Raw genomic sequence first — 144,179 nt, forward strand, 5'->3', positions numbered from 1 at the left:
ATAGATGGACTGAAATAATGACAAGCTTTAAAAGCAAGCGGGAAAAAGGCATATTTTTTATTAGAAATATTAAAAATATTTTCTCTTAACCTTATTTTCCCACTCTATTTTATTTTTTTTTTTATTTATCAACATGAAAATTATTAACTTCTTTTTTTTAATTTTTTTTTTTAAATATTTCCAGGAATATCTGCCTTACTACAAAAATTACTAGTTTTATTTTGGTGTCTTTACCCCTCCCCCCCCCTATTTTTGCTGATAAGGAGACTTTGTTTAAAGAAAAACTTTTATCAAATTATTGTTCAAAACATATTGTCTATTTCAATAAACACATAATTTCCGAAACGATCGTGCAAACTATAGATTTTATTTGTTTTTTCTTTTGAAACTGATTTTTAATTCAAAAGCATGAATCGTTTTACTTAATATATATATATATATATATATATATATATATATATATATATATATATGTATATACATGTATATATATGTTGTTCAAAGTTAAAAATTAATAGTGTTCAATAAAAAGAGCAAAATAATGTCTTACATAAAATAATTTAACAAAACCACAGTAAAATTCAGTTATAGTTTTAATTATAATCTAGAGAAAAAAATAACTAAAAAGCACAACAGGAAAATTTTATCAACTAATTCATGTAACGGCTTGAATAAACACGTCCACTTAAAGGAAATAGCTTAATAACCTCTGTAGTACATAAAGTCACAATATTCACCAAAAAGTACACAAATATAAATAAATTTTATATTGACATGGCTGGTACACTTTCAAGAAAAGGTTTACTGGTCATAAATGCTCATTCTACTATGAAAACTATGAAAGAAAAACATGACTTTCTATATATTATAGTGGACTAAGTGAAAAAAATTTAACACCAATTGTGAAATGGAGCATTCCGGAAAAAGTTAACCTAAACATTATCTTGTAAACTAAAATTTATAACATAATCTTCCTCCCAGTATCAATATTTTATACTCTATTATCAACTATTTACTTCAGTTTGTTTCAGATTTGAACAATAATATATCATCTTAACCCATCTCATTTGTCTCTACAAATTTAACCATGTTACATGCATGGATACATGCATAGTTCCCCACATTTTCATAGACATGAGGTTATAAATAGAATATTTTTTTAATTCCCCTGTAATACTTCCTATTCACAGGCATATTAATATATTTTGAAAAAATTAAACATGGTTTCATGCTTATTACATTTTATCAATGATTACAAAGTTATAGATCAACACAATTAGTTATTTCATTAACTAAAATTGAAGATATCATTTTTTATAATATTATTAGTATGCACATATGAGACTGGATTAGTAAAATATTGTAATATATACACCCCTAATTAACCAGAACATAGATTTACCATTAACATTTAAAGGTGTTATACATGTTTTAACTCTAATTTTTCAGATGAACTCAGTTATCTTAATATATTACGATGATAAAAAATAAATAAATAAAAATACATAAATCTTAACTGATATTAATATAATACATTAAATCCAAAAATTTTCATTAAAATTATATGATGCCTTTATTTGTTACCTCCTATAACATATTAACAATCGATCCATTATATAAAATTTATAAGGCACCCTAAATAAGTGCACAGACTTTTTTCATATGAGCACTTTTATTTGATAGTTCCCTTTGAAGTAATCTCTTCTGGCTGCAATGCACTTGTTCTGTTCTAACAACTTCTGGAAGGCCCCATGGAAGCCCTCTCATGTGAGCGTGTCGCTGACCTTCATCACAACCTCTTTCTTCTCCTCGATTGTCTCATTATGACAACCTCTAAGGTTTTCCTTGAGCTTAGGAAATAAGCAAGAGTTACAGGGAGAAAAATCTGAACTATAGGGAAGGGTGAAAAACTGTCTTGATTCTTTTTATTGATTTGGTCAAATAATTTTAGACAAGGATGGTGCATTGTCCTGGTGGAAATGCCACTGACCTGATTTGAAGAGTTTTGGTCTCTTTTGATGGAATCTCTTCCTGAATTCCCTTAAAACCTCAACATGGTATTCCTTGTTGACTGTCTGTCCAGTGGGAACTCAGTGCATGTAGATCATGCCTGTGCTGTAAAAAAAAGCGAAGTTATTTTGTTTTGTATTTTTAATTACATTTTTACCCCAAACAAGGCACAGTGCCACTTTGATGTAGGGGGCTACTATCAGAAACATAAGTTTCAGGGATACTGTGTAGGGATTTAAGCAGCAAGATGTATGTTCACATTACTTTTGGATTTCTGCATGTCTGTACAGTTGGGGACGCAGGAACCCGGAAGAGATTTCTGAAGTATGGCAAATCTGGGGAAGAAACTATTGGAGTAGAAAGCTTTCTTACATCTAGGGATCTCTACTGTGTAGGGGTGGGACTTTGCTGCTTGTTGGGTTTATTGGGGGTATTTACGTCGAGGAGTTACAAGGGCTTGTAGTTCTTGTAATTATTTAGGGAAACAAGCTTAGTCTTGGCAGCATCCATTTTTGGCCCCATTTCACTGCAGACTGGAGGTATTCCTCTATGATTTCTGCCATTGCCTTGGATATGTGTTTGTTTGTTTAAACGTGAAGAGTAGGTAATACTACAAGTACTATCCCCCGATTTAGAAAAGGTATTTTTTGACATTTATTTTCATGTATTTCATAATAAAAAATACATATATGCTTTAAAATTGTGTCAGAATGTGACTTTTCGACCAATTCTGGTCTGTGTTTACATATTTTGTTCTGGTGGAGTGTTATGCATTTAGAGTATTAAATTCCTCTATAGTGTTGGAATCAATGTAGTTGTGATGTGTCTGTTGACTTAGCTATGATTTTTCACTGAAACAGGTTTTAGTCTTTTGATGGAAACTATCATTTTTGCTATTTTTTTTTTTATTATAATGAAAACATCTTTTGTATGGAACTTGGTAGCATGGTTGTAATGGTTTTTGACAGGCAATCAAAAAGTGTTTTGGGCATGTGCACTTGTTTTGATGCTTTCCATGTAGGGATGAAATGTAATATTGACAACTCCTGCTCAAACGTAGTTGTAAAGTGTACATCATTTTGTTGCCAAAATATTGTCCGGGCAAATATAATGTTGTCCTGAAAACTACTTCACTTGATAGGACAAAAGACAAATTATCATTACAGTTGGTTGTGTTACTCATCATTATGGAAGATAATTTTTAATGAAATCGGTTTACCAGGCCATTGAAGCAAGGATAGTACGCTGTTATTCCTATATGTTTGATGCATAGAAGGAGGTTCAATTTAACACAAAGTTTCTGCTAGAACTACGTACTGTTAATCATGATGACTACAAGCCCATTATTTGTGACCATCCACTCTTTCAGGTTTTTGCTACTGTGTTTGCTGAGATGTCTTTTAATGAGATTGCAGTTGGTTAGCAGAACAATCGATCCACAATTCTTAACAAATAACAGTAATTTTGAAAAAGTGTTAGAGGTTCATTAATGTCTTTGTGCAGATGTCGCGGCTAGGCCGCTAACAACAACAACAACAACAACGACAGCACAACAAACGACCAGCCTTTAACAGCCTTCGCCGAAATCAGCAGTAGCAGTAATGTCGGCGGCCGTCACGTGACTCCAGCGCCCCGTTGTAGGAAAGAAATTTAAAAAAGACATCTTTTCTACAACATAACAAAAACAACTAACTTTAATTTCCTGGAGAAACTTCGTGAAATACACACAACGAACTCCTCCAGCATCGACTGTTTGTTAAGAACATATCCGAGAATTAATATTAACTGTTGTTTAGAAATAGAAACAGCTGCCTGCCCGTCCCCGGTGACTGGCAGCCTCCTGAACATTTCGGCGATATTTCCACCGTTCGCCAGCTTGGTTCCCATGCAAAGCTCCGCACTTGCTCACGGTTCCCCTACCGTTCGACGCTCGCGCAACTACTGTGACTCCAGTCCTTACACTGTAGCAGTCCAGTCCACCACCACTACCGTGGCTCCGGTCTCCACACCGTAGAAGTCCACCACCACTACTGTGGCTATGGTCTCCACGCCGTAGAAGTCCACCTCATCACCACGACTCTGTCCGTACCTGATGAACACTGAACCCTCAGTGTTGCCAATTCGCCGTCCGTACCTCTCATACACTGACACCTTACTCAGTGACCGTCCGATCTGAGCGCCTGTCCGTACCTGATGAACACTGAACCCTCAGTGTTGCCAATTCGCCGTCCGTACCTCTCATACACTGACACCTTACTCAGTGACCGTCCGATCTGAGCGCCTGTCCGTACCTGATGAACACTGAACCCTCAGTGTTGCCAATTCGCCGTCCGTACCTCTCATACACTGACACCTTACTCAGTGACCGTCCGATCTGAGCGCCTGTCCGTACCTGATGAACACTGAACCCTCAGTGTTGCCAATTCGCCGTCCATTCCTCTCTTAAACCCGAGGCTAACGCACCAGTACTATCCCAGTCGGACCCAGGTCGACCAATCACCCGCACCAGTTATCACGCCGACTTCTCCGACGTCATCTCAGCGTTCCAGCCTACAGCGAACCAACAAGCATCCCCCTGTCAGAGTACACCAGCAACGGATCCCGGACCAACGTCGCCCAGTGAGAAAATTCGCATTTTTGCCACCCTTTCGTTTGCTTAAATAAAAGGCGAATCGTCGTTTTTAACTAAACCTCCCGAGTTTTGTCATTCTTCTTTGCCTAGCATGCTGTTCACCTTTTGCCTGTGTTTATTTTGTTAGTTGTTGGGTCGATTGTCTCCGGACGGCCGGCCCCCGCAACAAGTGGTGACCCCGACGTGATACTTAACATAGGCAAAAACAGCTGGCAGAGAAGAGGGCTAAAAATACAGACGGACTCGACGCGACTCTCGATACGGGCAAACAACTGACACAGAAGATGGCGGAAGGCACCGAAGAACACGAAATTAACGCATCAACTCCCTTCATTCAACTACTGCCATATAACCCCGTGAACACCAGGAGTTGGTTTATTCAACTTGAGGCGATTTTTGCATCCAGGAGAGTCACACGCCAGGACACCAAATATGCCGCAGTGGTACAGGCCCTACCTGCAGCCGTTGTGGAAGAAGTGGAGGACATCCTGATGAATACACCCGAACACCTTCCGTACACCCACCTCAAAGATGCCATCCTTAAGCGCACAGGCCGCTCGGACGAAGATCTTATCAGAGACCTGTTCTCTCACGTGTCTCTCGGCGACAGAACCCCATCCCAGCTCTTGCGCCTTATGAAGAGTCGCCTCGGAAACAACACCATGGCCGAGCCTATTCTCCGAGGCCTATGGATGGATCGGTTGCCCTCGAACATCACTCAGGTTTTGGCCCTGGTTCCTATAGAAACTCCCCTGGAAGTGCTGGCCGATTCAGCAGACAAGGTCTATTCTCGGGGCCATGAAAGAGTCCACCAAGTGGACGACACCCACGAAAGAGTCCACCAAGTGGAAAGGACTCACCAAAGAGACCACCAAGGCGATAACAGCCCTCAAAGCCTTGCACGACGCTTCGAAGAGGAGATGGCCCAGATGAGAGCCGAACTCCAAGAGCTGAAACTCACCTTACTCCAGAGGCAACGAAACCCAGACACCCACACTCGCGGTCGAAACCCAGCCCCACGCACGCGTTATAGAAGCCGTACCCGCAGTTCGTGCCAGAGACGGAGCTATAACCCCAATGAATGCTGGTACCATCAACATTTCGGTGACCAAGCTCGCAAGTGTCAACCTCCCTGTATACGCCAAAGGACACAGGGAAACGAATAAACCAGCAGGCAGTGGCGACAACCCCTGCTGGTACACACATGCATAGTCGTCTTTTTTATGTATGGGACCAGAACAATGGCCTAAGATTTTTAGTCGACACCGGTGCAGCCATCAGCGTCATACCACCCACCAACAAGTCAAACCTAAGACCCGCCCCATTTCAACTTCGGGCAGCAAACGGTTCCATTATAGAAACCTACGGGAACCGAGAACTAACTCTGAATATTAAGCTTAGGCGTGACTTCAAGTGGTCATTCACGATGGCAAATGTCAAAACCCCCTTGCTCGGTGCTGATTTCCTGGCACACTACAACTTGGCCGTCCACATGAAGACAAGGACCCTATCCGACAACACCACATCGCTCAAGGTTATAGGGACCCCATCAAGTTGCAACACAACCGGGATTAGCGTAACAACTCAACACGACCCACGCTACGCGGAAATCCTGCGCCGGTACCAGGACATCACTCAACCTATCAAGCCTACCGACACAGGAGAACATCAAACCCAGCACCACATAAAGACCACTGGACAACCCGCATTCGCACGGCCACGACGACTCCCCCCACACAAGCTGGCATATGCCAAAAAGGTTTTTGAAGAGATGTTGGCGGACAACACCATCCGTCCCTCAGACAGTCCATATGCATCGCCACTACATTTGGTACCCAAGCCTGATGGGGAGTTCAGAGTCTGCGTGGACTACCGAAAACTAAACGCATCCACAGTGCCCGACCGGTATCCAGTTCCACACATCCACGATTTCGCATCAGGCCTACAGGGGGCTCGTATCTTTTCGAAGATCGACCTGACCAAGGCATACTACCAGGTACCAGTTGCTCCAGAAGACATACAGAAGACAGCCGTTACAACCCCTTTCGGGCTGTTTGAATTCTTAAAAATGCCCTTTGGACTACGTAATGCAGCCCAGACTTTTCAAAGACTCATGGACGAGGTTCTGCGTGGCCTGCCATACGTCTACGCCTACATAGACGACATCTTGGTGGCCAGCAGAGATGTGGAGACCCATGCAAAACACCTGGAAGAAGTGTTTCGCCGTCTGAAACACTATGGACTCCGAATCAACTCAGACAAGTGCGAATTCGGAGCACAGCATATAAACTTCCTAGGACACCACACCGATGCTCATGGGATCACTCCACTTCCGGCGAAAATAGAAGCGATACGGGATTTTCCCATGCCAACATCCATAAAACAATTACGACGTTTCTTGGGCATGGTAAACTTTTACCGACGTTTCATCCCCAAATGCTCAGATCTCCTCACACCCCTGACAAACGTCCTCCAGAGAAAAAACAAATCCATCACTCTGGAAGGGGAGCAAGTAAAAGCCTTTCACGCAGCAAAAGCTGCTTTAGCAAACTTCACAAAGTTGGCACACCTGAACGAGGACACCCGGACGCACATCTATCTCACTACAGACGCCTCAGATACTGGAGTAGGAGCTGTCGTGGAACAGGAGAGTGAAGACCAACGCAAACCTATAGCCTTCTTCTCCGCTAAACTTTCACCAGCTCAGTCAAGATATAGCACTTTCTCCAAAGAGCTGCTAGCAATCTACCTCGCTATCAAGCACTTTCGCCACCTACTCGAGGGCCGCAGTTTTACTGTTTTAACAGACCATAAACCTCTGACAACCTCTCTGTCCAACAACTCGGACAAATATTCTGCCCGTGAGATCAGGCACCTGGACTACATCTCCCAGTTTACCTCCGACATTCAATATGTCAAAGGCGAAAACAACACTGTTGCTGATGCCTTGTCCAGGTCCAACATCAACGCCTTGGAAGACAGCCCGCTCAGCCAGGACCGGATAGCAGAGGCACAGGACTCCGATACAACCCTCCCAGATGTGTTGGCAAACACATCCCTGCAGTTAAAGGAATTCCCGGCTCCCTTCAGTAGCAGAACCATTTACTGTGACACCAAACTGAGCCATCCCAGACCTTACATACCTCCAGCACTCCGAAGGCAGATCTTCAACCATCTCCACGGGATGTCACACCCCAGCAAACGGGCCACAGGAAAACTTATCACCGACCGTTTTGTTTGGCCAAATATGAACTCGGACATCCGGAACTGGGTGTCAACGTGTCTTGAGTGCCAAAAATGCAAGGTACACAGACACACAAGATCCCCACCAGGCACATTCAGCAATCCCGATGCTCGTTTCAGTCACATTCATATCGACATAGTCGGGCCCCTTCCAATGTGCCAGAATTACCAGCACCTCCTCACTGTTGTGGACCGTTTCTCCAGGTGGCCAGTGGCAGTTCCCATCAGAGACACCTCGGCTAACACGGTAGCAAAGGCCGTCCTGCAGGAGTGGATTGCAGTATTTGGTGTGCCCGGCATCATCACCACAGACCGCGGTGCACAGTTTCAGTCCCTACTCTTCCAGGAGTTTACCCAACTACTTGGCGTCAAGCACATCAAGACCACAGCCTATCACCCTTGCGCCAATGGCCTCGTGGAAAGATTTCATCGGACCCTGAAAGCTTCTATGACCACAAGACACCCCACCAACAACTGGGTGGACGAGCTACCTCTTATCCTCTTGTCAATTCGAAACTCACTGAAAGAGGACCTAGGTAGTTCCCCAGCAGAAGTAGTCTTCGGCACGACACTCTCTCTACCTGGCCAATACTTCGAGGATACCACGCCCAAACCTACTTCGGCAATTCCCTTCACTCAAGAGCTACGCCATAAAATGTCCCAACTCCAGTACTCACCACCCAGGCAACCATCATCACCAACCGTCCACATCCCTCACCAGCTGCAGGATTGCGAATATGTCTTCGTACGAAACGACGCAGTAAAGAGACCACTAACACCAACGTACCAAGGTCCATTTAAAGTCCTGCAGCGTACTGAAAAACATTTGACCATCAACCGAGGAAATCGGAACGACACCATTTCGATCGACAGAGTTAAACCAGCTTTCCTGGAAAAGACATCGCAAGGGGCAGAACCTGTCTTAACTCACCCAGACGCCGAATCAGCCCCAACAACAACACAATCACAGCCAGCTCGCCAAGAGACAGACCAAACGCCAGAAGCGTCCAGCCCTCCCACCAAACACACCAGGCGTGGAAGAAAGGTTACCTTTCCAAGTAGATATAAGACGTACATCTACCATTAGCGGATTATACCCAAGTATCCAGAGAGAGGGCATGACCATCAAAAAAAAAAAAAACAAAAAAAAAAAAAACATCATATTTGTAATTGAGTATGATCAATTATCCAGGGAGAGAGCCTTGTCGCGGCTAGGCCGCTAACAACAACAACAACAACAACGACAGCACAACAAACGACCAGCCTTTAACAGCCTCCGCCGAAATCAGCAGTAGCAGTAATGTCGGCGGCCGTCACGTGACTCCAGCGCCCCGTTGTAGGAAAGAAATTTAAAAAAGACATCTTTTCTACAACATAACAAAAACAACTAACTTTAATTTCCTGGAGAAACTTCGTGAAATACACACAACGAACTCCTCCAGCATCGACTGTTTGTTAAGAACATATCCGAGAATTAATATTAACTGTTGTTTAGAAATAGAAACAGCTGCCTGCCCGTCCCCGGTGACTGGCAGCCTCCTGAACATTTCGGCGATATTTCCACCATTCGCCAGCTTGGTTCCCATGCAAAGCTCCGCACTTGCTCACGGTTCCCCTACCGTTCGACGCTCGCGCAACTACTGTGACTCCAGTCCTTACACTGTAGCAGTCCAGTCCACCACCACTACCGTGGCTCCGGTCTCCACACCGTAGAAGTCCACCACCACTACCGTGGCTACGGTCTCCACGCCGTAGAAGTCCACCTCATCACCACGACTCTGTCCGTACCTGATGAACACTGAACCCTCAGTGTTGCCAATTCGCCGTCCGTACCTCTCATACACTGACACCTTACTCAGTGACCGTCCGATCTGAGCGCCTGTCCGTACCTGATGAACACTGAACCCTCAGTGTTGCCAATTCGCCGTCCGTACCTCTCATACACTGACACCTTACTCAGTGACCGTCCGATCTGAGCGCCTGTCCGTACCTGATGAACACTGAACCCTCAGTGTTGCCGATTCGCCGTCCATTCCTCTCTTAAACCCGAGGCTAACGCACCAGTACTATCCCAGTCGGACCCAGGTCGACCAATCACCCGCACCAGTTATCACGCCGACTTCTCCGACGTCATCTCAGCGTTCCAGCCTACGGCGAACCAACAAGCATCCCCCTGTCAGAGTACACCAGCAACGGATCCCGGACCAACGTCGCCCAGTGAGAAAATTCGCATTTTTGCCACCCTTTCGTTTGCTTAAATAAAAGGCGAATCGTCGTTTTTAACTAAACCTCCCGAGTTTTGTCATTCTTCTTTGCCTAGCATGCTGTTCACCTTTTGCCTGTGTTTATTTTGTTAGTTGTTGGGTCGATTGTCTCCGGACGGCCGGCCCCCGCAACACAGATGAGAAAACCTGGCATTCAAGTTGCTAAATGTCCAAATGGGGGATTTGGTGAACTTTGCAATGTAGTTGTTAGTCCAAAATCTGGCATCTTTGTTCAACCCATACAAATCTTTTGCTGAATTAGTAGAGTAAGTAAAAATGATTAAATATGTGTTGTAATGAAAGTGGGATGGGGTTAGTACAAGTGTGAGTGTCAATGAAAAGTTTGTTGCAAATTGTTTGATGCTTGCTCCTGTGCTAGCAAGTAGTAGTGAGTAAGAAATTATTTAGTGATAGTTTGTGCTTGTTTAAGAAAGTGTGTCAGATACAATGTTTTGGTCACCTTTTCTGTATTGTATTTCAGTTGAGAACTGTGAATCCAGATAATGAGATTTTCTGGGTTTGTATTTGTTCACGTGTGAAGATAATGTTAGTAGTTTATGGTCTCTGTAGATGGTGAATTGTTTGCTTTTGAGTACGATTACAAGATAGATTACTAAGAACTCCATTGAAAATGTGCTTTACTTTGATTGTGCTTGGCTGATCTTAGAAGAGAAGAAAGATACGAGTAACTTAGTGTTCTTCTGATGTAACCATTGCATCAGTGGTTAGAGTTAGTTTAGTCTAGACGTTTTCAATGAGGTATGTGAGCTTAGTATAATTTGTCAATGTGAATTTAGCTGATAGCCAGACGTCAAGAGGGTACAGGACATTGATGGGCACTGAGACTGGTAGATGGATGTCAGTGGGCACTGAAACAGGCAGCTGGACATCAGTGAACACTGGAACTGGTAGCTGGATGTTAGTGGGTACATAAATTGGTAGCCGGATATTGATGAACTTAGGAGCAAGGAGATGAATGTGAATGGGCACTGAATTTAGAGGCTAGAACCACTGAAACTGGTGCTGCAGGAAGAAGGAGTAAAAATAGAAACAGGAACTGAAGTGGCTGAGAGGGGAGTCTCGGAAGGTTAGCAGCAGTAGAGAGTTACGTGTATATCGAATTCAGATAGTTTGTGAGTCGTCCTTAAAAGAACAGTTTGAATTGCATTAATAGTTTGATAGTTAGCTCTGAAAAGAACTGCTGCTGATTCATCTTGACAAGAACATGTCTAAGTCAGGATTTGGGAGTCTCCTTGAATTCTCTGCTGAGCTGCTGCTTGCTGAAAAAGTTGCCGGCTGTATGAAAAGGTAGGCAAGTTACTGGAATAGCTCATTAAATGTACAAATTACTTTAATTAATTCATGACTGGATTTCTTACAGTCAAAAATCTATGGGGTTGTTTTTGACTGCATATATATATTAATCTCTGTCCAAAGTTAAAGTCGGTTATTTTTATTGAATGTGTGAAAAAATTAAGTTTGTGTGTTTTCTTCTTTATTATTGAGATAAGTAAGCAAACTTGTTACTATTTTTATTACGTGTGATAGGAGTGTGTCTTTCATGTACCTGTCTACCAACAAGTGTGTTTGTGACTGTAAACTCATGAGCGTATGCTGCAACATGGTTTTTATTAGTACATCATAGGAATAATAGAGTTGGCTCATATTGCTAAAAAAACAAACACAAAATAGTATTATAGCAAATTTCTATATTTTCAAGATTTTTATTGAATTGTTTACATAAGAACTAGCTAAGAGGAACCTGAAACGTTAAGTTAACAAGCAGTATGAGGGTCAGATAGTTAGTGCTAGGTTAAACAGAGTGCCTAACAAGGCCATGAATGTTGACATTTCAGAGTGTAGAGCATCACTCAGTCGACATTTAGATAACTTCATTCAAATGGTTCAGAGCCCAGAAGGACACAACTCTGCATTCAGGAGTTTGACTTTTTCAAGATTTACCCCACCTGGAGGCAGCTTCAGTGGCTAGTTGTGATGGTCGAGTTACAGACTGAAGTATGTGAAGTAGTTACGGCAAGGGAGCAGGTTGACTACAAAGAATCTTCAGGACTTGATGGTCTTCTCTATGAATTGTTCTTGAGGCTGTAGCACATATTCATTCTGATAGATGATTGGTCTGACATGGAATTCATCCCAGGCTAGGTTACCAAAGGAGTGGTCACATTATTGAAGAAAAAGGACGGGTATGTTGGAGGTGGGAGGGGGTAGATGACTTTAGGCTCATGACTATTAAATACAGATTTTAAAATTTGGGCTCGTTTTTGCGAATCGTTTGCAGATCGTTATTGAATTGATCGAGCCTGAGCAGAAATATACTGTGAAGGGCAGATCAATTCAGAATAATTTTCATCTGATTAAGATGACCATAGAGGGTTTAGAAGATGACACTGAAGCCGCGCTGATCAATTTAAATCCAAAGCTTTTAATAGACGTGATCATTAGTTCCTGGGATCTGTTCTGGAGGCTGCTGGTTTTAATCGGGATTTCCACACATGGATCTCCATTCTGTATTGCTGACCAACGACAACAGTATAAGTAAATGGGATGCAATCAAAACCATTTATTATTTCTCGGTTGGTATATCAGGATTGTCTATTGTCTCCACTGCTGTATGTCCTCATATTGGAGTTCTTTCTTCACAAATTGAGTATGAGGATGACTGGACCGCCTCTGAGTGGAATTGCTCTGGCTGATGTTGTGTGAGCCAGGGTTTTCGCATATGCCAATGATGTGACAGTGTGTGTTTTGAGCTGTAGAGACATTGTCAAGGCACTTAATCAGTACAAAGACATGACAGAAACAGTGGCCAACCTTAGCAAATCCAATGGCCTATGGTTGACTGCTTGGGCAGGGCAGGCTGTTTCATTTGAACAGATGACCAGTTAGATCCTTGGCATTTGGTTCAGACCAGGTCTCCAGTTGCACAAGAATTTGTAGAAAGTACAGGCAAGGGTTGGTGGGTCTGTGAGGATTTGGCTTTGAAGGGAACTTTTCCTTAAAGGTTGGAGGCATGTGCTACTCATGTCTTTCCTCTTATCCGTTACCGTTTAGCTCTACTATCTCTCTTTTCAAACCGCTTGATGGTCTTAACGCATTCTCTCTTCTTGCTTCTGTGGAAAGAGGAGGCTGCTAGTTTGTGGAGAGATCTGTGCTCAACATCCGGTCGATGGGGGCTTGGGAATGTCTGACTTAGAAAGTCACAGTCATCCCAAAAGATTGACTTTCCTGAACAGAACTTTGATAGAGGAATCTGCGTGGGGTCTTGTGGTTGGTAGAGCTTTTCTCAACCTCATCTCTGACCACTTGTTTGAATGCCAACATAGGCCAAGGGGTTAACTGCAGTTCTTCAATGAATGCTGAGCGGCACTCCAAGTGCTGCTGGGGTCCAATCACCTTGCCCCATTTAGGAAAGCACTATATTGAAAGTTAGTGGAGATTCTGAGTTTTCTTTGACCTACTGATTGGTTCATAATGTGTTATACCTTAATAACATATGCTTTAGAATTGGTCTTGATGACAACCCTTTTTGTCCACACTGTGAGGAGGACGCCATTGAAACAGTTAATCCACATGTTTTCAACTGTTCTAAGCTGCATGGAATCTGGATGTATGTCAAGTGAGGTGATGGCTAGCATTGTCCTCAAGCAGGTGACATGCCTGGATTTAGAGTCTGTAGTCTACAACGTGGCTCTGCTGTGGTTCAGAAAAGAACTAATGGTGTTCCTAATGATCATGGGCATAGCTAGACTAGTTGTGTAGTCACACATAGAAATAAAGCGGGGAGGTGGGGGCATCTCATTACCATCTGATTTTGTATTTTAAACATCAACTTAAAATCAAAATCAGATGTGATAGGAAGTTGCCTTTTCTACTATTTAAACGAAGGTGAATGCATACTGCTAGTTTATGTATTTACACAAATAGATTTGAATACATGTTTCCTGCCTAGGCTTGGCACATGCTGACTTTATATTATTTTAGCTTCGACCTGTCCCAACAGTTCTTATTCTGGAGGTCACCATACATCCCCAAAAGCCCCTCCCAATTTCTTTTGACTCTTAGACATGCCCACTTCCAATTAGAAAGTGACGCTCTTGTTTTTGGCAACAGCCAGAAAACAATAAGCATTTTAGATATTAAATAGATTAGAAGGGTACCGACTAACACAGACGTAATTTTGTATTTTATTTGGTTCATTTATTTTTCATTATTGTTATGTTTTTAAGAAAATTTTAATCCGCTATATCTTGCGGAAGATAATTCTTCTTAGCTTGATACCTGCAACTTAGAAAGAAACATTTTTAAGAGAAAAGAATAGGAAAAGAAAAACCTGACATAAAAAAAATGATTTTTATTAAAGTGAAAGTTCTGATAGGAAAATGTTTGTAATCTGCTGGCTGCCAAGAGTTGTCCATCTGGCTTACAAGCAAAATCCTTGTATCATAATATTTTCAAAAGGGTAGAGCAAGGAGAGAGGGGAAAAAAGAGAGAGGGGGATTCACTTACTGAAGGCAATTCCAAGTTCATATAAATCCTTTTTAAAAAGTGTATTAGTTCTTCTTTTAGTCTGAGTCTCTTTTTAGAAACAATCATCGCCATTTTAAGTGGTGTCCATTCTTCCATTAGACTTTGTTAGCTTCCTTATTCAAAGTTCTTTACTAGTGGTAATTTTGAGTGTGTGACAACAACACTTCCAAATCTTCTTGGCCAAATAATGCTGACCACAGAACGAATAATCCTTTTGAATCTTCCCGCCATAGAGAAAAGGCAATATAAAGTTCTTCGCAACAAATGCTGTTTTCCTTTTAATCCTTGCATAATTAATGTCTTTGAATTTGCCACATATTCCAACTATTTTGATGTCTAGTTAAGACAGAGAAGCTGATTCTCTCACAAATTTCCCTGGTTTCGAATTTGCCCGAGACTGGTTCAACGTGTCAGGTAAGTTTACATAGAGATCCTTTTCTTACAGAGTGGAATCAGCAAACTTTTCTTTTCAACTATTTTAATGTCTAGTTAAAACAGTCCTTTGGTCTCTTTTCCTTTCCCGAGACCTCAACAAAATAGGCCAGGTAATTTAAACTGGTGTTGTCGATAAGATGCCCTGATAACAACTTCCTTCCTTCACAGAGTCTGAACAGCTACTTTTCCTTTCAACTTTTGTATGATCTGGATGCTGGTTGTCCGGAAGGTCGCACGTCACTGGAGGCTAAGGTCTGGAGGGCTGGAACAGGTACTCTAGATGTAGTGTGGTTTAAGATTGCTCGCTGGAACGATCGTCTGGATATCAGGGCAATCTGGAACAGACAGTGGACACTGAAAACGCGAGGGTCAGTATTAAGGAATGGACAACACTGGGAATGTAGGGTCAGTGTTAAGGAACTGACGACACTGAGAGTGTAGGGGTCAGTGTTAAGGAATGGACGACCAGTAGGGAGTGAGGGTGAAGGTGAAGTTGTAGGCCAGAGGAGCGAGGATGCAGGCAAGGTTGCAGGCCGGAGGAGCAAGGTTGCAGGTGAGATTGCAGGCCGGAGGAGCAAGGTGGAGACACGATTGCTGAAAAGCTGCAAGTGGAGCTGAAAGGCACAGGAGTGAGCTGGAGCATGACCACCGAGAGTAAAAAGAAGGCTGATGCATAAGACAGCGTAACGTCACTTCCTGATTAAGTTGTAGGTATTCAACCACGTGTTCACACTAATAGGTAAAAAAATATGGCTACCAACAATCCATGGCTACCAATATGTGTTACCAATTATGTATGTTCTAAAGAGAAAGAACAATTCTCCATTTGGATAATAATTATTATAATTGCACATTGGGAGAATTTTAATCTAACAAAATATAGTTAGTGAACTAGTTTTTGAACCTTTAATTTCTATCTGAGAAACTCGAATATTTCATTTTATTTTTACTGCAAAACAAACAATTTTTATATAATATTTTTCAGTCCGTTTTTTTAATAATAAATAAAACTTTTCACTAAGTATTTCCAAATATAGTTAGCATTTTTCACAGCAGTTTTTTTTTTTTTTTTTTTTTTTTTTACGATCGATGAATTTTCAATATTTAGCACCGGGCATGATTTATTTCTTTGAAATATATTTAAAAATTCAAGTTTTTGTTTTTTATAACATTTTAACTGTAAATAATTTACATGATAGGTTTGTTTTACTGTACACATAGATTCAAAAAAGTTGTCAAAAATACAAATATATAACAAATAAAATATATCGATAAACATTGTATGATTTTCGAAGCGATTACACGTTTTAAAGTGAGTAAAACCACTAAAAGCCTTTTCAGACAGGTAGAAGAGTAACTTATCTTGCCTTTGATAACATTTATTTGTTATATATTTGTTTTTTGATAACTTTTTTGAATCTATGTGTACAGTAATACAAACCCAAAATTTAATTTAACTTGGAAATATTATTTAAAATACACGTGCATACACTGCACAAGCAGCCTTATTATTATCATAATAATAATAGTAATAATAATAAAAAACTGGTGTATACGACATCGACTGGCACCACTCCAACTAGTTGTGAATGGTCAGGGAGGATGGAAAGACCGAAGTGGGAGAGTACTGATCAAATCTCCACTGGAAGTGTGCAGTTCAAATTTGGTACCTTGAGGAGATATTTTGTCACCTAAACCCCAGGAAACACCAATGGCCGATGCCAACAAGTAATCAGTGACAACGGCTGTTGCGATAACATGCAATCATCTGCACAAGTGGTCAAGAGGTCGAGAACACTGGAAATCTGGGGAGACTTGTTGTCACTTGGTCTCCAGGGAACACCACAGGTTATTGCCAGTGAGCGATCACTGATGATGGCCTGTGAGACAACTAATACGCTACACATTTTGATGAAAAACATGGGGGAAAAATGGATATAGAAGAACAGAAAACCAAAAGTTTAAATATAATTTTTGTATTTAAAAGTAATAGTTATTTAAATATTTCAACATATAATCTTGTGGGCAAAATCCAGCTTACCAATAAGGGGCACTCTGGATAGGAACAAAAATAAAAATTGTCTCAGTCATGAAAGATTTCTCCTCCACCGACTGAGGACAGAAAAGTGTAGCATAAAAACAGATACTACACTGTGATCTTGTTCCGAATGCCAAAAAATATTTGTGTTTAATGTTTCTTTAATTGTTTGTTCACAAAATTCATGATTCAGTTTTATCAGTATTAAATTGTATATTGCTTTAAAATTACTTAATTTTACATATTACACCCACCTCTTATTACATATTATTATATTTTATATTGAATAAAGTTCAGTTTCAGTATTAATCGAACTGTGTTCCTTTTTCTTTTTAAAAATGTTTTATTCCTCTTTTTCAAATGGCCCTCATATAGTACTGACAGTCTGACAAATCTTACCTACATTGCTTGCAGACATTTTTCAGTTAACAGGCCTTTTTCGTACTCTTGGTAGCCATGGCTGGAGGCACCAAATGCTGGAAGCGCTGGAGACTGGAAGTGAAGTTCGCTGCTGGTGGGTCTCAGGAGACAAGCAGTATTGAATCGCATTAGTAGAGAAACTTATTAGCTGATTGTTTAGTCCTGATAAGGGCTGTTTGAACTGCTGCTGATACGGCTGCTGCTGCTGGGAATCCTTCAGCTGGTGGATTCAGTCAACGTGACTGGTAGCATCAGTCGTCACCTCGGGAGCTTCCTCCTACTCCCCGACCAAGTTGCCGACCATGTTGCCGGTATTTATTTGCTTCCCCACTGAGCAAATTAGGCGCAAGACTGTTTTTTAATGTGGAGAGTTTGGAGAAATGGGGACCAGCTCCCCGGGGAGTAGGGGAGCTGGATAGTGACAATTGGTATGAAGGGTTTCCCTACATTGACCAATATCTGATTTCTACAAGAGCAATGGTCTTATATGTGGGGTTGCCCCCATATAGGGTCTTCATATTTAATTTATTCCGTTTAAAGAAAAATTATAATTCAAAAAATTTCAATATAAAATTAAAAAAATTAAAAAGTAAAATCTCCAAAAGACAAAACAAATTTAGGCACAAGGCCCTATAAGATCTGGGGAGGGGAGTGTTGCAGGGTCTTTGTTACTAAAGTAAAAATGGAGTCTTTGGCGACTTTACTCTTGACTGGCAACATTTACCACAATACCTCATTCACTCTGTGAAATCTAAACTAACTAATGAATCCCCAGCGTTTTAGCAAAAAGCATATATTCATATATTTACAATTTCTATGTGTGTGTGTGCATTTAAAAATTTTTATATATATATATATATATATATATATATATATATATATATATATATATATATAATAAATGTGTATGTGTGTGTGAAAAAAAGTTCAATTCATTGGAAAAATAAAAGATCTTAATTTGGTAACAAATAGTTCATGTTGGGGAGTGGGGAAAATAACCTAGAAAAAAAATGATCAAATAAAATTGCCTAGTGCATTGTTAGTAAGGTCCCTCCCTGAGCTAATCTAAGTAGTTAGATCTCCTCTTCTGTTTTCGGTGCCCCGGAAAACAAGTGGGGAGATCCCTAGTGGGGATTGGGGTGGATTCTTATCGGGTATTGGGGGAAAAAATAAATAAAGCATCAAAAAACAAAAAGGAGGTGGGGTAGAAGGCGACCTCCGAGTAAGGGTTGACCAGGGGTGACAAAACAAAAGAGAGGGGGGGATGGTAGTGTAGCCTCGGAAGGTTCTCTAGTGCCAAAACAAACAATCGGGGGACCGAATATCTTTTGTACCACCAGTCAAGACTCTCTTTAATTTTCTATTGCTAACCTAGCGGAATGGGTTCCGTAGGACCCAGTACCGCATGTGCCATGCTATGGTGGTAATACGAATTCAAATTTGGCGCCTCTTCAGATGCACAAGCTAGTGTCATTCACCCACCTCCTGTCAAAGACCACTCGAGGCAACCTCTTCCAATCGCATCTGATCTTTACTTTAAGCAGATATTTAAAGTAGATGATCAGATCCCGATCCGGAACAGATATTCCTTCGCGGACTCGCTTGAGGCATGTGATCCATATGACCATCCTTGCTACTGCTAGTATCGCTAGAAAAACCATTCTTTTCTCCCTAGGCAGCGGCGGATCAATGTTCTCCACAAAATATGACTCGTCGAGTTCAAACAGGTACTTGACATCGATGTGAGCTGTTACCTCGTTCATGTATCCTAGGAGGGTCTTAAGCCTGCTGCAGCAGAAAAAAGCATGACCGACCGTTTCCTTCATGCCTTCGTCACAACGCAGGCAATAGACTCGGGTCTCTTCTTTGTACATGTTGAGTTCATCAAAGAGGGGCAGTGCGTTCCGGACAAGTCGCCAGGCCGTCCCAGCGCCCAACTCCGCTGGGAGCGGACCTCCTCCAACGACATCCCCATCCGCTTCACTAGTGGTTCCTTTTTGCTACGCCCCACTAGCTCCCGATAAAGCCTGTTCCTAGACTGTTCGAGGACACTGGTCCCCAGCAATGCTCTAAGTACGGACTGGCATTCGGCATAGAATGTTTGTTCCCCCCTCGGTCGAAGCTCGGCAGAGACCGAGGGGTCAGGTGTGACATTGAAAAATGAGCTTCCAACCGCAGTGACCCATGGAACATCTACATACAGCGAACAGCTCAGGAAGGCCAACCTTTCTGCATGCTTGTGACGCAGAAGATCGGGCTGTCCCAAAACTCCCTCACTCGGATTTCGAACACAGACCTCTCTGCAAACATAATGCTTAGCCTCGTTCCACAAGAGTGAGTCCAGGTGCTCCTGTAAGCTGATTCGTCATTTTGCAGGGAGGGGAAGTACAGACAGACGGTAAAGGATGAGGGGAAAGACGTATGTAGCACACGCCTCCGCCCGACCCTTCAAGGACAATTTCCTTTGAACCCAAGTCTTGACAGCGGATTTGACCTTGGTCTCTACTTCCGACCAGTTTTTCTTCAGCTGGAGACCCAGTTCGAACCACACACCGAAGATCCGGACTGAGCCATCAGTCCAACTGAAGATGCCCGGAAGTGAATTTACTCCGGTTCAGGCACCCAACTGCAGACCCACCAACTTACTGCGATTGAAGACAGCCCCTGTAACTTCTTCATATCGAGTGAGTGCCTTAGTGACTGCTTGAATGTCCATGGGGCAAGACACAAACACGGTGACGTCATTGGCGAACGCGGAAACCCTGGCTCATGTGCCTCCAGGGAGAGCTATCCCACGCAGGACTGGTGTAGTCGCCTCATCCCTTAACTTGCGAAGGAGGGGTTCCAACACCAGGACATACAACAGAGGCGACAGCGGACAACCCTGTCGCATCGACTGAGAGACGGTGAATGACTCCGACAGCTTACCGTTGATCTGCACTGCTACCGTCAGCCTGTCGTACAAAACAAAGATCCACTTGCAGAAGTCCGGATTAAAACTGGCGGCCTCTAGTACAGATCCCAGGAACTGATAGTCCATCCTATTGAAAGCCTTAGACTGATCCAAACTGATCAGCGCAGCCTAGGTGCCGTCTTCTGTCCCCTCTATGATCGTGCGGATCAAATGAAGATTGTCCTGTATCGATCTCCCCTTCACAGCATAGCTCTGGTCTGGTATGATCAAGTCAGTGATGACAACCTACAAATGATTTGCAAGAACCTTGTCCAAAATCTTTAACTCTGTGTTAAGCAGAGTCAAGGGCCTGAAATCGTCTAAATCTTCCGCCCTACCATGCCGTTGACCTTTCTTCAGTAATGTGATCACTCTCTTGTCATCTGCCCAGGGATGGAACCCTGGAAAAACCAATAGTTGAACATTAGGTGTGTCAGAAATTTCGTGAAAAATATTGAATTTTTTTTTTTTTTTTTTTTTTACAAAGGCATCACCACATTATCAAGGCCCAGAGGCCACTCAAGGATAAGGGTTAAAGAGTGTACAGTAGAAATTGGTCAATATAGTAATCATTAGTAATGAGAATTTGGTAAATTTAATAACTTATATGGAACGGCCCATCAAGAACTTATTTACTTTAGACTTGAACACAACCATATTGTAGTCAGCCGGAAAGCAGGAAAACGGAAGACAATTCCACAGGCGTGCAGTTCTAAGAAAGAAGCTTTGTTCATGGAATCTACGTTTAGGTTTAGGCACAGATAAAGAGTGGGGGAAATTATTGATAGTGTTTACAGCTAGACGAGTGTTTCTTGTGAAAGTTTGGCGAGGGGGGACCATAGATTGAAGCTCAGTTGAACACTTTCCATGAAAATAACGATACATCAGAGACAAACTCGCAACATCTCTTCTGTGAGATAGAGGTTGCAAGGAGGAGAAAAGGACATCTCCTACGAGGCTACGAAGTCTATTTTGAACTCTATCAAGGCAGGACAAGTCCTTTCTAGCAGCTCCTACCCAGATGTGGCAACAGTATTCCATCCTTGGACGTACCTGGCTCTTATATAGATAGAGAATAGTATCAGCAGTGAGATATCTACTGGATCGATAGAAAGATCCCACCATTTTTCCAGCGGCCTTGGCAACAGATTTGATATACGTGTTCCATTTAAGATCAGGAGTAATGGTCAAGCCCAGAAGCTTGTCAAAACTTGAGGCCTCCTGAAGACGAGAGCCATTCATTTCAATTGATGACAAATGCGGATTAGAATGTTGATGATGTAAAGAGAGAAGCTTGGTTTTAGATGCATTAAAAGTAACCAGCCACTCCTTTCCCCATTGTACTACGTGCTCAAGATCAGAGGAGAGAGAATTGGAGAGAACTTGGTCGTTTACTGTCTTAGATGTGGTACCATAAATGGTAGTGTCGTCAGCATAAATGTCTACAAATGATGTAAGGATATGATTTGGAAGATCATTAATGTAGATCAGGAAAAGAGTTGGGCCCAGGATGGATCCCTGAGGGACACCGGCATTAATACTGTGAGCTTCTGATTTTTGCCCCTCAACTACTACTCTTATGAACCTATCAGAAAGAAATGATTTAATAATTGAGAAGACTTTTCCAGCTATACCATAGCTAGCGATCTTATGAAGTAAACCTTTATGCCATACCCTATCAAAGGCTTTAGATATGTCAAGAGCAATTGCCCTAGAAAGATTGCCACCGTCGAGAGATTTGCTAATCCTATGCGCTATAACTGTAAGCACATCTGCTGTAGATCTAGCAGAACGGAAACCATATTGAGTGTCACTAAGAAGGTTATTTTTGTTGAGATGTTTGATTACTTCTGTATTTAACACAGATTCTAGCAACTTACTCATGACGCACAGGAGACTTATTGGCCTGTACTGAGAGGGGGATGAGCGATCACCTGAATTCTTAAATACAGGGCATACTGATGAGATTTTCCAGGGAGATGGGAAACTATTCTCCTTAAGATAACGTTTAAACAGTTTTGTAAGTATGGGCGCTAGTTCAGGTTGAAGTTTTTTGAGTACTATAATTGGAATACCATCAGGGCCAGTTGCTTTACTCGAATCAAGGTTTTTGATTAGCTTCGCAACATCACGTACAGATATACGTATATCACATAGCGTGTTTTCTGATACAGGAGGAAATATTGGGGGTTGGCGGTCTTGGTCGCAAAGGGTAGAATTAGCTGCAAAGTTCTTGACAAAGAGTTTGGCTTTGTCTGATGCTGACGAGATTACCTCAGGTCCATTGATAATAGTTGGGATGGAGCACACGCTTCTGTTCAGGATTCTGTTTGCTATTTGCCAAAACTGGTGGGAACCAAGCCGCTGCTCAGCTACTTTGGACTTAACAGATTGAGCATACAACTCTCTTGCGTTCCTTATTACTTTCTTACAATGGTTGCTGGCAGTCCTGAAAACGGCTTTAGTTTCCATACATCTATTACGTTTGAAGCAGTGGAAAAAGTGATTTCTGTGCGCAATGGCAGCAGCACATTCTGGAGAGAACCATGGCTGGCTGTTAGGTTTTTGCTGAAACTTTTTAGAGGGTATGAAATGGTCAATACCTACAATTAACCATTCAGTTAGGTCTAATACTATAGAGGACACATCCTTTTTAAACATGGAATGCAGAGGTAGATCAGATATAAATGTACGGAAGCTATCCCAGTCAGCCTTAGTGTATCGATATACTGTACGATGAAGAGGTACGTCTGGGAACTTATTACATTTCATTTTTATCTTAATTGATACAACAGAGTGGTCGGAAGATCCAAGAGGCGACAGAACAGAAACTGAACATAGTTCAGGGCAAGTTGTGAGAAAAAGGTCTAGTAGGCTCGCATACTGGCCGTCATTATCGGGGACACGGGTAGGTTCCTGAACAATCTGAGTGAGGTCATAGGCAATGGAGAAATCATGACAGAACCTCCCCTCATCATCGGTCTTGTTTGAGTGGGTCAACCATTCGACGTTGTGAACACTGAAGTCTCCACATACGTGAATGTTAGCTGAAGGATAAGTAGAAAGGACTTGGTCAATTTTCTCAGATATGCTTTGAAAGATAGTAACTCCGCTGTTGTGGGGGCGATAGAGAGAATAATTCCACCCCGTCTTTCTAAGCTTATAACTACTCGAAAAATGTAATTCAAGCCCTAATTTTTTGCAACTCCCTTTTGCGAAAGGTAGTCTTTTAGGTCCTTAGACATGAAGGAAGTCCCTTGGTCAGAATGAATGTAGTGTGGCATTCCACAAAGAGTAAAGATCTGCTCCAGACATTTTATCACTGTTGAAGTGTTCATATTAGGACAAGGGAATGCAAAGGGGAAGCGTGAATACTCATCAACCACTATCAGCATATAAGGGATACGTGAAGCAGTAGGTAAGGGACCCTTGAAGTCAATGTTGAGCCACTCCATCGGTTGTGTTGCTTTTATTAGCCTCCCTTCTGCAGAATTGTAAAACCGAGGTTTTAAGTCTGCACAGATCCTGCAGGAAGCACAAGTCTTCTTCACTTTCTCTGTGGAAAAGGGGAGATTTTTTGTTCTCACAAAATGCAGCAGTCTGGTTACCCCTGGATGACAATGAAGATCTGTGAGGGTTGATGATGTAAAAGCTGAACAACAAAATGCTCGAGTGAGAGTATCTGGCACCACATTTTCCTTCCCTGGTCGATATCTTATAGTATAACTGAAGGCTGCAAGCTCCAGTCTCCATTCTTGGATCTTGCTATTCTTGATCTTGGTACGTTTTCTACAGTCAAACATGAATGCCACAGAACGTTGGTCAGTCACAAGGTTGAAGTGACGACGTGCTAAGAAGTGGCTCCATTTCCTTACTGCTTCAATATTAGCAGTAGCCTCCTTTTCGACTATGTGGTAATGCAGCTCACTCCCTTGTAGTGTCTTGGACATAAAAGCAATAGGTCTGCCTCCCTGGTTGAGTACTGCAGAAACTGCAACATCAGATGCATCACACTCAACCTCAAAGGGCAGGTTTTCATCCACAGTGAAGAGTGGCCGCCTCTAGTTCACCTTTGAGCTCATTAAATGCTTGTAGTGCTTTTTTATCAAGCGGAAACTTTCTTACTTTCACCAACGGTTGTATTTTCTGTGAGAAGTTTTGAATCCATTTAGCATAGTAGCCAAACATTCCTAGTGTCCTTTTTAAAGATCCAGCATATGATGGTGCTGGAAGCTCCTGTAAAGGACGAAGTCTCTCAGGATCTGGCCTTATGACGCCTTCCCCCACACAGTACCCAAGAACATTGATGGAGTTCACATATTTTATAGTTTTTGACTCATTAAGGGTTATGTTCCTCTGACTGACAACCTTCAAAAAGCGTTGCCCATTTTGGTCGTGCTCCTCTTGCTTGTGACCAGCAATAGTAATATTATCAAGGTATCGGAAGGTATCTTGCAAGTGTTCATCCTTGATTAACTTGTCCATAGCCCGCTGAAAAATGGCTACACCATTTGTGACTCCAAACGGCACCCTGCAAAACTGGTATAGGCAACCATTGGCTTCAAAGGCAGTGTATTTCCTCTCGGCCTCCTTTAATGGTATCTGATGGTAAGCACTTTTCAGGTCGAAAGTAGAGAATACACTGTATTTTGCCAAGTTGTTGACCATCTCATCAATTCTTGGAAGGGGGTACGCATCCAGTTCTGTGTACTGATTAATTGTCTGTGAGTAGTCAATACACATTCGTTTCTTGTGTCTGTGTGTGGGATCCTTCACCACTACAACTTGAGCTCGCCAAGGGGACAAATTAGTCTCAATTATGTCTTCTTTGAGTAATCTATTTACTTCTTCCCCAATAAATTCTTGGTCTTCCTTACAGAAGCGTCTTGACCCGGAAGCAATCGGCTTGCAATTAGGTGATAAATTAGGGAACAGAGAGGACTCATCTAATGATGCTGTAGCAAGAGCACAGTATGCATTGTCTCCCTTCAAAGTCAACTCAGGCCTGGGTCCTCCATACTCAAACTTTACACTCAAATGCATCTGCTGGAAATCCTGACCAAGGATCAAGTCTGAACAACGATCTTTCATTATTCCTAGTCGTATATCTGAATAGTATTGGTTATTAGGGTTGAGTTGAAGGTCTGCTATTACAAATCCTGGAGAACTAGTTGTCAGAGATTTCTGGACCAAAGAGATACCTCTACTGGTTTTGTGCACTTTCAGCCCTAACTCCTGGGCAACCCGCTCATCAATGTAGCTGTCCATGCTGCAAGAATCCACGAGAGCACTCACCCTCCAACCACCAATGGTTGCCGAGGCAGCAGCCTTCAAGAGATCCTGGGGAACATTAGTGGCCAAAATATGAGAGGTTGAGCCGAAAGTTGTGGCCATTAAACCTAAGGACACCCTTGACTTGAACTCGCCCGATTTACACACCCGGGCAAAATGCCCCTTTTTGGCACATTTGTTACAAGTAGCCTCACGTGCTGGGCAGCGATTCCGTCCATGGTAAGGACCACCACAAAAGAAGCACTTTTTGGTATTACTACAGGTTGCAGCCACTGCTGATTTCTCAGATGCCAGCACTTCCTGAGCTCTACCCTCCTCAGTAGTATTCGCCGAAGAACCTTCCGAGGTCCGTGAAGCAACTACAGCAGCAGTGTGAGCAGTCCATGGAGTATAGGCATCAGCATTACGCTGAGCCAGGTCTAGTGTGTAGGCTCTGTTGTAAGCAGCCTGCAGATCAAGAGTGTCACTTTCAAGGAGGCGTTGGCGTATCAGGGGTGAGGCAATGCCATTGATAAAAGCATCGCGAATTGATTCCCCACGGTACTTTTCCGCACTCACAGCCTTAAAGTTACAATCCTTGCTTAACTTACGGAGTTCTCTGAGAAACTCGTCAAGGGATTCACCCGGCTTCTGCTGTCTAGTTGCTAAGATGTGTCTAGCAAAGATTTCATTGGGAGTTTTTACATCTAATTTTTACAGAGTAGAGATAGCAGAATCATAGTCTTCACAGTCTTCAATGTACTCAAATACATTATGGGTCACACAGTTGACCAACATCCGGAACGTATCTGGAGTCTTGTCCCTGCACTCCTCAATGAAGTTCTTGAAGGTTCTGTACCACTGGCGCCCCTCTTTCGCTGCTGACGGAGCGTTGGGGTCGATGTCTAAGCGCGTGGGCTGGAGTACTTTCTCCATGGTTGGTCGTAAGTTGAGTAAATTGTTGTAGGGTAAGGAAACTTGGTTGTGCAGACCAAGCTTTACTCAACTTAAACGCAAGGTACAGCCTGCAATACAAAAGAACATAACGCTCCTGAGACATATTGTAAAGACAGTGACATATGAACAATGGACATATACAACAATAAATAAATAATGAGGTAAAGTAAGTAATGAAAGCAAGACACCCATATGTCTGCACCGATGCTGAGATTGTTTCCCGCCAGTCTCCAAAACATAAACAAATATGAGAACGCTCGCTAGTGAAGTATGAAAATGTCACAGTAACAACAAAGTTAACCTACAAAACCAATATAACATTAATTATTTACTTTTTAATAAGCACTTGAAAATAGGGGGGGGGGGGGGAGCGTGAATTAAAAAAAACGTTTGTCTAAAATATTATATTCGATCTATTGGAAAGAGCATAAAATTTCTCACTGACCCTGAAAATATTGTAAAAATGGAATTAATAGAAAAATTTTCATAGACTTTTAAAGTTTAAAAATTGAAAAATACTGAAATCGTAAAATTCAATTAATTTCATTACTGTTTTTTAAAAAATATTTCTATTACCTTTAAAACAACTTTAATAGTTTATTTTGGAAGTATAATTCATAAAGAAAATAACAACCCATTTTTAAAAGAGAAATTACGATTTTTTAAATATTTTATTCGCAGTTTTGTGTTCGGAGTGTCAAAATCGGCCAAATAGCTGACAAACTATGTGTAGTTGGGTGAAGCACTCCGATAAATACCACAGAAACAACTCCCACTCACATATCTCCCGCGTAAATGGGCTGTATTGATTTTGGAGGAGTGCTATTAGTGGTGTCGCTCCCCACAAGACCAACAAACGACTCTAATTAATTCCAAAACGAAATTTATGCAGTCAAAAGTAGCTTGAGAGTTTGTTGATTTCATTTAAATTAATTTTGTCTAAAAAGTAAAAATCAATTGTTTGAATTATTAACGTTAAGCTTGATATATTTGAATTTCGACGTGCGTAGAGGAATCGAGGATGGAAAGAAAAGGAAGGTGAATTGCGCCCGAATCTCTCTTTGACACGGTAAGTTTGGCAAAAGGAGTTATAAATAAAAAACTAGACAAAATACGGTTAAAAACTCGCTCAATATATGTTACCGTGACATATATTCGGTGGGTTTTTAACTGTATTTTACATATTTTTTATTTTTAACTCCTTTTCCCAAACTTACCGTGTCAAAGAGAGATTCAGGCGCTATTTTAAATTTTCCAATACATCTGTAGCGTCTACCCCGGAACTAATTTTGACAGTGACATTGAACATTCACCGTTTCCGGAGAGCTCCAAAAAAAAGACAAAAAAAAAGCTGTGGTGCTAAATTCGAGGAGTCTCTCACTCTCTTTTTGCTCGCGAACACCAGAGGAGTAAGACGTGTTACTGCCACGCTCTGTCGCTCGTACGTGACACACCCTGTGCCGGTTCCAAGGGTGAAACCACACAAAAAAAGAAAAACATTCTTCTTATCTATTCACTCCGCTCCTTACCCGCACGGCTTTTCTAAAGAAAATTAATTTATTGTTTCTTTCCAACTTAACGCCAAAAACATTTGACCAGTCGGGAAGGATTTCTTCTTTTTTTTTTCTGACTCAAAATAAACACGAGTGTGATACACCAGGGCAAATAAATTTACACCTCTAATAACCAGCCAAGTCTGATTATTTGTTTTTAATTAATTTTTCTAAATATTTGTTTTCTTATTAATGTTTTTGAAAAATTAATTTTAAGTGAGCTGTTTGTTGGTTTGCCCAGCGAGCACCTCGCTTCACTAGTGACCCCCTTTTTTTTTTTTTCGTCAGACTTTGGCAGAACACGCAAGGAATTGTGGATATTATCAATAAGGAAGAATTACCTGTAATCACACAAGGGAAATTTCTCAGCGACCACGCGCACGCCGAATGACGTACATGTCGACCTTAGCGGCACATCGGTTTTTCTAGGCGTAAAGGATCTCACGGAGATTTTCTGCGGTCATCGTTCTCTTCAACGCGTTCCCCACGATGAACAGTGAGGCGCTTCCTTCAACGACGGCTACTCAGGCTATTTGGAGAATTCCTCCTTTTTGGACGCACGATCCAACATTATGGTTCGCACACGTAGAGGCCCAGTTCTACACGCAAAGGATCTTGAGCGATGTGACGAAATTCAACCACGTGGTGGCCGCATTAACGCATGAAGTAATGGCGGAGGTTCACGACCTGATCATGTCACCCCCTGGATCGATCAGCTACGATTATTTCAAATCGGAATTGATTCGTAGGACAACCGATTCACAGCAGAAACGCCTTCGTCAACTTCTCGTAGAAGAACTCGGAGATCGGAAACCGTCTCAGTTACTCAGACATATGAAGCTGTTGATGGGTGAGAACTCACTACCGCCGGACATACTTAAACAACTTTTCGTCAATAGACTGCCATCGAGTATTCAAATGATACTCGCCTCTTCGAATGACTCCACAACCGTTGAGGAGCTAGCGGACCTAGCCGACAAAATTATGGACGTGACCGTTTCCATAGCCCCAGTTCACACGCACAGCTCTAACGATGCCCTGCCTAACATCGCAAACCCCTCCACGGATATACGCAAGGAACTAGAGCGACAGGCTCAAATGATTCACGACCTGAGTGAACAGTTATGTGGCCTCGAGCTCAAACCAAAAATGCATAAGCACCCCACTGAGCGAGTCCGTCCCCAGCGATTTAGCAGCACTCAGAACAGCGGTGGGCTCTGCAAGTACCACGCGCATTTCGGTGAAAGAGCTTACCGATGCCACCAGCCATGTTCATATACGAAGAAACGTCTCTCGGGAAACGCCCAGGCCAGGCAGTAGGAGCGGCAGACACTCCTGGCAAGAACAACATTCGTCGCACCCTGTACGTGACTGATAGAACCACTGGTATATGATTTCTCGTTGATACCGGTGCGGAAGTTAGTATCATTCCTAAGAAGTTCGTGAAAGAGAATCGTCCTCAATCAAACTTATTTCTACACACAGTGAATCACTCCTCCATTCCTACTTACGGAGAGACATCGATAACATTAAATCTTGGATTACAGCGCGCACTATGTTGGGTCTTCATCGTTGCAAAGCTACCCGTTCCGATTTTAGGGGCGGATTTTCTGCACCATTTCGGCATCCTTGTAGATGTCAAATGCGGCAAACTCATTGATAATAACACTGGATGTTCCATGCAAGGCATAATCAGTGGGTCGACCGAGATCAGCCCAGTTATACGTAAAGACACCATGGATCCGTATACAGATTTGCTGCGAGGTTTCCCGGAATTAACTCGTCCTACGTTTAACGGTGACAAAGTCAAACACGATGTCACTCATCATATCCAAACAAGGGGACCGCCTGTGAGCGCGCGCTCGCGCAGACTTAAACCCGATCGTTTAAGGGCGGCTAAACAAGAATTTCAGCACATGTTGGATTTAGGCGTTATTCGACCCTCTAATAGCAACTGGTCATCGCCACTCCACATGGTGCCAAAAAAATCAGCCGGCGAATGGCGCCCTTGTGGGGATTACCGCGCATTTAACCGTCGCACTACTCCGGACAATTACCCTATTCTGCATCTGCAAGACTTTTCTAACTCGCTTCACGGAAAAACAGTGTTCTCCAAAATCGACCTTGTTCGCGCATACAACCAGATTCCCGTACACCCAGAGGATGTTTCTAAGACTGCGATCACAACTCCTTTCGGCCTTTTCGAATTCTTACGCATGCCCTTTGGATTACGTAATGCAGGGCAATCTTTTCAACGCTTTATCGACGCAGTTTTGCGAGGACTACCGTTCGTCTATGCATATATCGACGATCTCCTCATGGCAAGTGCATCAGAACGTGAACACTTATAGCATCTGCAGCAGTTATTTCACAGATTGACAGATTATGGCGTTATTATTAACCCCCAAAAATGCGAGTTTGGAGTTTTTTCACTTTCGTTTCTCGGCCATTTAATCGACAAAGAAGGTATCCATCCCCGTCCAGAGAAAGTCCAATCTATAGTCGATTACCAAGCTCCCACTTCACTTCGTAAACTTCGAGAGTTCCTCAGTTTAATTAATTTCTATCGACGTTTCATGCCCCATTGTGCTGAAATCGCGCAGCCATTAACCGAGGTACTCAGAAATAAAAACAAAAAAAATGAGACGATTACATTAAGTGAAACGGAATTACGTTCCTTCGATAAGGTCAAGCAGGCATTAACAGAAGCGACAATGTTGGTTTTTCCCCGTCCAGATGCACCCCTAGCTTTATCCGTCGATGCATCCGACGTTGGCATTGAAGGTGTACTGCAACAATTAGTGGATAATACTTGGCAACCACTAGCTTTTTCTCAAGGCGTCTTCAGCACGCTGAAACCAAATACAGCACTTTCAGCAGGGAACTTTTGGCCGCATACTGCGCAGTTAAACACTTTTGTTACATGTTGGAAGGATCCACTTTCACGCTTTTTACGGATCACAAGCCGTTATTGCATGCTTTGCTTGCCAAGCCCGGAAAACACTCACCCAGGGAAGCTCGCCATTTGGATTTCATATCACAATTTACTGCGGATATCAAGTATATCAGAGGGAAGGAGAAAGTAGTTGCAGATGCATTGTCGAGAATGCACATCGATGCCATTCAAGCGATTGACGAGATCGACCGCCACCAGATCGCCATCGACCAACGGGATGACAAAGAACTAAATCGCTTACATCACTCCGAAAATCTAACTTTCAAGCAAGTCCCAGTACCTTGTTCCAACAAGACGATATGGTGCGATGTTTCGAACGGTCATGAACGCCCCTATGTACCCCTTAAGCATAGGCGAGCTGTCTTCTTTCAATTACACAACTTGTCACATCCTGGCATTCGTTCTACGCAGAAGCTGGTGACTTCTCGTTTCATCTGGACAGCCATTAACCGAGACGTTCGCGAATGGACCAAGAGTTGCATCCCTTGCCAGAAATCGAAAGTACAGAGGCATATTAAAAGTTCCCTTGCTATCTTCGCAACCCCTGAGGCACGATTTCAACACGTTCACATAGATTTAGTGGGTCCACTCCCACATTCGAGAAACTGTACATACTTATTGACTTGCATCGATTCTCTAGATGGCCTGAAGCCATGCCCATCGCAAATATTTCCGCAGAAACTGTTGCCCGAGCCCTGGTTACACATTGGATATCGCGTTATGATGTGCCTCACACCATCATAACCGATAGGGGCAGACAATTTGATTCCTATCTTTTTTCTGAGTTGTCTCGCCTACTGGGAAGCAAACACATAAGGACTACCTCGTACCACCCGGCGGCAAACAGCATGATCGAGCGTCTGCACCGTCAGTTGAAAGCAGCTATTAGAGCACATTCTGACCCTAACAGGTGGACAGAGTACCTCCCCTTCATTCTATTAGGCATCAGATCCACCATAAAAGCAGATATTGGCTTTACGCCTGCCGAAATGATTTACGGAACAACGCTGACTCTCCCTGGACAGATGGTCGCACCGACCACTCCTACACGCATGCCTGACCCAACAAGTTATACCTCTTGTGTGAGGGAATACTTGGCGAAACCTTTTAACGTTGTCCCGAGAACACAGAACACACGCACTCATGTCCCCAAAGACATACAATCGTGGACTCATGTGTTTGTTCGGAACAATGGAGGCACAGCTCAACTGCAAACACCATATTCCGGTCCCTTTAAGGTATTGAAACGCTACTCAAAGTTCTTCGTTATCGACATTGACGGAAGACGAGATTCAGTCAGTGTTGATCGCCTGAAGAAAGCTATTCTGAATGATGATGTGCTAGCACGCAAACGGACACCAAACACTGCAGTTCAGAACGGAAACTTCGATTCACCAGTAATTACAACTTCTACCAGATCGGGCAGATCAGTGCAACATCCTCACCGATTTGCTGTGTATACCCAGTGACTTTTCCACTTTCTTTTGTTCGACATACTGTCTAGTAGGGGGGTATGTAGCGTCTACCCCGGAACTAATTTTGACAGTGACATTGAACATTCACCATTTCCGGAGAGCTCCAAAAAAATGACAAAAAAAAAGCCGTGGCGCTAAATTCAAGGAGTCTCTCACTCTCTTTCTTGCTCGCGAACACCAGAGGAGTAAGACGCGTTACTGCCATGCTCTGTCGCTCGTGCATGACACACCCTGTGCCGGTTCCAAGGGTGAAACCACACAAAAAAAAGAAAAACATTCTTCTTATCTATTCACTCCGCTCCTTACCCGAACGGCTTTTCTAAAGAAAATTAATTTATCGTTTTTTTCCAACTTATCGCCAAAAACATTTGATCAGTCGGGAAGGATTTCTTCTTTTTTTTTTCTGACTCAAAATAAACACGAGTGTGATACACCAGGGCAAATAAATTTACACCTCTAATAACCAGCCAAGTCTGATTATTTGTTTTTAATTAATTTTTCTAAATATTTGTTTTCTTATTAATGTTTTTGAAAAATTAATTTTAAGTGAGCTGTTTGTTGGTTTGCCCAGCGAGCACCTCGCTTACGCTTCACATCGTATGTGTATGTTTTTCGAGCTGAATAAACATGTTACAATCAATAAAAACTCTAAAAACGTATCTAGTTAGGTAGAAAAGTAACTTATCTTTCCTTTGCTAACATTTATTTGTTATATATTTGTTTTTTGGCAACTTTTTCGAATCTATGTGTACAGTAATACAAACCCAACTGTTTTTTTTTTTAAGAATTTTAGAAATATTGACTTTTTTAGAATTTGAAATTTTACTTTTAAGAAGTTACGATATGATTTCAGTTTTTTTAAATCTCTGACCATATCCTCTATGTCGCGAATACCACCACCACCGCATCACGCATCAGAGTGCTTCAACATTATTTAAAAATACTCATGCGGAGTGATCCAAGATCCGTGCTGAAATAAAAACGTTATTATTTAAAAAGCCATTCTTAACATGGGGAGGGTGTTTGTACCTATTCCCTACTTTAACCTTACAATTGAATAAAAAACATATCATAAAACTAATTAAACGTGAAAATACGATTTAAAAAATAGCGCGGATCATCAATCTGCATTTGCATAAAAAATCTTACATTTTTATGCGTCCAGTTGAAAACATTTTAGAATATTCATAAATTTTTACATTTTTAATATTCCTAATATTTAATATGCCATTTTACAGCCTTAATTATTTTCTTTATATTTGGAAAGCTCTCTAAAAACGAACATAATTATTACCAAAAATCTTTAGTATTCGTTAAAAAAGAAAAAAAAAAAAATGAAAAATATTGAATAGTAAAAGATACCAGTCGAATAAAAGGGAGACAATCGCTTTTATTCACGTGTTTTAAGAAAATCAATGAATGAACGATTGAGATCTCTTCGAAACTTGGTACGTATTTCCGTTTCGTTTATTTTTTAGTTAAAAATATGCACATTTTTGTGATGTAGTTGCGTAGTTATCATCCTCTGAATAATTCGAAAAGTATTTTGAAACTACTGAGAATGTTTCTTTTCTCTGATAGATTTCTCATAACATATGTTCAATATTTTGCTATTTACTTACTGTTTTTGAATGGCATCCGTCTGCTGTTCCCAGACTTTCTTGCAATAAGAATTTGCACTTTGCTATTATGTCGAATGTTGTCAATTATTTAAAATAAAATTTCTAAGAACTTGAACCCGTTCAATATCGATATGATTGATTGATTTCAACTGTACTTTTCTTTTGTTATGTCGTTGTATCTTCCAATCGTCATAGAACAAAAACAATTGATGTAAACATGTTTCTTTTTAAATCCATCAAAATTCAATCGAATCTTGTAAACGTGCAAAAATAATATTTAAACAGCACAGCAATACATTATTACCAAAAAAAAAAAAAAAAAAAAGCTCAATTTTGGTAGATTTGAACCCATGTCAATAAAAAAAGACATTTTTGGGGTTGTATTACAATTCACAGAGGTACGAAAAAGTTGTTAAAAACATATGTAAGAAATAAATGTCATCAAAGGCAAAATAAGTTATTTTTCTACCTAACTATTTAAGTTTTTACTGTGCAAAATGTTTATTCGGTTAAAAAAAAAAGCACTACCGAAGAACAAGAAAAACTGACCGCGATATCTTTGACTCGATAATCACTTCAAAATAAGAAATAAAACAATATGGTGGTACAAGCCCACCCAATAAATGTTACCGTGACATTTATTGGGTGGCTTTCTACTTTTTGCGTGCCTCCAAATTTTCTGCGTACTCTTGCAGAATTTGAACGGAACTGTAAGCACTTTTTTTTTCATGCGATTAACGTAAAAATATCCTGCAAATAGATATGGGATATTTATGGCCTGAAGACTTATATTATGAATAAGCGTATGGTAGCGAGAAGGAGCCAGACAAACAATATGTATTTAAATTTTAAATGATTGATTTTTCAATCGTTTATTTATAAAAACAAACTTAACGAGAAGCAAAACAAATAAAGTGTTCAAAGTTCGTAAGGATGTGAGAATGTTCGGGAAAGAAGAGTTTCATTGTAAAGTTAATGTTTTGCTTCTTAGGAGAGAAAAGGCGAGCGAGCGCTAATATGAAATTGTGATGAAATAAGAAGTGAAAATGTTAGTTCTTGCTGTTGGTGTTTCCATGTGGAGAAATTGATGGATGATGTGCGTGAAAGTGGGTTTAACGTCGGGGGAATCCGATGGAGCCGATAATTATCCCATGAGCTTTCATTTAAAAAAAAAAAATCAAAGTGTTTTTTTAAAAAAAAAAAGTCTTACGCTTTGGACTTTACAGGTAAATTTCCAAAAAACTATTATTTTTTTTTTTTTAAATTAGAATATTTTCTTTAGTGATCTTTTATCTTCAATTTGTGATATATAAAACTTTGGGACATAAATTAATTAAAATTTTAATAGACATTTCAAAATGGGGGGGGGGGTGAATTAAAAAAAAACGTTTCTCTAAAATATTATATTTAGTTCATAAGAAAGAGCATAAAATTTCACATTGACTCTGAAAATTTTGTAAAGATTGAACCAATAGAAAAATTTTGATAGATTTTTAAAGTTTAAAAATTGAAAAATATTTAACTCGTAAAATTCTGTTGATTTTATTACGTAAAAAAATAGCTGCCTGAAAGCACACCGGCATTTTGTAAACATTTTATAAACACTGTTTTTTAAAAAATAAAAAATAATATTTCTATTATTTTTTAAACAACTTTAATAGTTTATTTTGGAAGTATATTCCATGCAGAAAATAAACAACCCTCTTTAAAAAGAGAAATTATGAGTTTTTTATATTTTATTTGCAGTTTTCTGTTAGGGGTGTCAAAATTTCCTCCAAATTTCTGATACATCTAATCCACGTCCACAGTCCTGCCCCAGGTGCTCAACCTGTCGACCAGATTACATCTAGCCATCAGATCAGTCAGGCTGTTTTGCACCTTCCTGACCCTCTAGCTTCCCCACCTATCTTGTCTATGCTGGGGTCAAAGATGACATTCCAAGCCTCCATTCTTCAAACATGAAACGAAAGCTGTTTTCTGATTGCAGAAGAACCGCAATGACTTGAAACACATGCTGTTTGACTGCAATATCAGCCATGACCAGGTTGCCCTCCTCATCCCTATGGACAATGTTGACTGTCGTGAATAGGGTGTGTTTCACCAGCAGAGAGATATTCTTCCCCTGAGGATTCCCTTTTGCTGAAAAGACATCATAATCTCTAGTCAGCACCTGACAATCGACAAATGGAATGAAGTGCGTCTCTTGTATTGCAGCAATATCCACTTCCAAGGACAAGAAGTCCCTGTGGATGCAAGCCGCCGGGTTTGAGAGCCTCAAGCCGTCGCATTCATACTTGCCGAGTTGAGAAGCATGATGATTTACTTATCTAGGCAGTGGTCATGTCGGTCTCTTTATGAAAGTTACTGGTGATAGTGCCGAAGAAATAAACAAATGATTGTGACAAGTTCCCAACCGAACTTAAGGAGGGATGGTTCCTCTTTAAAATTTAGAAATTAAGGACCATGTGCAAAAATAAAATATTGTGTTTGGCTAAGTAAAGTGAGGATAACAAATGCAACAATAAATCTTACAATTAGTAACTACTAGTGTCGGGACAATTAATCAGATTTGGGAATTAGAAAAATTGAAACATTTTGGGGTATCAGAATCAGAAAAATTTGTGCCTGTTTTCTGATGCCAAAAATGATTCCCTTAATTGTCATTTTTATTTGATTTTGTTTAAAAAAAACTCTTCCACTGCTGGTAGTAATGATAAAATATTAAATGTTTATTGATTTTAAACTAATAGTAAAACTAAAAAGCTAGAGATACTCCCCCCTCCCACAAGTGTATTTTTAAGAAAATATCTGCCCATTTAACATGTGTTCTTACAGTAATCAGGGCAAGAAATAACAACTCTAGAGTTAAATATTTAGAGATTTATCAGCAATTATATTGGAATCTTGGGGGGGGGGGACTATTGAAATTCTCCCATCGCATTGTTCTGTTTTTTTTTTAGTTAAGAATTTATTTAATGTTTTTTTTTTCTTGTGCATTGTTTAATTTTGATTTTTAGTTAGTTTTTGGCTATTTAAATATAAAAAAGAAGCTTTTTTTCTTTTTTTTTTCTTTTCGAGTCAAGAGAATTTTTTTCCGCAAAGAAAAGGGGTTTTCTAGATCAATAAAAAAAAGTTTTTTGTGTGTGAAAATGTTTTTGGTATTTTTTCTTTTTAGGTTAATGAAAGGAATGGAGAGAAAGGTTTGGCTTGTTAATAAACTTTATTTGTGCCTTGTGTTCTGTAAACAAGTGCACTCTGAAACAAAGGAAACAGGGAATAGATCAATTTTGAATAACACCTGCCATTATAGTATTGATAGAAAAACTTACACTAGCAACATTATGTATGTGAGAAAGCGGTTACAGAGAAGAAAGGGTGGGATCAATCAAATTTCAGATTTGTTTCTGCACCTTATCATATACCCTCAAATGGGACAGAGATTCATCAACCCAAACCAGACAACGATGCTCCATACATGGTCTGACAGTAGTTTTATAGACATAGGCTTTAGGTGTAAGAAAGTGTTTGGAGTAATAGAGAGTTTATGAGAAAAAGAAAAAAAGCAATAGATCTAATGTATAAACTCCAAGAAAGATTTGATGAGAAAAGAAGATAAAAAAATGTTTCAGAATCGATTTCTCATTAAAAGCCATCAATGAGAATCTCAGGAAAAAAGGGGCACAAATCAAGTCATGACAGAATTAAATAAAACAAACCATTCTGTACTCCAATTCACAACCTAGATCAACTTCTAAATTAGCTGTATATTTCAACTAATCCGAGGGAGTTGGGCCAGAATAGAGTGGTATCATAAGCATAGATTCTAATTTTCTGAATAATATTCTCTGGAAGATCATTGATATAGAGAAAAATAACAGTGTTGGACCTAGAATAGAACCATGAGGAACAATGGCATTGATAGGAAAAAAGAATGAAGAAACACCATCCTGAGTTACTCACAAGCTTCGATCAGAAAGAAAAGACCAAATAGTATCAAGAACATTACGACCAATACCATAACTTCAAAGTTTATATAAAAGACCATACTCTGTCAAATGCTTTCAAAATGTTAAGTGCAATGGCACTATCCTGAATTATCTATAAATTGACATATTTGCTCAGTTATAGCAGTTAATAGATAAGTTGTTGAACGAAAATCATGAAAGCCATATTGAACATTACTAAAGGGGATCAGACTAACTTCTCATAAACTTTGTTAATAACAGAGAGAAGCCAAATAGGATGATATTTAGTTGAATCAGATCAATCACTCGCATTTTTAAAGATAAGGACAACAGAGGACTCCTTCTAACAAGGAGGGAAACAGGACGGAGACAAACAGAGATTAAATAATTTCAAGAGGGTAGAAGAAAGCTTGGGAGTACAACATTTGAAAAAAAAGAGGAATTTAAGGACAAAAATCCTTAGACTGGTGAAGATCAAAAAGAACACTTTAAAGTGATAATGGCAGTCAAGAATAGTCAAGAAAATTGTGACAAATGGCACCAGAATCATCGAGAGAAAAATTGTCAACAAAAAACGAACAAAGAGATCAGCCTTATCTTTAGAAGATGGAATAACTTATCTTTAGAAGATGGAATAACTTAAAGACTATTAAACAGAGAAGGAATAACAGACTTGTGTATATATATACTAGCCTGCGTGCCCAGCATTGCCCGGGTGTTTGGAGGTGTGTGTTGAGCAAAAAAAAAAAAAAAAGTGATAGTGGGCAGGCAGGTTTGAACCCGTGCCGCAAACAGGGGAAAAGAGTGTGAAAAAAAAAGTGACTTTGTGCTGTTGCATCCCTTGCCAAACTGGAAGTGGCAAAGGTTTAAATTAAGGTTAGTCAATCGAAAAGAGATGATGACTTTCGAAAATATTGGCGATAAAAGCGACCCTTCCTTGTAGAAAAGTGCCTAATTCAGGATAAACGAATTAATGGTTTTGGCCAACTTTTTAATATTTATCATCTGAAGAGTTGAGCTTCAAAACGATATTGATCTTGTGAAAATATGTCGCCTCTGTCAAAAGTTTTAGGCAGACCTACATACAAACATATATACATACGTAATACATTTAAACAGACAGGTGAGATTTATGTTATAGATAACTTTCTTTTAGAAGAAGATAATCTTCTGCAACAAGCTAGCTTGACATGAATATTGTGTGGTGTTCATGGATTCTGAATAGAAAATTAATTATTATATTCTATATTTATTTTATTTTCCGTAACATATTTTTCACTGATAAGTTAGTATACCTATAGTTTTTTCTGTTATTTTATTTTGAATTGCTAATCTCTATAAGCACCAAATATAAGCTTAGTTAACCCACATTTACTCGAATCTAGCACAAATTTCCTCAAAAATATTGACAAAAAATTGGTTCCATATATTACAATTAACTATCTTGGAATTTGGTGGCTAACTTATATTTTATATATAAAAGTAATTTATATATATTTTATATATAAAAGTAATTTATATATATTTTATATATAAAAGTAATTTATATATGGTTGATATGTAGTTTGCTTGAAGCATTGTGTGGGATAGGTATGTAGTAGAGATTTAGAAGGCTATCACAATGCGAGGAATGAAATATAGTCGGTGTTGGTAAAAGAAGATGAGAACAAGTGGCGATTTACAAATCAACAAGTACATACATATATGTCTATATATATATACATATATATTTATTCAGTTGTATTAGGTAAAAATGTCTTACTTGTTATGTCTGCGACAAAATCCATTATTAATTTCGGAAAAAAGAAAATTCTCTTTTCAAATGGTGGATGTAACAGATCGATTCAAAGTATGTAAGATGGTGGAGCGGAATTTATATATATTTTATATATAAAAGTAATTTATATATATTTTATGCATAAAAGTAATTCTTCACTTTAAATTTAAACTTTTTTCTTAATTCTTTTTGTACAGATATTTTTTCATGCTGTTTACATGACAAAAATTAGAATCTGATTTTTATTTTTGAGTAAAATAAATAAACTTCCATGAATTTAGGCACGTGATCACATAAATAATTAAAGAATAATTTACATTTTTCTTTAAATAAAATCATATTAACTGGTTTTACAAGTGCACAGCAATGATTTTGTTGTTGAACGTCAACTAATGAAACCAAGAGCTATTATGATTGCATATTACACAAAAACAACCTGAGTAAACGTTTTGTATCTTTTTTTTATTGCTTTTTTCCAAACTATGTTTAGAAAAACGATTTGACATGGTTGAAAACTGTTAATATTTTATGATAAATATACTATTAAAATAAGAATAAACTGTGCATAATTAGTGAATTAACTCTGCTGTAAAATGCGTGAATGGTTTTGTTCTGCCTTACATAATGTGTCGCACTCTGTTTTGTTATGTTTTTATCTGTAAAAACGGGACAAGACAAATCATCATTGAGACAAAGATGGCCGACTTCTCCCATCTTGTTTATTCTCGTTGTGGTGCATTTGCAACAAAGGGACGCAACTCCCAGGGATGCAGGCAACTCTTAACATAACATCTCCCTTTTATTTAATAATGTTTGATGTTCTTCACTGTTCAAGCTATATGATTTCTCTCTTTTTTTATTGATATATTGTTATCTTTCTTATTTTTTATTTTGATATATATGTATATATTTTTTTTATAGGTCTAGCTTGATAGGTGGTCTTGACTGACATTCAGATCTAGTTGCTGTATAATCTTGAGGAGTGAAGGTTGGGTTTCTTCCCTTGGTGGATGACTGTTTTCATGGGTCTCCGGTTTGTGAGCCTTGACTATTTTGTGTTGTTAAATGTTTTTGACTCCTAATTTTCGAGTGGTTGTGGCTCTTTAGCTTTATGTGATAGGCAGTGCAAAAGTCATTGTTGGGCCCCTTGATTCTTCCCCTCTGTCTGAAGCTCTCAAGATCAGGTCATCTGCTCATTAACAGCTCACTGGAGCCAAACCCAGTCCGTTTGTGTCGCTCTATGTGCAAGCAAAGAAAGATATGGGTCTTTTTGCCTTTTTTAACCATCTTTTCATTGTTTTTACACAGCCCTCTGCAGCTCCATTGCTTTGAGAGTAGTGAGGGCTGTTTGTAACATGCTGAAATCTCCAGTCGTTGCCAAATTTGCCAAAGTCTTTTGAAATGTATTGGTTTCCTGGGTCTGTTCTTAAGATAATAGGTACTCTGTGTCTGGTAAAAATAGCTTTAAAGCTCTTTATTATTGCACTGGAAGTCATTGATGTAAGCATGGCGATTTCTGCATATTGAGAGAAGTAGTCGGCAACTATGACGTGGCTGCTGCCTTTCAACTGAAATAGATCAGAGGCTAGAGTGTGCCATGGTCTTGTCAGAAGCTTAGTTGTCATGAAGGGTTCAGGTGGTTAGTGTCTTAGCTCAATGCATTTTGGGTAATTTTCTACAGTCCTTTTAATTTGGTCAGACAGTCCTGGCTACCATTTTGCCTGCACCTAGTAATTCCCCGATGACCAGAGTGAATTTTGGCAATGATGCTCGGTCTCAGCAGTGAAGGGATTAGGATCTGTGTGCCATGCATCAGTAGTCCGTTCTCACCCGTGATACTGCCGCAGTAGGCCCAATAGGTTTTTATCAAGACTGGAACATGGTTCTTTGATGGCCAACCGTTTCTTACATATTGTAATATGTAGTTGCTAGTTTCATCAGTTTTAGTGGCTTCCAACTCTTTTAGACATTTTTCTGTGGCAGGTAAAGATTCCATCATGGTGTGGATGAATGCTGTTGCTAACTCTTCTAAGTGCCTGTCTTGTTTGGTGGGGCCAATGACTGGATACTGCTCTTGACAGAGCGTCAGCTGTATATAGTTCCTTACCAGAGACAGAGCAAATTGCGTAATCATACCTCATTAAATGTATCCAAAACCTCTGTATCTTTGCTGGAAGTTCGCTGAGGTCCTTGCTACCTAGTAGTGGCACCAGTGGTTTGTGATCTGTCTCCACTGAAGTGTAGTCCAAGAAGATAGTCAGAAAAGCATTCGCAAGCCCATGTTATTACTAGGGCCTCCTTTTCTATTTGGGCAAAATGAGTTTCAGTCTTTGACATTGCTTGTGAAGCGTAGGTGATGGGGTGTAATTTTGTGTCATCCTGTCGTTATACTGCTCCCAGCCCGTTAAATAAAGTGTCGCTAGAAATCAGTCTCATTTGATGGGTTGTACATGCATAGCACAGGTGCTGAATATATTGCGCTCTTGATGAAGCTAAATGCATCCTATTGTGCATTGCCCCAAACGTACCCGTATTTCTGACTTAATAAGTCCCTTAATGACTTAGTCATGTCAGCCAGGTTTGGGATGAATTTTCCCAAATGATTGAACCAGCAGGTTTCCATCATGTTCGTTGGTGTTGGGAATTTGAAGATATTAGTGAACCTTTACAGATCTGATCACAGACTGTCAGCACTAAGTATATGACCAAGAAAATTCACCGATGATTTGGGTATTTCACATTTTTCTGAGTTGAATGTAATGCCAGCAGCCTGAATTTTTTTTTTAGTGTGCTTTTTAGTTGGGCATCATGTTCTTGTTGATTTTTGCCAACGCGTCATCTTGCATGCATATCGCTCCAATTTCATTCTCTAGTACTTGTGACTTTTGCCTCTGGTAGATTTCACTGGCTGAGGAAATACCAAATGGGAGGCAATTGAATTGGTACTAACCAAATAGGGTTATGAAGGTCATCGGCACACGTGATTCTGATGAGAGTGGAATCTGCCAATATCTGCTGTTAGCATCCAATTTGTTCATGATTTTCACTTCCCCCAACTAGACCAAAAGGTGGTCAACTGTGGAGAGCATGTGGAGTTCACGTTTTATGCATGTTGTGAAATCTACCCTAATCTTCCTGTTTGCTTTCGGTACTACCACCATTAAGGAACACCATTCAGTCGGTTTATCAATCTTGCTTATGACCCCCAAGCTTTTCCATTCTCTAGAGTTCTGCCTGTGTTTTCTTCATCAAGGGTAGTGGTATGTGTCGTGGTGTGGATACTGAGTATGGACTCACATCCAGGTGTAACAGTATGTTATATTCCTCCGCAAATATGCCCAAGCCTGTGCAAGTCGCGACCCTTGGTTACCCATGTGGTGGTCGATGAATTCTGGTTTGATTTAGAGTCATATTGAATCTTTTGATAGCTCAGATATCACCTGTGTGAACTACGTCTACAGGCAAATCACAGTAGTTTCTCAATTAGACTAGTTGACCCTGACCGTTGATCTCTGAATGATTCTCCCGCTCAGCGTCTTTTGTGCCCTGCCGTTGACTAGTTCTTTAGTTCTTCTGCCAAGACGCATAACTGTCATGCGGCTCCCCATGATGTTACCAGGACCCATTAGCCAGTTCAGGCTCTACATCAGTCTTCCCGTCATGAGTGGTCCTATATGATTACCGTAGACTATATCTTCGTTCTGCCACAATTTAGGTCTGAAATGAGTGTTTCTTTCATCCAACAAAACTATGGCGTAAGGTTCTCATTTGCGGAGATTCAAATACTTTTATCAACAGGATCAATATGCTCTTTGCAGCATTTTTAAATTAATGAAAAAATCCTTTACTCACACACGATGATTTTGTTCAACTGATAAGAGATGCATTAAAAGTGACCAGCCACCTCTTCCCCCACTGTACCATGTGCTCAAGATCAGAGGAGAGAGAATTAGAGAGAACTTTGTCATTTACGGCCTTTGATGTGTTGCCATAGATGGTCGTTTCATCAGCATAGATGTCAACGAATGATTTAAGTATGTGTTTTGGGAGATCAGTGATGTAGATCAGGAAGAGAATTGGGCCCAGGATGGACCCCTGAGGGACTCCAGCATTAATACTGTGGGCCTCTGATTTCTACCCATCAACCACTACTCTTATGAACCTATCAGATAGGAAGGATTTAATGATTGAGAAAATATTTCCAGTTATACCGTAGCTGGAGATCTTGTGAAGTAGGCCCTTATGCCATACCTTATCAAAGGCCTTTGATATGTCAAGAGCAATTGCCCTAGATAGAAAGCCTATGTCAAGAGATTCACTAATCCTATGAGATATAACTATTAGCACATCTGCTGTAGATCTTGCGGAGCAAAAACCATATTGCATGTCACTAAGAAGGTTGTTTTTGCTGAGGTGGTTGACTACTTCTTTATTTAATATGAATTCCAACAACTTACTCATGACACACAGGAGACTTATTGGTCTGTACTGAGAGGGAGTTGACTTTTCACCTGAATTCTTAAATACAGGTCATACTGATGAGGTTTTCCAGAGTGTTGGAAAGCACTTCTCCTTAAGGCAATGCTTAAACAGCTTTGTAAGTATGGGTGCAAGTTCTGGTTGGAGCTTTTTCAACACTATAACTGGAATGCCGTCAAGGCCAGTTGCTTTACTGGAATCAAGGTTCTTGATTAGTTTGGTTACCTTATGCACAGATATTTGTATGTTGCATAGCGTGTTGTCCGTTATCTATGGTAGCACATCTAAGACCGTAAACGACTAAGTTCTCTCTGATTCTCTCTCCTCTGATCTTGAGCAAGTGGTACAATGGGGAAAGAGGTGGCTTGTTACTTTTAATGCATCTAAAACCAAGCTTTTATCTTTACATCATCAACGCTCTGATCCCCATCTGGTATCAATTGAAATGAATGTCTCTCGGGGAGGCCTCATGTTTTGACAAGCTTCTGGGCTTGACCTTTACTCCTGATCTGAAATGGAACACATACATTAAATCTGTTGCCAAGGCCGCTGGAAAAATGGTGGGATCCTTCTATCGATCCCGTAGATATCTCACTGCTGATGCAATTCTCTGTCTATATAAGAGCCAGGTACGTCCAAAGATTGAGTACTGTTGCCACATCTGGGCAGGAGCTGCTAGAAAGGACTTATCCTGCCTTGATAGAGTTCAAAATAGACTTCGTAGCCTTGTGGGAGATGTCTTTTTCTCTTCCCTGCAACCTCTTTCTCATAGAAGAGATGTTGCGAGTTTGTCTCTACTTTATCGTTATTTTCATGGCAAGTGCTCGGCTGAGCTCCATTCTATGGTCTCCCCTCGCCAAACTTTCACAAGAAACACCTGTCTAGCAGAAAACACTATCACTAATTTCCCCTACTCTTTATCTGTGCCTAAGCCTAAACGTAGATTCCATGAGCAAAGCTTCTTTCTTAGAACTGCACACCTGTGGAATTGTCTTCCGTTTTTCTGCTTTCCAGCTGACTACAATATGGGTTGTCTTCAAGTCTAACGTAAACAAGTTTTTGATGAGCAGTTCCATACAAGTTAACAAATTTACTGAATCTCCATTACTAATGGTTTCTATATTGTCCAATTTCTACTGTACACTCTTTAACCCTTATCCTCGAGTGACCACTTGGCCTTGATAATGTGGTGATGCCTATGCAAAAAAAAAAAACATACGGGGAGTTGATGGCCTTCGTCACATAGGGTAGAATTAGCTGCAAAACTGGTGCGCACCAAGCCGCTGTTCAGCTACTTTGGATTTAACGGACTGAGCATATAGCTCTCTTGCATTTTTTATTACTCTTTTACAGTGGTTGCTAGCAGTCCTGAAAGCAGCTTTAGTCTCAGTGCATCTATTACATTGGTAGCTATGGAAAAATTGATTTCTGTGCGCAATGGCAGCAGCACATTCTGGGGAGAACCATGGCTGGCTGTGAGGTTTTTGTTGGAATTTTTTGGATAGTATGAATCGGTCTATGTCTACTATTAACTATTTGGTCAGGTCTGATACCATAGAGGACACATCCTTTTTAAACATGGAATGCAGAGGTAGATCAGATATAAATGTACGAAAGCTATCCCAGTCAGCCATAGAGTATCGATATACAGTACGGTTGAGAGGTACATCTGAAGACTTATTACATTTCATTTTTATCTTAACTGCTACAACGGAGTGGTCGGAGGATCCCAGAGGAGATAGTACGGAGCATGAACATAGCTCAGGGAAAGTTGTGAGGAAAAGGTCTAGAAGGCTTGCATACTGACCAGTAGTATCACACTGGTGGGTTCGTGAACAATCTGAGTAAGGTCATAGGCAGTGGCAAAATCATGACTCCCCTCATCATCTGTCTTATTTGAGTGCATCAGCCATTCCACATTCATTAAAGTCACCGCAAATGTGAATGTTAGCCGAAGGATTAGCAGACAGGATGAGGTCAATTTTCTCAGATATGTTTTTAAAGATAGTAACCCCACTGTTGTGGAGACGATAGAGGGCAAATATAAATGTGCTGGTGTAAGCTAGTGCAACCCGGAAGCACATATAAGGTAAATTAGGGTCTTCTCTGGAGATATCCCTACCACATGGAAAGCCATCTTTAATGTAGGCACATATTTCATGGCGATCTTGGGGGTCAGATTTAGATGTTAAGTTAAGAGTATCCTTTAATTATGAATTCGTCTAGGGAAGTGGTTGGCCCTATGCCAGTTTCACTTAAAAAGAATATGTCCGGTTTCGTCTCCTGTAATTGTGTTTCAACCTCTGGAAGGTTAGAACGTAGACCCCTGATGTTGGAGAAGGAGACCTGGTAGTAGGGGTCTACGTTGGAGGATGGGGTTCTAGGTTTATTCATATTTTTTTTTTGAGATTTGTCATGTTGAGGTTTTGGGATTTGTGGAGCAGGTTGATAGATTTGGTTGGAGCAGGACACATAGGGAAAGTAAGAGAGAAAAAGACAAGAAATGTTTGTTTTTTTTATCAATAGGATCGATGTGTTTTTCACAGCATTTTTAAATTAATGAAAAAATCCTTTACTCACACAAGATGATTTTGTTCAACTGATAAGAGACACAATTGACGTCTAAAAAAGTAACTATAGAAGTTGAAAATAACATGAAAACGTTTGAATATATTTATCAGTGGAAAATATTAGTGTACGCCAAAAGATGATGGAAAATAAGCGAGTAGAGGTTAAATAAAAAATAAAATTAATTTACTATTTGAAGTTTACAATTAAATTAAATAAAATAACATTAATTAAATAAAAAATAAAATTAATTTACTATTTGAAGTTTACAATTAAATTAAATAAAATAACATTAATTAAATAAAAAATAAAATTAATTTACTATTTGAAGTTTACAATTAAATTAAATAAAATAACATTAATTAAATAAAAAATAAAATTAATTTACTATTTGAAGTTTACAATTAAATTAAATAAAATAACATTAATTAAATAAAAAATAAAATTAATTTACTATTTGAAGTTTACAATTAAATTAAATAAAATAACATTAATTAAATAAAAAATAAAATTAATTTACTATTTGAAGTTTACAATTAAATAAAATAAAATAACATTAATTAAATAAAAAATAAAATTAATTTACTATTTGAAGTTTACAATTAAATTAAATAAAATAACATTAATTAAATAAAAAATAAAATTAATTTACTATTTGAAGTTTACAATTAAATTAAATAAAATAACATTAATTAAATAAAAAATAAAATTAATTTACTATTTGAAGTTTACAATTAAATTAAATAAAATAACATTAATTAAATAAAAAATAAAATTAATTTACTATTTGAAGTTTACAATTAAATTAAATAAAATAACATTAATTAAATAAAAAATAAAATTAATTTACTATTTGAAGTTTACAATTAAATTAAATAAAATAACATTAATTAAATAAAAAATAAAATTAATTTACTATTTGAAGTTTACAATTAAATTAAATAAAATAACATTAATTAAATAAAAAATAAAATTAATTTACTATTTGAAGTTTACAATTAAATTAAATAAAATAACATTAATTAAATAAAAAATAAAATTAATTTACTATTTGAAGTTTACAATTAAATTAAATAAAATAACATTAATTAAATAAAACATAAAATTAATTTACTATTTGAAGTCCACAAACTCCGAATGACATTCATGTCAAGCTAATATTTTGTAAAAAATTATTTTCCTTTTTCTAAAATAAGGATGACAAGCTGGTTATTCATTCAAAGATTGCCAAACGGTTTAGAAGAAAATGGAAAACAATGGTCATGTGCAAAGTGTTTTGATTGCCTACACAAGTCTGAACATGCCTGTGTTATCTCCTCAAGTAATTACATGCAAGTGCAAAAAAATCGATTGCTATTATGTAATGAATACAAATGGTTCCTCTACTTGATTCATTTTATAACTTAACAAAAAATGTTGTTTACAAATGTATTTTCATACTTTGAGTTGGATGAAGTATGTTAAACTTGCATAACAAACTGAAAAATTTAGAAAACTGAATAAAAAGTTTTTCAAAATAGCTTTTTAATTATCATCATATTTGGTTTTCTACTTGATTAATATTGGAGTCCATATAGTTTTGTTTTAAAAAATTGTAAAAGCTTGTCTGGGTTTGATGAAAAAATCCTTGGGAAATATCAATTCCAGGAGAATCGGCTTCTAGCAAAAACTTTTTCAAATTTATATGGCACACATACCTCCACCACCACCTTCCTCTATTTAAAAATTGAAACAATTGATTTAAAAAAATGACCTTATATAATTTCAAAATGTGCTACGTAATAGATGATGATGATAATGAAATAATAAAAAACTCTGTGATTCCAACTTTGCAGAAAATATTTGTAGTTTTTATCCGCACGATTTTTACACATATTTTGCATCTGTTTCATTATTGCATAGGAATTGTATTCCAGCCAATGGTATTAAGACAACATAAATCAAAACATCTTTTCTAAGAATTAGAAAAAAAAGTTTAATTTTTCCGAGAGGTGAATTTAATATCAGTTAATTCTTAAGTTTCAATGACTGAACAATTTTGAATATTTTACATGATATTCAACTCAACCAATCTTAACAGCTATAGATTATTCAATATCTATTCAGCTAGTAAGCAGTCAGTCAAAGAACTAAATTCTTTCTTAAACATTATAAAAAGACGAATTCTATGAACTATATGAACTTTTTAAATGAAACAATTAGTAGATATTTAGTCTATGAATAATTTCATTTATTGAAAACCCCAAACTATATGGACTATATTTTGCTACATAAAGTATATGTTGTTTTTAATGTCAAATTATTAATATTTTATTCATTGATTCAAAATAATATCCAAGAAAATCCAAAACAAAATGCTAATAAGACGATTTTTTTCAATATAGTTCTCAATAATAAAGATGTTTCCTTACTTTCATGCAGTAGGCCATCTTGTCTTTGCCGAGTTTACCTTTCTGTACATTCAACAAATGAAGGAACTTTACCACATATGGCCTGAAAATTGCTATTAAAAAATATTCATACAAGATTCATATTTTACCATTCAACAATATCACTTGTGAATTCTTCTCATCTATTAATATTGGTGACCATTTTTGAAGCATTATATCAGAGTATTTATTTTATTATGAGCATCAAAAGTGTATTTTAAAAGAAATTATTGGAAAAATTTCTTAATCAGTATATAAAATTTTGTATAAAACCTTGCAAAATATTAGTAATATAAATCTGTCAGTGTTTTCCAAACAATCTAATTTTTTTGTTTGTTTATTTTCAGCTTTTGCTTTATTCAGAATCAATTGTCAGTAAAGAGAAATTTCATTTGGACAACAAGTAATTTAAATTGGTAAGTTTTTATTATGGTTGATCAATCTGGAATTTTCGAAAATATGAATTTTCACAGAGTTAAATGAGTACTAAGGTGGGAGGGAGAGGTTCAGTTAATTTTTTTTTTTTTTTTGACTTTTATATCAAGAAGCAGATACATTTATGAAGCAAAAGTATATTTCTGTCAAAACATGAAACATTTTGTCATCTTTTAAAACAAAAATATAAACAAATTGTGTCAAAAGTTATTGTGTTTGATTTGCAGTGAATGATGTGTTGCTTTGTCAGCCTTCAGTGCTCACCAACTTTATTAAAAAGAAAGAAATAATTAAAATATAGTCATTTGAAGCAGGTTGATTCTATTTTCTTTGTTCAATTGACATCAGAAGATAATTATATGAATCTAAAATATTTAAACAAGTTTGAATCCTTTCAATTTCCACAAAAAACATTTACCATTAACTTTTTATTTAGAATTAGTATTTCTTTCTAAATTAATTTCAGATGGTGGGGTAAGTCTGACTTGCAAATACTTTCCAATGCTTATTTTATTATTTCATTAGGATAGAACTAAACTATCAAGAGTTGAAAAAAAAAAAGAAAAAGAATTGCCAACTTTGATTTGCTTTTTTTTTTCTTTTAATTTTTTTCCTTGGATTATTGGGGTTGATGCAGGGTTGAAACTAGACAAAAAAAATGAGGCCATGAGATGAGATAAGCAGTAGTTGTTAAAACATTAGACATGAGAAGTGACAGCAAACAATCATTTCTCAGATGAAGAATAAAAAAAATGAAGAAAATGTTCCAAACATAAAAATTATAAATAAAGAAAAAAATAAATCTATGTAGAAAGATGATAGAGAAAAGAAAAAATATTATGAAAATAATTTGTATTCTTCTTTCTTACTTCCATCAGGCAGTTTTGTACTTATTGACTTTTGTGTAACGGGACAGATATATATTTACAAACAAATAAATATTGCTCTTTATTATATTAATAATGCTAGATCTCTATTTTGGTCATTCTATTTCACTTTTCTTAACATTTTTGAATTTAATTGTTTTTCTTGGAGTTCATTCTCATTATGTTAAAAATTAATGGAATCTGTGTTGTGGCATTGTACAGAAAAATTGGGAAACCCAAAAATCACAACCACTAAATAAATAAATCACTAAAGAAGTAAATTGATTGGAAAGCATATACTCCTCCTCTTTCTCCTCGCAAACAAGTTTATAATATTTTCGGACTCTTTATCAGTTCTAACTTCATTAAAAGAAAAGAACACTCACAATCTGCTAATAACTAATCTATTAAACAAACTTGATTTTCTTCAAACTCAAAAACAAATCATCCTATGCTGGATCCCAAGCCATATTGGCATCCTAGGAAACGCAAAAGATGACCTAGCTGCTAAAGAGTCATTAAACCTGGAAATATCCAACATAAAAGTCCCCTACACTGACTTTAAACCAACCATAAACCTATACATCAAAACAAAATGGTAACAATAATCGAACATTTATACAAAAAACAAGCTACAAGAAATCAAACCCACACTTCGAATGGAGTCCCAAATCTAAACTAAACCGGAGAGAAGAAGTGATCATTACAAGATTAAGAACAGGGCACAAGAATATCACTCATTCATTCCTGTTAAAAGGAGAAAATCCACCTGAATGCCTACCTTGCCAAGAAAGCTACACCATTAAGCATTTTTTAACTAACTGCATTGACCTAGCTCCCCTACGCCTAAAACACTACAGCACTAACAACATTAAAGATCCCTTTGAAAACATAAATGAAAAACAATTCTAAATTACTTGAAAGAGGTAAAAATATAGATCTACATAAAAAAAATTTTCAACCCAAATCTTTTACTAACCTTCCTCCAATCTCACCTTGGCATACTAAAATATAAAGAACACCTACCTTAATAAGACCCCCCCCCCCAAAAAAAAAACTTATTTGGCCTTAAATGATCACACAACTGTTGATAGGCCAATAAACCGAACACCCAACCAATCAAATCTTGAAAGAAATGTGCCTAGATATAAGGATTGGCAGCAGCTTCCTCAACCTTTCCCAAGCAACACAACAATAAACAATGATAGCATGTTTGCAACCAACATTAACGTTCAACATATCATACAGAAAATATTTCTAAATAGAACTGTAAGTAAACTGAAAACAATCATTAGATGAGAAAACAATAAATAAAATAGATATATCTATAGAACCACCATTTGCATATACATGTAATATCTGAGCTAGTGCATCAGTCACTTGTCTCTTCCTCTTAGACACGACCAATCAGCAAAATCCTATCCATCACTATTGTGGTCCTCGGATGCTGGAAGATTTTCTACTCTAATAGTTTATTTCTTTGAACTGCTCGCCTATGGAATCGTCTCTCTGGTTTTTGTTTCCCTGTAATTGTACGAACATTCAGAAATTTAAATGTAATGTAAACAAATATATTACTGTACATCTCCCCACTTAGAATACCCTCTATAGATTTGACCTTTAATTCACAATAGGCCCTTATGTCTCAGTGGCAATTGTTTTGTATGAGGTGAATAAAATATATAATATTTATTTATTTATATATATATATATATATATATATATAATTAGAGTTTATATATTTAAATTTTATTTAGAAAGAATTTCTTTTCAAAATAAAAAAATATTGTTTGAAACAAAGAATACAATGTTTAAAATGATTTCCTTAATCCATGGATTTTCAAAGTAAGTACATCCCCTCAGTGGAAAATCATTAGCAAAATATTAATGCTGGTTTGAAATTATTTTGCTAAATAGCACATACAATGAAAATATTAAAGATTAAATCCCTTTAAGAGACATAGAGAAAGGGAATGGAGGTTGAAATCAGAAAAAGGATATAAACTTTGGTATCCAAATAAAATATTAATCCTCAAAATGAATAGGATGGTATTATTAAGTTCCATATTTGTTGAAGATTGGTAGAATGGACGTAAAAAAGCAAATGTCTCTGGTAAGGCATCCAAAGTAGTAATCGTTTGTGAATATAATTAATCCGTTTCATTTTTGGTTGTATAAGACCAGCAGTAGAATATTCCTTTGCATAAATTTAAATCCAAATGATCAAGGTGGAAGTTCCATTTAGTTAAAAGCCAAAGTCAAATATAGTTGTTATATTTTGAATTGGATTTCAAATTAAGATCCAAGAATTAAAAAACTTAGTTAAGTGGTGAGCATTTAAAAACCCCCGCATAAGCTCAAATAATAAAAATAAATATTTTATTAAGATTTGAAACTGCTAGATTCACTAATCTGTAATCTAATTCATTTCATTATCTTGAAGTATCTTTTCAGTAATCATCAGTGTCACGGTGTCACGATTACAGCCAGTCAGTAGATTCAAACTCAGCCATGAAGCCATCTCTGACTCCATTAGTAAGGAACAAGCCACACGGCTGACTTTAACTGCAAAAATATTGTTGAAATTTAAACATTTATTTTTAAATGTCATAACATCCGTACATAATGATCTAATGATTATAACATCATGATTTGCGCATGCGAGCTTAAGTGACTGACTTTTATTTCAACTTTAAAGTGATCAACAATAAGAACCAATTTCTTAAAGGGACTGATATAATTATTATTATAACAATTTTTAAATATATATATACACACTTAATAAAATTACCCCCCCCCCCCCCTGAAAAAAGCATAACTTTATAAACGCAGACGCCACATATAAATAAAATATGATCATGCTTTTAGTCAATATCTGATGTAAGGTTTGGACTATTATCAATCGCCTTCATTCATTACAAAAACAATCATACAAGAATTCCTATGAGAGTTGCTTCCTAAAATAAGTCATCTTTACAGTTTTCATAGTATGAATTATTTTCTCCTCTTCCTATACTCCAAAACTTTTATGCATTTGACACATTTTTTTTCTCAGCAGCATCGTCCATGTTTACTTTTCTTTAGAATACATTCGACATTAGTTTTTGATACAACATCATGTACTCTCCGCTGCGAGCATATCGCAACCCCATTGTTGTGCGTGCTGTGGATTTTATGTTCTCTTTCAATTCTCTTCTCTTGGTCATGATCATCATGGTTTTCACATTGACAAGTGTTAGGGGAGGTACATGCGGGTTCACAAGTGTAAAACAAAATCTATCAAAATGAGATGAAGAAATAATGCAACATCATCATTTAACATGTATTAAAGTTGGCACAATCTACTCTATCTGTTGAGATTAGCTTTCTGTTTGGTCAGTTCAATCTCTCTCAGGAGCATACAATCTGCTTCCTCGTGCATCTAACACTAGATTCAGACTGACTCTGAATTGTCCTAAAGACTTTCCCCATTAATAACATACTGCCAAATTTTCTAGATTCACGTATTAAAGTGTTATTCATGTGATATGGCTGTGACTTTTGAATCACATAAACAATTCTGACATATACACATTTTTTTTTTTTTTAGCTATTATGCACATTTTCTTTAAGCATTAACTAATGTGCTTTTTAATTTTTCAGTTTCTAACTTATCGACCATCTCATAATAACATAACAGAAGCATTGAAAGACACTAGAAACAATGGTTTTAGGATTGGTTAACATGCTTTTAACATTTTTATTATCGGGTTTCATGTCTTAATTTATTGAAAACTTCAGAAAAATATAACAAAATTACCTCAGTCTACAAGGATTTCGCCTTCTTTGAAAGACACCAGATCCAATGGTTTTAGGGTCGATTATAATATTTCTTCATGAGCATTTTTTATTCATTACTTTTCTGAACTTGGGGGGGGGGGGGCATGCACATTTTTTTTTTTTTTTTTTGACTGTTATGCACATTTTAAAAAAAATTTTTAAAGCATAAACTCACCTGCTTTTTTAACATTTCCTTTTTTATATATATTTTTTCTTTTTTATGCAGGCTGTGCTAGTTTCTATTCCAGGTTATTAGTTCATTTGAATCACTTCATAAAAGCAAAACGAAATTATCTTGATCTATAAAGATTTCTCCTTCATTGTAAAAACACAAAAACAATGGTTTCAGGATTGATTAAAATATGTCTTCATAAATATTCTTTATTTATTACATTCCTTTATTGGATAGAGATTATGCAATTTTTTTAAATGCAGTAACTAACATGCTTTTTAACATTTTTTTTATTGTTTCATAAGCATTGTTTTATTCTTTACTTTCCATTATTGAGGGGGGGGCACATTTTTTAAACATTAATTAACATATTTTTTAACCATTGCTTTTTATTGGTGGGGACTTCAGTTCTTCTATAAAACAAAACAAAACAAAATTAACTCTATCTACGATAATGCGCTAGATAATTATAGTGGGGTAGGATTCTTTATATATATATATATATATATATATATATGAATACAAATGTGTTCCTATTTAGTTGTCCATTCTGTTGAAAAAGTTAGTGTCTGTTCTATTGCTTGTTGGGTACACAGACGTCATGAGTTGGGTTAGTTGCTAGGTGTTCTGGGCAGTCACATAATGTTAGTCTGATATCCCTTTTCATCGTTTCTATACCTTCAGGGTGAGAACAAGGTTCAAGAGGAATGCATATTAATGCCAGAGGGAGGGGTCAATTTGCCAACAGATGGTCAGCAGTTATTTTTGCTGGTTCACACTTTTGGTAGGTTGTCATTTGATTCTTAGCTCTGATTGGTTGTCTGTTCACAGTTGGCTAAGGTTAACCTGTTCACTCTGGCTTTGAATATTATCTGTTTTATGATTTGCTTTCTCTTCTGGCATAATGTGACACCAAGATAGGTGTCAGCAACTGACTGCTTAGTGTTGTTTGAAGTACCTCAATAAGTCAATCAAACAGAAAAGTCTTTGGAGCAAGTCTCTTCATAATAAATGATACATGTGACTTTATAATATTCATATTTTCTTTCCATAATGTTCCATCAGCAATAGAGGTGCCAGTTTATTCCAACCTGAATCTGTAAAAAAATTGCATAATCTCTATCCAATAAAGGAATGTAATGAATAAAGAATATTTATGAAGACATATTTTAATCGATCCTGAAACCATTGTTTTTTGTGTTTTTACAATGAAGGAGAATTTTAAATGAAGAGTCAAATTATGATACTGGTTACTCCATGTGTACTCCGAACCTAAACTACATTAACTCCTAATGGTAGAATATTTTACTTGAAATTTAATTTGAGGTAAGATTCTCTGATTCTGTCTGTGACACACATGTATCATGCTTTCAAAAACATCCAGACTCCTGTCAAATTTACACTTCTCAGTTTATGCAATGCATATTATTACCTATTGAATGCAACAAAACTTAAAACATATCAAAACATTTTCTTCTACCCATTTTATCTTCTGTCGATGATCGATTGAGGTTTTCAGTTTATCGTTAATGTTGAAAAGGATTAACGTTTTAAATAACTTTGCAACATGTTAATATTTTGTTATCTTTTATACAAAATATGTATTTTATTTTTTATATGTTGAAATGTTATATTATTCAATAAAAAATAAAGTTTTATTTAAACTTTAAAATGTTTTAATGTGTTTATTTTAATTTGAAAGCACTAAATAGATTTATTTTATCAAACTTTAATTTATGTTTTCACATTTTTTACAAATCATACTCGAAGAAAGTTTTCATTTTTAATTTTTTTGAATTTTTGAGATGAGGATTGATAATTTGTATTCAGATTATTGTTCTCATTTTTTATGTTTTTCTCACAATGTTTCAACTAATGTAATTTTCTTCATTCTTTTTCTTCATTCTTTTTTTTCTTCATTCTTTTCTTTTTCTTCATTCTTTTTTTCATTCTTTTTTCTTCATTCTTTTTTTTCATTCTTTTTTCCTTCATTCTTTTTTCCTTCATTCTTTTTTCCTTCATTCTTTTTTTCTTCATTCTTTTTTTCTTCATTCTTTTTTTCTTCATTCTTTTTTCTTCCTTTTTTCTTCATTCTTTTCTTTTTCTTCATTCTTTTCTTTTTCTTCATTCTTTTTTTTTCTTCATTCTTCGATCTTCTTCAGGTGCATCATGTTGAACTCAACAATCTAGTTCAACATGGGAACACTATTCCAAATAATACAAAGTATTTATTGTGAAATGCATACAAGCATGTAAAACAATAAATTATTGAACTTTTTTTTAGTGGAAAGGAATGTTATTTTCCTGTGTAAAATGTTAAATATTTATTATCTAATTACACTCTTTGGATGAATGTCAGTTGAAAAAATTATCATCTAAAAAGAAAATTTTACTAGAATGAACTTCAAGTTATTTTAAAAATGTGCACTTATCAACATCTATTAAATTTTTAAAAGTTACCATGATCATATTCTCACATTTCCTAGCATGTGAAATATATCATATATTCAGATTCAAATCTGTTTTGTTCAGTCAGAGATTTCCAGAGTGTAGCTGCCACTTGTCTTTAAAACAACTGAACATCCAATATTTTTTCCCCATTGTGGTTCTGATACTTTAAGTACATACACTTATATATATAATTAATTAATTTAAAGATATTCACCTAAAAACTTACAAATACCTCCTTAACGCACCACTCAGTAAGCCTCAATGGCACCACTAGCAAGAATAAATAAAAAAAATCCATATGATTTTTATAAAGTACTCACATTCAAATAGTATATCTCAAAATTTGAGCCGAGTCAAATTTATAGTTTTTAAAATTTTAATTTATAGTTTATAACTTAAAGTGAAGCTATTGCTGCAAATATTAAAATCAATTAAAAACTCTGAATTTCATGTTAATAAAGCATTACTTTCTAATGCAAAACAATATTCTTCAAGCAAAGTAGTGGCTTGATAAACATTATTTGGACTCTGCTCCATTGGAAACAGCAGTTAAGAAGTGGTTTTCTGACTTTAAACAAGATCAAATACACATAAATGTTGCTGAATGGTGAGGTCATCTAAATTTAGTAGTTGTCCTAGAAAACATTCCATCTCATTTCTAACTAAGGCAATTGGGTTATAGGGTTGATAAATCTCTAATCTCATCTAAAAGGAGTCACCACTTATCAAGGCCCAAAGGCAACTCGAGGATAAGGGGTAATAAGCATATAGTGGTCAATGGGGCAATGTCACAGTAATTGTTAGTGGAAATTTGGTAAATTGAATTATTTAAGGGGAACGGTTCATCAAGAACTTCTTTACATTGGACTTGAAGATGACCACATTACAGTCAGCCGGAAAGCAGGCAAATAGAAGAGAGTTCCACAGGTGTGCAGTTCTAAGAAAAAAACTTTGTTCCTGGAATCCACAATTAGGTTTAGGCACAGATAAACAGTGGAGAAATTATTGATAGTGTTTTCAGCTAGACGGGTCTTTCTCATTAAAGTTTGGTAAGGAGGGGACCATAGATTAGAGCTCAGACGCGCACTTGCCATGAAAATAGCGATAAAGCAGAGACAGGCTCGCAATGTCTCTTCTGTGAGAAAGAGGTTGCAGGGAAGAGAAAAGGGCATCCCCCACTAGGCTACGAAGCAGCTTCTGCCCAGATGTGGCAACAATACTCCATCCTTGGATGTACCTGGCTCATTTCAGTCAGGAGTAAAGGTCAGACCCAGAAGCTTGTCAAAACATGGAGCCTCCCCAAAATGAGAGCCATTCATTTCAATTGATACCAGATGGGGATTAGAATGTTGATGATATAAAGACAGAAGCTTGGTTTTAGATATATTAAAAGTAACCAGCCACCTCTTTCCCCATTGTACCACATGCTCAAGATCAGAGGAGAAAGACTCAGAGAGAACTTGGTCATTTACGGTCTTTGATATACTGCCATAGATGGTAATGTTGTCAGCATAAATGTCTACAAATTATCTAAGGATGTGATTTGGAAGATCATTGATGTAGATTAGGAAGAGAATGAGACCCAGGATGAACTCCTGAGGAACTCCAGCATTAATACTATGAGCTTCTGATTTCTGTCCATCAACCACTATTATGAACCTATCTGAGAGAAATGATTTAATAATTGAGAAGACATTTCCAGCTATACCGTAACTGGAGATCTTGTGAAGTAAACCTTTATGCCATACCCTATTAAAGGCCTTTGATATGTCAAGAGCAATTGCCCTAGAAAGGTTGCCTCCATCAAGTGATTCACTAATTCTATGAGATATAACCGAAAGCACATTCGCTGTAGATCTACCAGAATGGAAACTATATTGTATGTCACTAAGAAGTTTATTTTTGCTGAGGTGGTTGACTACTTCTCTATTTAACACAGATTCCAACAACTTACTCATGATGTACAGGAGACTTATAGGTCTGTACTGAGAGGGGATGACCGATAACCTAAATTCTTAAATACAGGGCATACCGACGAAGTTTTTCAGGGTGTTAGGAAGCAATTCTCCTTAAGACAACGCTTAAACAGCTTTGTAAGTATGGCAGCTAGTTCTGGTTGAAGCTTTTTTTAGCACTATAATAGGAATGTTGTCAGAGCCAGTTGCTTTACTGAAATCAAGGCTTTTGATTAGCTTGGCAACATCACGCACAGATATTTGTATGTTATACAGAGTGTTTTTTGATACAGGAGGAAAAACTGGGGATTGTCGGCCTTGGTTGCATAGGGTAGTATTAGCTGCAAAGTTCTTGGCAAAGAGTTTGGCTTTGTCTGATGCTGACAAGATGACGTCAGGTCCATTGATGATAGTTGGGATAGAGCACACGCTTCTATTCAGGATCCTGTTCATTATTTGCCAAAACTGGTGGGAACCAAGCCACTGCTCAGCTACTTTGGAGTTGATGGACTAAGTATATAACTCTCTTATGTTCTTTATTACTCTTTTACAGTGGTTTCTGGCAGTCCTGAATGCAGCTTTAGTCTCAGTACATCTATTACGTTGGTAGCTATGGAAAAAATGATTTCTGTGTGCGATGGCAGCAGCACATTCTGGAGAGAACCACGGCTGGCTGTTAGGTTTTTGCTGGAATTTTTTTGAGGGAATGAAATGGCCTATACCTACACTTAACCATTCCGTCAGGTTTGATACTATAGAGGACACATCCTTTTTAAACATGGAACACAGACGGGTAAATCTGATATAAATGTACGGAAACTATCGCAGTCAGCCAAAGTGTATCGATATACCATACGATGGAGAGGTACGTCTGAGGACTTATTAAATTTTGTTTTTATCTTAACTGATACAACTGAGTGGTCGGATATCCCAGTGGAGACAGAACGGAAGATGAACATAGCTCAGGGCAAGTTGTGAGAAAAAGGTCTAGGAGACTTGCATACTGTTGCATCAGTGTTGGGCACACAGGTGGGTTTGTAAACAATTTGAGTGAGGTCATAAGCAATGGAGAAATCATGACAGAGCTTCCCCTTATCTGTCTTGTTTTTGAGTGGGTTGACCATTCCATATTGTGAACATTGAAGCCTCCACAGACGTGAATGTTAGCCGTAGGATGAGCAGACAGGATGTAGTCAATTTTCTAAGATATGTTTTTAAAAATAGTAACTCCGTTATTGTTGCGTGTTGTTACTTGATCCCCAAGAGTGCAACATTCCCACTTACAGAGGGTATCTATTGTCTCTTAAGACTGAAAGGAGGCTTATACTATATTTAAAAAAATGATGATCTATTTCAGAAACAAAATAAATATTCATGCGCGACCCATTTATCAATTCATTACTTTCTTTCTTTTCTTTCTTTCCTATTTGATAGCTACACTTTTTTCTTCTCTTTTCTTGAAAGTTTTTCTGGAACAATGTCTGATGATCAACCTTTACCACAAGTTGTTGTATGCCGAACAGAACACTTTTCAGCTTCTCATCGTTTGCACAGGTAACAAAATAATTTTTTCTTATTTTGTATTTCTGAATCAATAAGATGCATCTTAAGAAAATCGTAAGACTGTTGTCTAATGTTACAATAACCATACGCACCCTAACTTGTTGCTCTCTCAATTGTTCTGTATCTATGCTGTCTTGAAAAAATCTTTGGAATTTTGGTGATAACGCAACTTAATCAGAAACTTGGATAAATTGACAGATTGTTTTTTGTCCATGGACAACCCCAAATATAGAAAAACTCTCTATTAATAACAAATATTTATTTGAATACAAAGAAATTGACTATACTAAGTTTGGATTATGGAATTCTGAAATTTGTTTGCTTAGAAGAGGTCAAATTGAAGAGACTTATTCTTAGTATTTTTTTTTTCATTCCTATTCCTGATTTGTGTCTCCCAATCTCTGTCTATCTAAAATACCTTTTTGTAGGGATTAGAGATATGAAAGGCTTAAATTAGTTGGTTGTGATCATATATTAGGAGAGATAGGGTCATATTAAAATATTCAGACGTAAAGTAGCAGAAATGGTCTAAGAGCATGCACTTCGTACTTCTGACCTCCAGGAAAACCTAAAGTAAAGTGGTGGTTGAGGCAGTGGCGGCTCGTGCCTGGAGCTGTGGAACTGCAGCACCCCCAAGTCATTTCTACTCATTATTATCGATACACGTTAAAAAGAATACGTTTATTTTTTTTTTTTCTTTGTATGTGATAATATATCATATTAATTATATATATATATATATATATATATATATATATATATATAATCCTGAAGCTTAATGTCGATAATTGTCCCCATACTCATATAAGCATAAAAGCAAAACTTTGCTTGGGGCTGCGAAATTCACAGTTACACATTCTTAGTGAAATTCGCTTGTGCGCATGCCCGATCTAGAACGGTTAATATGAGTCAAATCGGAACTGTATTTTTCGCAGTTCCAAACGCGGTGTTTGCACGTTTTCGCTTATTTTTTTATTTTTTTTTTTTTAAGAAGCTTTGTTTACAAATGTTTTCTTTTTATTATTATTAAAATATTCTTGTAAATAAAATCTTCACCTTAAAAAAAAAAAAAAAAATCCCACACTTTTAAATGCGATTTAAGCAGACAAAAATATATAATATGCCAAACTTTTTTTTTTAATTAAAAGTGTTCGGGCTTTTAGCCTTGAAGTTACAAATGTTATTTTTTATTTTACCTATATGGCTTATTTTATTTGTATTTTTAAGTAGTTTAAAATTTATTTATTTTGTAGTAGTTTAACTTTACAGAATAAAAAATATTTACATTTTTTTTTATAGAAAAGCGAAGAAAAGTTTATTTTTTAAAATACATTTTAGTTAGAAATGTTTTTGCCTTATATATATATACACACATATATTCACACGCATATATATATACACACACACATATATATACACACACACACACACACACACATATACACACACACACATATATACACACACACATATATACACACGATATATATGCACACGATATATACACACACATATATATACACACATATATACACGCACATATATATACACACGCATATATATATATACACACACGCATATATATATACACACATGCATATATATACACACACATATATATATATACATACACACACATATGTATACACACACATTATATATATATACACGCACACATTATATATATATATATATATATATATAGCTTTAGCATTTATTTACATCCCACGAGGACAAAGCAAGAAGTTTTCCACTTTGAACAAAGTTTTTTAATTAAAATGTGCAATAACAAGACGAGTATGTAAAACCGTTTTTATAATAAGCTTAGTAAATAGCAAAGTTTGTTTTTATTTTTATATAAAAAGTTGTAAAAAGATTTGTAAATAAAATTATGTATCTTTAATTTTTTTTTGTTTGCTCATAGTACAAACATGTAAACTTTTTTATTCTATATTTTATTTACAAAGTTTTGTTATAAACACACATTTTTAAATTTTAAATAAAACTGTTATCCAATAAAACCATTTTTAAATGGTAATCTCCTAACTTTACCATCGTTTGCAGGCAAAGATTTTGTTTTTATGAAAAAATAAATTATTAAAAAATTGTAAATAAAATGTATTTAAACAATGTTTTTCGTTTGTTTGCCTGCGGTAAAATTTTATTCAATCTGTAAAGTTTAAAAGAAATATATTTGTATATTTTTTTATTACTCTGTAAAGTGTATACAATTTAAAATAGTGTTTTTTGATTAAAATGTTTTTGCGTATTACCCCTTTTTCGACGGCTTATAATGGCAAAGTTAAAAATATTTGTATTAAAAAAAGCAATTTTAATGACAAGCTTATTTTGTTATACGCCTATTTTTAATTAACAATAAGCTTTTTATAAATAAAACCGTTGTTAAATAGTAAAACTTTTTTCGTTAATAAAAATCTGTGACCTAAAAGTTATAAAAGTATGATTCAACTCAGTACGAACTTCCGGTTCAGTTGAATCGCAAAAAGAGGATCACATAAACATTGTATTCCTTCTACCCTAATTGATATTCTACTAATAGACTACCTAGTACTTACCTTTCCCAATACAATTGATATAAAAAGAATTTAACCATGGTCTCCTTGCACCCCCAAGAAATAACTTCTGCGACGGTAAATGAACTTCAACAGATTGAGTTTTCACAGCAGTCTCTCCATGATAAAGTTGTAATTAAGAAAAGAAGCCGTTCAACGCCTGATATTCAAATATCTCAGCCAGGCATTAGCAACAACAAAGTGTATATTCGTAGCTTTAATGGTACCAACGGAAAAGTTAGCTTTGCGGCTGTGAACTAAAAAAGGCATTGTTCTGCTTTCCTTATTTGTTGTTAGGGAATGATGTAACATGGACAAAAGATAGTTTCAGAACTATTAGCAAAATGAAAGATAGAACTGAAAAGCATGAGAAGCACGTTGTAGTTTCCCTATCAATTTTGGGGACCATAAATATTAAAGCAAAACTTAGTGAGGCCTGCAGACTTTCAATCAATCATCATAACATGAATGTTAAGAAGAACCGTGAAATTTTATCTAAAATAATAATAATAGATTGTATTTTCTTTTGTGGGAACTTTGAAACTCCCTCACGAGGACATGATGAAAAAGATGATTCAGTAAATCCAAGTGTATTTAGAGGATTTTTAAATTTTGCATCTTAATTAGATCCAGATTTAAAGAATCACTTAGAAACCAGTAATGTCTTCAAAGGTGTTTCCAAGACTATTCAGAATGACATACTTGACTGTCTTTTACAAATATACCATAATGAAATAAGGGCAGAAATTAGCAAAGCTTCCTTTGTAGCTGTCATGGCTGATGAAATAACAGATGTGTCTGAACATACACAAATGATCATTGTTTTACGGTACGTCTTGGATGAAAAAATACTTGAACGCATTTGGGGATTCTTTATTCCAGAAAACCAAACCGCTGATAGGATATCAAAATGTATTCTACAACAATTAGATATAATCCTTCAAGGGAATCGCCAAAAACTGATAACTCAGACATTTGATGATGCAAATATCATGAAAGGCAAAAAAGCTGGTGCTCAGGCGAAAATAAAAGCAGTTTATAGTAATGCGCATTTCACTCACTGTTATGCACATCAACTTAATTTAATAATGAGGAATGCAGCAAGCATTACACGAAATGCTAGAATATTTATCTCTAACATTTTGGCTATTCCAACTTTCTTTTCTAGATCACCACAGCGTCTGTCCATTTTTCAAGAAGCATCTGGATGTAAGCATTCTACGTGTATCTGCCACAAAGTGGAACTTTAACATACATAAATAGAGTTCATGAAAATGTTCAAGCATAAAAAACTGTCACTGAAATTCAGTCAACATCATATGTAGATGAGACCGTTGCAGAAGCGACAGGAATTCTGAAATATTTGAACGATGAAAATTTCATATTTTGGTTTGAGCTATTTCATAAAATTATGTCTCATGTTGAAATTATTTCTCGGGAAATTAGCATATATAAAGTCAATGAATACATAACAAATTTCAAAACTGCTATTTTAGAGATAAGAAACACCAAATACTGTGAAAATTCTTCACAAACACTCAAGGGCGAAGCTAAAGAACTGTGTGACTATATATCTGTTGATATAACGGACAGATATTCTTCAACTAAACATTTAATACTTGCTAAATTGTTTTACAAGATAAGCTTTGCTAGTTTTAAGAAAAAAAACTACCTACAGAAGAGATATCCTTGACAACTGAAGCATATCCCATTATTGACAAAGAAAAGTTTGAAACTGAGCTAGAAATATTTTATAGTAGGTCAGATATCCATGAGTATTGCAAAGTAATTGATCTCCTGAAATTTATTTTGGAAAACAATTTAAACGATGTTCTTAGTGAAATCACAAAACCCATAAAAATTATCTTGACAATTCCCATGACTACATAAGAGATAGAACATTGTTTTTCAACTCTGAAAAAAATAAAAACTTTTCTAAGAAACACCATGGGTTGCGAAAGACTAAATGCACTTGCAGTGCTTTCAATTGATAAAAAAGTTCTTCAGCAGTCATTCAGAAGTTAAGGAGAAAATTATCAATCTTTTCTCACAAATTAAAACAAGAAGAATGGAGTTTACTTTCAAATGAATGTAATAAGTAAAATATTTAAAATATTTACATCTATTTAGGATTCCTTTAAGTTATTGTATTTTTATACGTGTGCATATGTATAAATTATGTATAATTTTATGTTTGTTTTATTTTTACACAATATTAAAAAAATAGGTGTTTTCTTTATAACAGCACCCCCACTAATCTTAGGCACGAGCCGCCACTGGGTTGAGGGTTCCTATGATGTAATTAATCAACTAGTCCAGTAATAAGACAGGAGCAAACTTATCTCTGTTGACAACTAAGTCTTCCACTATAAATCGATTAGGATTGCTTAATGAGAACCAAACACCTTCATCCATTTCCAGCTAAATGGATTTTTCTCTTCTACAGAACAAAGAATAAATATTCCTGTGGCCAGTATTGACCACAATATCTAATGATAAAACAATTAAAATTTAAAAGATATCATTTTCACAGGAGTTTAAGCAATGCTGACTTCTAGACAATTTTTTTACAGGAATTGAGTCAGTTGGATTTTTAGAACTAGCATCAAAGTCAAATTTCTTTTCAGCCAACTCTTCAAGATGCAGCCAATTCAAATAAAAACAAATGGTTTTGATTTATAGAAAGTAAAAACAAACAAAACACATTTTCCATTAATATATTTTGCTAAAACTGATTTTCATCCTATAATTTAATGTTTTACATTTATTTTTCATTCTCCATTTTCAGCCTTTATTTAACTGATGAGGAAAATAAAGAATTGTATGGAAAATGCAACAATTTCCATGGACATGGCCATAACTACAAAGGTGAGACAAAATGGAACAAGGGAGGTTTTCTTAATTTTTTCATGCATGTTATTTTTTTAGCAAACAATTAGAAAAACACAGTTGTAGCCAACCCTCCTCTCTCTCTTCATCCAATCTTGATTATGAAGATTGTTTGGTCTGTGTTATACATAAGAATACAGATGTAAATTAATATTAAGCTTGAAACAGAAATAGACAGATCTGAATACTTTAAAGTGTTAGACATGGAGAGGGAGGGAGAGAGAGAGAGAGCCAATGGGAGATGGAGGTGTAAAGTTGAACAGGGGGAAGGAGATAAATGGCTTATTTAAAAATAGATCCAAGTTGTTAAATAGATCTTAGGAAGATTCACGAGATAAGTAAACATGAAACTTCCTAGTTGAGAAAATAAGGATTTATATAGAGTGAAAAGTTCAGCTAATTTGCACTTGTTGTGGATAAAAATATGCCACAAATTGTGAAGGGAGAACCAACATAAAAAAAAGTTATAACAATATGAACAGACATTGATAGAGAGATTTGAACACACTTGGATATGATCAGACTCGTAGGGAGGTATATGGGTGGGAGCAGACTTGTAAGGAGGTATATAGATGTGAGCAGACTTGGAGGGAGGTACATAGATTTTTACATAGTTTATCCAATTTCTGTAAATGTTTTTTTGTTAATGAATACATTTCTTATGAATATTTTATTAGTAATTTGTGCGTTTAACTTTGCCCTCATGGGGAGGCAAGTAATCAGGGAAAAAAAATGTAAGCAAACTCTTGACAATTGCCGACACGGACCCAACAGCAATGTCGATACGGATTCTAGCAATAACGGCAACATAGACTCTACCAGTAATGCCAATACAGACATGAACGCTAATTCCAATACAGATTCAATCAGTAATGCTAATATGATCTTGAATGATAATGCTGACATGGACTATGAGTGTCATTCTTATATCATGATTGCTGTTGTTGCAAAGAAAAAAAAGAGTACAGAAAACTTCAGCTCACTGCAGCAGCATTGTCCATCGGTACTTTCTGTGGATTCGTATTCACGCCTGTCCCATCTGCTCCAGTGGCCTGTTTTTATAAAAGACCTAGTCCTCCAAATTTACATATTTGCATGCGTGCATGGGAGCACACGTGATTCCACAAGACTGCATTGTTATATAAGGCCGCAGGCGCCATCTTGGACCCTTTTCAGCATCATGACGTTGTGTTGGCAAAATGCACACTGAGGCTGTTTAAAAGGTAAGCCTGCATTCCCACAATTTTTGCCACAATCCCCCCTGATATCATTATCAAAGAGAGTGCAGGGACGCGGTGGTCTTTTTCTTTGGGTGCTTCTTTGGAGAGGGGGACAGGGGGCTTCGTCCTCACCTATGCTTTCGGCCTTGGTTTCAGCGTCGGTGAACCTAAGGCTGCTAATCTCAGGGTCGCTGTCCGACGAAGTTGGCGTAACCCAGAATGATGGTTCACTTGTTTTAGATCCAGTCTCGCTCTTATCGCCGAGTGGTGGCTGTGTTTATGATGTCAATTGAAGACAAGGCACCTCATCAACCGCGCACCGATTGCCCAGTTCCGTAGCATGTGGTGCACTTGCCACGGGGCTTCTTAACCCAGATGACATCCCCCTCTGATACTCTCTCTCGTCACCTCCGGCTCTGGCAGTGGGCTGGTCTTCATGATGTGGTACCTGTGCAGTGCTTTGGCTGGCATGGTAGAGGGTGAAATGTCATCCTTAATGGTGACGTTATACCAATAGACCGCCTCAGGCACTGTACACCCCTTCCTAGCTGCGATGGTCTTGACAGTCCTGTGGTTTCTCAATAATTCCACTCCCAATGGGTACATGGATGCACTAAATCACAGACGTATACCCCATCTGTCTGTGAACTGTTTGAACAGCTTGCTAACAAAGGTGGTGCCATTGTTGGTCAGTATCTCAGAAAGGAGACCACACCGAGGAAGACATTTTCCAGCTCCCGGACAATGGCGGCCGAATCCTGCTGGTGAAGGGGCTGCCACCATGCAAATTTAGACGGTCGGCAATCGATGAGCGTCAAAAAATGCCCACCGTTGTGGTGAGTTGCGTCTATTGCGAGCCTCTTCCAATTTCCTCTCACACTCAGTTTTCCCTTCTTCCATCGGATGGGTGCTGGGTCGATCGACCGACAGGTTGCGCCGCTCCTTACAACAGATTTCATGTCCCTCTTTGATACATAGGGGTCGACCAGCCTGGTGAAGTAAAGGGTTTGGTTTACATCGGGATGCCCTCTTTGGCAGTCGACATCAGCAACACGGTCCGGGCTAAGCCGACACCCCATCGCGATGCACCAGTGTCACATCTACGGCCAGGTTGAATTCCTTGATGATCTCGGTCAGGGTAGCAAGTCTCCGTATTAGCATTTCGGCCGATGCCTTAGTTGTCAACCGTGCTTTCCCACTCAAGGCATCGGTTATCTACCGATACATGCACGTAGAGTCTGTGACGATGTGTAGCACACTGACCTGCCACTGAAGTGCCAGATTTACCCCTTTGAGTGTAGCATCAAGTTCAGCCAGGTTTATGTGCCCGGTGTCATTTTCTGGCTGAAGCCAGCAGGCATCTACTACAATAAATCCGTCAACTGCCAGAGCAATACCAAGGGTGAGTGAGCTGGCGTCCAACCAAACTGTAAACTCACTCCCGTCGATGCACCAAATCCCTCGCACGAGGTCGTCCTCGGTCACTCTGGCCACAGATTCCACCAGCATGCTTCGCAGGGTAGGGTCGCGCACCTCATCATCTCATCCTGTTGACATGGAAGTCGCTTTATGGCAGCCACCAGGGAAGTGGTCCACCAGTTTTCTGCAGACGAAAAAAATGCCCCGACCATGATGTTGGAGTGAACTTCTGGAATGTCACCACCTCTTCCCCAGCGGAGTCCGTCTGCGCTGCCGCTCACATGCAAGTCAAGAACTTTGGCTCCTTGCACGACAAAGTGTTCTTTCACCATCTGGGCAGACATGAGGCTCTTGTTCAGCAGCATTGTCCTCGGTACTTTCTGTAGACTCGTTTTTACGTTTCTCTCATCTGCTCCGATGGCCTGTTTTTATAAAAGACAGTCTTCCAAATTTGCATATTTGCATATGTACGTGAGAGCACACGAGATTTTGTGAGACTGCATTGTTATATAAAGCCACAGGCACCATCTTGGACTCTTTTCGGCATCATGACGCTGCGTCAGCAAAGCGCACACCGAGGCTGTTTAAGAGGTAAGCCTGCATTCCCACAATTTTTGCCACAATTGCATTCTTGTATCCCAAGAGTTGTCCAATGAGAACATGCACACACTTTTCTCAGGCACTTCATCGCATACTCATCACACTCCTTCCTGATCTCAACATCACACAAATGGAAATGTGGAGAAGGCCACTTCTGTCTGGTGCTCCGTCTTAATGGTACAGTCTCATGTATATCTTTTACTACACGTTCTGATTGTACCTTGGCTTTAGTTATTCCTGGATTTGTCAACTTCACAAAGTACACTGTTCTTTTTACACCAGTGTGCTGGATTGGTTCTGTTCCTCGGCCACAGCACACACAGATTGTTTGAGTTCTGTCAATATACAGATTTCATGTAGCCATCGCTGCGATATCCTTGTAATAACGGATTGGCTCACATCAATCTGCATTTTATATTCAGAGACCAACTCCCAGAGTGTTGTAAGTCATTGTTTGATCAACATTTCAGATGCTGCTTTTGTGTGTTCTCTTGTCTGTTCTGATGAGGTGTCAGCTACCCAGTGATACACGTATACAGACTCAGTCCATAAATGTTTTTTGCTTTCCATTGCAAAACAGGGGTTACACCAAACAGCATCCAACTCAACCAAGTTGATGTTTTTCTCTATGTACTAATTAAACCTTGCGTGTGTCTTTTGCCATGGAGTCATTGCTCTCCAAAACCACACTATTTTGTCCACTGACGCATTAGTTACTTTTTCACTTGACCATCCCAGGCTATTCTCTTACAAATGTTTGCAATCATATGGGACAGTACACGATCCTGTATTTCATCTCCCATGTTTCTTAATGTAATTGAAGATTTGTTGCCAGTCCATTTCCAGGATGCAGTCCACCTTCATGTAATCTTGTCATACTCTGTGCTGAAATTAGGCTTGTTAATGGTGATAGCAGCACAATTTGGTTGGCCAGTGCAGAAATATTACCTCTTTAATACCAGTCACAGACTCCCCCACTAACTGCTTGAGGACGCTCATAAGAGCTCTTTCACATGCTTAGGCAATCCAGCAATAAATGCACACTGTAGACATCAATCTCACACACCGCCAAACAAAACTGCAAGTCTACATAGTTCTTCCAAGAAGACATTGTCTGTTTCACCTGGCTGATGGCGACAATGGGGTCTAAGGCAAAAGCTATGTATGTTTTCCTCACATAATTAAAATCCATGCATTCCCTACCATTCAATTGCTGGTAAACAGTGAATGTGCCACTTAACAAGCACATACACTTTATTCTACTTAACTGACGTATCAGTTCTGCCTTCTCTAAACATTCCTTTATCAGAGTCACTGCTGTCAAACAGAGCTATAAGCTTCAGGTCAAAGTCCATGATGCCGAAATAGCTTGTGTTTAACTTTTCCTTCATGGGGAGGCAAGTAATCAGGAAAAAAAATGCAAGAGAACTCTTGACTTGGAATGATCGTTTACACCTAACAACAACAACACTGATACAGACTCTAGCAATAATACCAACATGAACTCGACCAGTAATGCCAATACAAACATGAATGAGAATGTTGACATGGACTACAACGCCACTCACGAATTACTCCAGTGTCATCCTTATATGGCTTGTTGGTGAGTACATTCTCATATCCCAAGAGGTGTCAAGTGAGAGCATGCGCATACCATTATTGGGTGCTTACATTTAGACTGTTAAATCTTTTTCAAATATACAGATCATTTGCTTGTTTGACTAAAGCTTAGAATGTGAGTAGTTGTGATGCAACTAACATGTGTACCTTTTGCAGACAAGGTGGCACATTTTCTTGTAAACTTGTAGAAACATATTTAATTTGATTACGCTTACAGCTGTTTTCTTGCCTTGTCCTTAAATATTGTTATTTAAAAAATTCACGATAAAAATTTCCACAGCTTTTTTGCTGTAACATGATTTTGTGCTAACTGCTCACTTATGTAGAATCACGATTCAAGCTATTTGTTTTATATGAAAAGAGATATTTGATCGACAGTTAATAACAAAGTCTGACATAATCTATCAACTTTATTTTGCTTATAAGCTTCTGGAAGATCTTTTTTCAACAAAGAAAAGAAAGGGAATTAAGAAAGAAGCTATTTGATATTCATGTGTCTTGATGCAGAAAGTACTGCTAAAAGTAAAACATCAAGATGAGAAAAGTATGAGTGAGTTTGTAAGCTTGATATTATTTGGAAGTAACTTCATAATGGATGAGGTGTTGTTATATTTAGTTGTGCAGAGATGTCATCATCTTAAAAAGTCAAGTTCATATGCCAATGATACGAGTATACAGAAACTACAGCAACGTTAATTTGCATGGCAAGAAGTACGCTAATGTTCAGGGTGACAAGGATTTCTTAAGCAACTTGGCCTTCTCCATGATCATCTAATGTGATCATTTATATAGGCTTTATGAATAGGTGTTCGGCTCCCCCAGAAACCATCTCTTATTGGCTAAAGCCTGATACATGCAACAAATTGAGATTGAATATATGGTTCAAATATCAAATGATTTATACATTGTTGTTGCTACTACTGCTAGGATAGAAGTTCAGCAGTATTTTTACAAATGAGAATTTAAAAAAAAAGTTCCTAAATAAACCAAAAGGTTTTGACTGCAAATGACTTTTTATTGGGACTTTTAATGTTCCAACACTATGTAATGTAATTCTTTACTCTCTTTATTTCTTTGTCCTTGTACATTAATTATGACATTTGTTAACTTGAAATATTGTGTTTGCTATCTTCTTTTCTGGCCACCATACTATTTTACAATTAAAAAAAAAAACAGAGATAAAAACGAGTGAACCATTGTGTTAATCATTTTTCTAATTTTGGGAAAGCATGAAATGTACAACTTTGACAATAATGTTAAAAATTCGTTGGAATATTAATCAGCTTATTGAAAATACTGTTGGAACAGTAAAGATGGCTCCATTTTTGAAAAATGTGTGTGAAAGGAGGCTAGCTTCAATTTTGGGAGTGAGCAGTTCCAAAATCACTGTATTGTGAATTGCTCTGTTTGTGACAATGTGGCTGGGGAATTACTTAGTCATATTCTATGTGACAAGAAGGTTCGTTTTCTATCTTGAGGAGTCTGAAGTAAGCCAGGGACTATGAGTGTTGCATAAGTTTTGACCAGTCACTAGGTCTGTGTTCATGTTTTGGATTTTAGATCTGCAAAATTGTGACAAAGCTGATCTGATTTGGTTGGGGTCAAGAATCTTTTGGCATCATTTCTTTGCTTCTGCCAGAAAAAATGTTTGGTTCTAGGGACAAGAACTAAGTCAGCAAGCTGAAAACATGACTGTGTTCCGAATTGGCATTCCCAATGTGTGTCGAGCTTTCAAAGTTTTGTATCTCAAATCTTGTTGGGGAAAAAAGCTGTAAAAAAGGCAAGTATAGCAAGTCACCGCATCGCACTTGTTCTCATTACACTTGTTCTCATTACACTTGTTCTCATTGCACTTGTTCTCATTGCACTTGTTCTCATTACACTTGTTCTCATTACACTTGTTCTCATTACACTTGTTCTCATTACACTTGTTCTCATCACACTTGTTCTCATTGCACTTGTTCTCATTACACTTGTTCTCATCACACTTGTTCTCATCACACTTGTTCTCATCACACTTGTTCTCATTGCACTTGTTCTCATTGCACTTGTTCTCATTGCACTTGTTCTCATTGCACTTGTTCTCATTACACTTGTTCTCATCACACTTGTTCTCATTACACTTGTTCTCATTACACTTGTTCTCATTACACTTGTTCTCATTGCACTTGTTCTCATTGCACTTGTTCTCATTACACTTGTTCTCATTACACTTGTTCTCATCACACTTGTTCTCATTGCACTTGTTCTCATTACACTTGTTCTCATCACACTTGTTCTCATCACACTTGTTCTCATCACACTTGTTCTCATTGCACTTGTTCTCATTGCACTTGTTCTCATTACACTTGTTCTCATCACACTTGTTCTCATTACACTTGTTCTCATTACACTTGTTCTCATTACACTTGTTCTCATTGCACTTGTTCTCATTGCACTTGTTCTCATTGCACTTGTTCTCATTACACTTGTTCTCATCACACTTGTTCTCATCACACTTGTTCTCATCACACTTGTTCTCATCACACTTGTTCTCATTACACTTGTTCTCATTGCACTTGTTCTCATTGCACTTGTTCTCATTGCACTTGTTCTCATTACACTTGTTCTCATTACACTTGTTCTCATCACACTTGTTCTCATTGCACTTGTTCTCATTGCACTTGTTCTCATTACACTTGTTCTCATTACACTTGTTCTCATCACTTGTTCTCATCACACTTGTTCTCATTACACTTGTTCTCATTGCACTTGTTCTCATCACACTTGTTCTCATTACACTTGTTCTCATTACACTTGTTCTCATCACACTTGTTCTCATCACACTTGTTCTCATCACACTTGTTCTCATTGCACTTGTTCTCATTGCACTTGTTCTCATTACACTTGTTCTCATTACACTTGTTCTCATCACACTTGTTCTCATCACACTTGTTCTCATCACACTTGTTCTCATCACACTTGTTCTCATCACACTTGTTCTCATTGCACTTGTTCTCATTGCACTTGTTCTCATTGCACTTGTTCTCATTACACTTGTTCTCATTACACTTGTTCTCATTACACTTGTTCTCATCACACTTGTTCTCATCACACTTGTTCTCATCACACTTGTTCTCATTGCACTTGTTCTCATTGCACTTGTTCTCATTACACTTGTTCTCATCACACTTGTTCTCATCACACTTGTTCTCATTACACTTGTTGTCATCACACTTGTTGTCATCACACTTGTTGTCATCACACTTGTTGTCATCACACTTGTTCTCATTGCACTTGTTCTCATCGCACTTGTTCTCATCGCACTTGTTCTCATCGCACTTGTTCTCATTGCACTTGTTCTCATCGCACTTGTTCTCATCACACTTGTTCTCATCACACTTGTTCTCATCACACTTGTTCTCATCACACTTGTTCTCATCGCACTTGTTCTCATCGCACTTGTTCTCATCACACTTGTTCTCATCGCACTTGTTCTCATTGCACTTGTTCTCATTACACTTGTTCTCATCGCACTTGTCAACTTTCTCAGGTATTTCAAAACGTAACCAATGTTTCTCTCTTAGTGCATTGTACAAGATATTCATATCTTGGTTCAAAACTAATATTCATATCACTAAGCAAACTTTTAAAATATGTTTAATTACCTGCTTTACTGTCTCTTGCATATTCTCATTCTTGTCATTAATCATCTCATGGGTGTGACTTAATTCTGTACGGGTTCAAAACTCATGAGTTTGATAGCACAGAAACAGTAAGGAAATTAAATCCTCTTCTTGCCAAATGAAACAAACTCTGAGATGATTATAATAAGCAGCCATGATGAAATGGATGATGAGAAGAGAAACAACCTTGGTTTATTTTAACTACTCATTCTTAAGACAGCATTTTTTTACATCTTCTTTTGATTGCTTCCACTTGCCTTAAATAGTCTTTTCTAATTCAGTTCATGATGGTTCACATTTTTTTTACTTTCAGTTTTTTTGTTCACATCTGACCGTGCCAGACAATCCTTTGCTGTCCTCGAATGCTTCTAAGGACATTCAAATGAAAATAAAAAATTATTTAAAAATAACTGAAGTACCCAAACTTCAATACAGAGCATGTGTTAGCTCTAAATAATGTATGCATTTTTATGTTTAAAGTTCTTTTTGATTGATTTAAATTACATTAAAATGAAACAAAGATGAAATTAAAGTGTTAAAAAGTCAGTGATATTTATTCTAGAATTCCATAGCCTACATTTAGTATTTCCTGTTATACACAAATAATAGCTTTTCAGATTTGCAAACTGGAGTATTTGTAAATGTTTCTTATAATTAACATAATTGTGTCACATTTATCGACACATCGATAGTATGTGTTCCATTGAAAAATTTGAATGAAGGAAGGAATCAGAAGCAACAAGAATTGTTAACCTGGTTGATTGATCTGTTTTCTTGGGAAAGTATTTGTCTTTCTATTTCTGTGGATTTTCTTCCTAATTTTGTCTTGTTTCTTTATTTCAGTTGATGTCATGCTGAAAGGATCGGTAATTTCTTTTATACTTTTTCTTTACTCTTTAAATTTGGTCTTGTTGAGAGATGATGTTGGATTGCCATTTTTATATTAGAGGTTGCTGCATCTATCCTACTGACCTTGTTGGATATGAAAACGAAGGATTACTAAGTTTTGGTCAAAAGAACAAACTTCTACAATTTAAATCGATTTTATTTAAACAGTTTCATGTAAATGAAGAATTATTAAAAAAAACTGAAAGGAAAACACAATAAGTTGAATTCACAGGTCTCTCACCCAAATCTTGGTGAGAAGCAGGGAAGTACGTATGGCATTTCATCAACATGATACACAAAATCTGATTGTTCATAAATAGCAAGAAAATGTTTGGGCGGAAATGCAATCCTACACAAGTGTTTGGGCTAAACAGCGCATCAATTGCTATGCAGATTAGAACATGCGAGCACAAAAGAAAATAGATCATAATTATGTAACTAATGCAATCTCATTGTCAGATTTTCCAGGCATATTTTTCATTTATTATTCATTTAATTGTATATTTAACCATAATCCTGAAAGTCATCAGATCAGGTTTCTGTTTTGTTTTAAATTTACACAAGATGAATGCTAACTATTTACTTCAGTAATTTTATCAATCAATACAATTACTATTATTACTTAATATCACATCTAAAGTTTTAGCACTATTAAACTATTAAACCCACAACTATTACATTAAACACTATTTTACTTTATTACTTTTTAAGCAAGTTACCTTAATAAAAAATTAAGAATTATTTATTTTACTCCTTTGAGATTACTTCTAATTATCACGCTTGTTATTAATCGAAAAATTCTTAGAAATGTAATTACGGTCAACCTTCAAATTCCTTATCTTCTATATCTATGTGTAATATTCTCCTCTAATAATTCAAAACATACTTATGCATAATATTCTCCATTAATAACTCCAAACTATTAAAAATAAAATTACTAAACCTATGTAGTTAAAACTTTAAATGCCTGAAACTACTACAAAATCCCACTTTCGTAGAAATTCCACAGCCTTCAAAATTCATTCCCTTATCTTTTCTTAACACTGCCCTGTAATCCAACACCCATATTCTCAACCATTTCCACAGCCCCATAATTCTAGACTAACTCGACACCGCTTTATAGTGCCTAATTTATTATACTTTTCTAAACAACTCATTTATTCTTCTTTTATTTATTTTTATTTATTTCCCTTTCTTCCCTAAACTCAACTCCAATTCTAAAATCTACCCAACAGAATCTATAACTGATTTCCTACCAAAGAGATTTTATATAAGCTATATTGGATGCATCTGTTTACCCATTTGAACTGGATGCATCTTAGCTCTTTCTGTCCACCCCACACCATCGTTTTCATAGATGATTGCTGACTTTTTAACTCTGTTTTCAATTTGAGACACATGCAAGTCATCATCCAGAACCTAACAAACTTTTAGTGACATGCTCAATTATGTATTTCCCTTCTTTCTTTTCTTTTCTTCGTCTCCCCTCTTGCCTTGTCTTATCTTTATAATTTTACAAATTTTTAATTTAATCTATGTTTTTTTTATTGCTTTTCCCTCCTCTTTTCTTTTCCCTCTTTCCCTTCTCCTCTTTCTCTCTCTTACTTCCATACTCTTGGTTTTGAATATCTATATGTAATCACAAAAAAATCATAACTTTCCTTTTTATTTTCATTTTAACTCTAATCATCTGATGATATGGATGGATAAGTTTTTATCCTGTGTATTGAAACAATTTGTAATGAATTAAGTTAATACACTTGAGGTTATAATGAATAAAAAACAATTGCCTCTACTAACTTATCGAGCACTTTTTATGTTTTTTTTTACCTCATATACCTCTTAATATATATATATATATATATATATATATATATATACTTGTTTATTGTTATATAAACATGGTCACATCCTGCTGCTACAAATAGCCACTTGTTTCAATCAAACAACAGATATCATCAGGCAGCGACTTGACTATTCAAAAGTTCAATGGCTATTCATTGAATTTTTGAATAGTCAAGTCACTGCCTGATGATATCTGTTGTTTGATTGAAACAAGTGGCTATTTGTAGCAGCAGGATGTGACCATGTTTATATAACAATAAACAAGTATTATCAGCTCTTTTTATTGAGCACTATCTAACAACCTTGTTGAATTCATGTCCATTACTTTTGAATAAAAAACCCCCGAGTATATATATATATATATATATATACAGACACACTTTTTATTTGTTTTACATAAGCATTAATATGTCATTACACATTCATAGGCATATTTTGATCAGCCAGTTGCAAGTACCTAGAGACCTTTTAGGCGATATTGCTTATACAGGTTTAGTCCATAAAGACAGGAGTTTACAAGCACAAAATTTATCAGGTCACATCACATGGCATTCAAAATAAAAAAGATAATAGCATTTAATATATGCGAAGAAGAAATAAGACAAAGAAAAAAAAAAAGGGAAAGAATAAAAAGTGTATATTAAAATAGAGAAACAAATTTTAGCATGAAAGATCCTGGGCAACATTGTGTCATTAGAACTAGTATTTTATAACAATAAACAATGTGTGAGTTGTATGAATTGTAGTGTGTAAAATAATTGTCTGGTATGCATCTCTAATTTCCTTAATTTTTTTTTTTTAATTTTTTTTTTTTGTGTTACTAAAGATTTAAATGAATTCATTCAAAGAAAATTCACAACTGGTAAGAATAGTATTTTCATTTATATGTTTGGATTTTATCCAGGTTGATCCAGCCACTGGGATGGTCATTAATATAAATGACATGAAGGTGGCAATGAATGTAAGTATTGATATATTTAAACTTATTAAAAAAACAACAACTTTTCTTTTATGAACAGAAAGATGAAGTCTTTTATGAACAGGAAGAGGAGGAAAGTATTGATGGGTTTCTTACAGGACTAGACTTCCTAGCAAAGGATTGCAACTTTAAATCCATCGATGCTGCACAAAATCATGACAACTGCTCAATGATGTGTTTATTACTGGTTTACATTCAAACATTATTCAACAACGCTTACTGGGAAATAAAGTACCTCATTTAATTATAGCCATGGACACAGCCAGAGCATTCTATGATACTCAAAATCGTACATGTGCATTTTTATACCAACTGTAGGTGAAGTTTCTATGGAAAATGATACGTACAACCAGTCAATGAATGCTGGGGAGTTTTTGCAGCTTCAGCTAATACCAAGTTTCTTCTTCTGCAGAGGATTTTATCACAATAGAAACATAGACGCAACTTGTTTCAAATGTAAAAAAGAAGGCCATGTCTCAAAAATGCTGGGAGTCCTTTATTTCTCACAGTTTTTGTAAGAAACACCGACTTCATATGAGCATGGTGTCACCGTCACTTGTTGCCTCTGTCAGTGGTCTACATACCACCTAAAATAATAATACATAGTGGAACAATAAAATTGTTGCCTTAAAAAAGACAACCTGATCCGATTTCCATTTGATGAAAACCGATTTTCTTTTTTTGTTGCTAGTTGGCTAGTTGTGTCCAAATCCCAAGAGTGATAGGAGTATTTTATCACGTCTGAAAGTGACACAATATTCAACAAGTGAGATTGGAGATGCGCAGCTGTACAACTCATGCTCTCTACCAATCCAAATTATGACAACAGAACCATGACCAGAACTCTCAAAATGCAAATCCGGATGGTTCAGCGCTTGAGGTCACAGCTCAATGAAGTTTCCAGCCACGGTTATGGTTTTTGGTGTGAATTCAAGTGAGGGCCACATCATGCTACCTCACATCTTCGAAATCGGCTTGAAAGTCAACACCAAAGCGTACCTGGATCTGCTGAAGAGTGTTGTGATCCCCTTGTGCAATCAGGTGGTCACTGGCAGACCCTGAGTGTGGCAGCAGGATTCAGCACCGACCCACAAGTCCAAGGAGACCCAGGCTTGGCTTCAGAAGGAGTGTTATGACTTCTCTCACTGGCCCTCGCCTCTTCCCTTGACCTGAACCCACTGGACTAGTTTGTTTGGTCATACGTCGAGAACATTACCAACATGACCTCCCACAACACCAAAGCTAGCCTGATTGCCGGCATCCACCAAGTATTTACCAAATTTCCGCTGGTGTTTGTCGAAAAGGCATGCTTCCAGTTCTGGACCCATATCGAGGCAGTGATTAAGGCTGAAGGCGGCTTCATTAAATAGCTGTTAGCTCTATTACATAATCAAGTTATCTGAATTGAAGTTTTAAAATAAAGCTGTTGTTTTCTTTAGGGTGACAAATTTTTTGTTTCACCCTGTATCTATTGTTTTAAGAAAGATACAAATTTTAGCATCTTTTTTTTCAGACAATTTTGTATTTGATGATGTTAGAGATTTTGTTTGACTTTTAATTCCAGAATCCGTGTGACAAAAAAACAACTTGGATTCAATAAAAGCTATTTGTCTGAGAAATGATCGCTTAACTATTATTGATTTTGAATTTTTAGAATTAAATGAATAGGTCATAATTTTTGTTTATTTCTAAATTGTAATATATTTTAGTGATACGTTGATTCCAAAATTTTTCCCGCTTCTGATACGATTACAAATTCTGTTCTTGTTCAAAAAAATCTACGATTGATATGCAAAATAAGAAAAGTGTAGGAACAGAATAGTTAACAAAACCTATTTCCATGTGAAGAATGAGTTTCAGCATAACAATGTTACTAAGAAACTATTCTTAACATGGAGATGGTGGGGGAGAGGCTCTGTTAATTATTCTCTGCTTCCTTCTATGAAAGAATGTTCCTATTTTTTCTCCAATTATAAAGATTTGGTCAGATAATAGATTGATTTACTTTACTGTAAAAAGAAAAACAGCAGCAATTTTGTTTTTATTTAAATCACGTCCCAAAATGAGATTCTACCTGTTTTTAGATGAAAAATATAAAGAAAAACAATTATTTTAGAATTTTGAGTAGGAATTTATTTAATTTTCAGTTTGGAGCGATTATCAAGGATCCTCACACAGGATTATGAACAGATATCATTTGTTCTAACTTAACAGAGTGAACACTGTGTTTATTTTGAACTAAAAAAACGTTTTAAACATAAATAAACTTATCCAGCACATGTAGAAGAGTAACTTATCTTGGGTTTGGTAACAAATTTGCTGCATATTTGTTTTTCATCTTTTTGTTCTATTAGTTACATTAACAAATATCTGAAGTTTATTCTTCTTTGTTTTGGGGGGGGGGGTGCATTTAAATGTAAATATAATTTCTTTTTTTTTTTAATTTGACAAACTTCTAAATGATTTACCTTTATGTATTTTATCTATGATTTGGATAAAATTATGAGATTTTCATTGACATTTTTCACTTGTGTCCAAAGTGAAAAAATACAGTAAAACATTAATTATTTTAGAAGCTGATGATCAGACAATGAGTCTTAAGCTGATGCTGGCGAAATGGAAAAACCTTGTCCAGAGCATTTTAAATCTTTTAATAATCAACTGTGATCTTCCTGAGAAGTGGTATAGAGATGTAAACATCTCTATGCTGCTTCTCAGGAAGTTCACAGATAAGTGCAAAAAGGTTTACTAAGACAATAAACAAGGTATTTATTTTTCTCCCATCATGAGAAATATGACAAGTGAACTCTAGAATGTTTACTTTGCTTATCATAATTGACCAATAAATATGAATTATACTTCGAGTGCCAATATAAAATCTCAGAATGGGATTTATAATCTGCAGTTCTTTGGCCTTCCATGTTGTAAATGAAGAAATTCTAATAAATAATACATCTGTGCCTTTTTTTTTTTTTTTTTTTAGTGAGGTCCATTTTTTTTTTTTTTTTTTTTTTTTTAGAAAAAAATTTAAGAAATCGTTTTTGAATCGAAAATTAGGCTAAATTTTTTTAAACTTCGATACTGATTCCAATGCTACAAAAATTTCTAATTCTGATTAACTGTCCCAACACTAATATATATGTGTCTGTGTGAGTGAGTGATAAATAGACAGCTGTCTTATTCTTTCTTCCAAACTCAGAATGCTATAATGGATATACTGGATCACAAAAATATTGACAAAGATGTTCCTTACTTTGGATCCATCCCAAGGTAAGTGCTATTTTAAGAAATACTTATTCTTCAAAAATTGTTCCTCAAGTTATTTCCCCTTTCATTAATGAACAATTTGCTCAAATTGTTGTTCAAGAGGAATTTGAGCTACCTATATACACTAATAGAATACCAATCCCAGGATGTTCATAATCAATAAATATAGCTGTAGTTGTTAATTTTAACGTTTTTCTTTTTTTAAAATCAACAATATATATAGAGAGAGTAAGAAATATAGTGTATCACAAAAGTGAGTATACCCCCTCACATTTCTGCAAATATTTAAGTATATCTCTTCATGATAAAATCACACTTTGATACAATAGAAAAGTAGTTTGTGTGCAGCTTATATAACAGAGTTGATTTATTTCCTCCTCAAAATAACTAAAAATAAAACCACTAAAAGCTAAAACGCTGAAACAAAAGTGAGTACACCTCTAGGAAACCTACACCCCTAAATGTTCAAATTGAGTATTGCTTGTCATTTTCTCTCTAAAATATCATAGGGAGCAGGTGTGTTCAAATTTGTAGGGCAGCTCTCACACTCTCTCATATTGATCACTGAAAGTTCCAACATGACACTACATGGCAAAGAACTCTCTGAGAATCTTAAAAGACGTATTGTTGCACTACATGAAGATGGTCAAGGCTACAAGAAGATTACCAACACCCTGAAATTGAGCATCAGCACAGTGACTAAGATTATCCAGCATTTTAAAAGAGCAGGATCCACGCTGAGCACACATGCTGAGTGTCATATCCAAATGCTTTCTTTGAAAGATTGGCATAGGAGTGTAGTCAGCATTACTGTAGAGATTGAAGAGGTGGGAGATCAGCTTGTTAGTGCTCAGATCATATGGCGTACTCTACATCAAATTAATGTGTATGGCTGTCATCCCAGGGGGAGCTTCTTCTGAAGAAAGGCCACAAACAGTTTGTTGAAGACATGTCAAGAAACCACATGGATTACTGGAACCACGTCCTATGGTCTGATAAGATAAGGATTAATTTGTTTGATTCTGATAGCTTCGAGCATGTGTGGTGGGAACCAGGTGAGGAGTAAGTGTGTAAGTAAGTGTGTCATGCCTACAGTCAAGCATGGTAGTGTGAATGTCATGGTATGGGGCTGCATGAGTGCTGCAGGTATTAGAGAGTTACATTTCATTGAGGGGAAACATGCATTGTGAAATACTGCAACAGAGCATGATCTCTTCCTTTCAGAAACTGGGTTGCAGAGCAGTGTTCCAGCATGACAATGACCCCAAACACACCTCCAAGATGACCACGGCTTTACTGAAGAGACTAAGGGTAAAGGTGATGGGCTGGCCAATTATGTCTCCAGACTTGAACCTAATAGAACATCTTTGGAGGATCCTTAAGCAAAATGTGGAGGTGCACAAAGTTTCAAATATCCACCAGTCGTCATGGAGGAGTGGAAAGGCATTCCAGTGGCTACCTGCAAAGCTCTAGTAAACTCCATGCTCAGGAGAGTAAAGGCAGTTCTGGATAATGATGGTAGCCATACAAAATATTAACAGTTGACATGTTAATATTAACAACTTTTCCCAATGAGTGTACTCAGTTTTGTTGGCAGGTTAGGTTTAGCTTTTAAAGCTTATATTTTGAGGGAAAAAAAAACTTTGTTATCTAAGCTGCATACAGACTACTTTTTATTATGGCAAAGTGTCATTTTGCCAGTTTTGTCCCATGAAAAGATATACTTAAATAGCTGCAGAAATGTGAGGAGTTTATTCACTTTTGTGATACACTACATATATTAGAGGCCTGGCAAGACCACAGGGGAGACAACCGAAGCAGCAAAACTGAATCTGCCTGCCAGGACACTAAAGATACAAATGTAGACAAATTTGGGCATGTTTTATTGGTTTGAAAATATAGGTTCTTTTTTACCAATTGTCATAAAATTTTAACCATAGAATATTATAATTTTAAAAAAATCCTGCAAATTTTCATGTAATTTCGTACCATAGAACCAAAGATATGAGCATTTCAATATTCAATTTGGCTACGAGTATAGATATATCCATATATATATATATATATATATATATCTCACCTTTTTTGGGAATTTTATAAATTCGAAATGTCTGGTGCTACCAGATCAGGCTGTCCAGTGGCTTCCTGAGACGAAATGCACCTACATTAAACTTCTGTTTTTGTTTTCTATTCTCTTTTGTAAAACTTAATTATGTTCTGCAAAAACAAAAACAGCCCCTCCCCTTCCCTTCCCCCCTTTTTTTTTTCTTCTCTACTTACCAACCCCGTCGGTGGGGCATTAGAATACACCGACTGTCTCCCTGCAGAGAGTAAAAGCTTCTCGAAGGGGCCACCTGTTGGCCATGGGTGGCGACCCGTAATGACTCTGAAAAGGATCCTGGTGGCTGAGCAACTGATATCTAGGGAAATTAAAGATATCAGTTGCAACACTCCACTTTGGCCTCATACAAGGCTAGATGTGCGGTCGGAGGGACCCGATCCAATCAATCGACTAGTTACGTCAAGCCCTAACATATCTTCTACTTTTCTATCAATTTCCTCTAAACCGTAACAAATACAGTTCTACCCTGTACCACTATAAACTATATACATATTTTCCCCTCTTTTCCATGTGTTAGAAGGCGGTGGCTAGGGTCAAATGTGCCGAATGATTAAAGTCATGACATGGCTGTATAGTGCCAGAAGTTATCACAAATGACGTGTATTGTGATTATGGGTGCTCATGGCTCCCATTTGGGACATGTATACTGTTTATGTAGCCCTGGCATGACAAGGCGAATGGGTTTCCCTTTAACATGCCCCAATATTAAATTCCAAGGTGGGTGGGGAGCATAAACAATGAATTAATATATATATATATATATATATATATATATATAGCCAATTATAAGAACTCCAAGCGCCAATATGTCGACTCGGATAGTTCAGATAATGAACTACATCAAACATCCTCAAAATTTATTGTATTGGAATCCACCGAAGAAACCAAAATAACTGACTTATCACCGTTTATTATACATAAAATTATATTGGCATATATTACCCCCCCAAAACGTAAAAACTTAAAAAAATAAACCCTTTATACCAAACCCACTTCGGTGATTTAAATGCCAGAAGTTTGGGCACCATGAGGATGCATGTAGGGGATGAGCAGTGTGTGGCAGATGTGGCCAGAAAGATCCAGACCACACTGTCAATGACTGCAATCTCGATTGCAAATTGTGGAGAAATCCATCCTGCTTATGCTAGAGCATGCAGAATCTGGAAGAAAGAAAAGGAAGTAGTGTCAATAAAACATACCAAAAACATTTCCTTCCTCGAAGCCAGGAAAATAGTAGATGGATACATGAAGAAAAAGACGTACTCTCAAGTCACCTCAAGTTGTATATCATCCAACATCGCTAACCAAGACTCCAAATACGAAATACTAATAAACAAATTGTTACAATTGGAACCAAACGACTGGCCCAAATTTATAAATGAAATCAAACCAAACATATCATCAAAAATTAAGCATCCCATTAAATCATCAACTAATGTTACCAATAAAACAAATTCTCAACCAAAATCAGAACATCCAAGAAAACAAAGTTAATCAAAAGAAAGATCACAAAAATCACCAGTACGTCGTGCAGATGCTGAAAAAGACAAAACTAAGTTAAAAGACCACTCAGGTCACCAGTATGTCTTCCCCGTGGTGAAAAAAACACACTTGAAAAACAAACAAAAGATACATCTACCAAAAAACAAAATAATGTAAAGAAATTACCACAAACAGAAGCCACTACTACTACAATAGATTTACGGAATTAGAAGACATGGAAACTGAAGTTACTCCTCAAACCAAAAAAGAATTCATCATGAATTACAAGATAATCCAATGGAATTGCCGTGGACTGAAGGCAAATTACAATGAAATTTTATTGTTGCAAACCAAATTTAATCCTTTGGTTATTTGTCTCCAAGAAACCTTCCTTAAGAATGAGGACAATTTGAATATAAAACACTATCAACAATATAACTACATTCATAATACAGGACTTAGAGTCTCTGGTGCTGTATCAGTATTCATTAAAAATAACATACCCTAGAGCCAAATTGAATTAAAAACAAATTTGCAAGCGGTTGCCATAAGAGCGACTTTACACAAACCCATAAGCATTTGTTCTTTATACATACCACCACATGAACAAATCGATGAAAATGAATTGGAGAACTTAATAGAGCAAATACCCAAACCCTTTATTTTCCTAGGGGACTTAAATAGTCACAACACCTTATGGGGATGCAAGGAAATGGATACAAAAGGGAAAGAAAATCGAAAATCTAATAAATAAAAATAATCTATGCTTGTTCAACCAAAAAGAATCCACTCACATCAATCCAACAAATGGATCGCTTAGTTCGCTTGATTTAACTATATGTGACCCTTCCACTTATCTGGATTTTTCTTGGAGCGTATTCGACGATGCCTGTGGTAGTGATCACTACCCAATCGTTCTCAAAAACCATGAAAAAATATTTCAACATCCACCAAGATGGAAGCTTAACAAAGCCAACTGGGAAAAATTCAAGAATCTTTGCTCAGAACAATTGACAGAAAACAACATCGATACAATCGAAACATTTACACAAACATTAATATTAATAGGAGAAGAGTGCATTCCCAAAAACACTACTTCAGGAAAAAAAGAATAGACCCTGGTTTAACAAAGAAGGTAAAGAATCAATAAATCTGCGAAAAGCAGCATTAAGAAAATTTAATAACCAACAACAAGCAACTTAATTGAATACAAATTGCATCGAGCAAAATCACGCAGAATAATAAAGAAAGCAAAAAAAGAATGCTGGCAAGAATATGTCAGCAAGATCAATGTTTCCAATAAACCAAAGACAAATGGTTAAAAAAATTTCTGGAAAACATAACCCGATACTAATTAAACATCTTTTTACTGAAAATACCAAAATAACAGAAACAAAGGCTATAGCAAACAAATTAGCCAAAACATTTTCAGAGAACTCTTCTTCAAAAAAACTATAACAAAGAATTCTAAACCATCAAGGAAAATATTGAAAAGTACAAGCTAAACTTCAATTCCAAAAACTTTGAAGAATCTAATAAACCTTTTTCAATAAGTGAATTGGAAAATTCCATAAACAAATCACACAACACAGCCATAGGACCAGATGAGGTCCACTATAGTTTTTTGAAAATACTTCCAAAAACTTCATTGGAACTTTTACTAAAAATCTACAATGATATCTGGAATCTTGGAAACCTACAACGATTATTCCAATACCAAAACCAGGAAAAGATTCTTCAGATCCTGGAAATTATCGACCAATTTCACTAACAAGTTGTATGTGCAAAATATTAGAGCGAATGGTAAATCATCGCCAAATTTCGTATTTAGAAACAAACTAATGAATGCACAGTGTGGCTATCGTAAAAATTGTGGATGTCTTGATTATTTTGTCAACTTAAAATGCTATGTCAGAAGCCTTCATTAGAAGGGAACATGCCACAACTGTCTTTTTCGATCTAGAAAAAGCTTACGATACTACCTGGAAATTTGGAATTATGAAAGATCTATTTGACTTTAGACTTAAATGTAGATTTCCTGAATTTATTCAAAAATTTTTAACGAACAGAACCTTCAGAGTATGCATAGGGTCTACTCTAAGCGATATAAATAAACAGGAAGAAGGTGTGCCACAGGGTAGGATATTATCAACAACCCTATTTAATATTAAAATCAATAACATAGTAAAGGAACTTACTCCTGACATAAATAGAAAATTGTACGTGGATGATTGCTCTATAAGCTATCGTTCCAAACACGTCTATACTATTGAAAGAAAATTGCAACACAGCATAAACAAAATGAATAAATGGGCAAAAAAAAAATGGTTTTAAATTTTCAAAAAATAAAACCAAATGCATTCATTTTTGCAATCAACACAAATTACACAATGATCCCAAATTACAACTCGATGGAGAAGATATCCCCTTTGTTGATGAATACAAGTTTTTAGGAAGGATTTTTGATAAAAAAACTAAATTTTATTCCCCACATAAACTATGTTTAAAAAAATGTAATAAAACACTGCTACTTCTGCATGTTGTGGCCCATACAAACTGGGGAGCTGACAGGCAGACCTTGTTAAACCCGTACAGATCCCTAGTTCAATCAAAAATGACTATGGCAGCTGTATATACCAAGCAGCAAGAAAATCTTACGTTAAAATTTTAAATCCCATTTACCATACAGGACTGAGACTTGCACTGGGAGCTTTCAGAACATCCTCAGTAGAAAGTTTGTATGCTGAAGCAAATGAGCCTCCACCTAATCTCAGTTATAACAAGTTAGCACTGCTATATTATACAAAATTGAAGGCAGATCCCGACAATCCTGCGCATGACTGCACGTTTTATCCCAAATATAAACATTTATTAAAAAGAAAAAAAGTCATTAAAACATTTGGCCTACGAATGGAACCTATTATTGAAGAAGCAGAGATCCCGATAACAAAAATTCATAAAACATTTACTCCTAAAATACCTCCTTTGAACATTATAGTACCGATAATAGACTCAAGCCTCTGTAATTACAAAAAAAAAAAAAAACAACTCATCCTATAAACTTCAAAGAAAAATTTAGAGAAATCACAGAAAAATACCTTGGACACATCTGTATTTATACAGATGGACCCAAAGAAAACAACACATCAACCAGTGCAGCCATAATCAACAAAAATACCAAAATAACAAAATGCCTCCCCAAAAACTATTCAATTTTCACTGCAGAAATTATTGCTATAAATCTAGCTCTAGACCTAATCAAAGAAAATAAAACTGCAAACTTCATCATCGTCTCTGATTCTCAATCTGTCATCACAGCAGTTAAAATTAAAACAGTAAATAATCCCCTAATTGCAAACCTACTCACAAATTTCCAGCAATTAAAAAACGAAATCATACTCTGTTGGGTCCCCAGCCACATTGGCATACAGGGCAATGAACATCTACTAACTGAATGCATAGATCTTTCACAAATTAGGCAAAAACACTACAAAGAAATAGATCTTCAAAAAAATCTTGGAAAAGAACAATACCGGAAAAATCTTATCTTACATCCAAGAAATAGGACTCTTCCAAAAAATATAACCCCAAAAACCTTATATTCTGCAAAAACAAAAACCATCTGCCTTTTCCACTATTTCATCCTCCTATTTTTGCCTTCTCTTTCTATCTCCCCCATTTATTGACTGGTTTTCCAACTTAAAATGCACCGATCAATAATACCGTAACCCTTTTCCCCCTCCCATTGCAAAACCCAATCATATTCTGCAAAGCAGAGAACAAAAATGACAAAATCCACTATAAAACAACCAAACCTAGAGCTACAAACTAACGATTGAAAATACAAGGAGGTTGAAGAATAAAAATATCATATAAAATAACTGGATTCGGCATTAAATAACCCACAAAGGGTTGATATGCCGTTAAAAAAAATCAAAATCTCAGCGATTATTGATCAGAATTTAACAAATGAAGGCTCGTTGGAAAGGTAATTGCCTGAATTGTAAATGAGGCAATGTGACATTTGCCTTTAAGGCTGCACGTTAAGGGGATCATCCATCATTCAGAACCTATTTTTGGCACATTTTGTACAGTTATAAAATGTTTTAATCATAGTCATTTGTTTTACTAGTTTTGCATATGAATTACAAACTATCTGAGATTTCCCTAAAACCTCTGGCCTTGATGGAGGGGAAAACAAAAATTTGCTACTGATCTGAAATAACAGCAAGGGGAGACTTGATTCCAAATATTTCTCATATGTTATATCTCTAGTATCAAATAATTTTTATACACTGTGAAATTTACTTATATGATATGAATATCAAAGAGGGGAGATATAACATATGAGAAATATTTGGAATCAAGTTTCCCCTTGATTTAAGATCATTTGAAACCATAGCAGCAAGTTTAGTCTTCTCTGCATTAAGGCCAAGGGAAATATATATATATTATTCAATTTAGGTAAATAAAATTACCATTAGTCATGACAATAACTCTACTGTTTCAATTTAAAAAGATTTCATCAGGCAACTATAGCTTCTGGTTTTAATCGAGGCAAGTTTTTTAATAGATTTTTTTTTTTTCTCCATTAAATGTCTTGCCCTGATTAAAACCAAAAGCTACGGTTTCCTGATAAAATCTTTTTAGATTGAAACAGTAGATTTATTGCTGTGACAAATGATAATTTTGTTTACCTAAATTAAATAAAATAATATCTTGCATTTTTATTGAGCATTATTAAATTCAATGGTTTTTACTTTGGGATATTTTTAATCTGGAATATATATGCTCCTATAAATTCGTTTTTCTTTTGTGTGTATTGATATTCATATTAAAAACCCTCTTTTCTATTTATTTTAAAAGAAAATACAATTTTCTTATATATGGGTTGTGGAATTGCATTCACTAGCAAAAGATCTAGCTAATTTGCATATTCCTTTAAACATTCATTTTAATTAATTCCCTATTAGTTGCTTCGGTTTTCTAATGGGATAATCATCTATAGTTAACTATTACGTCTATTCATGCAGATATTCTATATGATTTATAATTGCATAATATTTGTGTAAAAAGTTTATAGTAAACACAAAATTGTTTCCATATATATTTGTGTATACGTATATATTTTTGTTTAACAAATTTTGCCTACCAAACTCCTCCTAGAGTTTTTGGTCTACAGACTTGAAACTTCATATATAAGGTATTTTAATCCATGCAAACTTTATATTTGGGTTTTAGCCCGGAAAAATTGATGCAAAAGTATGAAAATTAGAAAAATTAAATTTGCCAGGTGAAGGTCAAATGCCGGCATTACGAATGCATAATATAGTAGCTATATAGTAGTTTTAATTTTTAGCCTTGCAGTAAATATGTTTTCATAGCCCAGTCATTGACGACAGGGGCAAAATAAATCTTGAGCTGAAGGTTTTGGTTTCGATTCTCAGTGGTGGCGCATGAGTCTTTTTTTTTTTTATACTTTTTAAATCATTACTATATATTGCATCCAATCTATCTATCTATCTATAAAAGTGAAAATGCCTGTCTGTCTTTTCTCTATGGAAGTTAAGGAAGACTATTATACAGAAAGGCATTACTTTACATATTTACACTTTTTAATATATACATATGCACACAACCTTATGAACAGTACATAGGGCCCGAGCAAAGCCGGGCGGAACTGCTAGTATATATATATATATATATATATATATATATATATATTATTTTTAAAATGTAATTATCTACTGACACATGTTTCGTTGTCTACGACTCATCAGAGTGGCTGAATATAGCGAGATTCGAAATCGGGACCCCACGGTAATGAGCCTAAGCCCCTTACATATATATATATATATATATAGGAGAACAGTAGGAATAAAAATGAAGTCACAAAAACTATATATTGGTAAATATAAATTTGTTCATTTATTCAATAATGGTATACAAATATATAAGCCAGAATTTCGAACTACTTACAATCGTTCTCCAGAGAGACGCCTAAGACAAAAACAACCCTATCCAACTTAGTTAGAAATCTGAAACAAAACAACATAATATTTTCCATTTTAATGAGAAGTTTAAGAAAATCTAAACCATACACCCCAGGCTCTAAATACTGCCTGCGTTGCAACACAGAGGCGACCGAGATTATAATGGCACCGAATAAACATCCTCAACTCTAAACCAGAGATAATTTGCAGTTGCGGCTAACACCACAAATTTCTTTTTGTTTTTCTCTGCTGCCATCACCACAAAGACTTGAATCTTTTAATTTAAATTATTAGCACACTCTCTGAATATATAACACTTATATAACAGTAATACAGCAAACCTATGCTGAATCACTGGCAAGATCAAACTAATGCTACAACTATTTTTATTCATAGTTTTTCAGACAATTATCTTTAACCAAATCTTACTTTGTAAAGTTGAACACTTAATACCACCTATTAAACTACCCCCAATTAGCAATTAGCATTAGTTATACCAAGACTCTGTCCTCATCAATTTAAAGCCAAAGCTTAATGAAAAGAAACTTAGAACCCCCCCCCCTCCCTTCACCGGGCCTCAAACCTCAAATAAGGACCCTGAACCCTAAAATATCTCCTCCCTGTTCCTTCCACTCGCAACCCCCCTCCACAAATTGAACTAATCCATACTATATGATTAGCACATATATTCTTATGTAATTAGAATAAATAATACTAACCCAGTCAATCCAGAAATACTTATATTTAAATTTACTTAAATTTCCTTACGGTAATGGTAACCAACGTTCATTTTCTTAAATTCGCCCCTACACGAATACCCCCATACTCTCACCTCCCATCTAAACTTCCCGACTATCTGTTAAGGTCCATCTAACCACTCCCACACACATACTTAGCGTATTCTTTCGACCTCCTTCCACCCAGCTAACCTGTCGCTACTACTAACTGCACTCTGACCTTCATTTTAGTTGAAAACCGCTGAACGCGCTCCCAACCGACCCTTTCGACACAATTATTGAACCCGGCCCGATTCTGCTACCTTAAACCTGCATTCAATATACGCAAAGGACGAATAAAGATTACAATTTATCAACACTAACCAAGAAATACCCACGGAATCATATAACAAGACAAACACGGAAATACCAACACTAACCTTGAAACTAAATCCCAATCTTCTCATTTTTTTAGGACAGAGGTAATGTCTCCTTCCTCCACATTTATTGATAAAACAAGCTCGCATTGTTGAATTTGCAAACCTTTCTCATTATGAGCAATAACACAATTCACCAAAACGCCACACAGGAAAAACCCTATTATGAATCCCAAACTAGACGTCGCATCTCCATTATGTTACCTAGCATCTTCTCTACTCTTCTGATGAGAAGCACTAGGCTTCAAAATGCCGTGGCATAAAGAGTCCATTCTATCCCCCAACTAAATGTTTGTATACCCTTATTGAATAAATGAAGCAATCTATACAATACATAGTTTTTGTGACTTCATTTTTATTCCTATTGTTCTCCTATATAAGCTCCAATGAAACTTGTTGAGCTTTATATTATCTTGATAAGTCTCCTCTTATAGAGTGGAACTCACTTTCTTCTAACTCACTAATATATATATATATATATATATATATATATATATATATATATATATATATCATTGCTTAATACCCTAGATAGCATATATATATATATATATATATATATATATATATGAGAGCTGAAAGAAATAGAATAGAGATACAAAGTAAAAATTAAATAAGAGAGGGGGAAAGAAAGAAGAGAAAATTTAATTTATGCGTTTCTGTTTTACTTTTTTTGTTTTAGATCAGATTTTAATCATTTTTTTTTAAATTATAAATAACTTTACTTTTTCATCAAAGTAACGTTTTGAAACCAAGAAATTTCAACTTGTTACAGGTATGTTCAGGAGAGTAAAGGCACTTCTGGATAATGATGCTGGCCAGACAAAATATTGACAGTGTACATGTTAATATTGACAACTTTTCCTAATGAGTGTACTTACTTTTGTTGTATATTCATTTTTGTTTTTATTTAAATAAAAAAAAATGAAGTAAAATAAAATCTTAAAAAATGAGATGCAAGTAGGAAAAGCATTTCTTGCAAGGCATGTAAATGGTTAAATTTTTATAAACTTTAACAATTAAGGTACAAAATTTAATTTGAAATTTTCAAGATACATTTTTATAAACTTAACAAAGTAAAGCATAAAAATTTAATTGAAATTGAATCTAAAAATTTCCTTTGATTTATTTTGTATTTTGTACATTTTGTTGAACTTTAGAAAAAATTTTAGTTGAAAATTATATATCGATATCATTAATTGCTATATAATAGATAATTTTAATTTTTTTAAGTGCAAAAAATATATATAACATAAAATAAATTGAAGATAATTTTTACATTAACTTTAAATTAAATTTTTAAGTGAACTTTGAAAATTAATAAATATTGAATTAAATCTTGTACTTTAATTTTTAAAGTTTATAAAAACAAATTTTTAACTATTTTCACATCTTGCAAGAAATGTTTTTCTTGTATATTTGTTATTTTCCCTCCATGTAATCATAATTTAGCAATTTTAAATATTCAAATAAATTTTCATTTCATTTATGATACACTCTGATATCAATGAATCTCAGGCAGCTGACATGTTGCCATAACATCTTTCTTTTCTTCTATGACTTTTGAGTGTTTTTGTTATGTAAATAAATGTTTTATTTAGTAGTTTCTTATTTCTGTCTTTTTGTACCCTTTTTTTACCTTCTTACTTTTCAGATTTGTAATTATTTAAAAATATTCTTCTTTTTAATAAACACAAAAAGTGAACTCTTCACATGAATTGATTTGATTGTGTTTATCTACTTTTTTTCACATTAATCCTCTCCCGTTGTATATATACTAGCAGATGTACCTGGTGTTGCCCGGTATTGAACATAATGTTCAATTCCTTAAAAAAAACCAGAAAGAAACAAACTTAGAAAGTTTCATATCTATCTGTGGATATGATTATGGCTTCATGGAATCAGCAAGCAACAGTTTTCTTTTCTAATATAATTTCTCCATGGAAGAATTCAAAACCAGACGACTTTTCCAAAACTTATCATTTGAATGCCAATTTTGACTTTTTTATTTTTCATTTATTTTTCACTTGATTGTATTGAGAAATATAATCGTTCCATTTCTGTTCTGATTGCAGTACAGCTGAAAACATAACCATTTTCATTTGGAACCAAATGAGATCAGAATTGACCAAAATCGGCAAGGAACATCTTCTGTATGAGGTGAAGTTGTTTGAAACAGAAAAAAATGTTTTTTATTACAGAGGAGAGAAAATTTAAACATTTGACTTAAAAAAAGCAAATGGTTTACTTCAATCAGAATGTTTTTTTTGTTTTTTTTAAATGGGTGTGGTTTCTTTTGTCGGGCCATTATAAATCTCTTATACAACTTATTAGTCATGTTTCTCATTAGAATGCCAGATGTATTTATGTAAATCGAAAAGTACTTATTTACATGTTTTTCAGTTATTTGAATTTCTTCAATTCTATTCACGTAATGTTTTACAAAAAATACCTTTCCTACAAAGTTATAGTTTCCAAGAAAAAGGTGAGAAAGAAGTTTTCAAAACAAAAATACTGAATTTAAGAAATAACTAATAGAGCTATTTATTATAATAAAAATGCTCAGGTTTCAAGTTGTAAAATTATTGAGAAGGAAATTACATTGTAAATTATCGCAAAAAGAAAATTTGTGCTACTAATAACCTGAGAAGATTTACTTTGAATCCTTTTTCAAATAAATTTTTAACTTAATTGAAATTTGAAAGTCATTGTAGTAAACAAATGACATAATGAAATATTATCTCCATATTTATTTTATCACTATTGTTAAAAGAACATAAAACTAGTTAGAGAATTTAAGCACTTCCTTGTTTTTGTTTGTATATCCTCTAACTGAATTAGATTTAGTTATAAACAATAATTATAGACATGTTTATCAAAGCGCAATTAAAATTTCTGTTTTGCAATAACACTTGCCATACCATTGAAATTGTTCTTATCTCAATAATAATCTATTTCAAATATCATATAATAGCAAAAATATTTGTTTGCATCTTGTAAGTACATTCATATTTTTTTATGAACTAGGAGGAACCTGAGAGAAACATAAACACTACTCCTACCATGTCTCTCTGAGAAGATGTTAACGATTTGCTCTAATTTTGAATAACTATAAAAAAATATTTCTACAAAATAATTCTAATAACCTCAATGACCAAAGTAAAATGAGTAAAAATGAATGAAATCAGATGTTTTGTTTTTGTTATGAGTAAGAAAATGGCTTAAAGACTCGTTTTTAAAGAAAATTACCTTTTATAATTAATACTGAAAAAGCTCAGTTTGTACAGTAACCTATGTAAAAATGAATTGCTATTGACACAAAATAATCATACAATTCTCTTAAATCATTTTATCAGAAATAGATTCAAAAAGAAAAGAATTAATAGAAGAAAAAAAGCTATTTTAAACTATTTACATCATATTTTCATTTTTCTGCTGATATTTTGCTTGGATGAGTTTTGAAAAACGTTAAAAGTTCTAAAATTTTGTTTCTCTCATTGTTTAATCTGTACAAACGTTAAATATGTGTTAGTGATTGGCAGAAAATAATTAGACACCTAAATAATAAAAAAAAAATAAATTGAGAAGGTGCTGGGCACATTTCAGCAAAAATCTCCTGCACATAAATCTCAACTTGATCATTTCATTTATGTTCAGTTAAAGATCAGTTTATCCTTGTGTTCATCTGCTGATCACCATCTTATGAGGGGAAGGCTCTACAACTTTATTTCCTTTTGGCTATAGTTCAGGTAGGTGTGGACTCATTCCTTATTTTTATGATGTTTGAAGTGCATACAATCCTCATTGTGAATTGAATCTTGCTTTTCTCTTTTGACTATTTTCCAATGAAAACTAGAGAGCTACATTTTCACTGCTATTTATCTTTTGTATTTCTCTTAGATTTGCTTCCAGCGTAATCTGCATTGCTATTCTATCAAGAGAGGGGAGGGTGGCTCAGGCTTTTTCAATGTTTAAAAAATCTTTCTCAGATTTTGTGTTTCTCTTAGGCTGATTTACAACCAAGTTTGCTTGGTTATTTTATCCATGACAAGTGAAGGGTGGGGAGGAGGGATTCACACATTCTCTATCATCATTAGTGCAGAAGTGAGTAAAAAAAAGGATCTTAGTTGGAACTTGCCACATCTCCACACTAATGAAAACAAAATTACCAGGAATGATAAAATGGATACTATAAAGAAAAGCATTGTAATGAATCGATGCTGTAAAGAAAGAGATGATATACCTGTTGAAACTTTGTTTTTTTTTTCTGTAGTAAAGTTACTGTTGTACCAGAAAGACACCTGTGTGTGTGTGTGTATGTATGTATATATATATATATATATATATATGTATAGTTTGAGATATATTTAAGAGTTATAGTAATGGGAAGGTAATTATGGTATGGTAATTATATCATAAAGTATAAACTGTGTTTAAGCAAGGATCATACAATTTACAAACTTCTTTAAAGTTTCAAAATTTATAAATAGATTTGATTAAATCTTGAAAGTTTGTTTAGAAGTAAAATTACTTATTTTAGCTTTAATTTAATCACTCAAACTTGAAATTAGGAAATAAACAGATTGTGTCTATCATTGTTGGTCTGGTTCAAGCTTAGAAGAAATCACAGAAAAACATTACATTTTTTGATTCCCGTTGTCTTTGCTGTGAGATCAAAAAGTGAATGAGCTTTTATTGCTTTTTACTTCTTCTTTCTTTCACGCTCATTTCTAATTGCTTCACTTTCCACATATCCTTGATATTCGTTCTGCACTATGCGACTCTCAGGCACTCTGTCAGTCTCATTTTATTTCATTTCTCATTTTGTAGTTGTGCCAATCTAACCCAAGAGCTCAAGCATTCCTCTCAGTGCATGCATTTCATAACATTGCAAGTCTTTTGTTATAGTAATTTAGCACAGGTTTGAATGAAAAGATCTCATCTTTTCGTCTTGGTAATTTTTACAAGCTTCTTACTAAGCTTATGTAAATAAGATAAAAGATTTTCTTAAAATTTGCATTGAAAAAAAAAGAATTTGTTAATTTGTGTCAGAAATTTGTGATCGATTTTTCTCTTAATATTCAGTGTTGTAGACTTTCCTTCATTTTATGATAAATAATATTTATAAAAATTGAATTATTTTGTTTACATTGAATACTTTTATATCAAAGCAAACTATAATATATTCCCGGTTTTATTTTACAATATAATCATGAGACAATTTAAAAGATGAAACAAACAATGAATTCACTTAAAATAAAAGTTTCCATGGCTGAAAATAATAGCTGAAAAAATTGCTAACCAAACATTTTTTTCCAACTGCTTCTGCTTATCATAAATCTTTAAATCTGTTAATCGTTTGAACACACAAATTTTAAACAAAACATGTTTAAACTTAACATATCCATTGCTACCAGAATCCAAAATTACAAAAATAAATACAATAAATAAATACAAAAACAAAAAGCGCTTGCTACAATGTGCATTTCATTCTTGAGTGACAAATGTGGCAGTGACTGAAAATTTTTAATCTCAAATAAAATATACTTATTCGAGCCTAGACTAAGCAATTAGTTACAAATTTCTGTGTTTTATTTTGTGACTTTTCTCCTAGGCTGATTCTACATATTTACATATTCATGAAGCATAGTGGATGTTTTACAAAAAAAAGAATATAATGAGAAACAGATTGGATACATATTTGATAGAATAGAAATATTGACTGGAAAAACAAAAAGAAATAAAAAATTTTGTGGATAGTTTTGTTTATATTATGAATCTTACACTCGTAGTTTAAGTTTCTTTGACTATAAAATTCTGTGATCTTCGTATGTTCACTGCAACAATTTATCATTGAAATTTGTCTTTTTAAAAAGATATAAAACATTTCTTGAAAAATAATTTCATGAGTAATGCTATAAAGTTAAAAAAAATATTCTAATGATAGAATTAGAAATGTAAAACAACGATTAATTCAAAAAAATAAATAGAAAATGTGAACAAATATAAATAGGAAATACAATTAATTTAGCACATTGTAAAAATTTTAAATGATTCAATTATTTTATTATTTACATTAAAAAAAGTTGTAAATATTTTAATTATTGTACATTTTTTATTAGATTAACATTACACGCATTAACATGTTGACAAAAAATCTTAAAACTTTCCACAGAATCTTCATTTTCAATTTGTTGTTTCATTTATTATTTTTGTATATATTTAGGTGTACACACACACACGTATTTCTTTATAAAAATCAGACATGCTTAATTCCTAACATCCTATAATCTTGTATATTTATCCATCTCTCCAGTTATATTAATCGCATATACATATGCGCTCGATGTCTCATCTTCGTCTCGTTCATTTGTTTGTTTTTTTTAATCCTTTTTTTTGGTTAATTCTTCTGCTAGCTTCTCGTTATTTGCTTTTTTTTCTCTCTTTTTTTAAGCTGCTCTAGTGTCAGATATTTAAATTTATATTCATATTGTATATCTATAATTGCATTCTTGCTGCTGATTTAGTATTATTAGACTGATTCAGAAGAAATGGAGAAAAATGGTCGGCTATTTAAGCTTTGAAAGTCTGATTTTTACAAATACTCATTGTGATTATGAATAATTTTCTGTGATTTGTAAACCTGACTTATCTGCTCTTGATTTCTCAATCCACATTATCAGATTATTGAAGAGTTATCTCCCCCTGAGTTAATGTCTGCTAGCACAGTAAAATAAAATACTCATGAATTAAGATAGCTACATTTTCAAACAAAATTAAATATATTATTGTTTAGATTTTGAAGATGTCATGATTTGTTGACTACAAATGGATTTAATTCACAGAAAACAAATTCTATATTTGATATTGAATTGTTATCAAATTTTCTTATGAGATAAGTTATAGGTTTGAGATCATTATTCTCTACTTCCACCCAATCATTCATACAGTTATTGATGAAAGTTTAAAATATATTAAAATAAAATCATATATCGATCGAGACTCTATGGAAGTGGGGAGGGGCTCTTGATATTTTATTCCTATTTATCCAGCATGAAAAAATGTTAAAAAAAATTATTTTATAAATAACATGCTTAAATTAATTTTGACTATTTCTAAGTTTACAAAAAAAAAAAAAAAAAAAAATGAAAATATCTCAAAATGCTGAAAATAAGCTTAATATTAAACTTTAAGGAAAAATTAATAAAATGCTGCTGGGTAGTAAAAACTTATTGCATAAAACCATTTTATTTAATGTTTTCATTGTTAAAAAAAATATGTAATATCATAAAATATACATTAGTCAACAGTAACATTAAATATAATGATTTTATACAATAGAATATTTTCAAAATTGCCAGAGCCATTTATAAGGATATCCTAAATGATTTTATTTCACTGAGAAATAATAAAAATTATATAAAAAAGGAAATCAAATATTATATGTATATGAGAGATGGATAAATAAGGATTTCAACTGAATATATATTTTTTACCCAAATGTTTTTTATTCCATTTTTTATACATTCTATTAATTTTTTTACTTTATTTAATAAAAGTGAATAATTTTGTCAGTTCTGTGGACCTTTTTTTTTGCTGAGCACTAAAATAAAATGTTACAAAAAACATATTTGTCTTTTTTATTTTCTTGAAAAACTTTATAATACTTTTTAGACATGCCAACAGATCACAGCTCTTGCTTGTATATTTGGTTAAAAGTTAAGGTCAACCTCTTAATATTTAATGATAAAATAATTTGTATGTATATATATTGAGTAAGATGATTGATAATTTATAATTAAAATTAAAAATCGGTTTCACAAGGAAGAACAAACAAAATCAATAAATTGTACGATCGTTTCAGAAATGATGTTTTTATTGTGATAGACAATAAGTCTTGGACAATAATTTTATCATATAGGTTTTTGAAACAAAGTCTCCTCATCAGCAAAAATATTGGGTGTTTTTTTTTAAAGACACCAAAAATAAACCTTGCATTTTTTTAAGTAAGTATCTTTTAATGGTTTGCCTTCTAAAAATCGTAAGTATCATCGTCAATGCATTCATTGGGATGGTAAATGTGTATATATATTAGTGTTGGGACGATTCCTAATTTTTATACGATTCCGATTCCGATTCCAGGAAAATATTGATTAACGATTCCGATACCAAGTACGATTCCGATTCCTAGGGAATTATTGTTTTGAAATATACCAGGTAGTTTTATACTTATGGTCGGTAGTTCCCAAATATGTTCCCTAACTTTGGAAGAGATATTTTATGTCTACACCAGTACACCGTCGTGTTTTGGTTTAAATAAAATTATTATATAATAAACTAAACGGAAAACTTAGCAAAATTTATTTTAGAGAAAATTTATTTTACTTAATTGGAATGCAGAAAAAAAGCTCAAAGAAAATACCACACTCTAATAGCAGTAAACAAACAATGGCAGTAGCATATCAGAAGCCCATAGTATTAATGCTGGAGTCCCTCAGGGGTCCATCCTGAGCCCAACTCTCTTCCTGATCTACATCAATGGCCTCCCTAAACACATACTTAAATTATTCGTTGACATCTATGCTGATGACACGACCATCTACGGCAACACATCAAAGGCTGTAAATGACAAAGTTCTCTCGGATTCTCTCTCCTCTGATCTCGAGCGTGTGGTTCAGTGGGGGAAGATGTGGCTGGTTACCTTTAATGCATCCAAAACCAAACTCCTATCCTTACATCATCAACGCTCTGATCCCTAGCTGGCATCAATTGTGATGGATGGCTCTCATCTGGGTGAGGCCCCGTGTTTTGACAAGCTTCTGGGTTTGACCTTTACTCCTGATCTGAAATGGAACACGTACATCAAGTCTGTTGCCAAGGTCGCTGGAAAGATGGTGGGATCCTTCTACCGCTCCAGAAGATATTTCACTACTGATGCAATTCTCTATCTATATAAAAGCCAAGTATGTCCAAGGATGGAATACTGTTGCCATATCTGGGCAGGAGCTGCCAAAAACAGCCTATCATGCCTTGACAGAGTACAAAATAGTCTCCGTGGTTTAGTGGGGGATGCTCTTTTCTCTACCCTGCAACCTCTCTCCCACAGAAGAGACGTTGAGAGCTATCCTTGTTTGATCATTATTTTCATGGCAGGTGCTCGTCTGCACTCCAATCCCATGTCCCCCCTCGCCAATCTTTCACGAAAAACACCCGTCTAGCTGAATCCACTGTGAAAAATTTCCCCCACTCTATATCTGTGCCTAAATCAAAACACGGATTCCATGAACAAAGCTTCTTTCTTAGAACTGCACACCTGTGGAACTCTGTTCCGTCTGCCTGCTTCCCTCCGGACTACAACTTGGATGTCTTCAAGTCCAATGTTAACAAATTCCTAATGAACCGCCCCCCTAATTAAACACTTCATCAAATCTCCACACTAACGTAATGTAATTGCAATAATCCTTATCCCTGAGTGGCTTCCGGGCCTTGATAAGTGGTGATCACTGTGTAAAAAAAAAAAAAAAATCCGCTAAAAAAGACAAAAAGAAAAAAATATAAAGGGATGGGGCGGTAAATTGTACCAACCGGTAGTTAACAAAAAAAACTTATAGTATTTAATTTTTGAAACCAATGTATAAAAGTTTACATAATGAAATGCAAATATGCATTTTCTTTTGAATTTTTTTTTTTTGGTTGAGTGTGTTCAATTCACACATGGTTGATGTGGTTCAATATTGCTAAATTATAAGTCTTAAGTAAAATTCTATTCATAAATACTTTTTAAAATGAAATTATTTAATTAATCGTAAATATTATTTAGACATAAAAATTAATTGATTACAAAACCTTTTAAAAATATATATATTAATTTCTTTTTCGTTCGGCAAAAAACTGCGCAAAACACTTTTAATTTTCAATTTAAAATTCTAGAAAAAAGATTATATTATTCTGCTTTTAATATAATCAAATTCAGGGTTTTATCTTTCTGGAGAAAAAAATTTAAAAAATGGATTTTATTTCAATGAAATTAAAAAAAAAAACTTGACTGAATTGAATTAATTACCCTTGAATTAACGAAGGGGTTATTTAATAACTTTAGGTTTGGAAGAGATAGGTATGGGGGCGATTGTTTTGAAACATCAAAAGAAGCCGACAACTGTCAAAACTTTGCGAAATAATACAATGTGATCAATTTCATTTTAGAGATATTTCTTTCAAAAGCCTTCTTTTAAAAAAAGAAAAAAAAGAACCTTGTTCTATTAAACCGTTTACTGTTTAAATAATTTGACTTTGCTCGTTTTATTTTAAGAAAATATAAGTTGAAAAAGCATTTTCATTCACTATTAGAAGATTTGTCAGTAAAAAAAAAACAATCGCCAAAAAGATAAGCGTTTTTTTTTTATTTTTACTCGCAATGTAGAGCCCTGCATACTTCTTTTCAAGTTAACTCTTTTGTAGTTTTGATTACAATAGATCTGAATGAATGAACCTTGTAAGGGAGGGGCACTAAGCATTGCCCTGTTAATAATGAATTTCTTTGGTTTCTTTTTATAACATGCTACATTTCTCTCTTGCGGTTAGAAATATCAGGAAATTTTTTTCTTTTTTTCAACATCAGACTAAAAGAATCGTAATGAAGGAATCGGAAAATTAAGGTATTTTTTAACGATGCGATTCCGATTCCGATACCTCCCAAAATACACGATTCTTACGATTAACGATTCCGATTCCGATTAATCGTCCCACCACTAATATATATATATATATATATATATATATATATATATATATATATATATATATAAATCTGTTGCACTTTAAAAAAAAATAATTGAAAATTTTATATCTATATCATTAATTGCTAGATGAAAGATAATCTTTTTAAATTGCAACAAAATGTACATTACATAAAATAAATCCAAGGTAATTTTTTGATTCAATTTAAATTAAATTTTTGTACCTTACTTTGTAAAATTTATAAAAGTGCACTTTGAAGATAAATAAATTTCAAATTGAATCTTGTACCTTTATTTTTAAAGCCTAGAGTAAAAACATTTTGTTTAACAATTTTCATGCCTTGGATGAAGTGCTTTTCTAACTTGTATCTTATCTTTTTAAGATTATATTTTAAAACTCTACTTCTCTCTATTTCAGTTTGTATTTCTCCTCACACCACAACTCATTTTTTGCAACCCCCTCTTTGTAATACAGGTCTGAATAATGAGAAAATCTGAATTTTTTTTAACAAAAACTTAAAAATAACTTTTTTAGATTAAATTTTTTTAAAACTTCTTTCCGAAGGGAAAATCTTTAAAATTTAATAAGGAACATATTTCATATACGTTTCATTAACAAATATTCAGTACATAACGGGGAAAAATAGGGATAAAAAATTCAAAAAGACTGTATAACTGGTTATGGTCAGTAATAGTCCTCGCCAGCGAAAGTCTATGTTATTGTTATTCTATAAAACATTTTGTGTCCTGCTCTTTTGCGCGAGGACTAATTTAATACTGTGACCCACTGAATCAGCTATTGAGCTTGGATTAGAAAAATCAGTTTGAAAATTAGTTAACTTTTGAAAAATAAATTCCAAATTAATCTTTTTCTACTCGATATATTTCTCAATCTCTTTCCTTCTACAGTTATGGGTTAAAACTTATTACAAATGGTGGTGAAATTTTATTTTGTAATGGAATATTCTAATCTTGAGTTTGCTGTGCTCTTGTATTTTTGCTGTCTTTCTGAGAGAGCCATAATGTTTTTAAATTATTTGAACATATCAAACTATAAAAATAACTTTAATCTGTTATATTTATAAATTTAAAAAATATTAAATATTCAAAAAAAGTTTTAATATTTTTTATTTTATGATTGAATTAGTGTAAATACTTTTAAAATTATTTAAAATTATTTAAAAAATTCTTTAAAAATAATTTTAATACTCCGTTTTTCAATTTTTGAGATGAGGATTTGGATTATTGTTTGCATCTTGGTTGTTTTCACAATGTTTTGGCCGAAGTAAACTCTGACCCTCTTATGTTAAACTTGGGAACCAATATAAAATTTCAAACTGAACCTTTTTATTGAATCTATGTTCCATTAACCATGACAGTAGAAATATCAAGTTTTATTATCTCCGAATGATTGATTGTTAATCAACACCTTTAACCACTACACCATGTATCCATGACAACATAAAGATTTCCAAGTTTAAAAATCGGACCTGCAGAAAGTCAAAAGTTACATTGGCTGAAACATTATAAGAATAACAACCAAAATTAGAATTGTACTTGGCGGCTGATCTTCCTTCAGTGGATCTCTTTTACATTGATCGTGCCGAAATAGGATTCAGTATTATGGCTTGTTGGCTTCTCCCAATTTTTGTTTACTTTGGCTTAATTGACGCAAATATGTGCATTACCAAGTCTAATAATAGAATAATCATAATGATAAGAATGCTTGATGAAACTTGTGATTTCCCTTATAAACAATGGTGTATTCAACACAGATCCAGTAAAATATGTCAAGCTTATTTTTGGCAAGATTTTCTGCTCAGATTTATTTCATTCATCTTTAAGACATAATACCAATTAGTCATCAGATTTATTTCATTCATCTTTAAGACATAATACCAATTAGTCATCAGATTTATTTCATTCATCTTTAAGACATAATACCAATTAGTCATCAGATTTATTTCATTCATCTTTAAGACATAATACCAATTAGTCATCAGATTTATTTCATTCATCTTTAAGACATAATACCAATTAGTCATCAGATTTATTTCATTCATCTTTAAGACATAATACCAATTAGTCATCAGATTTATTTCATTCATCTTTAAGACATAATACCAATTAGTCATCATTGTCATATTTAATCAAAGTTCGTTTATTTCATGACATGAAAAAGAATTTTAACAAAGACCTGTGCCTATACTTGAAAAAGATGACCAAAGACAGAGTTGTCCAAAATCAGCTAAAAATAATTCAACCATTTTGTTGTTGGCCAGCATAACTTTTTTTTAATAATTAAAATCTTCTCTATATAAGATTGGTAAAAAAAATGAAGAATTTACTTGTGTTAGCAGTAAAGTTGTAAAGGGAAATTGCAGTGCATTAATAAAGCCGCAGTTGAACTGGGCACATTAAAAGCAATCTCGAGGTCAAATCTTCCTATGTAGATGGAACGTGACTTCATTAAAGCCATTGTTACAGCAGTTATTGCATATATGGAAAATAACGTGTAAACAATAATGCTAAGAGCTGCTCCTCACATTTGGAGGGAATCCCCCACTCTTGTTGGGGATTCCCTCCAAATGTGGGGGATAAACTCTATAGACACTTTCCTCAAATATTAGCCTTATTCAGAGACTGAAGGACTAAGAATAAAATCAACATTTTATGAATGCCAAAACAAGGTGCATAGAACTTATGCCAAGCAACAGAAGACTCACAATGCACCTACGAAGACTGATTAGAGTAAGATGGCATGGAAAAGAGGCAAGAAAATCTATGAGACTACGATGACTGTTAATAATTAAAAATCAATTTGTAACAAAACTGATTCTACTGTCATCATTTCTATTATAACTAACCACATTTACTAATTCCTTTCAAATTTTGAAGAGTCTGTAGTTTTCTTCTTTGACACATTTGGCCTTCTGTATTGACTCAATTAAATACTCTGTCATGCTTCTATATAGTTGACTTTCTTCAAATGACTTGCTTTTATGCAACCTAGGATAATCTAATTTGCATGTGGACAGCAAGAATTCACATTATTTATGCATGACCATTGAGCATAAAATCAGCTGCACATTGCCATTTTGGTTTTGCTATTGTTACAAAATGTGCAGACACGTGGGTATTTTTGAGGTAAAAAAGTTTCACAATCACTACAATTTTCTCTGCATTCCCCTCTGATCACATGATCATAAACAGGGTAGAAGGGTGGTGCCCTTCTTCATCCTGTACTTAAAGAAGAGAAATGGTGGAGACTTCATCCTCATATTGAATTTCAGTAAATACTGCATCAGCTGGGAGGCAAATGACTTTCTAATGAATTTGATTTCCTCAGAACCACTTTCATCGCTCAATAATGGTTGTGTCCGTATCACTGATTGGAGTTCTATAATGTGACAAAGCACTCCATCAATTCACAGAAATTATGAGCTGATCACCTCAGCAACATGTCCAATCTCATATTTTGCCAACTGCCAAGTCAGTTTTAACTCAAACATCTTTTTAATGTCTTCCTTCAGTCACTTTTTGTTCAGGCAGCAGATTAACTTCAACACTTTTTACTCAATATGGTATCTGTTTAGTGTATGGACCAGTGCTATGGAAGGCAAAATATTATCTTTTGGGCTGACGTTGTGCCAGTTGACTGCCTCCAATATTGAACAATTCTTCCTGACTAGGATAGTCTTAACAGTCCTATGACTTCATTCTACAATCCTGTTTCCACTTCATGAGTAAGCACATCGAAATCACAGATACATGTCCCAATTTTTTGCAAATTTTTTGAAGTTTTACCTATGAATGCAATGTTATTGTTCATTTGTAGGCCTCACTCAAGGAAAACATTCAACTGTGCAATGAAAGTGGTTGATACTTATTGGTGCAATGGCTGCTATATTGCAAACCTAGAGAGGCCATAGTCTATGAGCATTTGAAAATCTCATAATTATGGTGGATTATGTTCATTGCTAATCTGATTCAGTTGGTCTTCACACGGATTTCTTTTTTCCACATCTATTGAACATGTTTTGCAGATATCCACAGCAGATTTAACAATTTCTATGAACATTCATGCAAATGAAATATAAAGTTCACTTTGATGATGGATGCCAGCTTCCTGCTTCTTATCCAGTCATCTTCCACTGCTTTCGAGCGTTGGCTCTTCCTTAAGCAGATCTAGCCACCTATGATTCGCATTGTTCTGATAGGACTTCATGAGTGTTACATCTATGGTCAATCCATATTCTTCCGCCAGTGATCACATGGTTCCTAACCATTGTCTGACTAGCATCTCGCCAGCTTTCCTCATTTCACACATGCTTTTCCAGTCAAAGTGTGGGGAATTTACCGAAGATGTATGCCAAATCAGTGACCAAGTATAACATTGTCACCTGCCACTCAAAGGCAATATTGACTCCTTTGAGTGCCTCATCAAGTTCAGCTAAGTTGATATGCCAAGCATTGTAAACTTGACACAGCCAACCCACATCTTCAATGACATTTAAATTTGCTTCCAATGCCACATACACTCAGGCTGTAATTTCTGTACCGTCCATGCACCAGTTTCTTCCAACATTATTGTATCCTCGGTAATACAATATCCTTCCATCAGCTATTAGAACTTGCACTGCCTTCAACTTCCAAAAGCAACTCATGACTTTACTCAACAGCGTCTGTGAAGACCCAGAATCAATCAAAGCCGTGCATTTTTATCCATCTACATGTACTTTAATTGGAAGAGAATTTTTTAGTCTTTAGTTGGTTAGGGAGGAAACTGATGCTGATGCTTCCTCCCCTTCAGTGTTTCTCTAGCACTGCGATGCTATATGTCCAATGCCACTGCATCTGAAACAGTGCATCTTATGGTGAACTTTGCTCATCTAATTACCTGGCCTCTCTTAGCAGTGCAGTCAGCAAATATTTTGCTGTGTGCTTGGCACCACTACACTCATAGCAGATTTGTTATCATTACATCTTTGATTTTGAAGGTGTTCGTCTGGCAGAAGCGGCGGCCAATTCTGCAGGGCCTTTATTGTCAGTCATTCATGATGACTCATGCTTGAGTCAACAGTTGTTCCGCACTCATTGTTCCACACTCATTGTTCCGCACTCATTGTTCCGCATTCATTGTTCCACACTCATTGTTCCACACTCATTGTTCCACATTCATTGTTCCACCTTCATTGTTCCACACTCATTGTTCCACATTCATTGTTCCGCACTCATTGTTCCACATTCATTGTTCCACACTCATTGTTCCACACTCATTGTTCCACATTCGTTGTTCCACATTCATTGTTCCACACTCATTGTTCCTCATTCATTGTTCCGCATTCATTGTTCCACACTCATTGTTCCACACTCATTGTTCCACATTCGTTGTTCCACATTCATTGTTCCACACTCATTGTTCCTCATTCATTGTTCCACACTCATTGTTCCAGATTCATTGTTCCACACTCATTGTTCCACACTCATTGTTCCGCACTCATTGTTCCACATTCATTGTTCCGCACTCATTGTTCCGCACTCATTGTTCCACATTCATTGTTCCGCACTCATTGTTCCGCATTCATTGTTCCGCACTCATTGTTCCACACTCATTGTTCCGCACTCATTGTTCCACATTCATTGTTCCACATTCATTGTTCCGCATTCATTGTTCCACACTCATTGTTCCACACTCATTGTTCCACATTCGTTGTTCCACATTCATTGTTCCACACTCATTGTTCCTCATTCATTGTTCCTCATTCATTGTTCCACACTCATTGTTCCAGATTCATTGTTCCACACTCATTGTTCCACACTCATTGTTCCGCACTCATTGTTCCACATTCATTGTTCCGCACTCATTGTTCCGCACTCATTGTTCCACATTCATTGTTCCGCACTCATTGTTCCGCATTCATTGTTCCGCACTCATTGTTCCACACTCATTGTTCCGCACTCATTGTTCCACATTCATTGTTCCACATTCATTGTTCCGCACTCATTGTTCCGCACTCATTGTTCCACATTCATTGTTCCACACTCATTGTTCCACACTCATTGTTCCACATTCGTTGTTCCACATTCATTGTTCCACATTCATTGTTCCACATTCATTGTTCCACACTCATTGTTCCACACTCATTGTTCCACATTCATTGTTCCACACTCATTGTTCCGCACTCATTGTTCCACACTCATTGTTCCGCACTCATTGTTCCACATTCATTGTTCCGCATTCATTGTTCCGCACTCATGGATGAGGCACATAGTGGATATCTAACATGTTATGGTTGTTCAGAGATGAATGTGCATGTTAGCCAACATTCAGGCAATAGTTCCAACCGGGCCAGGTGTTGCAGCTCAGCAAAAAACTTGTCTGCCATCTCATCTATGCGAAGTTGTCGAGCAAAAAACTGGTTAAATGCATATGCAGTTATGAGAACTTGCTTGATCTGTTTTACCTTTGCTTCTTACTAAGTTGTGTGTATATAGCCAGAACTCCATCTCACAATTTCAATGGTAGGATATACTCAATATTATCCATAGTGCAAAACTTGCATACACTCTCCACATTTTTAATCCACTCGACAATGGGCACATCAGTCGCAGCACCACTAAAATCAGGAATAAGCCAGATATCAAAATCTTGCCTTTCATTACCAAAAGGTAATATACTGCCGGAATACCATAGCTGGAGATCTTGGGAAGTAAACCTTTATGCCATACCCTATCAAAGGCCTTTGATATGTCAAGAGCAATTGCCCTAGAAAGGTAGTCTCTGTCGAGAGATTCGCTAATCCTATGAGATATAACTGTAAGCACATCTGCTGTAGATCTAGCAGAACGGAAACCATATTGTGTGTCACTAAGAAGGTTATTTTTGCTGAGATGGTTGATTACTTCTCTATTTAACACAGATTCCAGCAATTTACTCATGACACACAGGAGACTTATTGGCCTGTACTGAGAGGGGGATGAGCGATCACCTGAATTCTTAAATACAGGGCATACTGATGAGATTTTCCAGGATGATGGGAAGCAATTTTCCTTAAGACAACGTTTAAACAGTTTTGTAAGTATGGGTGCTAGTTCTGGTTGAAGTTTTTTGAGTACTATAATTGGAATACCGTCAGGGCCGATTGCTTTACTGGAATGAAGGTTTTTGATTAGATTGGCAACATCACATACAGATATTTGTATATCACATAGTGTGTTTTCTGATACAGGAGGAAATATTGGGGGTTGGCGGCCTTGGTCGCAAAGGGTAGAATTAGCTGCAAAGTTCTTGACAAAGAGTTTGGCTTTCTCTGATGCTGACGAGATTACCTCCGGTCCATTGATGATAGTTGGGATAGAGCACACGCTTCTGTGCAGGATTCTGTTTGCTATTTGCCAAAACTGGTAAGAACCAAGCCGCTGCTCAGCTACTTTGGACTTGACGGACTGAGCATACAACTCTCTTGCATTCTTTATTACTTTCTTACAATGGTTGCTGGCAGTCCTGAAAGTGGCTTTAGTTTCCATACATCTATTACGTTTGAAGCAGTGGAAAAAGTGATTTCTGTGCACAATAGCAGCAGCACATTCTGGAGAAAACCATGGCTGGCTGTTAGGTTTTTGCTGGAACTTTTTTGAGGGTATGAAATTGTCTATACCTACAATTAACCATTCTGTCAGGTCTGATACTATAGATGACACATCCTTTTTAAACATGGAACGCAGAGGAAGATCCGATATAAATGTGCGGAAACTATCCCAGTCAGCCATAGTGTATCGATATACTGTACGATGGAGAGGTACGTCTGAGGACTTATTACATTCCATTTTTATCTTAATTGATACAACAGAGTGGTCGGAAGATCCAAGAGGAGACAGAACGGAAACTAAACATAGTTCAGGGCAAGTTGTGAGAAAAAGGTATAGGAGACTTGCATACTGGCTGTCATTGTCGGGCACACGGGTGGGTTCGTGAACAATCTGAGTGAGGTCATAAGCAATGGAGAAATCATGACAGAATCTCCCCTCATCATCGGTCTTGTTTGAGTGGGTCAACCATTCCACATTGTGAACATTGAAGTCTCCACATACGTGAATGTTATCTGAAGGATATGCTGATAGAACTTGGTCAATTTTCTCAGATATGCTTTGAAAGATAGTAACTCCGCTGTTATGGGGGTGATAGAGAGTAAATATAAATGCCGTAGTGTGAGCTAGTGCTACTCGGAAGCACATATAGGGTAAGTTAGGATCTTTGGAGATGTCCCTACCACATGGAAAGCAATCTTTTATATAGGCACATATTCCATGCCCATGGCGATCTTGGGGGTCAGATTTGGAAGTTAGGTTAGAGTATCCTTTAATTACGAATTCATTTAGGGAAATAGTCTGTCCAATTCCAGTTTTGCTTAAAAATAAAAGGTCTGGTTTCGTCTCCTGTAATTGTGTTTCAACCTCTGGAAGGTTAGAACGTAGACCCCTGATGTTGGAGAAGGAGACATGGTAGTGGGGGTCTACGTTGGAAGTTTCAGATCCGGGTTTAATCGTGTATTTTTTCTTGAAACTTGTCATGATGGAATTTTGGAGTTTGTGGACTAGGTCGTCAGACTTGCTTAGAGCAGGACAGAGAGGGGAAACAAAAAGAGAAAAGTAACAAAGAATTTTTTTTTTTTTGTTGCACATAAGGTAAAGCCGTAACAATTACCCACTAATATGGCATCAAGAGGCCCCACCAGAGACTACTGCATGGTCCAGAATCCATTCACCAAATGTCAATACAGCAGCCCCAGTACTTTGCGCCTGCTGATAGGACAGCCTCCTTAGTGGTTAATCCAAGGTTCGGGCCCCTGACTATCAGGCGGATAATGTCAGCCCAGATAAAACGTTTACCTCCAGCACCCTTACTAGTGACATGGCTACAAGGATAGACATAGAACAGAAAATTTCCACCATCTTTGTCGACTGTTCACACAAAATACTACCAACCTAGAATACAGCTTTTTCTTCTCCCTTTGTCAAAAAAATCAGTCATTAAAAAAATGAGGACTGAGTGACAAATAAAGAGAAGTGAGAGTAACGGGAGCTGCCGACAACGCTTCCACAAAACGTTCTCTACTCTCCTTCGTGGCCTGGTGGGAGATGTCCTTTTCTCTTCGCTGCAACCTCTATCTCACACAAGAGATATCTGCTTTATCATTATTTTCATGGAAAGTGTTCGACTGAGCTTCAATCTATTGTCCCCCCTCGCCAAATATATATCTTTAAAAATTTGACCTACCAAACTCCTCTGTCAGTTTTTGGTCTATATACATGAAACTTAATATATAAAGTATTCGAACCCATGCAAAACGGTGTAAAAGTGTGAAAATTAAAAAAAATAGAACTTGCCAGATGAAGGTCGAACGACAACATTACGAATATGCATGCGTAACTTAATAGCTATTGGTTCATGTTTTAATTTTTAACCTTGCAGCAAACATGTCTTCATAGTTCAGGCATTAATGTCAAAGGAAAAAGTAAATTGTAAGCTAAACATTTCGGTTTCGATTCTTGGTGGTGGTGCACAAGTCTGATTTTTTGGAGAGGTATCCAAAACTGAATGATTGGAAAGCTAATTGAATGACAGAATATATGTTGCAACATAATTGCATAGGTGGGATGCTGGAGGTTGCCAGAAAACCATTACAGTATGACTAGCATAGTCAGATTCAACCCCTAAGCCAAGTGAGTGGAGTTAATGCCCTACCAACTGATTATCATATTTTTTGGAAATATTAAAGTATTTCCAATGAAATATGATGCTGATATGTTAATCTTACACAAAAAGATTTTGAGCAATTAGAGTTGTCAGGCTTGATGGTCAGTTGAATTGTTTAGTAAAATGTCATTTAGGCTGAGTTAGAAAAATGACCTCTAGTGACCCCAGAATATTGATGTGTCGTGAAAACCAAGAGAAATCTTTGGGGCCAAATTGATATGGGTGATTGGAATAGACCAATCACTCTTAGCGGGAATATAGCAAAGCAGGTCTTGATTGGTTAACATCTTGATATAAAAAAGTCTGCACAAACGATTTTTGCAGAGGAAAAAAAGAAAACCATTGAAGAAAGCAGAGCAAGAAACAGACCAGTCAGAATGAGAAGCCGACCAGATCTTGAGCACTTCTAAAGAAGTGAAAACAATAGTCTGAAAATCCGCAATTCTGATAAGAAGTCCTTTTTTGAAATGAGAGAAAGGATCAAAACAAAACCACTAGGCATAAAAACCTGTACATTTGGACAGTAAGTTACTAGAAAACAGAAAAATCGACAAACCGACAGACTACTTAGTTCTTACAAGAGAAACAACAACCCAAATTTCTGTAAGTTCTGACCATAAGTCCCTTGAAAACAGAAAGAGGAGAATATACTGTGGACTAGACAAGCCCTTATTCACTATTCTTGCCATGGAAAATCAAATATACATCTATCTCATCAGCGAGTAGCAAGAGAGGAAACTGAATTTCCCCTTGCTACCAAAGTCAACAGTTACTGCTACAAACTGCTTATCGGGCAGCTCATGAAAGAAGAAAAGAAAAAAGAATGTGTGAACAATTTTTTTCATTATTTCATTATTTTTTTATTTTTGTTGAACAGATAAACTTGTAATTTGTTTAATACAGTGTTAATTATCAATATATACATATTTTTGTTGTTGGTTCTTTTCTTCTTTTCCTTCCTTTTGTTTGGAATGTTCGTTAACAAATGTCTTTTGCAGCAATCTTATATACAACAGAGATGCAACACAACAGCATGGACGAGTGTTCTTTTTGTGCAATAGAGACGCTGTACAACTAAAAAGTGTGTGGTTGGTCATCTTTCAACTGACAACTGGGATTGTCCAGGTAAGTGAACTTTGGGTCTGCATAGACTCAATGACTTATGACCTGAATTAATTAACACAACTTGGGCAAGTCACAAAGGTCATATTTGGTGTCCAGCTGGATGCTATTAGAACTCTGTAACTGCTGGAGCAGCCCTTGCTTGTGGGACACCTAAGGCGTTATAATTGGTGCTTATGACCAGGGATTCTTTATGCTTTGCCGGGGCCAGGATTTGTGACTCCTGACCAGATAATAATGTAGTTAAAAAAGTTTTTCAATAAAATTATTCAGATCTTACAAAATGTTAAAATTTAAATGGCATAAATACTTGTTTTTTGTTTTTTTAAAATTCTTTGATGTTTAAATAATAAAAAGCTAAGAACCAAAAGTTTATTTATTTAATAGAAGTTTGACAGTTAAATCTTGAATTGGAAGTTATGTTTAATGATACCTTGCCAATCTTTTCTTGACATCGGTTAACTTTATGTCACAATTTAATACGATTAAAATATTATCAACCCCTAAAACTAAAATCAGTAGTTTATTGTCTTTATTTTTGGTATACAAATGGGTGAACTGAGCATTGTTTTAATTGCTATTTTAATCATATAATCATGAAATATTGTATTCCAGATTCGACTGCTCTGTTTCAGATCGTACAATGATTTGTTAAGCCTCCACACTCAATTTTTATTTTTCATTATGAATCCCTCTGGAGGGTGATATAAATTTCAGTTTATCGGGCATTTAAATAAGCATTTTTTATGTCCATTTGATGGATGCAATTATTATTATTATTATTAATATTATATTGTCATGCGATTTGCAATAAAATTCTGATTGTCGTTAGATTTGTAGTTAGTGAAAATGTAGAAAAATATTCTATACCGTAAATCTGAGAGTATCCTTTAGCAATAAATCTAACCTTGTACTGTGCAATGTCTGATGCTGTAGTGTTTTATATAAAGACCCATCAAGAAGAAATGGTTTATCCTTTGGGAGGGGCACTACCGAATAGGTATCATTTTCCGTTGAAGCATCTATTTTGTTTTCCATTGCTATTTTCCATTGCTGACAATGTTCTGAATTAATTGCTTCATTAAAGCTTATTATTATCCATTATCCACTTGATAATCTTCCAAATTGTCAACCACAAAAACTCGGGTCATCTTCTACTTTTTTGGGGGTAACGTTCTGATGAATTTTTGACTTCACATCAGCATCATCATTATCAATACTTTTGTTCTCATCAACGGCGATTTCATTTCATTTTGTTTTATGAATTTGAGGAAATATTAATTCATCCATTTCATGATGCGTCTGAATTTTACATATCAGATTCTTTTTATTTTATTTTTCTCTGGAAAAAATATTAAGTAGGCTGGACTGTTTTTATCGTACCCAAGGAATATCAACTGGTTTGATATTTAATTTGCTTTTCTTATCTATAAATGCAAAGAAAGTTGAATCAAATACATGCATTCTTAAATTTGGCTTTCTACCACACAAGGCTTCATATGGGTTTCTAGATAGTTTTTTGTTAAAGGACTGGTTGTATATATATGTCATGAGTAGACACCTTACCATTTCAAAAAGTGTTCGCCATAGTTTTTCCGCAGTTCCGTTTTGGTGAGGTAAATTAGGGGCCAATTTTTCATGTTGGATACCATGGTTAATTAATAAAAGTTCAAAGTTTTTATTAGTGAATTCTGTACCATATCAGAGGGCTCTTTACTGCACCGTCTTTTGAAGGTTTAATCGTCATATCTGTCGCTGAATATAAATAATGAACGGATATATTTTATCATATACAGTAAAATAGAAAAACATTTTGACATCAATGTGGTCAATACTCAAAATATAATTGTGAATTACTTATGATTTATACCCAGTCATGGCTGACAGAATAAGAGCATGCTACCCCGATAAATAAAAAATACTGTTCAAAATTCTATGCAGATCTCAAAGTTTGACAGAAAGATTCTCGAGTTCAACAAGATATTCCTGAAGAAAATCGGAAGTTGTACCAACAGAAACGTTGTGAAAATAACACTCAAGATGAGAACAGCATAATCCGAATAATATGAATTAAATTTATTTGTTACATTTTTCTTTTAAATCAAATTTTGGAGAAATTATTTTGAATATTTGTTAAAATTCTTACAAATTATGCTTATTTGCACATGATATCTGATCAGATAATTTTCTAACCACAAAATTTAATATCCGACATTTTTATTTTATTTTTTAGAACTGATGTTGTATTTTTATTGTTTTTATTTCACACATACTCTTTAATAACGTTTGCAATTTAAATTCAATTTTTAACAGTATTTGATCAGTTTTATATTTTCTATTTCATATCGACATTTAAAAAAAAATTGTATACAACCCATATCTGTCACTGAATGGATATATTTTATCATAGTAAAATAGAAAAACAACAAAAACATTTTGACAACATAATTTATTGTTTCTTTTGCATGACAGAAACACTCAGATTTTTACTAAAATAACAATTTCTTAAAATATTTTTATTTAGATAATCTGAAACACAAAAAGGCCTTTATTTTAAAATAAAATGTGTTTAAAAAAATGAACTTACATTTAAATTAGTTTAGCATAATTTGAGAAACAACGGCGGATGGAAAATTCTGGTGAAAACGTCAAATATCACAACATCAAAGAAATTTTGAAACATAGAAATTGGGGAGAAGGGGACCTTTGGCAGAGGGTCAAAATTAAAATAAATTATCAAAAAACATTGAAAGGACTTTTTAATTCTTTTGCAAAAAAAAAAAAAAAAATAATTATTCCGAATCACAAATGCTATCTCACCTTTTTTCCTTTTATACTCAATGGATTGTAAAATAAAATTCGAGTTAAAAATTCAGAAAATTGTTTTAGACAAAAAAACCATTTGCAATGAAAAAATCAGAATAAAAAAAATGATGCCAACATTTTGAGTGAGATAAAAAGGTGAAGAAATTTTCAAACGTTAATTAAAACAAACTGAAAATCAATTGGGAAATGCAAATGGGAAAATCTTTTGTCATGATGGATTATTTTCATATGACCGATAGAAATAAATGGTGCAAGATGGAAATGTATGTAATATGATAGAAAAGAAATAACGCCGGCTTTTTGACATTTTTTTTACAAAATAAAAAATGAAATTTGCTTTTTTTATATAAGGAGGAAAGGTATTTTCCTTGTGTCATAAGTACAAACTTAATTTTCATTGTCTTACACCATATCGACCATAAAAAAATTGAATATGACAAAATGTTTTATTTTTCACCATTTTACAAATTTCTTTTTTTTTTTTTTTGTGTTAACAAAAAAATTGAATATAGTGGTCTTATGAAATTATAAGTTGTTTTGAAATAATACTACATGGCATTTTTTCAGTAAATGTTAAATAAATTACTTGCTTGTCATAAAAAACTGCTTTTTAGCAAATGTTAAAGTTCCAATGATGGGCAAAAATTGTCAATAGTATTTAGAAAATAAAACACTAAATCACATAATATTCTCTAAAGTTCATTTATTTGACACATTTTACATATTAAGTATTACAAAAGTCAATATTTTTATTCTTTTACTCAAAACCTTAATTTATTTATTGCAATAATTTTAATAGTGTAATACATTTAATAAGTTTTTTTAAATAAATAAATGCTTATAAAAACTTATTAATGAAGAACAATATAAACTAGACTGAATTTATTAGGAAGTAGAATTATTATTTCTTTGTAAATTTTTTTCTTTTTTAAATCTAACATTTTTAATGCATTTAAAATTATTTCTAGCCATTTTTATTAACTCCTTTTTCAGTTGAAATAAATTTTAATGAAGCCCATATAAAGCTTGAAAAAAAACGTTTAATTTATAAACTTATTAAAAGTAATGTTATGATTAAAACCTGAATAAACTTAAAAAATAAAACAATTAAACATAGGAAGAAATAAAAATCAAATGAGAGATTTAACCAGTTTCATTTGGGTCAGCACACATTTTCAAAAAAAATTTAAGATTTGAAATTTATATATATAAAAGCCAGCAATACACGCACACGCACACACGTATGTGTGTATATATACTACCTACCAAAATCAGAATGTACAGCAGATCTATCAGATAGAGCTATGGCAAGTGGTAATAAAATATTTTGGCGAGAAACAAAGTATAGTATCTGTTCTCATGCAGTGCTTAACTTAGTCTGTGAAGGAGAGATCCTTCTAGACTAAGACAATTTTTTTTATTATTGCTCCAATCCAGAATGCTCCTTTTTGGGGAGCTGGATTTTCCTTACATTAAAAACCGACTTTGTGTCTTTGGTTTTGTTGGGAGGCAAGTAAATAAGTTTTATGGCATTACTGACCATCAAAAGTGTACCTAACTGGTTTCTAACATCTGGCATTCATTGATTAATGGCAAACCATTCATATGCTTGACTACTACCTGTCAAAAAACAACCCTGGTGTCTAACTCTGTCCTGTGGGGAGGCATAGTAAATAGGTACCTGTCGCACCAAGTAAAAAAAAAAAAAAAGAAAGGCACTTTAAAGACTATACAAAAAACCTCCTCAAGTGCTGCAACCTTTGACTCTCAACAGGCTAATCTAGAAAACCACTTGTGCTTTGGTGATATATCCAATACAAGGTACTTTTCAACATTGGAGATCTGAAGTGTGTGTCTAATGGCATCAGTTGTCGGTGCACCAATATCTCTTCCCCTTGTCTAACCATAAAATGCCAATGATGCTGAACTCTACTATAATCTCCCACCACCAACTTTCACTCTGTAGTCAGAGCACATTAGAGAGCTGGACGATATATATATAATTAGGCCCCGTTTCTTAGTGGTTTGTCTGAATGAAATGAAACTTTGGTCATAACTAGTCACATCAAAACACTAGGGTCTTTGGCCTTTTTTCTCCGTTCTACAACATATGTTCTAGGTCCATTTAGCTTTCTTTTTTTGGGGGGGGGGGGTCACCCTGTATAAATTGAGTAATTGTGTGTGAAAATGTATTCAATGTTTCTTTTTCATAAAAAAAAAAAAACGATCAAATTTGACGTCATTTGCTTCTCAAAAACAAAAGTTGTAGAACACATCTGGGACTATAAAACTATATGCTATAAAACTATATGCTATAAAACTATATACATGTTACAAATTCGAAATAATAACTCTACACTACTAAAACACATATACACTTTCAACTTTAAGATATTAAAAAAATGTATGCTGTTCTGTTTTCTTCCAAAAAAATTAAAACATAAAAATCACTTTTTTCTTTGACTAGTTTATGTTTACAACAAAAGTATAAAATTTTTAGAAAAATGACTCCACAAGTTAGACATAAAAACGTTTCTTAAAATATGGGGTAGAAGGGGGTGATTATTATTAAGCTAAAGTTGTAAAATTTAGAATAAAAAATTTTTTTTAATAAATTTATCATTGTTAAAATATTATTTAATAAAAAATAATAAACAGTAAAATCGTACTAAATATTTTTAAATTAAAAAAGTTACTTTTGACATGAAAATAAATACTTATAATTTGCCATATCAGAAAGAGATGAAAATGTTTAAATGAGCTTCTTACACAATACAGTTATAAAGAAATTCTAAACTGTAGATGACTTTCTCTAGAGATCTATGAATAATGATAATCATAATAATAATAATAATAATAATAATAATCATCATAATGATAATCATAATAATAACAATAAGAAATATGTATTTTTCATTGAAATTACCAGATGTAAGTTTGGAAGTAAAAGCATTATCTCTTGAAATCAAGGTATGAATCCATCTTGCTTTAGATGGGAAGACGTGAGATGGGTTCATGGGTTCATAGTAAGAGAAACTATCTAGGAGAAAAAAAAATTCCAAAATAGAACAAGTCCTTCTCTCATTATTCTAGCACTGCTTCCAATCGTTTGGAATTTCTCCTTGCCACTGGACTTAAACAGTGGCTCCACTATGAACCCCACATCATTCAGACACTCACTTTCAAAGGAAAAGATAGAAATCTCTCCCCACTGAAATGAAATTGCCTTACTGGCCTAATAGACGAAATATAAATAATGTTTTGCTAAAAAATATTGGCACATCAGTTGAATAATTTCAACACGAAAGCAATTTCCTATAGTCTGTACAAAATCGGTTTTTGTATGCAAAAACAAAAACAAACAAAAAAGCAAAACAAAAACGCCAAAACTCTGAGGTGAAAAGAAAATTGAACAGAACATTTTGATGTCACTAACTATTATTTGAATAGTTTTCCGTTTTTTGTTGTTAATTACTTTCATGATATTAACAAAAAGGAATATTTTTTAATTTAATTTTAAAATTTACAACTATATATATATATATGTATATGTATATATACATATATATATACATATATATATATATATGTATATATATGTATATATATATATATATATATAGTATTACAATATTTTTTATTTTAAAGTGTTAATATACATACATTAACTGTTATAATGCACGGTAAATTAAAAAAAGAAAGACTGTCAACTGATTTTTATTACATAAAAAGTTATCATTTGAAAACATATTACTTAAAATGACAGTGAAGAAATTTGATTTGGAATGCACCATTATAATTATATTATAATTATAATTTGACATTTAGTGACAATTAAAAAGTTTCAAATGTTTACAGCCATTTTATAGGGCTGATTATGATTTTTTAAATGTTTTTCATAAAAAAACAAATACATTCTTTTAACTGAGTTAGTTAAAAGGTAGGCTGAGATTTAATTTGGGGTCTAAGCAAACCCATGAAAAACAGCATGAAGAGAATGAGACTGAATTCAGCATAATATACATCTGTTTTTTTCTTACTTTTTTTTTTTATTAAAGAATCACCACTTATCAAGGCCCAAAGGCCACCCGTTCTTCATTACATAGTAAAAAAAAAAAAAAAATAACAATTTATAATGAGTTTCTTTTTTTTTTTAATCCAATTTTGCCTAGTTACCATCCATGAACTCTCCTTCCCCTCCCCGAAAAAAAGGCAATTTATCATTTATAACTTGCATGTGTATTATAAATAGCATTAAAATATCAAGAAAATAGTTTTAAGATAAAATTGAAAATGTCTAAGATGGATAACATATTTCTTTCTCTTTGGAATGTTAAATGCAAAATATACATAAATAATAAAAAAAAAACTATGAACGCTTTTACTTGGTGTCCATCTTAGTTCATAGATGAAAAATATTTTTCCTATTTTCATTTTTTTTACTGAATTTTTTTTTTTTAGCAAATCATCTATTTTCGGTTTTGTTAAACCTTTTTCCATCATTTGCCATTTTTTCTGTAAGAGACATCTGATCATCTCAACTAATGTTCTACCATTTCTGGCTTATGTTGATAATCCTGAGTTTTCGGCTGGTGATGAAATTACAGATTTAACAAATGCCAGTTGAACCCTAACAGCTTTGAAATGAGAGTTCAACTAAATGAATCCATTGAATTTTGAATAATCCAACTGAGATGGAGAGGAATTGAAAAAACTCATTTTACATTAAGGAGTCTCAGTTTATGTTTTATATTGACTTTAAGTTTAGGGGTCAAGTGCTCATAGTTTAGTGCTGGACAGAAAGTTTTGAAATTGTATTATAAGTAATTTAAGAAGCAAATCAGATAAAATTGCTTTTTGACATCAAATTCAATGTCATTAATCAAATATTTATTGAAAATATATAAAGGTGGACATATTGACAAATACAAGAACTCTTATGATGGTGTGTGTGTGTGTGGATCAGTAAAGTTGTAATCGTAGATCATTTATAAAGTTTTATTTAATTTAAATTTAAATTATTGCTGATGGATAGAATACTTGAGAAACAGTTAATGACAAGTTTTCTCTGAATATTCATTTAATGAAGAAATCAATTCCGATTTGTTTTAGTTTGTTAAAGAAAAAAAAACAAAACTAAAAATTAAATGAGTTATTCATCATGCATAGTTGTTATGTTCACCCCCCCCCATACATACAACACACAAAAAGAACGTGAAAATGTAAAAAAATTTTTACTTAGATAACAGGTAAATGGTGATATCTTATTTCAGAAATCAAATTGTTAAAAAAAAATCAAATTGTTTCAAACTGTTTTTGAGACTGAGATGAATAGTGTTGTAGTACGAATTCAATACAAACATTGACTAAAATAAATCACTGAAACAAAACAACATAAGAAATAAATACATTCATATTTTTTTCCTTTTAATTGAACCATTTTTACAAATTTATTTAACTAAAATAACATTTTAAAAGAAAAGAGAGGTTTTATTTTCTACACTTCTAGCACTACAAATGTTACCACAAATAAAATGCGATCCAATTGAATCAACCTTTTCTTTTCCACAAATTTAACACAAAACAATCATAGCATACCAATGTATATAAACACATTTTTAGTTCTCATTTACATATAAAATTATAAAACATTTAATTTTGATTATTTTAAGTAAACATTTTTTACAATTAGGTTTTTCATTTTATTTTCACTTAATAAAAAAAAAAGTAAAAATAACCTTTTCTATACCAATGTTCCATGTATTAAAGTTCAAAGATGTCAATTGAATTTCTTTGATAAAAATGTTAAAATTATATAATTCAATTCCTTCTTTAATTTTGTAAAAATGTTTTCATTATTACTTTTATTATAGAACTTATTGTTCACTTAGAGTTATCACACTAGTGGTTCCTAGTGATTTCTTGCTGATAAAAGTTGGTGACTCCTTGAAGTGTGCATGATAGCAAATCTCCTGAATATTCTAACAATTATTTTAACAATTCAATTATTATTGGAATTGCCTTTCAGTTTTGTTATTATCATCTTCAATATCATTTTAAAAAAATTATTTTTAACTTTTTTAATTACAAAGAAATTTACATTTTTCTTTTATATAAAACTTTAAAAAACTTTTTTCAGATTTATGAGTCGACCATTGATAATATTGAATTTCATCAATAATATTGAATTGAAAATAATCTTTTCTATATTTTAATGTTTTTAAAAGTTCAAAGTTTTTAATTGAATTAAAAAAAAACACGAATTATTGAAAAACCATATCAAAATTGCTATCTTTACATGAAACCCGACTTCATGAAGAAGGATGACGTTGATAACATTGGCATGGAACTCTTGAAATGATTGATACATGATAAGATAGCGTTTTCGTTTTGTACATTTCAAGCAAATATTACACCAGGATTGAAATCAGTTTGAATTTGGAGAATAAAAGTTTGATTTCTTTTTTTTCTGTTTTATCGTATATTTTCTGTGTTATTTAATACCAAAATACAAAACCTATTGTAAACGATTTATTGAACACAAGTTAATATTTTACGCATAGCCGGCAGTTTAAACTTGGATTCAGTTTTTCAATGTCAAATAATGTATTTTTTTTTTCAAGAAAAATGTGCTGAGAATCTGTGCACATCCATAATAATAGATACATATTAAAATGAATAAATTATCAAATTTGAGAACACACACAATTGAAAAGTTCTGGGTCGTACAATTGGTATTCATTATAAGTAAAAAAAGAAAATTCTTACTTAAAACAGTTAAAAGAATGTCAGGCTTTTAGTCTATATTGATAGATTTTTCCTTCTCTTTTGGTCATGTAATATGAGAAGGTAAACTAAAGACATAATTATTATTATGTGTTATTATAAGTTGAAACTAAATTACTACTGACTTTTATGCTTTAGTTGTTTTGCAAGAATTCTACACAACAACACAAAATTGTGACGTACACAAAGGAATGAAATTGTTGGATGAGGTGAGCCACATCAACAAGATACATCCTTTCTCTGAGGCACTGCAAAAAATGGCAGTCACAGCATAATGGATGCCATTTTTCTATGATGAGACTGATGATCAAATAATAATAAGTGACCGAAATGTAGTGATTAAGATTTGTGCTTTTTGTCTTTTTAAAATAGTTATATAAGGAAATCATGAGTGTTTATGCCTGGGTAAACGTTGGTCAACAAAAAACCTGGGCGTAGAAACTGTTTTCTTTTACAGGGATTAGATCGAGGTGTGGGTGGGGGGAGAGAATTTAAAATAAAAATTCTTTTTAGCTTTTTCATCAAATAGCATGTAGAAAAAAAGTTTTGTTTATTTGTTGACTAAGCAAATTTTTTGTAGACATGAAATAATCTAAGGTGAAAGAACGCTTGAAAAACAAAACATTTTTTTTCTAAAATACTGAAAGAAAGTTTTAAAAATGTTATAAACACAGAATTTGTTGCTTTTTTTGCACAAAATTACAACTGAATGAGTTTGCTAAAAATGGACATGAACTGCCTTTTTGTAGAAGGAAGTCAACTCATTTTAGGTTCTCTAACACTGTTTTGGAGGATTAATGGGAAAGTAGAACATGCACATATGCATAGCCATTAGTACGCACTGGTCCAATGGTGCGAGTTGCAAACTAGTTGCACTATTGTTGTTGATGTACAAACTATTAAACATTTTTTAGCAGTAGAAAATTAAATAAGAGTTAAACAATACAATTATATTTCTCCATGTGTGTTTTGAATTCAATTATTTTTTGGAAGGGTTTGTGTCTATAAAAATTACAATAAGTATTTTTTATGTTCTTGCAGACTTTACATATCTCCATTTCGTTTTGTCTACATTTTCCTTTACCAAATCTTTTTTCATCCCATATAAAAGACTTTCCAACAGTTTTTAAAGAAAATACATTTGTTTATGTTTAGTGGTCTTCCACTATTTTACAAAACATGTGTAAAATATACTTCACAAAAAAAAAAACATGAATAAAAAATTAGGAGTGTGAATTAAATACATCTTGTTTTGAAATTATATATATATATATATATACATATATACATATATATATGTATATATGTGTGTGTGTGTATGTGTATTTTATTTTACAACCTCAAATATTGACTTAATCGATTATAATTGTTTCTGTGGACAGAAAACTTACTGTCTGCTTCATCAGACGGCAAAAGTTTTGACTTGAAATATATATATATATATATATATATATATATATATATATATATATATATATTTGCAAATTGTCACTTGTATTCATCTTTCTTCCTCAACACCGATTGCATTTAATTCCTCACATTGTGATAGCCTTCTAAATCTCTTCTATATACCTATCTCACAATGCTTCAAGCAAACTACATCTCATATATATATATATATATATATATATATATATATATATATATATATATATATATAAACTAATTTGAACAAATTTTTATTTCACAATTTTGTAGATGAGGATTATTTATTTGTATTATTTGGATTCTTTGAACTACTGTTCTCATCTTGTGTGTTATCTTGTTGAAATCGGGAATTATTCTATCAAACTCTGGAATCTTTCTATCAAGGTTCGAGTTTGACAGAAAGATTCCTAAATGTGACAAGATACATAGTTGGAAGTTACATTGATCGAAACCTTGTGAAAAATGACGCTTAAGATGAGGATAGTAGTCTGATAATCTAATATGAATAATCTAATCCTGATCTCAAAAATTCAGAAATAGAAAGTTATGTCGACATTAATTTTGATATTTCTTCACTTGTATGCTTCATTTTATGACAACGTTTTTCCTATTTATGATTGCTGTTAATTATGAGTGATGTTTCCTTCATACTTAAAAATTTATGAACAATGTTTTTTAATATTTACTTTTAATTTAATGAATATAATCGTGCAGAGTGTGTTATTAGCAATTACATGGGGTGCGACACAAACGTTCTTTTAAAAAAGGTTGGTGCTATTTTTAACCAACATTTACCATATCGAATACACTCACGCACAGCATGCTCCTTTTTGCTGCAGTCAGCAGTGGAGAGGCAAATAAATGTGTTGAATATTCTAAGGTGAAGATGGAGAGAGGAAAAGAGCTGCTCTCAAACAAGTCGGGAGGGTAAAGCCTTATGATAATGTTTGAACAACCTAACATAAGAGTGTACTCTTTGAAATGTCTTATTCTTTGAAAGTAGAAATACAAGTATCACCGCAGGTGAGGACAAAGTCGAACTAATCCTGATGCCAATATGTGATTGGGATGAGGATTTATTGAAGTGTTAACAGAATTCATCTTTTTGACTGCTATATACTCTAACTGAAAACAGATTTCTGTCCCACAAGCATTTAAATTCAAACTTGAATGTATTGTTTTTGTTTTTATCAGTTTTTCATTGTGAATATGTGTAGATATCAGAGACAGTGTATGCAGGCGTACAATGCATGACTATAATGGCGATAACAGTCCTGTTTCAACTGGCAGGCAACAGATACAATGTCCACAATTTACCATATGTTCCTCCAGTGCTTTCTGAATCTGCTATTCCACTGGGCCAACTCAACTGTAAGGGGGTGGGGAATGGGTGAGGAGAAGGGCGGCACTTTAAGTAGAACTCACTGAGGAGTGCCAGCCTCAGCTACTCCCAGTTTCTTGTTAGTTTCTGCTTGCATGCGTGCTTCATATTCACGTAAGTCTTCAAGACTCATACCTGCATGAGAGAAAAAAAGAAAAAATGTATTTGCAATGAAACAAAATAGTAAAAAAAAATCTGTACAAAATCCAGTCGAAGGTTATTCATGTTTGCACGCTAAAATCTTCCATGGATTAATTGTTGATTTTTGACAGTAGATCAAACTTTGAGTCATTTGTTATTGAAACAATCTTTCTGAGTATATTTATTACAGACATATATGTGCATATATATTTATATAAATATAGATATTTGGTAATGGATCTATTCTTGTGATCTTTTGTTTTGTTTTGGTGGAGAATGAACATTTCTTCTTTTTTTTCAGATGGTGTTTATTCTAGGTACATACGAAATGTTCTTCTGTATGGCTAAAAATAAACATTGTTTTGAAACAGCTGTAAACAACTTTAATACTTTTTACTTGGAATATGTTTTGAAAGTAATTTAAATTGTTAAAAACACACAGATATGTACACATATGTGAGCTTAGATGTACATATATATGCATATGCCTATAATTGATATTTGCTTGTATAGTAAAACATTACTACATTAAGCTCAATGGGTTCTACTTACTTACATTCAAGATCAATTATATTTTGATATAATTTCTGACGAAACTAATGATCTCATATCAAGCAAATTAGTCTTTATCTCGACAAATATTTCTTGATTGCTGCTATACAACCAAAACTTGAGATTTTACAAAGTTTGAATCCGATAGACATGAACAATCTTCAGAAATATGGGAAAAAGAACTTTTGCACATTTCACCCAAAACAATTCTATCTTGCAACATGCATGCTAAAAAACCTTTACAAGTTGCCATCTTTGATTTTGATTTGATCAAATAAAAAGTATACCAAAGGCATTATAGTTGTTGACATCTGTTTCAAGGCAATGTTCATTTTAAATCAGACAATGAAACATTATTCAAATATTGGATCATATTAAGAATAAAGTTATTTATAAGTACCACAAAACAAATCTACAAAAATATCTAAAATGTTCAATTTCCACCCAAAACTAAACAAAGATAAGAGTTTTATAGAATATTATAAAATATGTTAAATGTTATAATTCATGATTTTTAGATAGAAAACTAGAAAATAAAAACTCATATGAATCAATGAATGAAAAAACAAAACTGTATAAAAAAAAGTGTAACTTACCATACCACTCGTCAATCCAGGCAAATGCTTGTCTGTGACCAAGCAAAAGAATATCTCGGATTGCCTGTAAATGGATGAAAACAATATTTTTATAACTATTATGTACTGAAAATAACAATTTTGGTAATAATTAAAACAATAATTAAGGTGATATTTCCAGAAGTACAGATTAGCATGTCGTCGAAAATCTGCGTTCAATATTATGTCTATGACTCGATTCCTAGTCTTTAGAATCCATCTACTCTTGAAATATGGTAAGTCACTGTCAGCCCCTCTTTTCTATTCTATTGAACCAATGCCTTTTGCTCTTTGGGTTAACTTCAATGAAGTTTGCACTTTTACATTTCTTTTTTAGTGTCCACTTTTCAGAAACTATTTGTAAGATTAGCAATTCAAACGTGTCAAACACGACATCCATTAATTTGTCCTCTGGAGTATTGTTCTCTACAGCATCCGAATATCTTTTATGAAGGCCTTTGTGTTCAGCATCTAAAACATGTTCTGAATCATTTTATCCACTATCCCTGTTTTGCAGTAAGATTCGTTCTTCCTGAACATTACATGAATATATATATAAAACATTATATGAATATATATGAATATATATATATATATAGAACATTATATGAATATATATATAGAACATTATATGAATATATATATATAACATTATATGAATATATATATATATATAACATTATATGAATATATATATATATAGAGCATTATATGAATATATATATATAGAACATTATATGAATATATATATATATATAACATTATGAATATATATATATATATATATATATATATATAACATTATGAATATATATATATATATAGAACATTATATGAATATATATGTATATATATATAGAACATTATATGAATATATATATATGTATATATATATAGAACATTATATGAATATATATATATATATAGAACATTACATGAATATATATATATATATATAAAATATTATATGAATATATATATATATATATATATATAACATTATATGAATATATATATATAACATTATATGAATATATATATATATATATAGAACATTACATGAATATATATATATATATATAAAATATTATATGAATATATATATATATATATATATATAACATTATATGAATATATATATATAACATTATATGAATATATATATATATATAGAACATTATATGAATATATATATAGAACATTATATGAATATATATATATATATATATAGAAAATTATATGAATATATATATATATATATATATATATATATATATAAAACATTATATGAATATATATATATATATATATATATATATATATATATATATATATATATATATATATATATATATTATTTTATTTTTTTCTTGCTGTTTCCTGAATTTGCAGATACCGGCCATCCTCTCCCCTTATATAATTTTATTTTATTTTTTTATTTTATATTTTATTTTTTATTATTTTTTATTTATTTATTTATTCTTTATTTATTATTTATTTTCTATTTATTTATTAATTTATTTATTTATTTTCCATTTAGTGTCGTCTAACAACTCTTGCTGACAATTTTTTTTAAGTGATGACCTGTACATTTCAGTTGACCTATATTATTTTGCCCTATATATTTTTTTCGCGCCTTTAACATTTCCTGTCTGGGTCATTTTGACTTTTGTTTCCCTTTATTTTATATTTTATATTTAACGTTATCATCATTTTTTTCTCTCCTTTTTTTCTCTTCTTTTTTCTCTCTCCTCTTTCTCTTCTCTGATATTTCTTATTTATATTTATGTCTCGGAAGTAGAGTGAAAAGCATATCTTATTTTTCTTTTATTAATATTATTGGAATCTTTTCTTTTTTCCTTGTACACATTTTTGTGAATTATTCCATGGATTTCTGCCTTTGGATAATCATGGACCATCTTCTTCCAATTACGGGATTTCCTTGGATTTTACTTGTACAAATGGAAATTCTTTTAACTTTCTTGAAGTTTTACGTTTGGATTTTACCGTCACTGGATTTTTTTATCTTCCGCCAGACTATCCATTCGTGTGTAATCACCTTTTTCTTCACCATATTCCCTCTGCTTCACTTTTTTTGTTTTCAAGTAAGATCTTTGACTTACTTGTTTTTTCATTAAATACTTCTGCATGCAAAATCCGATCCCGCATTTTGCTAATTCCTACCGTCTGATGAGAAGGAAAGTATTTCTTCAAAACTCAGCGGATTAAGGACGATCCATTTATCTAGTGTTTCCTTTTCAGATTAAATATGTTTTTAACTAATTTCCAAGTGTTTTTTTAACATATTTTATTAACTGTTTGCTCATATTATAAGCTCTATTTCCTATTTGGTTTTATCGAGCTTTTACATCTGGCTGAGATAATTTTATAAATATTATTTCTTTAATATTTATAATATACTTTAATTTTACCATCTTGGATCATTTTGGTAAATTTAATTGTAATTTTTATTTTATATATATATATATATATATATATATATGCAACTAATGTTCTATATATATATATATTCATATAATGTTCTCTCTCTATATATATATATATATATTATTCATATAATGTTCTATCTATCTATATATATATATATATTCATATAATGTTCTATCTATATATATATATGTATATATATATATATTCATATAATGTTCTATATATATATATTCATATAATGTTCTATATATATATATTCATATAATGTTCTATATATATATTCATATAATGTTCTATATATATATATAGATATATTCATATAATGTTCTAAATATATACATTCATATAATTTTCTATATATATATTAATATAATGTTCTATATATATAATATTCATATAATGTTCTATACATATAATATTCATATAATGTTCTATACATATAATATTCATATAATGTTCTGTACATATAATATTCATATAATGTTCTATATATATATTCATATAATGTTCTATATATATATTTCCATATAATGTTCTATGTATATATATATATATATATATATATATTCATATAATATTATATATATATATATTCATATATATTCATATAATGTATGTATATATATATATATATATATATATATATATATATATATATATATATATATATATATAAAACATTACATGAACATATATATAGGACATTATATGAATATATATATGTATATATATGAATATGTATATGTATATATATATGTATATATATGTATATATATATTGAACATTATATGAATATATATGTAGAACATTATATAAATATATATATATATATATAAAATTATATGAATATATATATATAGAACATTATATGAATATATATATATAGAACATTATATGAATATATATATAGAACGTTATATGAATATATATATATATATATATATATATATGAACATCATATTAATATGAATATATATATAGAACATTATATCAATATATATACATATATATATAGAGCATTATACGAATATATATATAGGACATTATATGAATATATATATATAGAACATTATATGAATATATATAGAACATCATATTAATATATATATATAGAACATTATATGAATATATATATATAAAATATTATATGAATATATATATAAATTACATTATGTGAATATATATATATATATGTATATATATATATATATATATATATATATATATATATATATATATATATATATAGAACATTATATGAATATACATATATATAGGACATTATATATATATTCATATATAGAACATTATATGAATATATATATATATATGTATATATAGAACATTATCTAAATATATATATATAGAACATTATCTAAATATATATATATATATATATATATATAGAACATTATATGAATATATATATATATAGAACATTATATGAATATATACATATAAGACATTATTTGAATATATATATATATATATATATATATATATATATATATATATATATATATATATATATAGAACATTATATGAATATATACATATAGGACATTATTTGAATATATATATATATATATATATATATATAGAACATTATATATATATATATAGAACATTATATAAATATATATATATATATAGAACATTATATAAATATATATATATATATAGAAAATTATATGAATATATATATATATAGAAAATTATATGAATATATATATATCTATATAGAACATTATATGATTATATATATATATAGAACATTATATGAATATATATATATAGAACATTATATGAATATATATATATAGAACATTATATGAATATATATATATATATATATATATATATATACATAGAATATTATATGAATATATAAAGAACATTATATTAATATATATGTAAAACAGTATATTAATATATATATATAACATTATATGAATATATATATAGAACATTATATGAATATATATTTAGAACATCTGAATATATATATATAAATATAGAACATTATATGAATATATATATATATATATATATATATATATATATAGAACATTATATGAATATATATATATATATAGAACATTATATGAATATATATATATATATAGATCATTATATGAATATATATATAGATCATTATATGAATATATATATATATACATATGAATATATATATATAGATCATTATATGAATATATATATATATATATAGAACATTATATGGATATATATATATATATATATATATATATATAGAACATTATATATAATATATATATAGAACATTATATGCATATATATATATATATATATATATAATATAAAGCTGTGTGTGTGTGTGTCTTGTCACGAATAGGCTCCTATATAACGATAGAAGATGTATCGAGACACAAGAATGGGTATGTTTGATCTGGCAGAACGGCGGTTCATTAAAATTGTGGGGTCTGTGTTTGCGGCTGGTCCACAAAGTATGGTAATAAAAAATTTAAAAATTAAAAAAAAAACGTTTTAAATATAGATTTACATGAGACTACTTTGATAAGTATGTTTTAAATTAAGTAGGGATGGTATAATAAAATTGTGGGATCTGCGTTCGCGCCTGGCCTCCATAGAATGGAAATAGGCACAAACTTTAATAAAGACTTTTCATATCTATCTACGTAAGTATACATTTCTGTTTGAAGAAATATGGTATAATAAAATTATGGAGTGTTCGTTCGCACCTGACCTCCATAGAATGGAAATATGTCACAAAGTTTAACAAGGTTTTTTAATATAGTTCCACAGAATATTGTGATAAGTATTTCAGTGTGAACAGGTATGGTATAATAAATTATGGTATTTGTCTATTTTCTTTTTACTTTCATCATATTTTGCTTTGGTTTTGATACCCTCAAATTCGAAGCTATCTCTTTATAGCCATTCCTTTTCATAACGTATCATACTTTCATAAATCAGAATGCATTTTCTGTAGGCTGTTTTTGAACCCAGTCAACAACAGGTACTTTTGCTATATATATATATATATATATATATATATATATATATATATATATATATATATATATATATATATATATATATATAACATTTTATGAAGCAATAAAATGTCTGGATGAAATAATAAACAAGGCAGAAGAGCAGATGCAGGTGTGATAAAAAAATGCCAACTTCGTAAAATATATCATCATTGGAGAGTTTTCTTCGGTTTGCAAATTACTGCATCTTTATCCACAGCACAATTTGCAAGCAGCTATTGAAGCAGGAAAAAGAAAACAAAAACAAACCTTTTCTCTATGTTTAAATCATCCATTTGTTACATTTGTTTTATGTTCCGATGCAGTAGCAGTAGGTGTACCTGGCTTTCTTAAGCGTTCTTTTAAACATATCCACAAACCATTCTGCCTGATCGTTGTTTCATGCATACCATATGATTGCGATATGTCCTACTAAAAACGATTGGCAGAATATTTTGAATAAATCAGACATGAATTGCATACCATTGTTCAATACTATGCACTAAATAACCCTGAAATGTGTGAACACTTCATGCAAAAAGCAATTGTTGCTTCCATAGTTGATTTTTTTCCGGCCATTTTGTGAAACTGTCCAAGACTATTAGATAATAGTGGCCGAGCAAAATCAATGTGAATTTTAGACCATAGTTGGTTAGTTTTTAGTCGGTGCCTAAACATTATAGGTGTCTTTTCTGTTAAAGCACAACCGTTGCTTAATTTCATCACATTTTCAATTTCTCTGTCCATGCTTGTCGAATATATATAACTTCTGCGACATGAATGATCACGTGACTGCTGTACATCCTTACATTATTACAGATATTTGGTAATGTTTTTTATACCATTTTTTATGCTCTTTAGAAAATCGTTATTCATTGTCTTTGTCCTCCGAGTGTTACTAGATGCCCTCTGATGATGTCACACAACGTAGTTTGCCCCTTAGCTTCCATCTGTAGAAAAGCAATCACTGTATTTTCAAGATTTCAGTATATTTTGGTCTAGACAATACGTCAGCATGACTGATTGTTGAAAATTAAAAATACTCTTTTTTAAATATTTTCCTTATCAATTTATGAGTAATGTTCTCATTAATGTTCGAGATGCAAACCATCATCCATTTTGCATAAAATGTAAGATTTAATAAATTTAACCATCCATTTTGCATAAAATGTAAGATTTCATAAATTTAACAATCCATTTTGCATAAAATGTAAGATTTCATAAACTTAACAATCCATTTTGCATAAAATGTAAGATTTAATAAATTTAACCATCCATTTTGCATAAAATGTAAGATTTCATAAACTTAACCATCCATTTTGCATAAAATGTAAGATTTCATAAACTTAACCATCCAATTTTGCATAAAATGTAAGATTTCATAAATTTAACAATCCATTTTGCATAAAATGTAAGATTTCATAAATTTAACCATCCATTTTGCATAAAATGTAAGATTTCATAAACTTAACCATCCATTTTGCATAAAATGTAAGATTTCATAAACTTAACCATCCATTTTGCATAAAATGTAAGATTTCATAAACTTAACCATCCATTTTGCATAAAATGTAAGATTTCATAAACTTAACCAACCATTTTGCATAAAATGTAAGATTTCATAAACTTAACCATCCATTTTGCATAAAATGTAAGATTTCATAAACTTAACCATCCATTTTGCATAAAATGTAAGATTTCATAAACTTAACCATCCATTTTGCATAAAATGTAAGATTTCATAAACTTAACCATCCATTTTGCATAAAATGTAAGATTTCATAAACTTAACCATCCATTTTGCATAAAATGTAAGATTTCATAAACTTAACCATCCAATTTTGCATAAAATGTAAGATTTCAGAAACTTAACCATCCATTTTGCATAAAATGTAAGATTTCATAAACTTAACCATCCATTTTGCATAAAATGTAAGATTTCATAAACTTAACCATCCATTTTGCATAAAATGTAAGATTTCATAAACTTAACCATCCAATTTTGCATAAAATGTAAGATTTCATAAACTTAACCATCCATTTTGCATAAAATGTAAGATTTCATAAACTTAACCATCCAATTTTGCATAAAATGTAATATTTCATAAATTTAACAATCCATTTTGCATAAAATGGAAGATTTCATAAACTTAACCATCCATTTTGCATAAAATGGAAGATTTCATAAATTGGCTAATAATGCATTAAAAATAATTAAAAAGTGAGAATATTTTTATGTGCACAACAAATTAACGAAAGAAAAAAATTTTTTATGTGCACAACAAATGCCTCCAGCATTCTGTTGTGCAAATCAAATTCTTTTTTCTTTCGTTAATAGCTGCTTGCAAATTGTGCCGTGGATAAACATGCAGTAATTTGCAACAGATGCGATCGATTTATGACTAAAATGGAACTGATTCCTTATGAACATTTTTTGTTCATAGTCACTAAATCATGGCGTGAGTTGATTGAGAGTAAAAAACTCTGTTTAGGCATTTAAAATGCATTTTTTAAATTAAATATTATTACATGAGGAAGTTAAAATCTATTGAGAAATACACACTTTAAATATGTAAAGGTAATGAATAACAAGTAATCTACTATAGCCATTGCATTTGAGCTTATGGTTTGTCGATGTAAAAAGTGAAACGCTGTGATCCAAAAGTGAACTGGAAAACGAAACGAGCATTTTCTTCATTATTGTAAAAAACGCTACCTCGTAGCAAACAATAACCAATGGATCATAGAATACTGCAAACATGTATTATAAATTATGTTTATGATGAAGATTTTATGCGTTTTGCTTACAGTTTTCAATTTTGGCTCACTTTTTTTCCATTTGGGATCACGGCGATTCACGTTTTACATCAACAAGCCATATACCCAAACCATACCATCGTGGATATCTTGTTATTCATTAATAAATTATACTAGTGAAATTTCTAACAGAAAAAATGTCTTAACAGAATTTTTTCTCGAAATCAACTCATGCCGAGATTTAGTGACTTTATGAAAATGTTTGCTCGGTTCCTTTGAAAAGGGCTTGCTCTATTTCTGGAAAACAGTTACGATTGACTTTTTATGAATGAAACAAATGTGATTAATATTTCACATTGCATGTCTTTTAGTTTTTTTATTTTACTATTTCATTTTGTATTGATTTGAGTAATTTTTGTCAGCTATGTCTTTTAATGTTCTTTTTAGTTTTTCTTTTAGTATTTTTAGCATCTATATATAAAACAAAATAATACATTTCTGCCCCGATTTACAGCTAAAAATGTAAGCTAATAATGGCGGCACTGCAAAAGGAATTGCGTTTTTTGTTGTAAGCTGACATTTTTTTCTCCAGATTGTCAATGTGACACTGTAGTTGTAGTTTTGTTTGGCAAGGTGAAATCACGGAAGTCTTCGTTTGACTTAATTATTCAAAGTTCAAACGAGGGCTGTTGATGAACTGGGAGTACATTTTATTATCGAAATAACAAATTACAAAAAAGACTTGGGAATGTAATTGTGAATGGATACTGTCTGCGAATCTATTGGAATTAGTCTGAGGTGGTCGAATAAGTGCATTTTATTTATTTGTTTATTTTTGAAGAGATAACAAATCACTAAACTATAAATGTGCACAGAGAAACACACATGACATTGAACAATCGCCATTTTCTCATTGTGTCAATTCTAACATGTCTACATCTACATCATTGTGTTGAATATAAATAGAAAATAGAATATTTTGTTTAGTGTTTCTTTTAATATTTTTAGTTTTTATTTTTGTATTTGTTTTTAGTTTTTCTTTTTAGTATTTTTCATTTGTCATATTTGTTTTTAGTATTTCTATTAGCATCAGTGATTTTTTTTGTTCTTCACCGAAGATGAGCACATTCTACTCCAGTGAATCAGATAATAGATTCAGTTTCAAATTTCCGGTAAAAAAAGAGTGGAGAGCAACTACCGGAACCAAACTTGACCAGGAACATTTTTTTAGAAGTCACCGTTTCTCAAAAAAATTACGTGACAGGAAATAAGGAACTTCTCCCTTCCTCTTTAGAAGGCTAGAGTTCGACGTGGTAGGACGGGTTTTCCCTTCGCGGCACTAAGCAAAGCCTTCACCAGTCACCACGTGTGTACAAAATATGTAATTCTCCAGGACTAAGACACCCAGAAAAAGGACCCTAAAAAAATGGCAACGCTTACAGCTAACATAAGGAAAGCCCCGCTGCATTTTCTTGTTGCAATTCGTAACGAACAAACTTTTAACTACTCCCATGAACTCTTATTTTAAAAAACACGTGTTTTCAACACATGCTCTTACCATGCTCTAAACCCCTGTGGATTTTAACTATTCTATGAGCTTCTCTTTTTAATAGCCTTTACTCCTTAAACCAGCTATAAAAAAACAATTTCCTCAGTCAGAAGGATTTCTACCCTAAGAACTCACTAGATAATAAACTTCTACTCCATGTAACTCTCCGATAAATAAATCTACATCATTATTTTTTTACGCCAATCTGATGGTATTTTTTATTTATTTTTCCAAGAAATATTTGTAAGTGACTTGTTGCCACCTTATCTCTATCACCGATAACAGGTCGCTTCACTGGTGACTCCTCTCGTCAGACTTTGGCAGAACGCGCACGGATATGAACAGTGATACCTTACCGGCGACCATGGCAGTACAGGGCATTCTCAAAATTCTGCCTTTCTGGACACACGATCCGATGTTGTGGTTCGCACATGTGGAAGCACAATTTTTCACGCAGCGAATTCAGAACCAAATGACGAAACTACATTACGTGATAGCCGCGCTCACACATGAAGTGATGGCTGGAGTGCGCGACTTAATTATGGCTCCCCCAGGATCTGTTACCTCCGACACCTTCAAGTCGGAGTTAATAAGAAGAATAACCGACTCCTCGCAGAAGCGTCTCCGGCAACTACTGGTCGAGGAGGAACTTGGCGACTGGACACCATCCCAACTGCTCAGACGGATGAAACAATTATTGGGCTAGAGCGTTTTACAGCCGGACATCCTCAGGCAGTTATTTGTCAGCAGACTACTGTCCAATATCCAAATGATCCTCGCTTCTTCCAAGGATACCACATCGGTCGAGGAATTGGCGGAGTTGACAGACAAAATTATGGAAGTGGCAGTTTCCGTAGCCCCAGTCCACGCTCAGCCCTCAAAGGATTCCTTTCCTGAGGCTTCGGTCACTTCCATAGACATCCGCAAATAACTGGAGAGACAGGCCCAACTCATTGAGAACCTGAGCGACCAGCTATGTGGCATGGAGCTCCAAACAAACCAACACCCGCGTTCGAGCAGGCAGGACCATCCGCGACGACGAAGTAGCAGTCGAGAGAGCGACAGGCTCTGTCATTTCCACGCGCGTTTTAGCGAAAGGGCATTCTGGTGTCGCAAGCCTTGTTCCTTCAAAAAAAATGACAGGCAAGCGGGAAACGGCCAGGTCAGGCGGTAGGGGCGACCAACACCCCTGGCAGAAACCACATTAGTCACACCTTTTATGTGATGGAGAAAAACACTGGTACACGATTCCTCGTTGATACCGGTGCGGAAGTCAGCATTATCCCCAAGAAATTGGTGAAAGAGGAACGACCCCAGTCGACCTTCTGCTTACAAGCTGTGAACCACTCATCCATCCCGACCTTCGGAGAAAAATCCCTAACATTAAATCTGGGATTTCGACGCGCTTTCCAATGGCTTTTTACCATCGCGAAGCTGCCCGTCCCGATTTTGGGAGCGGATTTCCTGCATCATTTTGGCATGCTCGTGGACATTAAGCGCGGCAAACTAATCGACACCAACACCGGACTTACCGTGCAGGGGAAGATTAATAGAACTATGGAGATAAGCCAGGTCATATTAAAGGATACCACAGACCCATACACGGACCTCTTGAAAGGTTTTCCAAATATAACCCGTCCTGTTTTTACCAACGACAAGGTTACACACGACGTTACCCACCACATCACCGGTAACAGGTCGCTTCAGACCAATAATCCGAATATTGTACGCAACATTACATCACAACAGTAATTTGAAACTTACAATGTTGTAAACTAGCAGGCTGCTCGGCGTTGCTCAATCATAAATCTGCGTAAATATTATATTTTAATTCATACAGATTTCTTATTTATTATTATAGGGACAATTCTCTATTGATTATGATCTTTTTGGTGTGCGTGTGTGTGCGTGTGTGTGTGTGTGTGTGTGTGGTTAGTACACCAAATGAAATTTGAAAGCAAACATATCACCGGCATAAGCCAATCCAGTTTATCTATTAAGCAAAAGTTGTTTCTTATGTGTTGTCATATCTTTTGCCTTAAACAACAACAACATGACATAAAAAATGCGTAGGAATAATTTTATGTTGGGAAAGAATATAAAGGAGTAATTTTATGTTGTGGAAGAATATAAAGGAATAATTTTATGTTGTGAAAGAATATAAAGGAATAATTTTATGTTGTGGAAGAATATAAAAGAATAATTTTATGTTGTGAAAGAATATAAAGGAATAATTTTATGTTGTGGAAGAATATAAAGGAATAATTTTATGTTGTGGAAGAATATAAAGGAATAATTTTATGTTGTGGAAGAATATAAAGGAATAATTTTATGTTGTGGAAGAATATAAAGAAATAATTTTATGTTGTGGAAGAATATAAAGGAATAATTTTATGTTGTGGAAGAATATAAAAGAATAATTTTATGTTGTGAAAGAATATAAAGGAATAATTTTATGTTGTGGAAGAATATAAAGGAATAATTTTATGTTGTGAAAGAATATAAAGGAATAATTTTATGTTGTGGAAGAATATAAAGGAATAATTTTATGTTGTGGAAGAATATAAAGGAATAATTTTATGTTGTGGAAGAATATAAAAGAATAATTTTATGTTGTGAAAGAATATAAAGGAATAATTTTATGTTGTGAAAGAATATAAAGGAATAATTTTATGTTGTGGAAGAATATAAAGGAATAATTTTATGTTGTGGAAGAATATAAAAGAATAATTTTATGTTGTGAAAGAATATAAAGGAATAATTTTATGTTGTGGAAGAATATAAAGGAATAATTTTATGTTGTGAAAGAATATAAAGGAATAATTTTATGTTGTGAAAGAATATAAAGGAATAATTTTATGTTGTGAAAGAATATAAAGGAATAATTTTATGTTGTGGAAGAATATAAAGGAATAATTTTATGTTGTGGAAGAATATAAAAGAATAATTTTATGTTGTGAAAGAATATAAAGGAATAATTTTATGTTGTGGAAGAATATAAAGGAATAATTTTATGTTGTGAAAGAATATAAAGGAATAATTTTATGTTGTGGAAGAATATAAAGGAATAATTTTATGTTGTGGAAGAATATAAAGGAATAATTTTATGTTGTGGAAGAATATAAAGGAGTAATTATATGTTGTGAAAGAATATAAAGGAATAATTTTATGTTGTGGAAGAATATAAAGGAATAATTTTATGTTGTGGAAGAATATAAAGGAATAATTTTATGTTGTGGAAGAATATAAAGGAGTAATTATATGTTGTGAAAGAATATAAAGGAATAATTTTATGTTGTGAAAGAATATAAAGGAATAATTTTATGTTGTGAAAGAATATAAAGGAATAATTTTATGTTGTGGAAGAATATAAAGGAATAATTTTATGTTGTGAAAGAATATAAAGGAATTATTTTATGTTGTGAAAGAATATAAAGGAATAATTTTATGTTGTGGAAGAATATAAAGGAATAATTTTATGTTGTGAAAGAATATAAAGGAATAATTTTATGTTGTGGAAGAATATAAAGGAATAATTTTATGTTGTGGAAGAATATAAAGGAATAATTTTATGTTGTGGAAGAATATAAAGGAATAATTTTATGTTGTGGTAGAATATAAAGGAGTAATTTTATATTGTGGAAGAATATAAAGGAGTATTCTATGCATTTACCACATGGAATTGTTGATATTTTGTGTCTTCTGTACTTTCATTCTTTCTGGATGCGATTTCATCATTAAAGGATGTTGGGAATAAAGAGAATGGGGGTGTTTATGTTAATGCTCGGGAAGAATTCTCACATTAGCAATCTCTTTTATCTGAATCTAGGATTCGGATAAAAGAAAAAGATTGCTGATTGAGAATTCTTTCAGATTTATTTTGACAAATCACGTGGAAATCGTTATGATTGGTTAATCAGCATTATTTTATTTTCTAATTGTAATCTGATTATGTAACCTGGTTTTGTGGACGTATATTGTAAAGGATATTTCTCAGTACATTCACTCCCTTTACCTTGTTGCTTTTTAGAAAGGAAAGAAAGAAAAGGAAAAAGTAAAGCTAGATAAGTAGAGAAGAAAAGACAATGACTTAAAGTGCCAGTAACATATTTTATTTTTCTTTGCTTTCTCAAACATAATATGTGTTTGTCATTTACATTTGTTGATTAAAATAAGTGATGATATTTTTATGTTAAACTAGCCAAACCCGTGTCCCAGCATTGCCCGGGAAAAATATAATCTGGATAATCCAAATTATCAATCCTCATCAAACAATTGTGTGTGCATGCTAATACCATAAATAATGATGATGATGATGATGATACTAATAATAAGCTGGAAAAAAATGTAGAAATTATCGAAAGCATATGAAATGAATCATATTTTCTAAAAATATGTATCAACACTTTGCATAAAGCATTATCATAGCAGAATTCTATATACTACTAGTGTTTACAGAGCTATAATGGCCGATGAAATAGGAGAAAATGACTTTACTTTATTACATAGAAAACTAGCTGCGGAGTCAGTAGAATTGGTAAATAGAAGGAATAAAAGATTTTAAAAATTTAGTTTTATTTAAATTTTACGCCGCCTATATCATTAAAACAGAAACATTTATATACTACTAACCATGTGATGCTATTTTATGGCTGAATGTAGAAGTGTTGTGTTTGCCAAATAAAACTGTATATACTACTACTATTACTACTACTACTACTACTACTAATAATAATAATAATAAACTACTCCTATCTTTTTAACAAATAACAGTTTATTTTAATTGTTAAAATGTTTGCATGAATATTTATACAAAGAAAACTTTACTGACAAAAATATCTAATTATATGAATAAAGCATAAATCATGTTTGGGAGATGATGACATGCACAGAATACGAAAGACTGGACAAAAAGAAATCCACGGCATACAATGTTGGAGTTGGCTATGTTGTTGAGCGGAATCCACTGGCTGTCATAATTGGCACTGGTAGTTGCTGGTGATTCGTGTTATTTCAGCGATGACCAGTATTGGCCTAAATTGGACTAAAATAAAATTGACTATCGCTGGATGCCAGTGACCAGCACTGATGGTCATTGGCGTGTAGTGGTGTTTCAAAGCATTTTGAGGCATTTATGGGCACAGGCTGCCTCTGCAACTGTCAACATCCGTTGGATTGCTCCAAAATGAAATCATCTGTCTTCAATTGTCAGGCACTGCCATCCAGTAGAGTGCAGGGTCATCCAGTGGAGCACAGTGTCATCTAGTGGTGGCCACTGTCATTCAGTGGCAGGCACTATTATTCAGTGGTGGTTATAACTGTAATCAGCGGTAACTGGGGGATAGTGTTCTTTTAAGGTGGTAACTTTCACTTGATGGCACTGGTGGGCATTGACAGTTACTTCTGTATCGAAGTGGTTACTTGTGGCTGCCTTAACAACTCTTTAATACCTTAGTTAAATATTAGTAAATGGTGGCCATGACTGATGTAGTGTTAAGTTTCAATCTTGTGTAAAGCAAAGGGCATCCAAATCTTTGTTCTACTCAATACTGATTAGCTGCGTTAGCTGTGTAGATATTATATCACAACATATTTTTCTACTTATGCAGAATACAGACTGCATCTATTATGGATTTACATATGATGTTCAAGTAAAAATGGAACTGTATATGACAGTTATTGCTGATTAAAGTGTAAAGTTTCTCCCATGTTAAAACTGAGTTTATTATTTTGACACAGTCTGTATTCTGATAAGAGCATGAAGGCAATCTGGCATTTTAACTGATTCTAATCTGCAGTACATTTAAAGCAGAAACAGAAGTAGATGTGAAAGACTAATTCTCGCTAGAGTTCTTAACAGTTCCAACTTGTATCTTTCAGTCTTGACTTAGAATATATTTGTTTACGTATATGAACGTAATTCTTTTATTACATATAAATATATTGAGATTTTTTGCAAATAATATAATCGATAAATATATTGTGTTTTTATTCTTGTTTTTTTTTTCAAATAACTATGCTTATTCATTCAGTTTGTAAAACTATATTTTCTCTAAAGAAATTAGTATTTACACTTGTTTTTTCAAAATCTTTTGCTAATACGTTCAATTATGTTTGTGTAATAAATGTGAAAAACATGTGCAAACTATTACTGTCATTAATTAATCTGAAACCTTGCCTATATTACATGTTCGATATTTACAAATATCCATTAACGTAATTAATTTATAATGTTTTATGTAATGTGTTTATGTATTATGAAAAACTGAGATGAATTTTGAAGTATTTATACTGCCAAATAGAAAGTTATACCTTTGAAAAAAACCTTTTTTGTTTCAGTATTATATTGTAAAGATAATATTTATGTATATTTAGTTATATTCTTTTATTACAGGTTAATACCTTCATTTAATTTTTTTTGTTTTTGCAATTTATTTTGATTTGTTTTTGAAAGTAAATATGTTAATTTA

At 34.2% G+C, this 144,179-nt stretch overlaps 4 protein-coding genes across 4 annotated transcripts; all 4 read left to right on the forward strand.

The window, feature by feature from the left end:
- Nucleotides 1–4,926: 4,926 nt before the first annotated feature.
- Nucleotides 4,927–5,808, forward strand: LOC145292237 (uncharacterized). The gene has a single exon (XM_080138560.1). It carries the CDS (start codon nucleotides 4,927–4,929, stop codon nucleotides 5,806–5,808), a length of 882 nt encoding a protein of 293 aa, XP_079994686.1.
- Nucleotides 5,809–28,813: 23,005 nt separating this feature from the next.
- LOC145292239 (uncharacterized) lies at nucleotides 28,814–29,644 on the forward strand. The gene has a single exon (XM_080138561.1). The coding sequence runs from the start codon at nucleotides 28,814–28,816 to the stop codon at nucleotides 29,642–29,644; it is 831 nt and encodes a 276-aa protein (XP_079994687.1).
- A 2,484-nt stretch (nucleotides 29,645–32,128) lies between these two features.
- Nucleotides 32,129–32,749, forward strand: LOC145292240 (uncharacterized). Its single transcript, XM_080138563.1, has one exon. The coding sequence runs from the start codon at nucleotides 32,129–32,131 to the stop codon at nucleotides 32,747–32,749; it is 621 nt and encodes a 206-aa protein (XP_079994689.1).
- A 908-nt stretch (nucleotides 32,750–33,657) lies between these two features.
- On the forward strand, nucleotides 33,658–96,773 carry LOC145292000 (6-pyruvoyl tetrahydrobiopterin synthase-like). The gene is made up of 8 exons (XM_080137979.1): nucleotides 33,658–34,203; nucleotides 49,943–50,011; nucleotides 60,758–60,847; nucleotides 66,218–66,297; nucleotides 75,686–75,708; nucleotides 78,480–78,536; nucleotides 81,754–81,824; nucleotides 94,647–96,773. Exons 3-8 carry the CDS (start codon nucleotides 60,771–60,773, stop codon nucleotides 94,786–94,788), a joined length of 450 nt encoding a protein of 149 aa, XP_079994105.1. The 5' UTR covers nucleotides 33,658–34,203; nucleotides 49,943–50,011; nucleotides 60,758–60,770; the 3' UTR covers nucleotides 94,789–96,773.
- The last annotated feature ends 47,406 nt before the right edge of the window (nucleotides 96,774–144,179 follow it).

This window comes from Euprymna scolopes, chromosome 13 (assembly GCF_053919585.1).
Source record: "Euprymna scolopes isolate OS-2025 chromosome 13, ASM5391958v1, whole genome shotgun sequence".
NCBI classification, from domain to species: domain Eukaryota; kingdom Metazoa; phylum Mollusca; class Cephalopoda; order Sepiida; family Sepiolidae; genus Euprymna; species Euprymna scolopes.

Excerpts from the sequence above, each read along its gene's own strand:
- LOC145292240 (XM_080138563.1), top strand. The coding sequence starts at position 32,129 with ATGATCGAGCGTCTGCACCGTCAGTTGAAAGCAGCTATTAGAGCACAT.
- LOC145292239 (XM_080138561.1), top strand. The coding sequence starts at position 28,814 with ATGAACAGTGAGGCGCTTCCTTCAACGACGGCTACTCAGGCTATTTGG.
- LOC145292237 (XM_080138560.1), top strand. The coding sequence starts at position 4,927 with ATGGCGGAAGGCACCGAAGAACACGAAATTAACGCATCAACTCCCTTC.
- LOC145292000 (XM_080137979.1), top strand. The coding sequence starts at position 60,771 with ATGTCTGATGATCAACCTTTACCACAAGTTGTTGTATGCCGAACAGAA. Across the intron at positions 78,537-81,753 it reads ACATGAAGGTGGCAATGAAT|AATGCTATAATGGATATACT; the intron begins GTAAGTATTGAT and ends TTCCAAACTCAG. Across the intron at positions 81,825-94,646 it reads TACTTTGGATCCATCCCAAG|TACAGCTGAAAACATAACCA; the intron begins GTAAGTGCTATT and ends TTCTGATTGCAG.